Below are 121,896 nucleotides of genomic sequence, written 5' to 3' on the forward strand. Positions count from 1 at the left end.
AATCAATCAGATTCCAAACTCTCCACCATGGCCAAGACCAAAGAGCTCTCCAAGGATGTCAGGGACAAGATTGTAAACCTACACAAGGCTGGAATGGGCTACAAGACCATCACCAAGCAGCTTGGTGACAACATTTGGTGCGATTATTCGCAAATGGAAGAAACACAAAAGAACTGTCAATATCCCTCGGCATGGGGCTCCATGCAAGATCTCACCTCGTGGGGTTGCAATGATCATGAGAACGGTGAGGAATCAGCCCAGAACTACACGGGAGGATCTTGTCAATGATCTCAAGGCAGCTGGGACCATAGTCACCAAGAAAACAATTGGTAACACACTACGCCGTGAAGGACTGAAATCCTGCAGCGCCCGCAAGGTCCCCCTGCTCAAGAATACATATACATGCCCGTCTGAAGTTTGCCAATGAACATCTGAATGATTCAGAGGACAACTGGTGAAAGTGTTGTGGTCAGATGAGACCAAAATTGAGCTCTTTGGCATCAACTCAACTCGCCGTGTTTGGAGGAGGAGGAATGCTGCCTATGACCCCAAGAACACCATCTCCACCGTCAAACATGGAGGTGGAAACATTATGCTTTGGGGGTGTTTTTCTGCTAAGGGGACAGGACAACTTCACCGCATCAAAGAGACGATGGACGGGGCCATGTACCGTCAAATCTTGGGCGAGAACATCCTTCCCTCAGCCAGGGCATTGAAAATGGGTCATGGATGGGTATTCCAGCATGACAATGACCAAAACACACGGCCAAGGCAACAAAGGAGTGGCTCAAGAAGAAGCACATTAAGGTCCTGGAGTGGCCTAGCCAGTCTCCAGACCGTAATCCTATAGAAAATCCGTGGAGGGAGCTGAAGGTTCGAGTTGCCAAACGTCAGCCTCGAAACCTTAATGACTTGGAGAAGATCTGCAAAGAGGAGTGGGACAAAATCCCTCCTGAGATGTGTGCAAACCTGATGGCCAACTACAAGAAACGTCTGACCTCTGTGATTGCCATCAAGGGTTTTGCCACCAAGTACTAAGTCATGTTTTGCAGAGGGGTCAAATACTTATTTCCCTCATTAAAATGCAAATCATTTTATAACATTTTTAACATGAGTTTTTCTGGATTTTTTTTTGTTTTTATTCTGTCTCTCACTGTTCAAATAAACCTACCATTGAAATTATAGACTGTGTGTGTGTGTGTAGGGGTTAGCCTGTGTGTGAGGGTATATGTGGAAGTGTGTGTGTGTTTCAGTGTGTCTGAATGTTTGTTTGTGTGGGTTATTGTTTGAATCAGTGTTTCTCTTTTTGACAAAGCACACACTGATTTCCTATTCTGTGTGGAACCTCAGGAAGCAGTTGCTGGTGGATGTGGAACAGAGGTGGACCTCACATATCCGGCTTTTGGTGTACCTGTGCACCCTGGTACCTTGCATCTCCACTTCTTTTCAGCCATAATTATCCAGTGGGCTGTGGCATCCAGGCACATATCAGGGACTGGAATTGAGGCAGCGGGTCCTTTTCTCCTTTTCTCCTCATACTCACCAGAAATTGTGGAACTGGGGCGATCCTTCTTGCGCTCCAGACTCTTTCCACTTTTGCATAGGCCTTCAGCGATGTATGACTTGAAGGTAAACAACTTAATTTGTTCCTTCTTTCTCATGCCAGTGCCTTCACAATCTCTTCAGTAGAGCAGCCAGGTGGTCACAATGATCATGTCCAGGAAGTGGAACACCAGCCGGTGTTACCACTTCTTTGATCTGATTTTGTTCCGGTACAGTGCAATCAGTGAGTCAAGCAGATCCACCTGACCCATATTCTTGTTGTATTCTTTCACCTCAGCAGGGCAGGGGACTTTGGTGATCATCTTTCGTTTGCAATCCCACCTGTCAACCTCAATGACTGGGTGGGCTCCAGTGTAATCACTCAGAAGGGTCACTGAGCGGTTATCGTACCACTTCACAATGTGCAAGGTGGTTTCGCCAACCATGGCCATCTTCTGTTCGAAAGATCCACGTCCTGCTCTCTTCAGCTCAGCATCGCACATCAAGTTGACGCCTGGTAGTCTGTTGCCAAGAACAGTACCAGTGCAGTGAATTCCCTGCTGAGACAGTGTGAGCACAAGAGGGACACTCGTAAACCAGTTGTCGAAGAAGAGCTTGTAGTTCTCTTGCTTGGGTATAGGCTGGGCCAGACGGAGGACAACGTTGCCACTTGCAAATGGACAACGACCCCAAGCATACTTCCAAAGTTGTGTCAAAATGGCTTAAGGACAACAAAGTCAAGGTATTGGAGTGGCCATCACAAAACCTTGACATCAATCCCATAGAAAATTTGTGGGCAGAACTGAAAAAGCATGTGCGAGCAAGGAGGCCTACAAACCTGACTCAGTTATTTATTTTACCTTTATTTAACTAGGCAAGTCAATTAAGAACAAATTCTTATTTTCAATGGCGGCCTAGGAACAGTGGGTTAACTGCCTTGTTCAGGGGCAGAACGACAGATTTTTACCTTGTTAGCTCAGGGATTCAATCTTGCAACCTTTCGGTTATAAGTCCAACACTCTAACCACTATGCTACCTGCTGCCCCAGCTCTGTTACACCAGCTCTGTCAGGAGGAATGGGCCAAGATTCACTCAACTTATTGTGGGAAGCTTGTGGAAGGCTATCCAAAACGTTTGACCCAAGTTAAACAATTTAAAGGCAATGCTACCAAATACTAATTGAGTGTATGTAAACTTCTGACCCACTGGGAATGTGATGAAAGAAATAAAAGCTGAAGTAAATCATTTTCTCTACTATTATTCTGACATTTCACATTCTAACTGACCTATGACAGGGAATTTTTACTAGGATTAAATGTCAGGAATTGTGAAAAACTGAGTTTAAATGTATTTGGCCAAGGTGTATGTAAACTTCCGTCTTCAACAGCATCTCTCTCTCAGGTGAAGCAGCATCTCAGAGTAACTTCCTGCTCCCACCTGTGTGTTGTAGTTATGTAATAAAATGTTCCGTATTAGAGGAAAGGCATTGCCTGTATATTCACTGAATCTCTGTGTGTGTGTGTGTTTGCATGCTTGTGTGTGTTAAGTTTTGTTATTCGGTGTATATCCTGCCGTTCTACCCTCTAACCCACAGGTGAACCTCGACCCCCTCAACCCCTCTGGAAAGGTGTACCGGACGATTAACATGAATCACTACGCAGCTCAGAGTATGCTGGATGTGACTCTACTGATGGCTAACTCATCTCAGCTAAAGACTGTTCTACATGTGGGGCTACAGCACTGATTCCACATACCTCTTATAGCACTGCTGTCCATGTCTATTAGACTACAGGTTGTCGTTGGACTACTGCTGGTCTTTATAGGTTTGTCATACACTCTCTGTCAATTATTCACACATACTAACAGAAACACGCACACACAAACTAATGGCCAACTGTAAACATGAAGGTCATCATCCCTCTTCAAAGGGGGTGACACTCTAGACCCAAACTGCTAGAGACCTATATCTACTCTACCCTGTCTCTCTAAGGTGTTCGAAAGCCAAGTTAAACAGATTACCGACCATTTCAAATCCCACCATACCTTCTCCGCTATGCAATCTGGTTTCAGAGCTGGTCATGGGTGCACCTCAGCCACGCTCAAGGTCCTAAACGACATCATAACCGCCATCGATAAGAGACAATACTGTGCAGCCGTATTCATCGACCTGGCCAAGGCTTTCGACTCTGTCAATCACCACATTCTTATTGGCAGACTCGACAGCCTTGGTTTCTCAAATGATTGCCTTGCCTGGTTTACCAACTACTTCTCTGATAGAGTTCAGTGTGTCAAATCGGAGGGCCTGTTGTCCGGACCTCTGGCAGTCTCTATGGGTGTGCCACAGGGTTCAATTCTCGGGCCGACTCTCTTCTCTGTATACATCAATGATGTTGCTCTTGCTGCTGGTGATTCTCTGATCCACCTTTACGCAAACGACACCATTCTGTATACTTCTGGCCCTTCTTTGGACACTGTGTTAACAACCCTCCGGACGAGTTTCAATGCCATACAACTCTCCTTCCGTGGCCTCCAACTGCTCTTAAATACAAGTAAAACTAAATGCATGCTCTTCAACCAATCGCTGCCTGCACCTGCCAGCCCATCCAGCATCACTACTCTGGACGGTTCTGACTTGGAATACGTGGACAACTACAAATACCTAGGTGTCTGGCTAAACTGTAAACTCTCCTTCCAGACTCACATCAAACATCTCCAATCCAAAGTTAAATCTAGAATTGGCTTCCTATTTCGCAGCAAAGCATCCTTCACTCATGCTGCCAAACATACCGTCGTAAAACTGACCATCCTACCGATCCTCGATTTCGGCGATGTCATTTACAAAATAGCCTCCAATACCCTACTCAATAAATTGGAAGCAGTCTATCACAGTGCCATCCGTTTTGTCACCAAAGCCCCATATACTACCCACCACTGCGACCTGTACGCTCTCGTTGGCTGGCCCTCGCTTCATACTCATCGCCAAACCCACTGGCTCCAGGTCATCTACAAGACCCTGCTAGGTAAAGTCCCCCCTTATCTCAGCTCGCTGGTCACCATAGCAGCACCCACCCATAGCACGCGCTCAAGCACGTATATCTTACTGGTCACCCCCAAAGCCAATTTCTCCTTTGGCCGCCTCTCCTTCCAGTTCTCTACTGCCAATGACTGGAACGAACTACAAAAATCTCTGAAACTGGAAACACTTATCTCCCTCTCTAGCTTTAAGCACCATCTGTCAGAGCAGCTCACAGATTACTGCACCTGTACATAGCCCATCTATAATTAGCCCAAACAACTACCTCTTCTCCTACTGTATTTATTTATTTATTTTGCTCCTTCGCACCCCAGTATTTGTACTTTGCACATTCATCCATTGCAAATCTACCATTCCAGTGTTTTACTTGCTATATTGTATTAACTTCGCCACCATGTTTATTTATTTATTTTGCTCCTTTGCACCCCAGTATTTCTACTTTGCACATTCATCCACTGCAAATCTACCATTCCAGTGTTTTACTTGCTATATTGTATTTACTTCACCACCATGTTTATTTATTTTGCTCCTTTGCACCCCAGTATTTCTACTTTGCACATTCATCCACTGCAGATCTACCATTCCAGTGTTTTACTTGCTATATTGTATTTACTTCGCCACCATGGCCTATTTATTGCCTTTACCTCCCTTATCTCACCTCATTTGCTCACATTGTATATAGACTTATTTTTCTACTGTATTATTGACTATGTTTGTTTTACTCCATGTGTAACTCTGTGCTGTTGTATGTATCGAACTGCTTTGCTCTATCTTGGCCAGGTCGCAGTTCTAAATGAGAACTTGTTCTCAACTTGCCTACCTGGTTAAATAAAGGTGAAATATATATATATATTTTTTTTAAATGGCGTCAAGCACTCCTCCATCATCTTTTCATTTTTTCTGTGTCTCACGAATATTCTTGTTTGTGATCCAAACACCTCAAACTTAGATTCGTCTGTCCATAACACTTTTTTCCAATCTTCCTCTTTCCAGTGTCTGTGTTCTTTTGCCCATCTTAATCGTTTCTTTTTATTGGCCAGTCTGAGAGATGTCTTTTTCTTTGCAACTCTGCCTAGAAGGCCAGCATCCCGGAGTCGCATCTTCGCTGTTGACATTGAGACTGGTGTTTTGCGGGTACTATTTAATGAAGCTGCCAGTTGAGGACTTGTGAGGCATCTGTTTCTCAAACTAGACACTCTAATGTCCCCTTGCTCAGTTGTGCACCGGGGCCTCCCACTCCTCTTTCTATTCTGGTTAGAGCAAGTTTGTGCTGTAATGTGGAGGGAGTAGTACACAGCATTGTACGAGATCTCCAGTTTCTTGGCAATTTCTCGCATGGAATAGCCTTCATTTCTCAGAACAAGAATAGACTGACGAGTTTCAGAAGAAAGTTCTTTGTTTCTGGCCATTTTGAGCCTGTAATCGAAACCATAAATACTGATGCTCCAGATACTCAACTAGTCTAAAGAAGGACAGTTTTATTGCTTCTTTAATCAGCAACAACAGTTTTCAGCTGTGCTAACATAATTGCAAAAGGGTTTTCTAATGATCAATTAGCCTTTTAAAATCATAAACTTGGATTATGTAACACAGCATGCTATTGGAACACGAGTGATGGTTGCTGATAATGGGCCTCTGTACGCCTCTGTAATCATCCGTTTCCAGCAACAACAGTCATTTACAACATTAACAATGTCTACGCTGTATTTCTGATCAATGATGTTCTTTTAATGGACAAAAAAATTGCTTTTCTATAAAAAACAAGGACATTTCTAAGTGACCCCGCACTTTTGAACAGTAGTGTGCATTTCACTGTATCTTGCTGCTGCTAACTAGGCAGTGAGGCAGCCTATTTCTGAGTGAGTTAGAGAGTGCAGCACCTATATCTTCTGCACAGATTCTGTCAGACCTGGGACCTGACAGTAAATCTCAGCAAGACAAAATAATGGTGTTCCAAAGAAGGTCAATTTGCCAGGACCACGAATACAAATTCCATCTAGACACCGTTGCCTTAGAGCACACAACAAACTATACATACCTCAGCCTAAACATCAGTGCCACAGGTAACTTCCACAAAGCTGTGAACGATCTGAGAGACAAGGCAAGAAGGTCCTTCTATGCCATCAAAAATAACATAAAATTCAAAATACCAATTAGGATCTTGCTAAAATTACTTGAATCAGTTATATAACCCATTACCCTTTATGGTTGTGAGGTCTGGGTCCGCACACCAACCAAGAATTCACAAAATGTGACAAACACCAAATTGAGACCTTGCATGCAGAATTCTGCAAATATATCCTCTGTGTACAACGTAAAACACTAAATAATGCATGCAGAGCAGAATTAGGCCGATACCCACTAATTATCAAAATCCAGAAAAGAGACGTGAAACTCTACAACCACCTAAAAGGAAGCGATACCCAAACCTTCCATAACAAAGCCATCACCTACAGAGAAATGAACCTGGAGAGGAGCCCGCTAAGCAAGCTGGTCCTGGGGCTCTGTTCCCAAACACAAACAGACCCCACAGAGCCCCAGGACAGTACATTAACCTCAATGTATTACATTTATTTGTATAGAGTATAAGAGGACTAACTGTTACGTAGTTTTAAAGTAGAAAAATTGTCAAACTGCATAAAACTTTGATGCTTAGTAATAATGTTCTTCTCCTTTCTCACATTGGATACTGTATGGATTCTCACTGTTTTTTCTCAGACACTGAAAATCAAAATAATTCACAACTAGCTCACATTCATAAGAGGGTACTGGTGCAGCATGTCATCATTTGACTTTTGTTTTTAGTCCAGATCTTATCTCAGCCTATAGCTCATATCTCAAAGTAACATCAAAGTAACCTATCGAAGCCTGACACCCCAGCAAAGCCTGCAGTAAGTGCATATGCCCCATGAAAACAGTCAATTAACCTGACCCCAACTTCTAGACTACAGTGTGAAACTGAACAGTGATGTTCTTCATCTTCTTCTTATAGTCTTCATCAAACTGTTCACTCTGGGCCACAGTGAAATGGTTCTTCCAGTCACCAACCTTTCCTGTAGTGAGGGAGAGTGGGAGAATGAGAGAAACAAGTGTGAGCAAAGAAAAAGTGATGGACATAGAGAGAAGAGGAGAAAAAGACTGACAGAGAGCGAGAGGAAATAGTGTACCTTTTCGCATGAAGAGAGAGATCTTGAAGTCCATGGCTAGGCTGGTGGAGTAGTTGACAAAGCTGTTCTTCTTCATGTTTTCAAACTGCACTCTTCCTCTCACTCTCTCCTTCTCCTCCACTGAAGAAGACAAATCCAGGAACGAGCACAGCCTGTCCAGCGCCCGCTCTGTGTCCTGAAGAAGCACACACACACACACTGGATACTGTACTCTAACTCTAAGAGCATCTTTATGGCACAGGAGGTGGTTATTTGATTCACCTCAACCATGGCCTCATAGAACAGATAGAGGAGTTTAGAGTGAGTCTGTTTTTTCTCCCACCAGCCAGTCACATGGTTGGACCAGGGACCAAACACCACTGAGGAAAACAGCCATGTGGAAATGACAGGATCAGGCAGTAATGTCATATATTTATATTATTTCTTTCTTATTTTACCTTTATTTCACTAGGCAAGTCAGTTAAGAACAAATTCTTATTTACAATGAAGGCCTACCAAAAGGCAAAAAACCTCCTGCGGAGACGGGGACTGGGATTAAAAAAATTTAAAACAATAAACTACAAATATAGGACAAAACACATCACGACAAGAGAGACAACACTACATAAAGAGAGACCTAAGACAACAACATAGCAAGGCAGCAACACATGACAACACAGCATGGTAGCAACACAACATGACAACAGTATGGTAGCAAAACAACATGGTAGCAGCACAAAACATGGTACAAACATTATTGGGCACCGACAACAGCACAAAGGGCAAGAAGGCAGAGACAACAATACATCACGCAAAGCAGCCACAACTATCAGTAAAGACAGTCCATGATTGAGTCTTTCAATGAAGAGATTAAGATAAAACTGTCCAGTTTGAATGTTTGTTGCAGCTCGTTCCATTTGCTAGCTGTAGCGAACTGAAAAGACGAGCGTCCCAGGGATATGTGTGCTTTGGGGACCTTTAACAGAATGTGACTGGCAGAACAGGTGTTGTATGTGGAGGATAAGGGCTGCAGTAGATATCTCAGATAGGGGGGGAAGGAGGCCTAAGAGGGTTTAATAAATAAGCATCAACCAGTGGGTCTTGCGACGGGTATACAGAGATGACCAGTTTACAGAGGAGTATAGAGTGCAGTGATGTGTCCTATAAGGAGCATTGGTGGCAAATCTGATGGCCGAATGGTAAAGAACATCAAATCAAAGTTTATTTGTCACGTGCGCTGAATACAACAGGTGTAGACCTTACAGTGAAATGCTTACTTACAGTCTCTAACCAATAGTGCAAAAAAGGTATTAGGTGAACAATAGGAAGGTAAAGAAATAAAACAACAGTAAAAAGACAGGCTATATACAGTAGTGAGGCTATAACAGTAGCGAGGCTACATACAGACACCGGTTAGTCAGGCTGATTGAGGTAGTATGTACATGAAGATATGGTTAAAGTGACTATGCATATATGATGAACAGAGTAGCAGTAGCGTAAAAGAGGGTTTGGCGGGAGGTGGGTGGAACACAATGCAGATAACCCGGTTAGCCAATGTGCGGGAGCACTGGTTGGTCGGCCAAATTGAGGTAGTATGTACATTAATGTATAGTTAAAGTGACATATGCATATACGATAAACAGAGAGTAGCAGCAGCGTAAAAAGAGGTGTTGGGGGGGCACACAATGCAAATAGTCCGGGTAGCCATTTGATTACCAGTTCAGGAGTCTTATGGCTTGGGGGTAAAAACTCTTGAGAAGCCTTTTTGTCCTAGACTTGGCACTCCGGTACCTCTTGCCATGCAGTAGTAGAGAGAACAGTCAATGACTGGGGTGGCTGGGGTCTTTGACAATTTTTAGGGCCTTCCTCTGACACCGCCTGGTGTAGAGGTCCTGGATGGCAGGCAGCTTAGCCCCAGTGATGTACTCTCTAATCTCTCTCTCTCTAATCTCTCTCTCTCTCTAATCTCTCTCTCTCTAATCTCTCTCTAATCTCTCTCTAACCTCTCTCTCTAACCTCTCTCTCTCTCTAACCTCTCTCTCTCTAACCTCTCTCTCTCTAACCTATCTCTCTCTCTCTAACCTATCTCTCTCTCTAACCTCTCTCTCTCTAACCTCTCTCTCTAACCTCTCTCTCTCTCTAACGTCTCTCTCTCTCTAACCTCTCTCTCTCTAACCTCTCTCTCTCTAACCTCTCTCTCTCTAACCTCTCTCCCTCTAACCTCTCTCCCTCTAACCTCTCTCTCTCTAACCCACCTCTCTCTAACCTCTCTCTCTCTAACTTCTCTCTCTCTCTCTAACCTCTCTCTCTCTCTCTCTCTAATCTCTCTCTCTCTCTCTAATCTCTCTCTCTCTCTCTCTAATCTCCCTCTCTCTCTAACCTCTCTCTCTCTCTCTCTCTCTCTGATCTCTCTCTCTCTCTAATCTCTCTCGCTCTTATCTCTCTCTCTTATGTCTCTCTCTCTCTCTAATCTCTCTCTCTCTCTAATCTCTCTCTCTCTAATCTCTCTTTCTCTCTCTCTCTCTAATCTCTCTCTCTAATCTCTGTCTCTCTAATCTCTCTCTCTCTAATCTCTCTCTCTCTCTCTAATCTCTCTCTCTCTAATCTCTCTCTCTCTCTAACCTCTCTCTCTAACCTCTCTCTCTCTAACCTCTCTCTCTAACCTCTCTCTTTTCTCTCTCTCTCTAACCTCTCTCTCTCTAACCTCTCTCTCTCTCTAACCTCTCTCTCTCTAACTTCTCTCTCTCTCTCTAACCTCTCTCTCTCTCTCTAACCTCTCTCTCTCTCTCACCTCTCTCTCTCTCTAACCTCTCTCTCTCTCTAATCTCTCTCTCTCTAACCTCTCTCTCTCTTCTCTTTCTCTCTCTAACCTCTCTCTCTCTCTCTCTTCTCTCTCTCTAACCTCTCTCTCTTCTCTCTCTCTCTAATCTCTCTCTCTCTCTCTCTTCTCTCTCTCTCTCTAACCCCTCTCTCTCTCTCTTCTCTCTCTGCATGCTGGGAGTGGTTGGTGCATGCTGGGAATTGTTTGAGCAAGGGAGTGCGTGTGTTGTGTAGAGTTAGATATTCAGAACTTTCTTTAGGTTTTCTCTTTCTTGGTGGCATTCTTTGTTTTCTTCTGTGCATGATTAAGGTTATTATTTTTATTTGTTTGTTGTGGTAGAATTAAGTATTTTGTTTTCGTATCGAAATTACCCTGTTTTTGGCGGGGATGGCAGCCCGAATGGGGATGCCGTCCCTGTCACTTCGGCACGGCTTTAGGTGTGTTACTGAAGCTACTGTCACGGTGGAGGAGTTTCTGGTCGCCGTAGGAGAGAAGGTAGGATATGAGAATGTTGCTTATGCGTCACGGATGAATAAAGCGGTGGTGGTTTTTCTTAAAGAAGAGTGTCTTGTTAATCGTATGGTTGAGCAAGGCGTACTTCTTAAAGGAATGTTTATTCAAGTTACGCCGCTTTTTTCTCCGTCAACAAGGGTAACGATTTCAAATGTACCGCCGTTTATTCCAAATGAGCTATTGGAGCGTGAGTTATTGCGCTTTGGGAAGTTTGCAAGTTCCATTAAGGTTGTCCCGTTGGGTTGCAAACACCCGGCGTTGAAACAGGTTATGTCTTTTCGGCGACAGGTGTTTATGTTTTTGGACTCACCGGAGCAGACTTTGGAGTTAGCGTTTAAAGTCAAGTATGACAATAGATTGTATATGGCTTATGCTAGTACGGGTAGTCAACGGTGTATTGAGTGTGGGGATGTTGGTCATAAGCGACATGCTTGCCCGAAAAGGGAGAAGGCAGAGGGAGGGGCGCAGGTGGTCCTCGTAACGCCTGGGCCCACTGATGTAGGGAGAGGTGGGCCGACAGCGGTAGAGCAGCCACAAGCACCTGCTGCTGAGGAACAAGTTATCCATGTTGAGGACACGGAGTTGCAACTTGTGTTAGAGGGAAATGTTATGCAGCAGAAACATTTTGTTGTAGAAAGCAAGGATAGATCTGAAGAGCCAGTTCCTCAGACTGGTGATGAGGTGCCCAGTACGAGTGCTGGGGTACAGGAGGGGGTTCATATGGAGCTAGTCTCCCAGGTAGTGGAGGAGATGCCCACTATGAGTAACGGGGTACAGGAGGGGATTCATGTGGAGCTAGACTCCCAGGTAGTGGAGGAGATGCCCACTACTAGTAATAGGGTACAGGTGGGGCTAGTCTCCCAGGTAGTGGAGGAGATGCCCACTACTAGTAATAGGGTTCAGGTGGGGCTAGTCTCTCAGGTAGTGGAGGAGATGCCCACTACGACTAATAGGGTTCAGGTGGGGCTAGTCTCCCAGGTAGTGGAGGAGATGCCCACTACTAGTAATAGGGTTCAGGTGGGGCTAGTCTCCCAGGTAGTGGAGGAGATGCCCACTATTAGTAATGGGGTTCAGGTAGAGCTAGTCTCCCAGGTAGTGGAGGAGATGCCCACTACTAGTAATAGGGTTCAGGTAGAGCTAGTCTCCCAGGTAGTAGAGGAGATGCCCACTACTAGTAATAGGGTTCAGGTGGGGCTAGTCTCCCAGGTAGTGGAGGAGATGCCTGGTACGAGTGATGGGCTGCAAGTGGGGAGTGATGAAAGGGATGTGTTAGAAGTGAGTCAGGGGTCTGTGGCCTCAGTTGAGGAGGAGCAGGATATGGATATCTCTATTGGTATGATAGCAGCTGGTGACGACTCAATTTATGATCTAGAGGAGGTAAATAGGTTTTTGGATCAGACTTTTGGGAAATCTGTCAAATTGGCAGAATATTTTGATGTTGATAAGTTTGTGAGGTCAGCTGTGATGTTACAGAAGACGGTGGGGTTAGACCAGTTAAGTGAGAAGAAGCGGTTTCGCTTGAGGAAATGTGTTACTGCTGTTACAGCAGCAAAAGGTGGTGGGAAACGTGGTCAGGGTAAGAGAAAATTTAAACAATGATGTTGATCATGCTTCATAGGGTGTCTTCTTTTTTCTCTTTGGTTTCTCTGTGGTTTCTTCTGCTTTTCCTTTCTCTTTTCTATATGGAGGTACTAAGGGTAGGTTCTCTCAATATTAATGGTGGAAGGGACAGGAATAAGAGGGCTTGGGTATTAGAAGTAATAAAACAGAAAAGGCTTAATGTAGTTTTTCTACAGGAGACACATAGTGATGAGGAAAATAAGGTTGACTGGGGTATGTGGTGGGAGGGGCAGCATATACTCAGTCATGGTACTAATTTCAGTGCTGGGGTGGCAATCTTGTTTTCTTCAGGCTTAGGGGTGACTGTGGTATCTACAACAGAGATTGTCAAGGGACGGGTTTTATTGGTCAAGGCGGAGGTTATGGGGTTTTTGTTAGTTTTTTTGAATGTTTATGCTCCTAATGAGGGTACAGGGTATTGCTGTATTTGACAAAATAAAGGAAACTTTAAGACAGTGTGACCAAGAGGGTTGTATGGTTTTAGGGGGGGACTGGAACTGTACAGTGGATTTTACTGTTGATCGCACCGCTGAAGAACCTCACCTGCGGTCAGCCACTTGCCTGTCTGGTCTACTAACTGAGTTTGAGCTTTCTGATGTGTGGAGAGTCAGGAATGCAAAAGTTAGGCAGTACACATGGCTAAAAATCAATGAAGGTCGTGTCAGTGCAGCAAGGTTAGACAGGTTTTATATATCTGATCACTACTGTAGTAGGGTTGGAAGATGTGACATTACTCCTGTGGGTTTCTCTGATCACCATTTTGTTACTGTTGATATTCATTTGTCCTGTCCACGAAGGTCATCACCTTACTGGTATTTTAATGTTAAATTGTTACATGATGTCATGTTTTGTGAAAGGTTTTTGTTGTTTTGGGAAAAATGGAGGGTTACAAAAGGAAATTTTGAGTCCTTGAGACAATGGTGGGAGGTTGCGAAGGCCCAAATACGATTATTTTGTCAACAGTATACTGCTCTGTCTCGAATTGAAGTCAAAGAGACTATCAAGGCCCTTGAACAGGACATCAAATTTATTGAATTGAAGCTGCTCACTCAGAATGACCCTGGATTAGTCATGAATTTACAGGACAAGAGACATGAACTGAGATTGTTTCTGCATGAAAGAGTGAAGGGTGCCTTGATTAGGTCTCGTTTCGCTTCCCTCAAGGATATGGATGCTCCTAGCGCTTTCTTTTTTAACCTAGGACAGTCGACACTGCAACGTAAACAGATGGTCTGCCTTCGTCTCCCTGATGGGAAGGTGACCACGGATGACAGTGAAATGCGTCAACATGCAGTGGATTTCTACTCTGCCCTCTATAAGGCGGAGGATTGTGACTCTCTGTGTACTGAACAGTTGCTACACGGTCTTCCTCAATTGGGACCTGAGCAGAGAGTCGCAGTGGACTCTGACATTACACTGCAAGAGCTGTCCACAGCAGTTATGCAGCTCTCAACAGGCCGAGCCCCTGGCATTGATGGTTTACCATCTGAGTTTTATAAGCACTTTTGGGGGTCTATTGGGGAGGATCTTTATGAAGTGGTGTGTGCATCTTTTAATGAGGGTTCTCTTCCTGTATCCTGTCAACGTGCGGTGCTTTCATTATTGCCAAAAAAGGGGGATTTGGCTCTCATAAAAAATTGGAGACCTGTTGCGTTGCTGTGCGCAGAATATAAAATTGTTTCTAAATGTCTCTCAAACAGGTTGAAAGAGTATTTGGGATTGTTGGTCCACAAGGACCAGTCTTACTGTGTACCTGATCGCTCTATTGTTGACAATTTGTTTCTGATAAGAGATGTTTTAGACATTTGTAAACTGTCTGATGTAAATGTGGGTTTACTTTCGTTGGATCAGGAGAAGGCTTTTGACCGTGTGGACCACCAGTACTTGTTTAAAACAATGAAAGCCTTTGGGTTTGGGGATGTTTTTTTGTCGTGGATGAATTTACTGTATGCTGGGGCCTCGTGTATGGTGAAGGTGGGGGGTGGTTTGAGCTGCCCAATCCCTGTCCAAAGGGGCATCAGGCAGGGATGCCCAATTTCAGGGCAGTTATACAGTCTGGCGATTGAACCAATGCTTTGTTTTTTAAGAGCGAGGCTTACTGGTTTCTCTGTGCCAGGAGTAATGAAGGGTCCCACGATAGCACTGTCTGCGTATGCGGATGACGTGACAGTTTTTATTACAGGGGCTGAGGATGTTAAAGTTCTCTCAAATGCTCTAAAGGTGTATGAGGGGGCCTCCTCAGCTAGAGTCAATTGGGGAAAGAGTGAAGCGCTGTGGGCAGGTCAGCTTCAGATAGGGTCTGCTCCACGGTTACCAGGGGGGCTTCAGTGGGGCAGAGATGGGATGAAGACTTTGGGGGTTTTTCTAGGCTCTGATGTCTTTCAGAAAAAGAACTGGGAGGGTGTAGTGGAGAAAGTGTGTACCAGACTGTCAAGATGGAAATGGGTGCTGCCCCAGCTGTCTTATAGGGGAAGGGTACTGGTAGCTAATAATCTTGCTGCCTCTACCCTGTGGCACAGACTAATGATTTTACAGCCACCAAAGGGTCTGATTCAAGAGCTTCAGAGGACCCTTGTCAATTTCTTCTGGTCTGGACAACACTGGATTAAAGCTGCAGCCCTGTACCTGCCACTACACGAGGGTGGGCAAGGTTTGGTGGATATTTCCTCTAGGATCATGGCTTTCCGGCTTCATGCAGCCCAGAGGCTGTTGTACAGAGATGGTTCTAGCTGGGTCGACACAGCCTATATATTGATGAGGAGAGTTGGCTGTTTGGGCTTAGATAAGCACCTTTTCCTCTTAAAACTGGAGGGGGTGATTTGCCTGGCCTGACTCCATTTTATGAGTCTGTTATGCAGGCTTGGAGAGTTTTTGTGAAGTCTCGTAAGGCCAGCACGCCACCAGGGATGTGGCTTTTTGAAGAGCCTCTTTTTCACAACACTGCCATCCAGTCCCGTGTTCTGGGTTCAGCTAGCCTACGTTCATGCCTGTTAGGCGTGGGGTGTACTAAACTGGGTCATCTGATGCAGAACAGGAATAGATCGTTGGAGGAGCTGGGAGAAAGAGCGGGGATCAGATCATCTCGCCTACTGAGGAAGGTCGTCGCTGAAGTCTGTGACTCCCTGCCAGTGCTTCATCTGCAGTATGTGACTGACATTTCCAATTGTGATCGGTGGAAGGAGGGTCTGGATTATGTGTTCCCTGCACTGATTGTTAGTGCTGCAGCGGGGGCATTCATGGAGGACGTGGGGATGCTGCTTTCCTTCGATACCCCGGAGCTGGGGGAGTTCAAGGAGGTGGGAAAGAAGGCCATGTACAGAGTATGTGTAAAGGTGTCCCATGCATCTTCCCTGGAAGGGGTCAAATCGACGAGGTGGGCGGATGTGCTTGGTCCAGGTGCCTCTCCAAAAGGCTGTTGGCGATCACTGTACAAACTGCCTATTGATAAGAGGACAGCTGACCTCCAATGGAGGATAATACATGGAGCTATAGCCACTAACATGCATCTGGTACACCTGGACCCTACTGTTGGGGAGGGGTGTCCATTTTGTGCTGAGTCTGAAACTCTGGCACATCTGTTTTTACAGTGTCCCAGGTTGGTCGGGATGATTGACCTGATCACAAATTGGTTCTCAACGTTGGGAGAGGTTTTTTCTTCTCAACTGTATATATTTGGGCCAAAGTACAGGTTCAGTCGAAAGGGTGTAGTTGTGCTGCTTAATTTTGTGTTAGGGGCAGCAAAATTAGCGATATGGAAGACCCGAAAGAACAGTATTCAGGGACAGGGGTCTGTTGATGTGGTGGGAATGCTGGAGGGAATGTTGGCAGCGAGACTGAGGGTTGAGTTTGCATATTATAAACTGGTCAACAATATTGATCTGTTTATGAGTATATGGGGTATTCAGAGGCTGTTGTGTATAGTTACTGTGGAGGAGGAATTGGAGTTGTGTTTTTAATTGATGTGTAACTGTGTTTTTTTTGTATGAGTATTTATTGTATGGTGGGCTCCCAGACCCAATAAAGATTATTTAAAACTCAAACTCTCTTCTCTCTCTCTCTAACCTCTCTCTCTCTTCTCTCTCTCTCTAACCTCTCACTCTAATCTCTCTCTCTCTAACCTCTCTCTCTCTCTAACCTCTCTCTCTCTCTAACCTCTCTCTCTCTAACCTCTCTCATCTCTCTCTCTCTCTAACCTCTCTCTCTAACCTCTCTCTCTCTAACCTCTCTCTCTCTAACCTCTCTCTCTAATCTCTCTCTCTCTCTCTCTAACCTTTCTCTCTCTCTAACCTCTCTCTCGCTAACCTCTCTCTCTCTAACCTCTCTCTCTCTTCTCTCTCTCTCTCTTCTCTCTCTCTAACCTCTCTCTCTCTCTTCTCTCTCTCTAACCTCTCTCTCTCTCTTCTCTCTCTCTCTCTAACCTCTCTCTCTCTCTCTTCTCTCTCTCTCTCTAACCTCTCTCTCTCTAAACTCTCTCTCTCTAACCTCTCTCTCTCTCTCTAACCTCTCTCTCTCTCTCTAACCTCTCTCTCTCTCTAACCTTTCTCTCTCTCTCTAACCTCTCTCTCTCTCTAACCTCTCTCTCTCTCTCTAACCTCTCTCTCTCTCTAACCTCTCTCTCGCTCTCTCTAACCTCTCGCGCTCTCTCTAACCTCTCTCTAACCTCTCTCTCTCTAACCTCTCTCTCTCTCTCTCTCTAACCTCTCTCTCTCTCTAACCTCTCTCTCTCTAACCTCTCTCTCTAACCTCTCTCTCTAACCTCTCTCTCTCTCTCTAACCTCTCTCTCTCTAATCTCTCTCTCTCTTACCTCTCTCTCTCTAAACTCTCTCTCTCTAACCTCTCTCTCTCTCTCTAATCTCTCTCTCTCTCTAACCTCTCTCTCTCTCTAATCTCTCTCTCTCTAACCTCTCTCTCTCTAACCTCTCTCTCTCTCTAATCTCTCTCTCTCTAACCTCTCTCTCTAATCTCTCTCTCTCTCTCTCTAACCTTTCTCTCTCTCTAACCTCTCTCTCGCTAACCTCTCTCTCTCTAACCTCTCTCTCTCTTCTCTCTCTCTCTCTTCTCTCTCTCTAACCTCTCTCTCTCTCTTCTCTCTCTCTAACCTCTCTCTCTCTCTTCTCTCTCTCTCTCTAACCTCTCTCTCTCTCTCTTCTCTCTCTCTCTCTAACCTCTCTCTCTCTAAACTCTCTCTCTCTAACCTCTCTCTCTCTAACCTCTCTCTCTCTCTCTAACCTCTCTCTCTCTCTAACCTTTCTCTCTCTCTCTAACCTCTCTCTCTCTCTAACCTCTCTCTCTCTCTCTAACCTCTCTCTCTCTCTAACCTCTCTCTCGCTCTCTCTAACCTCTCGCGCTCTCTCTAACCTCTCTCTAACCTCTCTCTCTCTCTAACCTCTCTCTCTCTAACCTCTCTCTCTAACCTCTCTCTCTAACCTCTCTCTCTCTCTCTAACCTCTCTCTCTCTAATCTCTCTCTCTCTTACCTCTCTCTCTCTAAACTCTCTCTCTCTAACCTCTCTCTCTCTCTCTAATCTCTCTCTCTCTCTAACCTCTCTCTCTCTCTAATCTCTCTCTCTCTAACCTCTCTCTCTCTAACCTCTCTCTTTAACCTCTCTCTCTCTAACCTCTCTCTCTCTAACCTCTCTCTCTAACCTCTCTCTAACCTCTCTCTCTCTCTCTAACCTCTCTCTCTCTCTAACCTCTCTCTCTCTCTAACCTCTCTCTAACCTCTCTCTAACCTCTCTCTAACCTCTCTCTAATCTCTCTCTCTCTCTAACCTCTCCCTCTCTAACCTCTCTCTCTCTAACCTCTCTCTCTCTAACCTCTCTCTCTCTAACCTCTCTCTCTATCTTCTCTCTCTCTAACCTCTCTCTCTAACATCTCTCTCTCTAACATCTCTCTCTCTAATCTCTCTCTCTCTAACCTCTCTCTCTCTAACCTCTCTCTCTCTAACCTCTCTCTCTCTCTCTCTAACCTCTCTCTCTCTCTAACCTCTCTCTCTCTCTAACCTCTCTCTCTCTCTAACCTCTCTCTCTCTCTCTCTCTATCCTCTCTCTCTCTCTCTCTAACCCCTCTCTCTCTCTCTCTAACCTCTCTCTCTCACCTCCTAACCTCTCTCTAACCTCTCTCTCTCTAACCTCTCTCTCTAAAACCTCTCTCTCTAACCTCTCTCTCTCTAACCTCTCTCTCTCTCTAACCTCTCTCTCTCTCTAACCTCTTTCTCTCTCTAACCTCTCTCTCTCTCTCTCACCTCTCTCTCTCTCTCTCTAACCTCTCTCTCTCTCTAACCTCTCTCTCTCTCTCTCTAAACTCTCTCTCTCTCTAAACTCTCTCTCTCTAACCTCTCTCTCTCTCTCTAACCTCTCTCTCTAACCTCTCTCTCTCACCTCTCTCTCTCTCACCTCTCTCTCTAACCTCTCCCTCTCTAACCTCTCCCTCTCTATCTAACCTCTCTCTCTCTCTCTAACCTCTCTCTCTCTAACCTCTCTCTCTCTAACCTCTCTCTCTAACCTCTCTCTCTCTCTAACCTCTCTCTCTCTCTAACCTCTCTCTCTCTAACCTCTCTCTCTCTAACCTCTCTCTCTCTAACCTCTCTCTCTCTCTAAACTCTCTCTCTAACCTCTCTCTCTAACCTCTCTCTCTAACCTCTCTCTCTCTCTCTCGTTGTTCCTTTGTAGGTTTACTTAGTTTCCACTCAGTCATGTTCACACACAGATTCATGCACCTTACATTATGACATTTCCACACCTCATTCCTTTTTCGTTGTTTTCATTTTTGCCACAGGCTATGAGCCGGCCTGTGACAGTTTATACTCTACACCAAACAATTAAACAACTTTATTTTTACTGTTTATCAACTGCAGCTTATGTCATGCGTTGTGCATCCATGGACGGCTGGAAGACGGTGGAGTCTGGTAAACTAAAGAAGGCCTTCATTAACAAGTGCTGCCACCGTGCTGAAAAATCCAAATGTTAAAAGAAGATAGGCAAGTTGGGGGATTGGGCTCTTAATTGAAGTATTGTCTTATTGTAGTTAATTTGAGTAAGGACTACATTTGGTTAGTGTATTTTTATTTTTATTTGTCATGATCTTAGAATTATAAGATTCAATCTGGGTTCTGAGTGATTCTGAGATATTGAGCAGAGTTTTCACATCTCAGCAAAACTGTTATTTAGTATATTAAACTTTTATTGCTCAACAAGGTCATCACTCTGAAGGTACTAAGATTACCAAGTATCTACATTCTAGGACATTTAGATATGCAGGTGATTTAAAAAAAATCTTAGCTTCACATATATTTAAAGAACAGATTTCAGATCAACATTGTCAATCCCCCCCCCCAAGAAAAATGCCAGATAGAACCTTAGAATTATACATTTTAAATTGGTTATGCTAAACTTGGTTATAAAAAAGGATACCTTAAGTCCATTAAGCCCCTTGCACACTGCCCAAAACAACCCCAACAAATGCCAACAAACTCAAACATAAAACGGTGTTTGTTCAGTGTTCAGCACCACAGTTGAAACGGCTCTAGTTAAGCTAATAACTTTATTTAAGCAGCTGATACTGGTCAGTGTTACATTGTATTTCTTAGACAAGAGTGAGATCCTGGGGAGATTATATTGAGATCTTATACTTCTCAGATGGTGCTTAAATGTTTTATTTTTATTTTATTTATTACAAAAAAACACAAGGGGTAACGTTAAAGTATTGGAACATGAAGGACAAACAATACAGCATCAAGACACTATCAAACATGTATCAGTCTTTCTGCAACAGAGCCATTCTTATGTGTGAGGGTGCATGTGCATGGTAGTGATATAAAATGTCATAGTTTCCTTTTTCATGATCACAATCTTGTAAAACCCGAACCCTCCAAGATCCCCCCCACAGTTCCCCAATAGCTGTCCCTCAACCATTTGAGACCCCTCCCACAGTCCCCCCCCCCCCGAAATAAAAAAGACATTTAAAAAAATGAATTCCATTCCCCACCCCCAAGAACCCCCCCAATGCACCAACAACTATGAGAATGAACTAAAGAGAAAAAAGGAAAAGACAGAAGAAACAACAATCGAAAAAAATTTAACTAAATAATACATTTAAAACCAAGGACATCAAGGACAACTGAAATAATAACAGCAATGCCAACTGTATATGTTTGTGCATGTCTGGCACTATTACATGTATGTGTGTTCTTGTATGTGTTTATTTGAACGAGAGTGTGTGTATATATGCATGTGTACAAACACCTGCACGGCATCAGCCTCAGGCAAACCGGCATTAGTTGTAAAAACACTGCCACTTAGTGTCATTCAAATGTACTTTTATTATGTTTTATTTAGACTTTTTTCCCTTTATCTTTTGACCATCATTCTGTCTCACACAGCAACTCCACTCCCACTTGTCTCCAATTCCACATACCAACCCTCAGCTTCCCTCAGCCCATCCCATCTATCTCTGCTGGCCACCCACTTCATGTTTCTACGCAGCACATATCTTTCAACTATGCTATGATGTTTAACATACAATTTCAATCTATCGAATAGAATCTACAGATTGCGTGTTGAAGATAAATACTTTCACTAAGAATATTAGTAATTGACTGACCTGGTCTTTCCAGATTTCCTAACAGTACTATTTCTAGGGTAAATTTTAGATCAATGCTATGCATTTTCAGCCATCCCTGAACCTGAGACCAGAAACAGGCTACCTGAGGGCAAAACCAAAATAAATGGTCTATTGATTTTGTATCCTCACAACAAAATCTGTAGAGCTTTGATGATTTTATGCCCCAACTATTCAACATTTCGTTGGTGGCAAGAATTCTATATTATAATTTTAGCTGACAAGCACAAAGTCTTGAATCTTGCGTTGTTTTATATATCAACTCATACACCCTGTACCATGGAATCGGTACATCATAAATCTCTTACCAACTATTTTGCAATCTGTATGGCACAGTTGTCAACATCCTGGTCCTCAAATGAAACTGGTATACTTTCCTATTTATGCTATTTTTATTCATCTGCCAGTTTTGATCCTTTATATTGGGCAGACAGACCAGGTCCCTACCTCCTCCCGCTGCCATCCTCCTGCTCTATTTTTGGGGCAATGCTGTAATCAATTGGTTGTACTCTTGGATTGAGCAGACCTTCCCGTACAATTGTGATAACTCCATGAAGGACATAACTCTACCTTTACAATATCATTTAAGAACAAAATACCCTTTTCAAACATCTTTCCCATAAATACAGGTATTTTATCAACCAGCACATTTGAGTTCAGCCACAATATTTGCTGTAATATTTGTTCTATCTTTTCAGGGGGGTGAAATTGAAATTGTAGCCAGCTCTGCAATGCTTGTTTGAAAAAGACAGATATTTTGAAAAAAAGTTATTAAAAAAGTAGCCGTTATTTACTATTTTACACCTGGGGTTGCTATACATTTCTTTTTTTTAACCATTTTATAAGAGAATTACTGAATTTGAAAAAATCCAGGCATTTATAAATAAAATCTACTCTTACTTTATCAAATGCCTTTTCAAAATCCACTATAAATACAATTTCTGGCTTGTTTCATGATGTTCTATTATTTCTAGTAGTTGTCGTATATTGTCTCCAATGTATCGTCCATGTAAAAAAAACCTGTCTGATCAGGATGAACAATACCTGGTTAATCCCTTTTAATTCTGAGTGCTATGTATTTTTGCATCACAACATTGAAGTGTAAGGGGCCTCCAGTTTTTTAGATAGACTGGGTCTTTATATTTGCCATCTGGGTCTTGTTTTGATAATAGAGAAATCAGACCTACCTGCTGAGTACCTGACAGACTACCATTTCTATAGGAGTAGTTAAAACAATCTAACAAAGGAGCTTTTAGTATATAAAAAAATACTTGATATACCTCTACCGGTATGCCATCAAGCCCTGGGGTTTTTCCAGACTGAAAGGATTTAATAGCCTCAAAAAGTTATTCCTCTGTAATTAGGCCTTCGCGCTGATCTTTCTGTACATTTGTTAATTTTCCATATTATTTGAAAATAATTCCTTACCGTAATCTTCATTCAGTGGGAGAGGATGGGACAGAAAAAGAGAACAACTGCCTAAAATAATTAGCTTCCTCTTTTTAAAATATCATTCGGAGAATCATAGATGACTCCGTCTTCAGTAACGAGTTTCTGCAAATTCTTTTTGTCAGCGTTTCTGTATTGGAGATTCAGGAAGAATTTTGTGCATTTTTCTCCATATTCCATCCAGTTTGCTTTATTTTTGTAATAGATCGTTCTTGAATAAGTTCCTCCAGTTCTTTTTGTTTTTCCTCTAACTTATTTTGTATCTCTGTAGTATCGTTTTTATTGCTATCTACCTGTACTATTAGTTCATGGATTTCCCTTGTTAGTCTTTTCTTTAGCCAGAAACTGCTTTTTTATTATTGATGAATATTGAATTGAATGACCCTGAAGGTACAGTTAAAGGTATCCCAAACAATAAGGGGATTTGCTGAACCTATTGTCACGTCCTGACCAGTAGAGGGTGTAGTTGGGTCAGGACGTGGCAGAAGGGAGTGAGTGTTTTATTGTTTCATTTAATTTTGGCCGTGTGACTTCCAATCAAGCACAGCTGTAGAGGGTTGTGGTTGATTGGGAGTCACACATAAGTTGCCTACGTTTCCGTTGTGTGGTGTGGGTAATTGTGCTTGTCACTGTTGTTGCACCTGACAGGACTGTGTTGGCTGTCAGTTTTGTTGTTTTGTGAATTGCATAGTGTTCGTAACATTAAAAATGACGAACCCTAACTCCGCCGCATTTTGGTCCACTTCTTCCGTAGACAGCCGTTACACCTATATTATACTGGAAAAATTCAGTTAAATTCTTTCGTCTTAGTTAAAAAATAAGTTGTCCTCCAGTAAACTTTGATTAAATTTCCAATATTCCCATCCACGTGGAAAATATAAGTTATGTGAATGCCAATTAGATGATGATCCGATCGCGTTCTGTAGTGCTTAAATGTTAATCTCAAACAAAGATAATTTGTCTCAAATAAGTATCAAAATTGCTTGAAAGGATCGATAAGGAGAAATCTCTAAGCAGTCAATGAGCACAGCTATTCATAAATGAGAGACCTTGGTTTTCTTATTTTTCTCTGATATTTGTTGTATTATGGTCCATTCTCTTTCTCATTGTTGCTCCCGGGGGGGGGGGGGTCTTAGAAGAAATACTTCGGACTCAAATGATTCCAAGTAATACTAGTTTGAGAAACGCCGTTATTTTTCTTGAGATTGAGAAAAGTTCACTATAAGCGACTGGTTTTCCCTCTGGGTTCTTAGCAAACAAATGCACTGCCTCTGATTGGGTTTTGTTTACATTCATTGACGTTTATGACATTTCCATTTTCACCCATTACACATCAATATGATCCAACAGCGCAGTGCCAACGCAGTATAATCTATTAGCTAGCTAGTTTCTTACTTGCTATCTTTTCTAAAATGCAAACAATGCCTTGTAACATTACGCTGTTTATAGTGCGCTCCAAACTTTCTGCCAGTATGTCCTTCAGGGATATCATTGCCACCTCCGAAAGGTCTCGCTCTTCACAGAGCATGGTGAAGAGCCTGTGATTAACGATACAAGGTAGTTGTCCTGGTCCACCACTGACACCCAGGTCATGTAGGGCTGCTCCTTTGCAACAGTTCAACTCTGTGACCATTGGCATTGCAGTGCAGTTGCCACAAGTGACCACTTGCAATTGTTTAGCCTGTGGTGTAATCTGTTTACATTACAACTACATTCTCTTGCTCAGAAGTTATTGAATGTGCTACTAGGTGACCACGATGAACATGTTTAAGGCAAATGCCAGGGGATGAACAGGGACAGCCTCGATGGGTCCACCTTCCATTTCTTAATTTACCGCTGGGACACAGTCTCACGCTACAATTCCGATGATGTCAGTCGTATACGTCATGCCAACATGGCAGCGACCAAGTCAAATATTTTGCTTTTCTGGCATTTTTTTGTTTCCATTCACTATATATTATTAAATACATATGCGAAAATTATATCATGCCTTGTTTTAGCATTTCAGTTCATCTTTTTAAGGGTTCATAGGCATTTTTAACAGATGGAATTATGACTTCTCCATGACTTTTAACCAAATTTCCATGACCAATTATTGGTGGCGTCTCTATGTAGCCTACATGAAAAAGTCAGCATGAATCTGGTATTGACACCAGAAGGCTACTGGTCTCTGATCTCATGTAGGCCTACTATCTCCTGGCATTGTTTTTACACTGCTGCTACACACAGCCTATTATCTATGCATAGTCACTTTACCCATACCTAATTATCACTTTACCCATAACCCCCCCCCACATTGACTCGGTACCGGTACTCCCTGTATATAGTCTTGATATTGTTCTTTTATTGTGTTGCTTTTTATTATTTTTTACTTTAGTTTACTTAGTAAATATTTACTAACTCTTTCTTGAAATGTGTTGTTGGTTAAGGGCTTGTAAGTAAGCATTTCACAGTAAGGTCTATCTATACCTGTTGTATTAGGCACATGTGACATACTATTTTATTTTATTTGATCAAGGCAAGGATTTGCTGACGCAAATCTATACTGAACAAAAATATAAAAGCAACATGCAAAAATGTCTAAGATTTTATTGAGTTAAAGTTCATAGAAGGAAATCAATCGAAATAAATTAGGCCCTAATCGATGGATTTCACATGACTGGGAATACAGATGTGCATCTGTTGGTCACAGATACCTTTAAAAAGGTAGGGGTGTGGATCAGAAAACCTTTCAGTATCTGGTGTGAACACCATTTGCCTCATGCAGCGCAACACATCTCCTTCACATAGAGTTGATCAGGCTGTTGATTGTGGCCTGTGGAATGTTGTCCCACTCCTCTTCAATGGCTGTGCGAAGTTACTAGATATTGGCGGGAATTGGAACACTCTGTAGTATACGTCGATCCAGAGCATCCCAAACGTGCTCAATGGGTGACATGTCTGGTGAGTATGCAGGCCATCGAAGAACTGGGACATTTTCAACTTCCAGGAATTGTGTACGGATCCTTGCAACATGGGATTGTACATTATCATGCTGAAACATGAGGTGGTGGCGGCAGATGAATGGCACGACACTGGGCCTCAGGATCTCGTCACGGTATCGCTGTGCATTCAAATTGCCATCGATAAAATGCAATTGTGTTTGTTGTCCATAGCTTATGCTTATGCTTACCCATACCTTAACCCCACCACCACCGTTGGCACTCTGTTCACAATGTTGAAATCAGCAAACCGCTCATCCACATGACGCCATACACGTGGTCTGCGGGTGTGAGGCCGGTTGGGCAAACTGCCAAATTTCGTTGGAGGCGGCTTATGGTAGACAAAATAACATTCAATTCTCTGGCAACAGCTCTGGTGGACATTCATGCAGTCACCATGCCAATTGCACGCTCCCTCAACTTGAGAGACCTGTGGCATTGCGTTGTGTGACAAAACTGCACATTTTAGTGGCATTTTATTGTCCCCAACACGAGGTGCACCTGTATAATGATCATGCTGTTTAATCAGCTTCTTGATATGCCACACCTGTAAGGTGGATAGATTATCTTGGCAAATGAGAAATGCTCACTAACAGTGATGTAAACAAATTTGTGCACATTTGAGAAATAAGCATTTTGTGCGTATTGAACATCAGCTCATGAAACATGGGACCAATACTTTACATATTTATATTTTTGTTCAGTGTAGGATTTCCCAGCATTTTTGCAGGAGGTAGTCATTTCTATGCGATATGGCCACAGGCACGTGAAGAAGTACCATAATGACACACACAGTGCGACCAAAACAAAAATCAACACGCATGCAATAGCCATTTCTCACTCGATACAAAACATGGACTGAATATCTTGGTATCTCTGTTTTCTGTAGATCTACCTGCAACTGGACTCTGATATTTATAAGAACCTAGTCTTGGCGATACTTTCCTCATTCTCGATTCGGGAAAAGGGTTAACACACTGTAGCTACTTGCGCCGATGATCTCCCTCATGCGCGACTAGCAAGCTAGGGCTAAAACTTGTGAAAAATAAGTGAAATAGGTAGCTAGTTATCTGGTAGCTAGTTAGACTTTTCATATTATCATGCAAAAACCTAGTCACGTTAATTTGTATTGACGTTCGTTTGAACTTAGTCTACCTGTTGTCTGCTGTTTTTGTCTTTTCGTTTTGTGGGTTGAAATTTGGGACAAAATATCCACAGGAAAGTATTACTAAACCGACTTCAAAACGCAGGTCTCTGTGTGGCGATCTTGATTTGTTTGCTCATCACCTAAAGCGCGCACACACACAAGACAGAAGTGCATGCATACTAACCAAAACCATCCGAGCCCCCCCAGAAATGTGGTTGTTTGTTCAGAGGCTGACTCAGACCTGGCTCCGAAGCAGAATGCACGATACGACCTCCTGCTCCCAGAGGATGCTGGGTAACAAATCGCTCTTCCCCCCCAGTTGTCTGTGTAACTGACTCTCTCTCTGGTCTTAGGTTCCTGGAGGGAGACGAGGATGAGGAGACATGCACCATCTCACAGGATGAGATCGCTGATGCTGTGGGCATTACCTCCGGGGAAAATTTGATAGTCTTTCGGGACAATGTGTCATTTAAGTTGCCACAAGCAGAAGACTTTAAATTATCTGGGTTCTCTGTCTGTCTTTTTTTATAACAATGTGTCTGTCTCGAACTCGCTCTCACTCCACAGTACTTTAACCTGATCCTGTCTCAGTTTGGGCCCTACCAACTGAATTACAACAAGACTGGACGGTCAGTTTCACCTTCTGTTGTTTGAGTGTTCTGTGCAAGTGGGCCAGATATTATTTCTGCTTTATTGTTAGACCTGCATTTACTGGATAAATTAACTGTGAGTGTGTGTTTTGGTCTTGAGAAGATGTGTGTTTCCTGCTGCTTAGTGGAAGTAGAGGTCATGTGACCTGCCTGGACTGGCAGTCCAAACAGCTGATGTGTGAGATGAATGTGATGAAGACAGTGATCCAAAACACACCTCCATGCTGTAAGGGCTATTTGACTAAGAAGGAGAGTGATGGAGTGCTGCATCAGATGACCTTGCCTCCACAATTACCCGACCTCAACCCAATTGAGATGGTTTGGGATAAGTTGGACCACAGAGTGAATGAAAAGCAGCCAACAAGTGCTCAGCATTTGTGTGAACTCCATCAAGATTGTTGGAAAAGCATTACTCATGAAGCTGGTTGAGAGTGCCAAGAGTGTTCAAAGCTGTCATCAAGGCAAAGGGGCTACTTGTAATGTCCAAACGTTGACTGGTACTGTGTGTGTATATATAATTCAGCAAAAAAGAAACGTCCTCTCACTGTCAACTGTGTTTATTTTCAGCAAACTTAACATGTGTAAATATTTGTATGAACTTATAACAAGATTCAACAACTGAGACATAGACTGAACAAGTTCCACAGACATGACTAACAGAAAGGGGGGGTCAAAATAAAAAATAACAGTCAGTATCTGGTGTGGCCACCAGCTGCATTAAGTACTGCAGTGCATCTCCTCATGGACTGCACCAGATTTGCCAGTTCTTGCTGTGAGATGTTACCCCACTCTTCCACCAAGGCACCTGCAAGTTTCCGGACATCCAATAGGTCCCAGACGTGCTCTATGGGATTGAGATCCGGGCTCTTCGCTGGCCATGGCAGAACACTGACATTCCTGTCTTGCAGGAAATCACGCACAGAACGAGCAGTATGGCTGGTGGCATTGTCATGCTGGAGGGTCATGTCAGGATGAGCCTGCAGGAAGGGTACCACATGAGGGAGGAGGATGTCTTACCTGTAATGCATAGCATTGAGATTGCCTGCAATGACAACAAGCTCAGTCCGATGATGCTGTGACACACCGCCCCAGACCATGACGGACCCTCCACCTCCAAATCGATCCCGCTCCAGAGTACAGGCCTCGGTGTAACGCTCATTCCTTTGATGATAAACGCGAATCCGACCATCACCCCTGGTGAGACAAAACCGTGACTCGTCAGTGAAGAGCACTTTTTGCCTGTCTGGTCCAGCGCCGGTGGGTTTGTGCCCATAGGCACGATGTTGCCGGTGATGTCTGGTGAGGACCTGCCTTACTACAACAGGGCTACAAGCCCTCAGTCCAGCCTCTCTGTCTATTGCGGACAGTCTGAAAACTGATGGAGGGATTGTGCGTTCCTGGTGTAACTCAGGCAGTTGTTGTTGCCATCCTGTACCTGTCCCTCAGGTGTGATGTTCGGATGTACCGATCCTGTGCAGGCATTGTTACACGTGGTCTGCCACTGCGAGGACGATCAGCTGTCCGTCCTGTCTCCCTGTAGCGCTGTCTTAGGTGTCTCACAGTACAGACATTGCAACTTATTGCTGTGGCCACATCTGTAGTCCTCATGCCTCCTTGCAGCATGCCTAAGGCACGTTCACGCAGATGAGCAGGGACCCCGGGCATCTTTCTTTTGGTGTTTTTCAGAGTCAGTAGAAAGGCCTCTTGTGTCCTAAGTTTTCATAACTGACCTTAATTGCCTACTGTCTGTAAGCTGTTAGTGTCTTAATGACCGTTCCACAGGTGCATGTTCATTAATTGTTTATGGTTCATTGAATAAGCATGGGAAACAGTGTTTAAACCCTTTACAATGAAGATCTGTGAAGTTATATTGATTTTTACAATTTATATTTGAAAAACAGGGTCCTGAAAAACTGACGTTTCTTTTTTTGCTGTGTATGTGTGTACATTTTTACCACCCCCATTGATTTAGTCACCCTAATTCTGGCCATCCTATAAGGGTAAAAACTCCAAGCTTTTGAATGCATTATGATGGCGATATGAGATTTGGACCATTGGTTTCCTTAAAGGAATATCTACACAAATAACATTGACCCATTGGTCAAAAGATGCGTTTTTGATTGAAAACCCTACACACTCATTTACATGCACATTTGAGACATTATTTCCTCTCCTCCCATTGAATCATCCTAATCTGTACTTCTCTCTGTGTCCTTTAGGTGGCTCCACTGTGAAGCCATGTTAACAGTGGCTCAGAAGAAGTGGCTCTATATCAATGACAACAAGGGCATTGAGCTCAACGATGGTTTCCGCATGCAGTTTCTCCCCTACCACTTCCTGCTGGCCACAGCGGTGTTAACTTATACTAGCGTTGTAATGTGTGTTTGTCATATGTCAGGGGAATATATTGTGTAATGTGCTTGTTGAGAATATGAATCTGACTGAAGACATAGCTAAGCTCTGGGGGCTAACACAAATCTTCAGGTCTCAAGCAAGGTTACTCACACAACATGCGAGCGTAGTCAGGTGAACCACCAAGACTCACCTGTGAACTCCTCCTGTCCCTCTACCCCTCCTCTAGAGTGCGACAGGTTTCCTGCAGTACCTGGACGTGTCGGTAGATAAGGAGGCGGCGGCCATCTGCACCAAGGCTGGATGTGATGGCCCATAACCCACACAATGCTATCATCCACCTGGGCCACTCCAACGGCACTGTTACCCTCTGGACGCCCAACCAGAGAGAGCCGCTCGTCAAGATGCTCTGCCACCAGGGAGGCGTGTGCTCGGTCACCATCGACAAGACTGGCACGTGAGTCCCAATGAAAAACATAATATAGTTCTGGTTTTGTTAGGAGTGGTTTTGGTCTCAGCCATTGCAAGGTGATTATAATGTTATGTAATGTAGCTGTTGTATTCGAATATGAAATCCACACATTTGAGTCATTTTATTTTTGTCTTTGCTGGTGTACTTCCGTAAATGTCCAGCAGAGGGTTCTCCTGTAACAATCTCCTGTCTATGCAGGTACATGGTGACCTCGGGCATGGAGAAGAGGCTGAAGGTATATGACATCAGATCCTACCGGCCCCTGCTGTCCTACTTCTTGCCTGCTGGAGCTTCCTGTCTGTCTCTAAGTCAGAGGGGCCTGCTGTCCACCGCCATGGGAGACATAGTCCAGGTCATACACTGTAGTTAGACATACTGCTTAAAACGTTTGTCTGCCATGCCTTTTGTATTTCCCTGTGATCCTCAATATAAACTCAGCAATGTTTCCTGCCACTGCTATTCCATAGTTCCATTCCACCAAGCCATGGTATAGCCTCAAACTATGTTAATCTTATGGCCCACTGAATCTAGAACCAAGCATACTAATTGGAATTGACAGAACTGGAACCTAAATACTCATTAAGAGTGAGAGAATGGATTGCTCTCGGGCAGCAACATGGCACCCAGCAATGTTGTCCAAACTCTCTGTACTGTTTTTTAAAAACATTTTTTTACTCAGTATCTGTTAATGACTGAGTCTGTGTCTCTGAAACCACTGTGCTCAAGTTTTGTCTGCTTATCTGTGTGTGTTCTGTAGGTATACAGAGATGTGTGGGGCACCCCAGTGACCGAGCCCTACATGGCCCACAGGGCAAAGAGCTCAGTGTGGGTGGTAGACTTCTCCCTTTGAAGACGTGCACGTTGTAGGGCATGGAGAGGGCTTCACCAGCATGGTCGTACCAGGTCCGAATGAATTTCTGATTCAAATTGTCCTTTGTGCCATGTCCAATTTGAATTCCAATTCATAGGGAATTGAATTCAATTCTGCGACTGTTCACCCTAACCCTGGTGTACAGTCGCTAACTACATGCTCTCTCTCCTTCCCTCCTCCAAGTGCTGGCGAGCCCAACTTTGATGGTCTGGAGGCCAACCTGTACCCCAGCGCCAAGCAGAGGCAGGAGTGGGAGGTCAAAGCCCTGCTGGAGAAGATCCAGCCAGAGTTGATAGGCCTGAGGACAGGGTCCAAGCATTGGTCAGTACCACCAAGGGATGGGAGCAATTTATCAGAGAGATTTTGCATAAATCATGCATTGATGTGGTGAGACTGATTTCAGGGCTTCAACCTGCTGGCCAAGGAGAAGTTCATGCCAAGTTTTAAAGACCAAAGGTCAGAGTTCAAGTTGAAAAGCGCAAGAAGCAAGTGGCACACGAGGACCAGAGGGTGAGTTCTATTACTACTCATACACAATACAATTACATGAAATGTCTTCATTATTTCATAATTTAGTAACACGTATCTCTCTTGGTCTTCTTTATGATCCCTAACCTCTGTTGGCAGCTTTCCACCCCCTCCGGAAGTGATCAGGCAAACAGTGGAAGTCAGATAAAGAGAGAAAAAAGAAGAGGCGGCAGCAGCTGGTCAGAAGTCTGCTCTGGACAGATTCAGGAAGTAGGACAGTGGCACCAGTGGATGTGTCAACTCCCATTGGTCCTCTGTGGGAATGAATTTTGACCTTTCAGATACACATTCTTGGACATGTTCCTCCGAAGCCCAGACAGCAGGCTCCAACAGCCACTGCAGACACACAGAACATACAGTGCATTCAGGAAAGTATTCAGACCCCTTGACTTTTTCCACATTTTGTTATGTTACAGCCTTATTCTAAAATTGCTGAGAAAAACGATTTAATCAATCTACACACATTACCCCATAATGATAAAGCAAAAACAGGTTTTAAAATTGTTTGCAAATGTATAAATAAACTAAAAAACGGAAATATCACATTTACTTTACTCAGTACTTTGTTGAAGCACCTTTGGCAGCGATTACAGCCTCAAGTCTTCTTGGGTATTACGCTACAAGCTTGGCACAACTGTATTTGGGGAGTTTCTCCCATTCTCCTCTGCAGATCTTCTCAAGTTCTGTCAAGTTTGATGGGGAACATCGCTGCACAGCTATTTTCAGGTCTTTCCAGAGATGTTTGATCGGGTTCAGCTCTGGCTGGGCCACTCCAGGACATGGAGACTAGTCCCGAAGCCACTCCTGCGTTGTCTTGGCTGTGTGCTTAGGGTGGTTGTCCTGTTTGAAGGTGAACCTTCACCCCAGTTTGAGGTCTTGAGCGCTATGGAGAAAGTTTTCATCAAGGATCCCTCTGTACTTTGCTCCGTTCATCTTTCCCTTGATGCTGACAAGTCTCCCAGTCCCAACGCCTGAAAAACATCCCCACAGCATGCTTCACCGTAGGGATGGTGCCAGGCTTCCTCCCGATGTGACGCTTGGCATTCAGGCCAAAGATTTCAATCTTGGTTTCATCAGACCAGAGAATCTTGTTTCTCATGGCCTGAGAGTCCTTTAGGTGCCTTTTGGCCAACTCGAAGCGGGCTGTCGTGCTTTTTACTGAGAAGTGGCTTTCGTCTGGCGCTCTAACATAAAGGCCTGATTGGTGGACTGCTGCAGATATGGTTGTCCTTCTGGAAGGTTCTCCCATCTCCACAGAGGAACTCTAGAGCTCTGTCAGCGTGACCATCGGGTTCCTGGTCACCTCCCTGACCAAGGCCCTTCTCCCCACTGATTGCTCAGTTTGGCCGGGGAGCCAGCTCTAGGAAGAGTCTTGGTGGTTTCAAACGTCTTGCATTTAAGAATGATGGAGGCCACTGTGTTCTTGGGGACCTTCAATGCTGCAGAAATGTTTTGGTACCTTTCCCCAGATCTGTGCCTCGACACAATCCTGTCTCGGAGCTCTACGGACAATTCCTTCGACCTCATGGCTTGGTTTTTGCTCTGACATGCACTGTCAACTGTGGGACCATATATAGACAGGTGTGTTCCTTTCAAAATCATGTCCAATCAATTGAATTTACCACAGGTGTACTCCAAGTTATAGAAACATTCCATGATCAATGGAAACAGGATGCACCTGAGCTCAATTTCGAGTCTCATAGGGTCTGAATACTTATGTAAATAAGCTGTTTTCCATATTTAATAAATTTCTAAACATTTCTAAACCTGTTTCGCTTCGTCATTATGGGGTATTGTATGTAGATTGAGGACAATTTCTTATTTAATCCATTTTACAATAAGGCTAACGTAACAATGTGTAAAAAGTCAAGGGGTCAGAATACTTTCTGAATGCACTGTACATACCAAAGTCTATGAGATGACTTGGAAGTGCATCCTAATCAGTGCCCCGAGCTCATGCTGTGTGACATTTACAAGCTGTCAGTGTATTTATGTCTATCCTACTCAGTTGGACATGCTGTCACTGAAATGAAGTATTTTGACCTTCATTTTCTGTTGGGACTTATGAGCATTTTCAACAAAGGTGAATACTGTTTGTTTCTTGTCAAATGTTTTAGTAAAAAGTCATGTCATTTTTGACAAAAACATTGTCACAAAACAAGTATTTGTGGCGTACTGCTTGGACTTTTTCCATCAGTGGCAAATGAGTCTATATTCTACCATCTAAAATAGTATTTCAATAGCTTCAATTATTGTTATGCTACAGACAAGTCAAAAGTAGGATGAAATGTTCTATCCCTGTTGCGCTCATTCGGTTTGCATCAAAGCAAAACCAACCAGCACCAGTTTTATCAAGCCAACTTGACAGCATCTGTGCTAGTTCTCTGACAACTACCGTCACCACACAATCACCCCATACATAAACACACACTACTGCCAGCATGTCATATCCATCCATTCGTGCATACTAGCATATCTTTACCAATCATTTAGAAACCACTTGACCAAATGCAAGACTTATTAATATTTCATATTTTGATGCTTCCACAGCCATTGAGAACAAATTATACACTACATGACCAAAAGTATGTGGACACCTGCTTTTCAAACATCCCATTCCAAAATCATGGGCATAAATATGGAGTTGGTCCCCCCCTTTTCTGCCATAACAGCCTCCACTCTTCTGGGAAGGCTTTCCAAATACCCAATGATGACAAAGCAAAAACAGGTTTTTGCAAATGTATTAAAAATAAAAAACTTACCTTATTTTCAGCAGCAGCAAATTTGATTTGTTTTTTTAAATTTGCCCCCTAAAATACATCTAACCCTGTTTTTGCTTTTTCATTATGGGGTATTGTGTGTAAATTGATGAGGGGAAACTTGAATACATTTTAGAATAAGGTTGTAACAAAATGAAGGGATCTGAATACTTTCCGAATGCACTCCCCCTGAAGGCCAGGGACTCATTTGATAATCAAAGCAACTACAACATATTTACTGCCTTCCTGCTCTTCTGTATGTGAGGGTAACGCCACCAATGTATTGTGCTTCTACAATCCTTCTAACACCTCTGAATTATACAATTGCTAAATAATTATGTATGAAATATCTATCAAGAATTCACAATTTCTAAATGTATAAGCCTTGAAATGGGAAAGGGGAGATACCTAGTCAGTTGTTCAACTGAATGCATTCAACTGAAATATGTCTTCCGCATTTAACCCAACCCCTCTGAATCAGAGAGGTGCGGAAGGCTACCTTAATTGACATCCACATCTTCAGCGCCTGGGGAACAAAAGACTTTGGAAACTGGCCCAACACGCCTACCCGCAAGGCTACTTGCTGGCCCTCACTGCCATTGTTTTGGACAATACATGTTATTCTATTTAGTTATGTGGACGTCAAGGAAGTGGAAATTGTTGATTCATTTCGCAGTAGACCATTCTATGGGTGTGCAATAACCAGAAAATCGAGTTTGGTTTATCTCATGCAAGAGTGTTTTTATCAATGCTCATTGACATTGGCTGATTAATTGCATGCAGGTCTGGTTTCAAGACTTTGCATGTTATAACCTGCTTTCCACATGACTACTTATAATCAACAACCACTGGGCACACACTGGTTGAATAAATGTTCTTTCTATATCATTTCAATGAAATAACGTTGAACCAAAGTGGCATAGACGTTGAACCCAGGGGGGTAGTGTTTGTCACGAATGAGTGAAAATTACTAGAACTGGTTAAGCATAGAATGGGTAAAATAGCTTTGTGTCGACAGACATTCAGGATATGATTCACCTGTCCCCTGGTTGCTAGGCAACCGCGAGGGAAGGTTCAGGTAAAAAAAAAAAATGCCTCGCTTTGCCTTCCTGTCGTCATCATCTATATTAAGGAAGAACCCGGATCCACCCTTTGTTCATACAATGTCTGTTCAATGTTCCAGTTCGCTTCTGACCACATTAGTTATTGTAAACAATAATACATTGGTTATTCTATTTATCCTTCACACAGTAGCAAAGAGATGAGTGTTGTCAAATTATGTCCCCACGTCTGAAAATTCCAAGATGTTCTTTTGTCAACAACATTTTGTAAACTGCATTTGACTGTATTGGATCTCAACTGATTGCAGAAAAGCCCTCTGCAGCAGTGGACTGAATCCCTCTCTGGGTCAGACAAATCATTACTCCCAGCATAGAGAAATTCATAAATGTCCACTATTCACACTCTACTTGCTAAACATCACAGTTACATACTTTAATGGAACGGGGATAAAAATAAATGGAAGCATTTCGCTGCCGAAAGTCAATTGAAAAGGCAAATGGACAAAAATGATAAATCTATCATGTTTGTAATTCCTTTTCCTAAATGGGTATGCATTTGTGACAAACTTCTAATTGAAGTTCAAAGTAATATATAGCATTATCATTTTCATGATTGAGCCTGCCAAATAGTAAAGTTTGAAATAGCAAAGTTTGTTTAATATGTGACCATCAGGCTCGATTTGGTCTTATGTAGCTAAATGTGTTTTTACATTGGATAAAAGTAGAGGCTCAGAGCTAGAAAATGGTATATCATACATTACAGTTGAGGAACATTGGGAAAGTAAATCTGCTTTGAATGTTGACAAACTTGTAAACCCACTTTTGGCCTGTGAATGTTTTGGTACACCTACTGGAGAGCTCTTCTTTGTCTACACTAGAGGTCGACCGATAATGATTTTTCAACGTCGATACCGATTATTGGAGGACCAAAAAAGCCGCTACCGATTAATCGGCCAATTTTATTTATTTGTAATAATGACAATTACAACAATACTGAATGAACACTTATTTTAACTTAATATAATACATCAATAAAATCAATTTAGCCTCAAATAAATAATGAAACATGTTCAATTTGGTTTAAATAATGCAAAACAAAGTGTTGGAGAAGAAAGTAAAAGTGCAATATGTGCCATGTAAGAAAGCTAACGTTTAAGTGCCTTACTCAGAACATGGGAACATATGAAAGCGGGTGGTTTCTTTTAACACGAGTCTTCAATATTCCCAGGTAAGAAGTTTTAGGTTGTAGTGATTATAGGAATAATAGGACTATTTCTCTATACGATTTGTATTTCATATACCTTTGACTATTGGATGTTCTTATAGGCACTTTAGTATTGCCAGTGTAACAGTATAGCTTCCGTCCCTCTCCTCGCTCCTACCTGGGCTCGAACCAGGAACCACATCGACAACAGCCACCCTCGAAGCAGCGTTACCCATGTAGAGGAAGGGGAACAACTACTCCAAGTCTCAGAGCGAGTGACGTTTGAAACGCTATTAGCGCACACCCCGCTAACTAGCTAGCCATTTCACATCGGTTACACCAGCCTAATCTTGGGAGTTGACAGGCTTGAAGGGGTGGGTATAATTTGCGGAACGTTCCAACAGGAATCTGTTCCAAAAAACGTAAAGTAAAAGGTTGCCAACTAACAACTCATACAAAGTAGCAACGCATACAAACCTAGCTAACTAGCTGCCGAATAGGCATCAACTCACCACATAGCTTATTCTTAATGTTTGTCCATAGGCAACCAGAGTGAGGACAGACATTTTTCGGAATAAACGTGATGAGTGAAAAACGCAATGAAATAGACCACTCTCTACCTGGTATCTTATTCTGCCGCTATACAACTTTGTATGCCTTGTTTTTTGGCAACCTTGTTATTTACGAAGTTTTTGGAATAGATTCCTGTTGGAACGTTCCACAAATTACACCCACCCGGCTTGAAGTCATAAACAGCGCAATGCTTGAAGCACAGCGAAGGGCTGCTGGCAAAACGCACGAAAGTGCTGTTTGAATGAATGCTTACGAGCATGCTGGTGCCTACCACCGCTCAGTCAGACTGCTCTATCAAATCATAGACTTAATTATAATATACTGCTCAAAAAAATAAAGGGAACGCTTAAACAACACAATGTAACTCCAAGTCAATCACACTTCTGTGAAATCAAACTGTCCACTTAGGAAGCAACACTGACTGACAATACATTTCACATGCTGTTGTGCAAATGGAATAGACAACAGGTGGAAATTATAGGCAATCAGCAAGACACCCCCAATAAAGGAGTGGTTCTGCAGGTGGGGACCACAGACCACTTCTCAGTTCCTATGCTTCCTGGCTGATGTTTTGGTCACTTTTGAATGCTGGCGGTGCTTTCACTCTAGTGGTAGCATGAGGCGGAGTCTACAACCCACACAAGTGGCTCAGGTAGTGCAGCTCATTCAGGATGGCACATCAATGCGAGCTGTGGCAAGAAGGTTTGCTGTGTCTGTCAGCGTAGTGTCCAGAGCATGGAGGCGCTACCAGGAGACAGGCCAGTACATCAGGAGACGTGGAGGAGGCCGTAGGAGGGCAACAACCCAGCAGCAGGACCGCTACCTCCGCCTTTGTGCAAGGAGGGGCACTGCCAGAGCCCTGCAAAATGACCTCCAGCAGGCCACAAATGTGCATGTGTCTGCTCAAATGGTCAGAAACAGACTCCATGAGGGTGGTATGAGGGCCCGACGTCCACAGGTGGGGGTTGTGCTTACAGCCCAACACCGTGCAGGACGTTTGGCATTTGCTAGAGAACACCAAGATTGGCAAATTCGCCACTGGCGCCCTGTGCTCTTCACAGATGAAAGCAGGTTCACACTGAGCACATGACAGACGTGACAGAGTCTGGAGACGCCGTGGAGAACGTTCTGCTGCCTGCAACATCCTCCAGCATGACCGGTTTGGCGGTGGGTCAGTCATGGTGTGGGGTGGAATTTCTTTGGGGGGCCGCACAGCCCTCCATGTGCTCGCCAGAGGTAGCCTGACTGCCATTAGGTACCGAGATGAGATCCTCAGACCCCTTGTGAGACCATATGCTGGTGCGGTTGGCCCTGGGTTCCTCCTAATGCAAGACAATGCTAGACCTTATGTGGCTGGAGTGTGTCAGCAGTTCCTGCAAGAGGAAGGCATTGATGCTATGGACTGGCCCGCCCGTTCCCCAGACCTGAATCCAATTGAGCACATCTGGGACATCATGTCTCGCTCCATCCACCAACACCACGTTGCACCACAGACTGTCCAGGAGTTGGCAGATGCTTTAGTCCAGGTCTGGGAGGACATCCCTCAGGAGGACATCCGCCACCTCATCAGGAGCATGCCCAGGCATTGTAGGGAGGTCATACAGGCACGTGGAGGCCACACACACTACTGAGCCTCATTTTGACTTTAAGGACATTACATCAAAGTTGGATCAGCCTGTAGTGTGGTTTTCCACTTTAATTTTGAGTGTGACTCCAAATTCAGACCTCCATGGGTTGATAAATTGGATTTCCATTGATTATTTTTGTGTGATTTTGTTGTCAGCACATTCAACTATGTAAACAAAAAAGTATTTAATAAGATTATTTCATTCATTCAGATCTAGGATGTGTTATTTTAGTGTTCCCTTTATTTTTTTTTGAGCAGTGTATAATAAACACTCAAATACGAGCCTTAGGTCATTAATATGGTCGAATCCGGAAACTATCATCTCGAAAACAAGTTTTCTTTCAGAGAAATACGGAACCGTTCCGTATTTTATCTAACGGGTGGCATTCCTAAGTCTAAATGTTCCTGTTACATTGCACAACCTTTAATGTTATGTCATAATTACGTAAAATTCTGGCAAATTAGTTCGCAATGAGCCAGGCGGCCCAAACTGTTGCATATACCCTGACTCTGCATGCAATGAACGCTAGAGATGTGACACAATTTCATGTTAGCAGACAATATTAACTAAATATGCAGGTTTAAAAATATATACTTGTGTATTGATTTTAAAGAAAAGCATTGATGTTTATGGTTAGGTACATTGGTGCAACGACAGTGCTTTTTTTGCAAATGCGCTTGTTAAATCAACACCCGTTTGTCAAAGTAGGCTGTGATTCAATGAGAAATTAACAGGCACCGCATCAATTATATGCAACGCAGGACACGTTAGATAACTACACATGGTTGATGATATTACTAGTTTAACTAGTGATTATGTTAAGATTTATAGTTTTTTATAAGATAAGTTTAATGCTAGCTAGCAACTTACCTTGGATTCTTGCTGCCCTCATGTAACAGGTAGTCAGCCTGCCATGCAGGCTCCTCGTGGAGTGCAATGTAAGGCAGGTGGTTAGAGCGTTGGACTAGTAACCGAAGGTTGCAAAAACGAATCCCCCCTGAACAAGGCAGTTAACCCCCGTTCCTAGGCCGTCATTGAAAATAAGAATGTGTTCTTAATCTGACTTGCCTAGTTAAATAAAGGTGTAAAAAAAAAATCATATATATTTTTTTTTTTGGACAAATCGGTGGCCAAAAAAAACGATTACCGATTGTTATGAAAACTTGAAATCGGCCCTAATTATTCGGCCATTCCGATTAATCGGTCGACCTCTAGTCTACACCCATTTAACATAGTTCACACCCTCTTAAGCCTTAGCCCCACCCATCTCTTTAAGGATTCACATGTGAGACACGTGCTGAACCAGTAGTTCCCAACCTTTTTTGGTTACTGTACCAACAGTATTTTGCTCTGCCTGGAGTACCCCCGAATTACCCCCTCTTGCATTTTACCAGTAAGCCTATGGTTTCATGAGTCTTCTCAAGTACCCCCTGTGGATAGGTAATGTACCCCCAGGGTCCTAGTACCCCTGGTAGTGAACCACTGTGCTAAACGGTGAGTACGGTAGTGTACTAAACAACCAAAGAGTTCAAGACTAAAGGCTGGTTTATACTACATCTATCGACATGTCTGTATACAGTTGTCGTAGTGGCATCATGAACATTCTATTATCGTCTGACATCAAAGTTGTCGTTGTCGTTATGAAAAGTATTAACACAAAAACGACAGGCTGCATGACATCAGCAGCCTGGGGGTCCAAAATGTCATAACTAGTGTATTTTAACACAAATAAACCCATCTGTTTAAAAATGAATGTAGTATGTCACTCTAGCAAACCAGGCAACTAAAAGCAACTTTCTAAATGAAGTTTTGGTTCGTTTGTAGCTTGTTAGCTAGCTAGCTACCATTAAGTTACCTGGCTAGACAGTTCAAATAATGACTATATCATATAGCTGACCGTCTTAACTTTAGCTAATTTGTTATCATTATTACAGGAAAATAAATTCACAACTAGATCATTATTTACAAGATAATGGTGAGCTAATTACAGAAAATAGCTTACAGTTGCGAGTGTGACAAAATAAAAGCAGGGCATTCTACCGGAGGATTTTAGAACTTGGACGCTGACTTGTTGGCCTAACATTATATCCAAATTTGACTTTGGTGCAGTTGATGTTCTTCACATTAGCGTCTCTGGTAACACACACTATTTAAAATAAAACCTAAGTTTATTTCTCACATGCACAGGATACAGAAGGTGTAAACGGTACAGTAAAATGGTTACTTGCCCAGTGGAGTATTTTGTTTAAACATGTAGCTAGATAGCTAGCTAAACAATTAACTATAATCGCAACTCATAACATTACTACCCTGCATAAATCTACAGGTTGTTAAAGCTAACCAACTAGTTGGGCTCAATGTTAGCTAGCATGGAATGCAAATCGCAATGAAATACGTATATTACTACACAGATCATACACATAACGTTAGCTAGCAAGCCAGTCAGTCAGCTACATTAGCTAGTTAGCTAACAGTACGCTTTAACTTGCAATGAAAATGACTTTCTGACTAAATTAGAAACGTATAATACCTGAAAATGTAGCTAGCTAGACTCTCTTACCCGTATACATGGATGAACGCTTCTCCCTCTCTGTCACGGATGCCATGGTTTCCCTTAGTTTGAAGATGTAATGTGCCCTCTTTTTGACTCCCTCCTCATTTGCAATCAAACGCTTGAATTTTCTCCATCTCCTTAGCTATCACACTCTGCTTCCACCAGGCATTACACTGACTTCAAAACAACTTTCAAAACCATTTCAAATGCCTTAAACACTTTTTTAGTCATTTCAAAAATGTCGCTTCAGAAAAGGATTACCTACACATACTAAGCAGCTCATGTTATAGACAGAAGCGTGCTACATGGCAGACCAATCCTAACTCATCTCTTGGCATGTGCAGCACATCCATTATCTCAGCCAATAATGGCTAGCGGGAAGGTTCCGGCCTTTTTCCATGGCTCAACTAGGCTCGTAATGTAATCGTTTTATTCGTATTTACAGATGGCATACACATTAATGGTTAAGGCACAAGAAAGTTCGCATGTTCCAGTAGGAATTTCTGGGCAAAAATGTATTTTTATGAAAAAAATTAATTTGTATTGAAATGCCTCTCCTGTGAAGTAGTGAAGTAGTTTCCTGAAACGAGTCACATATTTAAATTCCATGGTACTATCCAGTACAACACTGACATATTTAAAAACGGCATATAAATGCTTAAATGACAAACTATTTCTCATGTTTTTGCTTGTTGTGACTGCATTTTATTTTTGTCACAATTCATGCTTTCTCAGTTACAATTAACAATTATTTTCCAAACTCTGTGGTTTAAGACTGTCAAAATTCAAATGATCATTAAAATTCGATAAATCAATTGCAATCCTTAATTTTGTTATATAGTTTCCCCATTGCTCCTTTGCCTTTTCAATGTGTTAGACCTGTCAATCAAACACGGTTGGCGGTGTTTTGGTAATGTGAGGCGGAAGAGGTTGCCTGGGCATGCTAGCATACCAAATATTATGGCTACCGTATACTGACAAGATACATGTCTTTCCACCCTAACAATGGGAGTCGTTGTTCACAAAGCGACACGGCGGGCTGTCTAGCTCCCGCCTATCCTTTCTTTGGATTGGTGGATACAGCTCATTATTGTAATCCTTTTTTGAATATCCGATGAGGGATGTTGACAACCGCCCGCAACCGCCTGTATTCAGTGGAGAGAGAGGCTATGGTACTAGCCTCATGCCATGAATATGCATAGCCATCTAGAGACAACTCCGATTTAACGTGTTTTTTCTCAAAGTTGCCGGGATGTCATGTGTCCTACTTATAACAGACTCGTACCAACTTAATCATTACGAAACTTCTATTCGATCAAATAAACCTCATGTAGTAAATCAATTTTTTTGTTAACCGAATTCAACACCCTCTCATTGACTTCCATACAAAAACTCCTTGCTTGTTGGGCGAAACAATGAAAAAATGCCACATGCTGGAGGGAGTATGGAAAAGCATTGTCAATTGTCAATTGAGAATTAATGTAATTTGTCAGAATTCATGCTATCACAACAAGCAAATGAAATGGCAAACGTGAGAAATGATTTGTCATTTAAGCATTTACATTCGATTTTTAAATGTTTCTTTGTTGTACTGGATGAAATATCAAACACTGCTAAATTAATATAGGTGAAACACTGACATTAGGATATCCTGAATGTTATGCGTTTCCTGGTCAGTAATATTTTCATATCTACAGTATATGTCTGTGTAGTGTGTGTTTTAACAGTCTTAAAAATATATTCACACTAATTCCCTTCAACTGATTCATATAGCTTCAGCTTTTACAAAATGCTAGCGTAATAATCATCAACATAAAATACATTAAAGTATTCATAAAAGTCTATCAAAATAAAAGTACATTTTCACACTGCACAGTGATTCCTTATCGTAGCTAAAGAAATAGAGTGCTTGCCGCTTGTGCTATTCACAGTATTGGCAGAGGCACAGCCCCCCATAACACAATAGTATTTTCTATCCACAATGGCAATAACTCTCTCACAGACCCTGCTCCACCCCCAGAAAGGTCCCCAGCATGGCCCGGACTTTACAGACCCCCAGGGAGGCACGCATACCCAACCAGGAGCAGGGGGGAGGGGAGTGGACGTCAGCCCAGAACCGGAGCATCTCGCTGGGGGAGATGTGATGGATGGACACCATGGCCTGGTAGCAGCAGCGTGTGTAGGGCACCACAGGCCCACCAGAGAACAGTGGGCAGTGGGAGGGCAGCACTCCAGCCTCACGGGCACACAGACCCACAAACATGTCCTCGGGGGGCAGAGGAGTGGACGGATGCGAGGCAGCGGCCGTCAGGGAGATCTTGAGCAAGGCGGAGCGGGAGAGGATGTAGGCAGTGCCGCTGCAGTAGTCGGGGAAGACAGAGGCAGGGTACGCCCCTCTAGGGAGGTAGTGCTTACTGCCTGGGTTTCGGTCTGGAGCCACGTGGTGGTGGAGCCGGCCCAGGTACAGGTCCCCGTGCTCGTAGGTGCTGTTCAGGTAGTGCAGCAGGGCCCCAGGGTTGAACAGGACGTCATCGTCCACCTTGGCCAGGAAGTGGGCCTGGGGGCAGAAGCGTCGGGCCCAGCTCAGCATCGATAGGGTCTTCAGGGTCAGGTTGGAGTAGGACTCCCAGAAGCGCCCTTGGATCAGGTCCCCTCTTTCCCAGGACTCATCTATCAGCAGCTTGGCTAGCCCGGGGTCAGAGGCCACCCCGAGCATGAACAAGGTCATGACCTTATGACCCCTGACCTCCACCTCCCCACCCCACGTGTCCCGGATGGCCTGGCGGGCCCTCTGATTGGCTGGGGCGGAAGTCACCATGGTGATGAGGTAGGGCTTGGCATGCTGGCAGACATGAGGGCTGGGCATAAGGAGGTACTCCTCGGGTCTGGTTGGGAGGACACTCTGAGGGGGTATGATCCCCCCCTGTGCCTCTACCATTGTGTTCATATTCATGTATGTGGCCCATGACTCAATGGAGTCAATGAAGAGTAGAGCTAGCAGGGCAGCACTGACTATCAGCACACAGAGAGCAGGCACCACCCCGAACCGGCCCCCACGCTTCCCAAAGCGGGGCTTAAACACCCACAGCCCCTGCCCCACCATGACCTCCCTCCAACCTCCACACTGCAGCTCAAAAACTCACCCCTTCTCTCTGTCTCTTTATCCTCTGGTCTTCTCTCAGTCCAGCTTTATAACTCTGAATGTTTTGCTTTCCTCATGTTTTACTTCCTCGTTGTCTCTTGCATCTCTTCCTCGAACAACAGTTGATCTGCTAGCGGATAACTATCCAGGTTGTTGGTGGGTGTTGTGTGATGCTTTCACTCTGCAGACCAGTAAAACTGCGCGTTAAAGAGGCAAATAAAATTGGGGTTAACAGACAGACATTTACCTGGAGCTGTCAATGGCCTCAACACTCTACATGCATCAAAATGATGTCGCTATTCTCAGCGCAAATGAAAACGAAAGAGAGTAAGTCTTTCCACCTAGAGGTCCTTGGCAAAGCTCCTGAATGAGTGTTATCACACAGACTGATCCTATAAAAGATAAAAGATGTGTAGCAGTTGATTGGCTGCTATATAAATAACCTGATGATAAATATCACACTAACACATACAGTACCAGTCAAAGGTTTGGACACTCATTCAAGGGTTTTTCTTTATTTTTACTATTTTCTACATTGTAGGATAATAGTGAAGACATCAAAACTATGAAATAACACATATGGAATCATGTAATAACCAACATTTTATTAAACAAATCAAAATATATTTTAGATGTGAGATTCTTCAAAGTAGCCACACTTTGCCTTGATGACAGCTTTGCACACTCTTGGCATTCTCTCAACCAGCTTCATGAGGTAGTCACCTCGAATGCATTTCAATGAACAGGTATACCTAGATAAAAGTTGATTTGTCAAATTTCTTTCTGCATTTGAGCCAATCAGTTGGGTTGTGACAAGGTAGGGGTAGTATAGCTAAAATACTGATTCACGCAGTCTCCTCTGAACAGTTGATGTTGAGATGTGTCTGTTACTTGAACTCTGTGAAGCATTTATTTGAGCTGCAATTTCTGAGGCTGGTAACTCTAATGAACTTATCCTCTGCAGCAGAGGTAACTCTGGGTCTTCATGAGATCCAGTTTCATCATAGTGCTGGATGGTTTTTGCAACTGCACTTGAAGAACGTTCAAAGTTCTTGACATTTTCCGTATTGACTGACCTTCGTGTCTCAAAGTAATGATGGACTGTCATTTCTCTTTGCTTATTTGAGCTGTTCTTGCAATAATATGGACTTGGTCTTTTACCAAATAGGGCTTTCTTCTGTATACACCCTACCTTTCCACAACACGACTGATTGGCTCAAATGCATTAAGATGCATTAAAAATTCCACAAATGAACATTTAACAAGACACACCTGTTAATTGAAATGCATTCCAGGTGACTACCTCATGAAGTTGGTTGAGAGAATGCCAAGAGTGTGCAAACTTGTCATCAAGGCAAAGAGTGGCTATTTGAAGAATCCCAAATATATTTGGATTTGTTTAACACTTTTTCGGTTACTACATGATTCCATATGTGTTATTTCATAGTTTTGATGTCTTCAGTGGTGTAATGTACTTAAGATGTACTTTAAAGTATTTTTACTTAAGCACTTTTTTGGGGTATCTGTACTTTACTATTTATATTTTTGCCAACTTTTACTTTACTACATTCCTAAAGAAAATTATGTACTTTTTACTTCATACATTTACTTACTCCCTGACACCCAAAAGTACATGTTACATTTTGATGGGAAAATTGTCCAATACACACTTATCAATCTGGTGGACTTACTAAACACAAATGCTTTGTTTGTAAATTATGTCTGAGTGTTGGAGTGTGCCCCCTGGCTATCCAACAACAAAAAAAGAAACAAAATTGTGCCATCTGGTTTGCTTAATATAAGGAATTTGAAATGGTTTATACTTTTACTTTTGTATACTTAAGTACATTTGAGCAATTCCATTTACTTTTGATACTTAAGTATATTTAAAACCAAATATTTTTAGACTTTTACTCAAGTAGTATTTTACTGGGTGACTTTCACTTGAGTCATTTTCTACTAAGGTATCTTTACTTTTAGTCAAGTATGACAATTGAGTACTTTTTCCACCATTGATATATATACACATACACGTATAGGCTACACACCAACTACACCAGCCGAGATATCGTTAAAAACTCCTCCCTTCCACTTACAGGGAAGACAGTAACACCTACAGAACTTCCCCTCTGTAGAAAATGTTTAACAGCACAGCATTCCTGGGATTGGCTTGACTAGGCTACTGGGTACAGTTGTGCAGTGCGCGTTTTGGCACTATGAACGTTATGCTCTCGACATTGACGTGCTACATTTATCTGACTGTTTCAAATTTGATGTATTAGTGCCTTACGGGCAATTCAGATTGTTGTTTGAGGACCTCTTTAGCAAGGAATGTGTTTGTTTTTTATGATTGTGGTTTTTGTTTTTCTTTGTGTATTTCCTGTACTTATGTTGCTTGCTCTTGTATTTGTTTGTGATTGAAAATCGGATACTTTTGCTCTGTATTTCTGATCTTTATGTAATATGATATCTCTTTGAGCTTTTTGAATTGTTGTTTGTTGTAATACAGGCAACAGTTGCAAAATAGACCATGCTGCCAATTTAGATTCTCTGCTTAAATAAAGTTTAAAAAAATGTATTAAGTAAGTGTGATTCAAGACACCCAAATCCTGATCTTATATGACAAAGAAACCTATTGCATAGCACGTGTCAAACTCATTCCACAGAAGGCCAAGTCTCTGCTGGTTCTCTCCTCCCTTGTCCTTGATTAATGAATTAATGTCACTGATAAGTAAGGAATTCCCCTTAACTGTTTGTCTAGGTCTTAACTGAAAGGGGAAAAAACGAAATCCAGCAGACAGTAGGCCCATGGAATGAGTTTGACACCCCTGCTGTTTAGCCTAACAATCAAATGCTGTTTTCACGGCTGATATCATCTGAGCACGCTAATAAATAAAAACGCAATAACATCAAACCTTGAATCCAATGAAGACGACAGTGTCAACACATTCTGTCCATGGTTCCGTTTTGGTCCGCAATATTGTACGGCTTCAAATTCATTCCCGCTGAGCAGAAACAATTCGCCGCATCCGGATGCAGGCTGTACCATGCACTTAATAACAAACTTCCTCGGTGGTCACTTCATGCAAATGCATTTACTCCAGATAGACTGCATGTGTGTCGCGTTTTATTAATGTAGGACTATTTGTAAGCTTCAATTGAGAAGATATTAGAAGAACATACATGTATAATGTAGGATATTCTTGCGTTTGGCATTTCTTCTGTTCTTGATATTTGTATGACATCTTGTGGACATATCTGGAAATGTAGCCTAACTTGTCAAGCATCTTTGTGGGGCACTGTTTTAACTGATAATGCGTTACTATGCTACTTGTATGAATGACAATAGCATACTCCACTGCTTTATGGTGACAATCAATAGCTCAACATATAACTTGAGACTGATGTTTGATTATAATAGCCCTACTACTTTTTAGTACTCATTTATTTTTTGTATTTTTTAACCTTTATTTAACTAATCAGTGCTAAAGGTGTGCATGTGACATAATCTTTTACAAGAAGAGATTGTCTGCATCTCAAATGACACACTATAGGCCTAGTAGTGGCTCACTATATAGAGAATGCGGACTTGAATGGGGTCATTTAAGATTTTATCTCCATTGATGGGATTGATAAAGTTACAAAATTCAAGCCCAGGCACTGTGTGATTGAGAGAGTGACAGTGATATTCGAAACCCTGTAGGTGCACCCATCTCCATGTGTACATATTTAGAAAACACAAGAAAAACAAAGTGTCACGATTTGGACAGACATTTTTATTTCAACAACAATTAGCTATGAAGCCTGGGGAAGCAATGTAATGCCATCTGAAATATACACAGAACAAAAAAATAAACACAACATGCAACCATTCCAAAGATTTAGCTGAGTTAAAGTTCATATAAGGAAATTAATTAGGCCCTCATTTATGGATTTCACATTATTAGGCAAGGATGCCGCAATGAGTGGGCCTATGCCCACTGGGGAGCCAGGCCCAGCCAATCAGAATGAGTTTTTCCCCATAATAGGGCTTTATTACAGACAGAAGTAGTCCTCAATGTTGGATGTGGCTTATGGTAGAGAAATTAACATTAAATTATCTGGCAACAGCTCTGGTGGACAATCCTACAGTCACCCTTCTAATTGGATGCTCCCTCAAAACTTGACACATCTGTGGCATTGTGTTGTGACAAAATTGCACATTTTAGAGGGGCCTTTAGCCTAGTGGTTAGAGTGTTGGGCCAGTAACCAAAAGGTTGCTAGATCAAATCCCCAAGCTGACAAGGTAAAAAGCTGTCATTCTGCCCCTGAACAAGCCAGTTAACCTGACTGTTCCTAGGCCATCATTGTAAATAAGAATTTGTTATTTACTGACTTGTCTAGTTAAAGGTAAAACAAAATATATACACTGCTCAAAAAAATAAAGGGAACACTTAAACAACACATCCTAGATCTGAATGAAAGAAATAATCTTATTAAATACTTTTTTCTTTACATAGTTGAATGTGCTGACAACAAAATCACACAAAAATAATCAATGGAAATCCAATTTATCAACCCATGGAGGTCTGGATTTGGAGTCACACTCAAAATTAAAGTGGAAAACCACACTACAGGCTGATCCAACTTTGATGTAATGTCCTTAAAACAAGTCAAAATGAGGCTCAGTAGTGTGTGTGGCCTCCACGTGCCTGTATGACCTCCCTACAACGCCTGGGCATGCTCCCGATGAGGTGACAGATGGTCTCCTGAGGGATCTCCTCCCAGACCTGGACTAAAGCATCCGCCAACTCCTGGACAGTCTGTGGTGCAACGTGGCGTTGGTGGATGAAGCGAGACATGATGTCCCAGATGTGCTCAATTGGATTCAGGTCTGGGGAACGGGCGGGCCAGTCCATAGCATCAATGCCTTCCTCTTGCAGGAACTGCTGACACACTCCAGCCACATGAGGTCTAGCATTGTCTTGCATTAGGAGGAACCCAAGGCCAACCGCACCAGCATATGCTCTCACAAGGGGTCTGAGGATCTCATCTCGGTACCTAATGGCAGTCAGGCTACCTATGGCGAGCACATGGAGGGCTGTGCGGCCCCCCCAAAGAAATGCCACCCCACACCATGACTGACCCACCGCCAAACCGGTCATGCTGGAGGATGTTGCAGGCAGCAGAACGTTCTCCACGGCGTCTCCAGACTCTGTCACGTCTGTCACGTGCTCAGTGTGAACCTGCTTTCATCTGTGAAGAGCACAGGGCGCCAGTGGCGAATTTGCCAATCTTGGTGTTCTCTGGCAAATGCCAAACGTCCTGCACGGTGTTGGGCTGTAAGCACAACCCCCACCTGTGGACGTCGGGCCCTCATACCACCCTCATGGAGTCTGTTTCAGACCGTTTGAGCAGACACATGCACATTTGTGGCCTGCTGGAGGTCATTTTGCAGGGCTCTGGCAGTGCTTCTCCTGCTCCTCCTTGCACAAAGGCGGAGGTAGCGGTCCTGCTGCTGGGTTGTTGCCCTCCTACGGCCTCCTCCACGTCTCCTGATGTACTGGCCTGTCTCCTGGTAGCGCCTCCATGCTCTGGACACTACGCTGACAGACACAGAAAACCTTCTTGCCACAGCTCGCATTGATGTGCCATACTGGATGAGCTGCACTACCTGAGCCACTTGTGTGGGTTGTAGACTCCGTCTCACCGCCAGCATTCAAAAGTGACCAAAACATCAGCCAGGAAGCATAGGAACTGAGAAGTGGTCTGTGGTCCCCACCTGCAGAACCACTCCTTTATTGGGGGTGTCTTGCTGATTGCCTATAATTTCCACCTGTTGTCTATTCCATTTGCATAACAGCATGTGAAATTTATTGTCAATCAGTGTTGCTTTCTAAGTGGACAGTTTGATTTCACAGAAGTGTGATTGACTTGGAGTTACATTGTGTTGTTTAAGTGTTCCCTTTATTTTTTTGAGCATTGTATAAAAAACTATCATCCTATATCGAATCTCCCAATCCTCAATTGTTTTTAGAAAAAGCTGTTTAATGGCTTCAGACTGAGGCTCTGCATCTGTCCTCGTGCTCCTAGACCTTAGTGCTGCTTTTGATACCATCGATCACCACATTCTTTTGGAAAGATTGGAAACCCAAATTGGTCTACACGGACAAGTTCTGGCCTGGTTTATCTGTCGGAAAGATAACAGTTTGTCTCTGTGGATGGTTTGTCCTCTGACAAATCAACTGTAAGTTTCGGTGTTCCACAAGGCTCCGTTTTAGGACCACTATTGTTTTCACTATATATTTTACCCCTTGGTGATGTCATTCAGAAACATAATGTTAACTTTCACTGCTATGCTATTTTCTCTCTCTCTCTCTCTCTCTCTCAGGACCTGAGCCCTAGGACCATGCCTCACGACTACCTGGCCTGATGACTCCTTGCTGTCCCCAGTCTACCTGGCCCTGCTGCTGCTCCAGTTTCAACTGTTCTGCCTGTGGCTATGGAACCCTGACCTGTTCACCGGATGTGCTACCTGTCCCAGACCTGCTGTTATCAACTCTTTAGCGACAGCAGGAGTGGTAGAGACAATAATTGGCTATGAAAAGCCAACTGACATTTACTCCTGAGGTGCTGACCTGTTGCACCCTCGACAACCACTGTGATGATTATTATTTGAACCTGCTGGTCATCTATGAACATTTGATAATCTTGGCCATGTTCTGCTATAGTCCCCACCCGGCACAGCCAGAAGAGGACTGGCCACCCCTCATAGCCTGGTTCCTCTCTAGGTTTCTTCCTAGGTTCTGGCCTTTCTAGGGAGTTTTTCCTAGCCACCGTGCTTCTACACCTGCATTGCTTGCTGTTTGGTGTTTTAGGCATGGTTTCTATATAGCACTTTGTGACATCAGCTGATGTAAGAAGGGCTTTATAAATACATTTGATTGATTGATTGATTGAAGACAATAGAAGACGGAATATCCAAGTCTCACAGAAGACGGCAGACATGCTAGCTAGCCACAACGAGAACCAGAGCAGCATGAATACACAAGAAGCCGTGAACTCAAGCAAGAGAAAGAACAAAACTGACCAGGATGAAATCCTTGCAACCTTTTTACCTCAGACCCCAATTAAAAATCCACTGGTGAAAAAAGTAAAAGAGGTCATTTCCATGTCTGAACTTTTCTCTGCAATCCAGTCCCTGTCTATTAAACAAGACGCCACGCTCTCCAAAGTGTCCATCATAGAGCAGGCTACCGAAGAAACATCAAAGAAGATCGATAATTTGTCAGAAACTGTCAGTCAGCTACACAAAATTATGAGCGAGAACAAGGAAAAGATAACATTCCTAGAGAATGAGTTGAAGAAACTGCAATCCCAAAATAATGAGCTGTGTGAGAATGTAGCTGAACTTCAAAGATACTCTCGCAGGTGGAATCTGAAAATCCAAGGTGTAAAAGAGGTAGAGGGAGAGGATATCCTGGGAAAGGTGGCTCTGTGCATCAAAGACAAGCTAAGAGACGTGATCGACGTGGTACATCGACTTGGGAAACAAAGATCTTCTGGACCCCCTCTCAATATCATTTTGCGCTTAACTATTACAGGGACAGGGACATCATCGGGAAAAAAGCCAAGGGGATCAAGTTTCTGGACGAGAAGAAGCTCCGCGTCAAAGAAGCTCTGATACCGCAGGATCAGACTGCCGGGGAGAAACTGTGCTCATACAGAAGGCACGACAAGAGGGAAAGAAGGCTGGGTTTAAGGGTCCACACGCATTTATCGAAGGAAGAATAATTACTGGGTAACTCTGTTGACATTAACCAAACTGGAACTGTGAGTACTGCCAAGAGTACAGTTAGTGTACTGCCACGAGTAAATGTACCATTTGAACTACAACTGATGAACACTTGCCAACTAAAAAAAAGGAAGTAAATAGATTTGTTGTACTGTTAACCACCGCTACCTCAGCTGAGTGTAGTTTTTCGTCGGAGTAATCCTCTCAAGGTTCACTGTTTGTTTTATTGATCACAATACTACTTGTGTTATGTAATTTGTGTTCTTTCTCTTTTTAATGCAGGAGTTCGTTTTCAACTCACTCAATATCATTAGTCTGAATGCTAGGGGTTTGAGAGAGCCTTATTTTTATATTGTAAATGCAGTAACGCAGAAGTGATTTGAAATTTTGGAAATCACAATGGGGAGACATAGCCTGGATCAAACCATTCTGCTGGTGTTTTGACACTTATTCACAAGTTTAAAGGTGACATTCTAAAATCCACATCTTCACAAGATGGGAGATGGGTCATAGTAACTGTTAAACTTGACAATGCTATTTTCATCATTTGTAATGTATATGGACATAACTCACATGCTCCAAATAAGACCATTTTTACCCAATTTACCAGGAAAGTACAGGATTTAAGCAACAAATAGCCAGAGGCTTTTCTAATTATTTCAGGGGATTTTAATGAAACACCTGATGCATCTGTTGATCATTTCCTCCTAGAACGAGTCAAAGCCTTCAAAATAGCAATATCATCACTACATTATGCAAGGATTTCTGTGTTGAGGATGCCTGGTATTATTTCAATCCGGATGCAAAGGGTTATACCTGGACCAACAAAACTATGTCATGTAAATCTAGAATAGATATATTCCTAATTTCCCCTTTTTGTTACAATTTGTTATAGACGTAGATCATCAGTTGGCTCCCTTTTCTGATTATCACTTGATTTTCCTGAATTTACAAGCTACTAAAAAAAAGATTTTTTTCAGAGTGATTACAATTGCACTAGAATTGTATGTTTTTTTTATTACTTGATATTTTTTGTATGTTTTAGTATTTTCTTGTTAGTACCTGCATTCTGTTTTGTATGATGTAACAATGTAAATTGTTGATCTGTATTTTGAATAAAAAATAAATAAAAAATACTTTGTGTGTTTTAGGTGTCAAGTTTATGGGCATGTTGCAGCACTATGTGGAAGGGAGAGTCCTAGATTTGAGAAGTGTGCAGGAGGGCATGAGATGAAGGAATGTGTAGTTTCTGTGGAGGAAGTTGTGTGTGTTAGTTGTGGGGATGCCCGGTGAGAGAAAGACAGGTTGAGGTTGCTAGGGTCAGAGTAGTAGAGAAAGTATCATATGTTGAAGCAGTGAAGAGAGTGGTAGAGGACGATGGGTACGGGTTGAGGGATCCTGAGGCTTCCTGTGAATAGGCAGAGACCAATAGAGTGACAGGAAGAATATGTGCTTCTGTAAAGTAGGTTTCTTGGCATTCATAACCATGGTTGTCAATTGTACTGCAGAAATGGATCGAAAGTTACAGAAAGTAAAAGGTTGTGGTGGCAGCGGCAGAGAAATACTTGAGTGCGAGGTTTTACTGCAGAACAGTTGCAGTGGGTGTTGAATGGTAGTGTTCTGTCCTCCCAGACCATTTGTCTGGAGTAGGATTAGATAGGGTAAATCGTGGAATGGGGTGGTGGTATTATTTTTTAATAAAAAAAAACATATATATATTTGAGAGGGCTATTAGTTGGCAGAGTAATTTTTCCTTTTCCCCACTTTTATAGTACCGTATCACAAATAATTCAATGTGGGTAGGCTATGAATGGCCTCACATTCCAGTACAGTAGGTGGCAGTGTATGCACCTTAAATTGGATACGATCGCTCCAACATATTCCCAAAGAAGAAGAAGAATGGGCGGCATGGTGCATTCTGGGTGATTCTTGGACTATGTGTGTTTGAGTTTTAAACCTAACGAAGCCGACTGTAGACGAAAGTGTGCGAGTAAAGTCAGAGGAGGTGCATCTGCGACAGCCGAAAGTCGGAGACTGTATTGTTTATCCAACAGCAAGGCTCAGATCAACATAGCGACTATTGTTGGTACCTGTTTCATTTACATATTTGGTCACGTTCGTGTGGCGAAAACAAAATAACCCTAATGATTGATTGACAAATAGTGCCTTCTACAATGCAGTTGATGGCTGCATGGTGCAGTTGGTGAGAAACAACTGCAACAACTTGAAGGCGACCTCATTAAAAACTGCATGACCTTCGATCACATGATTTTTGCAGTCGACATGTCGCAAGTCAGACAATATTAATACCCATAATGCAACACACTTTGAAAGGTAGGGACCAATGTTGGTCAATGTCTTGACAAAAGTGATCGGCTCGAACACGCCCTAGGAGAGCACTCCTGTTGTGACTATGAGTACAGCTATGACCGGAAGTTACTTTTTGTAGAAGGTTAGGAGAGCATTTTAGCTAACCCCTAAACCTTTTCCTACCCTTAACCTAATTCTCCTAAGCTGCTGCGTAAGATATCATAAAAGCCAATTCATGCTTGATCAAAAACTGTGGTCTGAGGCTCCGTATGGAGGGTGTGACGCAATTGTGGAACCTCTGGAGGCATGCAGAGGCCAAATTGAGCTCCCTACCGCATCGCTGTGCATCTCCCAAATTTTGTAACAGTGCGGAGGGCTCTGTATAGCTCTTCATTGACATGATTGGGTGACAGTAGGTGGGGATGGGAGGGGCCTGTATAAACACAAACACACTTCCTACACAACAGCTCTGCTCAACAGCTCTGCGCTGCTCCGCGAATCGCAAGAAATAGGAATGCCCTGACTTCTACAGAGGCCGTATCGCCGTAAATGCTGGTCGGCCAGTGCAGACGTCGGATTGACCATGTAGCAACCTTTAACCTGCTACGAAGAAGTTACGTCCGATCGTAGCTGTATACCACCTAGTTAAAACCCAGCCCTTCAAGGAGTGAATGTGAGTCAATTGGGCACTAGCTCAAAAACCCAACAATAGCATGAATTTCGTGAACAAGAAGTACAACATTACAAATATTTTCTGAGATGTGAGATAATTAACTTGTTCTTTGTAATATTGTATAACTTTGGAATAGTGACATTATGCAGCTTTCAAACAACTTGGAACAATAGGAAAATATGCAGCTTTTAAACAACTGGAAACCCATGAAATCTCTGACATCCGACTTCATGGTGTTCAAGACAACTGGGAACTCCGGGAAAAAAACAAGCTCTGACTGGGATTTTTTTTTTGGAATAGTCCTCCAACTCGGAATTCCAACCCGGAAACTCTGGCATATTTCTAGAGCTCTGACTTTCTGACCTGAAGATCACTGACACCATTATACTTTTTCAGAGTTCCCTGTTGTCTTGAAAGCACCAATAGGCAGGTTTCTTGATTCATACCCTGGGCGCGTTCGTGCAGATCACTTTTGTCAAGTCAGTGACCATCGTTGGTCACTGGCTTTCAAAGTGTGTTGCATTATGGGGACAAAAAAGATGGATTTGCGCAAGAGCGAAAGAGGCGAAACGAAAGGTTTTACTCTAACTATTCCCTTGGTCGTTGTTGTAAATGAGAATTTGTTCTCAGTCAATTTACCTGGTAAAATAAGAATAAAAAATTGTGAATTTGGTCACCACTTTTTATTGCTTATTTGATTGAATAGAAGCTTGGTAATGGTTAGGTTGTTACGAATGCACTGTCATAAGTGGATGCACGTGGCATTTCGGTGTTGTGCCTGTTGTCATAGAGATAGAGGACTCATTATGGATACAACCCATTTTAACATGGACATAATTTTAAAGTAGTCAACTGGTTGGGATTCCTATGAGTTGGATACGGTCAGAGCAATCAGTAGATGAAGAATATGAAAATGTACTACTTTAAAATGGAGATAGCCTCAGTGGCACTGCCCATGCTGTCACAGATCTATAATGTCACAGATACAAAGATGAGTCTATCTATTTCCATGGCCTGTTGTTCACATGCGTATCTGCCCTCTCGTTGGCTGGAATGGTCCCTCCTGATCTTGCCTCCTCCCGCCTGCTTTTCATCTTTGAGGACATGTATTTCCATTGTCAGAGCTTGAATATCTTGTCAATATAATAGACAATCTTTGCTTGCGCCTACATGTTGACTACATGAACTTTACATAAATCATGTGATCAAAGGTCATGACGTTTTGATTGCAGTCAGAGAGAAAGAGAGGCCCAATTTGGGGTAAAATCTGTCTCCCTCCAGCAGTTGATGTTTTTTCATTGTTTCTCCCACCAAGCAAGGAGTTTTTGTATAGAGGTCAATGACAGAGTGTTGAATTTGGTCATCAGAAAAGTTGATTGCTACATGAGGGTTATTTGATCGAATAGAAGTTTCGCAATGCTTAAGTTATAAGTAGGACACGTGACATCCCGGCAACTTTGAGAAAAAAACACTTTATATCGGAGTTGTCTCGATGGAGCGGGTTGAGAGTTTCAAGTTCCTTGGTGTCCACATCACCAACAAACTATCATGTTCCAAACACACCAAGAAAGTTGTAAAGAGGGCACTACAACGCCTTTTCCCCTTCAGGAGACTGAAAAGATTTATCATGGGTCCCCAGATCCTCAAAAAGTTATACAGCTGCACCATCGAGAGCATCCTGACCGGTTGCATCACCGCCTGGTATGGCAACTGCTCGGCATCCAACCATAAGGCGTTACAGAGGGTATCCAGGACCTATATACTAGGCGGTGTCAGATAAAGTCCCCAAAAATTGTCAAAGACTCCAGTCACCCAAATCATAGACTGTTCTCTCTGCTACCGCACAGCAAGCAGTACCTAAGCGCCAAGTCTATGTGCAAAAGGCTCCTTAACAGCTTCTACCCCCAAGCCATAAGACTGCTGAACAATTAATCAAATGGCCACCCGGACTATTTGCATTGACACTAAATATTTTCTTAACTCTATTTTCTTAAAACTGCTTTGTTGGTTAAGGGCTTGTAAGTAAGCATTTCATGGTGAGGTCTACACCTGTTGTATTCGGCACATGTGACAAATACAATTTGATTGATTGATTGATACATATTCATGGTATGAGGCTAGTAGTATAGCCTCTCACTCCATTGAATACAGGCAGTTAAAGTCAACAACCCTCATTGAATATTCAAAATAGATTACAATAATGAGATGTATCCACCAATCCAAAGAAAGGATAGGTGGAAGCTCGACAGCCCGCCATGCCGCTTTGTGGACAACAACTCCCATTGTTAGGGCGGAGACGTAGCTTGTCAGTATATCCATAATCTTTGCTGCAGTCGACTGTACGTTTCTGCAGTTGCTCTTTACCGACTTCATCCTGTAGCCATTGACTGCATTGTGGGAGGCTCTACTGTCAACAAATCATTATAGAGTGTTTTTGTTTGATCTACATGAAGGTGACTAAAGATGTGACTGAAACAGGAACCAACTTTGCCGGCATTCATTAATACAGTGGATGAAAGTGATATTTGAGAATCTCTGGGTCCATACTTGCGAACATAAGCAACCATTTAAAGATTAACAGGTTTTTCGGCACAAAATGCGTATCGGCCAATTAAAATAGTTTATTTACTTTTTCTCAGTTTACTAAAGTAAAGAAAGTAACAATAACGATGCTATATACAGGGTCAATGTGCGGGGGTACAGGTTAGTCGAGGTAGTTGAGGTAATTTGTACTGTACATGTAGGTATGGGTAAAGTTACTATGCATAGATAATAAACAGCGAGTAGCAGCAGTGTATCACATGCAAGCAAAATCAACAATTTTATTTGGTTGATAAGCTTTTTGTGCTGGAGAACCTGTTTAAATTTAAATGGTTGCTTATGTTCGCAAGTATGGATCCTTACTAACTAATTTATTTTACAATGTACACATATGTGTGTGTGATATGGGGATTAGAGGCATGTTTATTTCGGCATTATAAACAAACTTTTAGGCTATAAACAATGACAGCCCTGCAATTTTGATCTGCGCAAAGATTATGGATATAATGACAAGATACATGTCTCTTCGCCCTAGCAATGGGAGTCATTGTCCACAAAGCGGCAAGGCTCCTGCCTATCCTTTCTTTGGATTGGTGGCTACATCTCATTATTGTAATCTTTTTTGAATATTCAATGAGGGTTGTTGATGTCAACCACCTGTATTCTATGGAGAGAGTGCTATGGTACTAGCCTCATGCCATGAATATGCATAGCCATCTTGAGACAACTCCGATACTCCAACTTTCTTTCTCAAAGTTCCCGGGATGTCATGTGTCGTATTACTTATAGCAGTACACTCGTAACCACTTAAGCCTTACAAAACTTCTATTAGATCAAATAAACCTCACTTAGCAAATAAGCCATACATTTTTTTATACCAAATTCGACAAATAGAGGGAAACAGAGTTTCCGCAGAGTTGTGCTCTTTTCCTCTCTGTCTGAGCCTTGCTGTTGAAAAACCATATTAGTGTCGGACTTTCGGCTGTCACAGATGCACCTCCCCCGACTTCACTCCTCAATCTTGATTCTCAAGATCTTGCACACTAATGAGATGATATTGAGCCCACACTACTACACTGTCTGAGCCAAGGACTACATGCTTTCTGGTAAGTTTTGATTACAATACTGGGTGGAGTGAATATATTTTATGTGGCATACATGATTTTTCGTTAACTAGTAAATAGTAGCCTATAACAAAGTGTGTTTAAATAATTTCTAACTTGTTAACAATTTCTGCTAGTTTGTTTTTGCTACCATGTGGGTTTTAGCTTCCTTGAGCCTGAGGACTGTTAATTCACCTGTTTCTATACGTTTCATTTTAAAACATTTTCTTACAAAGGAGTTGTTTAATCTAACTGCTTAACTATTTATCTGTACATGGATTTGTATTTGTTTTTTTACAATGTTCTTTCTAATCTTTACAGGAAAATGCCACGGGCACTACCTGATGTGTGGAGACATTTCACTGCAACTAATGTAGAAGGAAAGCTGTGTACATTTGCAAATACTGTGCCAAATCATATGTGAAGACTGCAACAAAGATGCAGAATCATCTGGCCAAGTGCATAAAGTTCCCTCAGCGCTCACAACAAGCAACCTCTGACAAAAGTCCCTCTACTTCTATTTGAGGGGAAAATGATGAATCAGACACCTTATCGATAGCAACAGCTCATGGTCCTCCTGGAATCAGAAGTTTTTTTGGACTCAATGGAGGAACGTAGTCAGAGAAATGCTGATTAATGTCTTGCTCCAGCTGTGTATGCAACTGGTTCACCTCTGATGCTCACAGGCAATGTGTATTGGAAGACATTTCTGAATGTTCTTCACCCAGCATACACCCCTCCAACCAGACATGCTTTATCTACTCATTTGCTGGATGCAGAGTTCAACAGCATTCAAGTGAAGGTCAAGTAAATCATAGAGAAAGCAGACTGTTTTGCAATCATCTCTGATGGGTGGTCAATTGTTCGTGGGCAAGGAATAATTAACTACATCCTCTCCACCCCTCAACCAGTATGCTACAAGCACACAGACACAATGGACAACAGACACACCGGTCTTTACATTGCAGATGAGCTGAAGGCATTCACCAATGACCTTGGACCATTGAATGTATTTGCACTGGTGACAGACAATGCTGCAAACATGAAGACTGCTTGGTCAAAAGTGGAGGAGTCCTACCCTCACATCACACCCATTGGCTGTGCTGCTCATGCATTGAATCTGCTCAAGGACATCATGGCACTGAAAACAATGGATACACTCTACAAGAGAGCCAAGGAAATGGTTCGGTATGTGAAGGGTCATCAAGTTAAAGCAGCAATCTACCTCACCAAGCAAAGTGAGAAGAATAAGAGCACCACATTGAAGCTGCCCAGCAACACCCGTTGGGGTGGTGTTGTCATGTTTGACAGTCTCCTGGAGGGGAAGGAGTCTCTCCAAGTAATGGCCATATCACAGTCTGCCGATATGGACAGCCCCATCAAGAGGATCCTCCTGGATGATGTATTTTTGGAGAGAGTGGTAAGTAGGGATGAAATGGTTACCGGTTTCACAATAAACCACGGTAAAATTCCCAACGGTTAGTATTACCGTTTCAAATTTGAATTATCATTAAAACCGTGTTTGATTACCACGGTTTGAAAAACTCATGGTAAGTACTGTCCAGCATCAACCAAAGTTAGCAACAGTCTGACGCAGGCGCAGCATGCAACGTGGGTTTTGTTTTGTGTGAAAACATGGCGGAAGACAGTGACAGCACTCTGGAGATTTTTCAGCCTTCTAAGAGGACCAAATCTGAAGTGTGGTCATATTTTGGGTTTTACAAGAGTGCTGAGGGAAACTTAATCGAAGATGGTCACCCAGTCTGCAGAACATGCAAAAATAAAATCGCTGTGAAAGGGGGCAACACTTCAAATCTCTTGAGTCATCTTCATGACCACTACTTTATAGCGAATGCAAGGTAAGTTCACTTTTAGCTCAATGCATGATGTGGGGACTTCGGAATGGGGGAAAATGTCATGGTTTGTCTGTCTAACTTGCTAATAGCTTGTCAATAATGTAAACTGAAGCTGTCAGTGTTACCTACTCTTGTAAAAACACAACACGTTGTTCTGCTGCTGTATGCGTCATGTGTCTGCAGACTCTATTCGCCCATTGCACACTATAACACCTTATGTAGTTTAGTCACCCAACCAACATATTTTGTTTATTTAGAATCCGGCAGTCATCGACTTGGTTGTGAAAGTGTTCCAACAGGAGAAACACTATAGCCTCCTTTACAAGACTCCTGTATTTATGTCATTTGTTGGGCTCATTGCAATTACTATCATTGTCTTCTTAATACTCATTTGTATTTATGTAAATTGTGCATGGGGTCATTGCATATACTCAAATGCAATACAGAAGATTGTGTTTTAATAATAATTGTTATTATAATGTAACAACACCAATATTAATAATATATTTGCTATTCCCTGGTTTACAGAGTGGGCGAGCAGCAGGCTAACCCAATGATGCTACTGGTCCTTCCTCATCTACAGTTGTGACAGACACTCCAGCAAGCATTTAAAAAGGCAGGCTGCTTATGCACCCACATCAAAAAATGCTCAAGACCTCACTGCAGCCCTTTCATATTACATTGCAAAGGACATGATGCCATTTCAAATTGTTGAGTGGCCTGGCTTTCTGAGGCTGATGGAGGTTGCCGTGCCTCACTACAAAGTGCCTTCACAAACTTTATTTTCCAAGACTGAAATCTCAAATCTGTACCAGGTTAAAGCTGATGTTGGAAAAAGTTTGGCTCAAGGCACATGGTTTGCTGCAACTAGACCTCTGGACCAGCGGGGGTGGTCAACCCTACATCAGCTTCACTATCCATTACCTCACCCCAGACTGGCAACTGGAATCAAACTGCCTGGAAACACAGTTCTTCCCAGAAGATCACTCGGCTCACAACATCAAGAGTTTTTTGAGAATATGCTGGAAGAGTGGGGTATCAACAAGAAAGAGAGAAAAGCAAGCTGCCCTCAACATGCCACAAAAGGCTCTGATCCATGATGTGGAGACCCGATGGGGATCTACACACAAAGCACCAGCAGCACCTCCACCACCAACACCCCCACAGCGGCATCGGAGGGGAAAGGCCTGGCTGGGTTGCTGAGAAAGATTACCTCAACAAGGCAGCAGAGGTGAAGAGGGTCAGATTCTGACCACCCCAGAAGACAGAGGGAAAGAAGAGATCAAGGACTACATGTCTCTGCCACCCATTCCAGCAGAAGAGGATCCACTGGTGTGGTGGAGGGACCCCACCCATTCCAGCAGGAGAGGATCCACTGGTGTGGTGGAGGGGCCATACATCAGAGTTACTTCACCTTGTCAGGGTTGCCAGGAAGCTTTTGTGCATCCCAGCAACCAGCGTGCCATCAGAGAGAGTGCCAGCGGGCACATTGTCTCCCATTGCAGATCACTACTTAAACCGGACAAAGTAAATATGCTGACATTTTTACATTTCAATCTCAAGTGAACAAAGATGCATACATACAGGATGTTAGGCCAGCAGCACCTTATTTCTTTATGAAGGAGAGAACGGACATACAATCAGTGCTGTTCATTTTGATTTGTTAACATATTTTGTGATATTTTAATGTCAACACCTGCACATTGGATTTGTTTCCATATGGTTGTATTGTTGTTACATCCACATTGCTTTACTTGTGTTGCTTTTATATGCACATTTAATTTGCTTATTTAAGGTTTTGTTCATTAAAACCTGCACTAGGGAAACTTTTACCTCTCATGGCCACATGGTGCCATCTTTAATGTTATAACATTAATGTTTATGCACAAAGTACATAGTGCTGCTCATTTTATTGTTTGTTGGTTTTCAATATAAAACTTGGTGAAATGATTTCAGTATCTGTATCAATACTTTTTGAACATTTCCAGCACATTTTAACAATACCACGATAATACTGATAAGTGATACTTTCGGTCACTATAATCGTGATATGAAATGTTTAATCTCTAGTGGTAAGCAGCCTGAAACTCCTGAAACCTATAGCAGTAGCCATTGCACGGATTGAGGGAGACAATGCCATCCTGTCTGATGTTCACTCTGCTTGCAGATGTAAGAGAAGAAATCCCTACTGCCCTGCCCACTTCACTGTTGCTCCAAGCAGAGTAAACTGCAGTTCTGAAATACATCAAAAAAGCGTGAGGACTTCTGCCTGAAGCCCACACGCCGCAGCGTACATGTTGGACCCCAAGTATGCTGGCAAGAGCATCCTGTCTGGATTGGAGATGCTTAATGTGAGTCTGGAAGGAGAGTTTACAGTCTAGCCAGACACCTAGGTATTTATAGTTGTCCACATATTCTAAGTCAGAACCGTCCAGAGTAGTGATGCTAAGCGGGCGGGTGGGTGCGGGCAGCGATCGATTGCATTTCGTTTTACTAGCATTTAAGAGCAGTTGGAGGCCACGGAAGGAGTGTTGTATGGCGTTGAAGCTCATTTTGAGGTTAGTTAACACAGTATCCAAAGAAGGGCCAGATGTATACAGAATGGTGTCGTCTGCATAGAGGTGGATCAAAGAATCACCCGCAGCAAGAGCGACATCATTGACATATACAGAGAAAAGATTTGGCCCGAGATTTGAACCCTGTGGCACCCCCATAGAGACTGCCAGAGGTCCGGACAACAGGCCCTTCGATTTGACACACTGAACTCTATCAGAGTAGTTAGTGAACCAGGCGAGGCAGTCATTAGAGAAACCAAGGCTGTTGAGTCTGCAGATAAGAATACGGTTATTGACAGAGTCGAAAGCCTTGCCTAGGTCGATGAAGACGGCTGCACAGTGCTGTCGTTTATCGATGGCGGTTATGATATCGTTTAGGACCTTGAGCGTGGCTGAGGTGCACCCGTGACCAGCTCGGAAACCAGATTGCATAGCGGAGAAGGTACGGTGGGATTCGAAATGGTCGGTGATGTGTTTGTTCACTTGGCTTTCGAAGACTTTAGAAAGGCAGGGCAGAATGGATATAGGTCTGTAAGTTTGGGTCTAGAGTGTCTCCCCCTTTAACTTTTTAAGGTATAGGGGGCAGTATTTTCATTTTCGGATGAAAAGCGTGCCGAGTAAACTGCCTAATACTCGGGCCCATCAAATATTTGCATACTATTAGTATATTTGGATAGAAAACACTCTGAAGTTTCTAAAACTGTTTGAATTATGTATATTTTGTCACATCCACCAGATAGGTGCAGTGAAATGTGTTGTTTTACATCGTCAGCCATAGTAGTACTGCGCCCCTGGAGCAAATTAGGGTTAAGTGCCTTACGCTTGGGCACATACGTTGTGTGCCTCAGATGAACAAACAATCCGTGAGAGCCACACAAGTCGGTTTACCAGCCTAATACTTTACTGTGGCTATTTTGTCTCAAATTTTGGTGCAAGGACAAACTCATTAGACGCTTGGCAGAGTAAGTTCCAATAAAGTTTATTCAACATTCTGACTTGTAGGGACTGTTCAGCATGCTGGAATCTATGTTCGGGATGAGTGTGGAGGCTTGTCCAGTCCACACTCGGATTCGTAGAGGCTTGTACTCATTGTACCCTAACCCCAGATACCCATTTGCATTACAGCCCACTGCTTGATTTGGTTCTATAACAGAAATAGATGGTGTTGGCCACAATGGGTTGCAGCAGTCTGTTTGGCATGATAACAACAAAGGACTTGGCTAGCCTAAATTAGAAACAGACCAGTGCTCAGGCTAGATGCCAGTGAATGAGTCTGTCTGTAGACTAATAAGGTCTGTTAGGTTAGATCAGTGGTCACCAACCGGTCTATCGCGATCGACTTGATCTCCAAGGCATTTCTAGTCAATCGCCAAACATTTCTGTAAAAAACCCAACGACCAAGCCTTCAACCACAAGACCACTACATTCCTGGGTTATCTTTGGTCTCTTTGTTGCCTCTCTGATTAATGCCCTCCTTGCTTGGTCGTGTGTTCTTATTTTTTTATTTGATGGTGGTAGGTGCAGCCAATTCAGCTGCCCTGTGCGCCGGGTAGGCAAACTGTTGCCATTTCATGTGTCTGAAGGTACAAACTGCCTTTCCAGTGGGCCTGGAGAGGAAATCAAGTGCACTATGCTACCGCTGGCCAGTGTCAGGGTTGAACTGACTATTTGTTTGCATAACTTATATAATATACTGGGGAAGCTATGCTACAATAATAAGTATATGAACGGCGGGTAAATCAACTGGTGAAGACAAGAAGAACTACAACTGGTAACAGGAAGTGCGTCACGACGCTGGGATCAGCCTGCACGCCGACAACAGGAGGAGCAAGTTTAAACCACGCTCCTCCCTCTGACAGGCCAGCATTGAGCGGGAACCATCTCTGTCAGAGTATAAAAGAGAGAACAATAGAATGTGACGCCCTCTTCTTCTGTTTTGCCCTGCGAGGTGTTACAGAGAGACCGTATACGAACGACATATTTACCATACACGTGTTTAATTAATGCAAAGTACAACTAAATCAGAGGATACTATGTGCTGACTATTTTGTTCTGATACCAGAAACGAACTGTCGCAACTTTAACACCAGTCAGATTGCTCAGATGACCGAGCCTGCAGTAACGTAGCAGGCATAAAAGAAAGCTACGACAAAATTGATACTGTGAGATTTCAAAACGTTTAAAACCATGACTAGAGAGACTGTCAACGAATACAGCAAAGAGCTGCTGTTTGAGTGAGTTCATGTTTAACCTCTTACATCTAGACGTTCCGCTAGCGGAACACCGGCTCCAATAGCCAATGATGGGCGTGGCGCGAATTACAAATTCCTCAAAAATACAAAAACGTCCATTTTTCAAACATATGACTATTTTACACCATTTTAAAGACAAGACTCTCCTTTATTTAACCACACTGTCCGATTTCAAAAAGGCTTTACAACGAAAGCAAAACATTAGATTATGTCAGCAGAGTACCCAGCCAGAAATAATCAGACACCCATTTTTCAAGCAAGCATATAATGTCACATAAATCCAAACCACAGCTAAATGCAGCACTAACCTTTGATGATCTTCATCAGATGACCCCTAGGACATTATGTTATACAATACATGCATGTTTTGTTCAATCAAGTTCATATTTATATCAAAAACTAGCTTTTTACATTAGCATGTGACGTTCAGAACTAGCATACCCCCCGCAAACTTCCGGTGAATTTACTAAATTACTCACGATAAACGTTCACAAAAAACATAATTATTTTAAGAATTATAGATACAGAACTCCTCTATGCACTCGCTATGTCCGATTTTAAAATAGCTTTTCGGTGAAAGCACATTTTGCAATATTCTCAGTAGATAGCCCGGCATCACAGGGCTAGCTATTTAGACACCCAGCAAGTTTAGCACTCACCAAAGTCTGATTTAATATAAGAAAAATGTTATTACCTTTGCTGTTCTTCGTCAGAATCACTCCCAGGACTTCTACTTCAATAACAAATGTTGGTTTGGTCCCAAATAATCCATTGTTATATCCAAATAGCGGCGTTTTGTTTGTGCGTTCAAGACACTATCCGAATGGTAAAGAAGGGTGACGAGCACGACGCATTTCGTGACAAAAGATTTCTAAATATTCCATTACCGTACTTCGAAGCATGCCAACCGCTGTTTAAAATCAATTTTTATGCCATTTTTCTCGTAAAAAAGCGATAATATTCCGACCGGGAATCTGCGTTTAGGTAAAAATAAAAGAAAATAAAGCATGGGGTCGACTCGTGCACGCGCCTAAGCCCATTGTCCTCTGATCGGCCACTTACCAAAGGCGATAATGTGTTTCAGCCAGAGGCTGCCTCGATATCATTCATCTTTTTCCCGGGTTCTGAGAGCCTATGGGAGCCGTAGGAAGTGTCACGTTACAGCAAAGATCCTCAGTCTTCAATAAAAAAGAGCCAAGATGAACAAGAACTTGTCAGACAGGTCACTTCCTGCCATATGAGTTCTGTTATACTCAGACACCATTCAAACAGTTTTAGAAACTTTAGGGTGTTTTCTATCCAAAGCCAATAATTATATGCATATTCTAGTTTCTGGGCAGGAGTAATAATCAGATTAAATCGGGTACGTTTTTTATCCGGCCGTGAAAATACTGCCCCCTAGCCATAACAGGTTAAAGGTAAGTGAATATTTCTAATGTTATTTATGCATTTAGATGACCCCAAAATGGCGGCTATCTGTATTGCCTAGTGTATTTTTCTGAGCGCAGTACTCAGATTATTGCAAAGTGTGCTTTCCCAGTAAAGTTATTTTGAAATCTGTCAATGCGGTTGCATTCAGGAGATGTTAATCTATAATTCTTTGAATAACAGTTTAATATTTTATCAACGTTTATGAGTATATTCACCGGCAGTTTTGGGGGAGATACATTTTCTGAATGTCACGCGCCGATGTAAAATGCTGTTTTTGGATATAAATATGAACTCGATAGAACAAAAAATGCATGTATTGTCTAACATAATGTCCTAGAAGTGTCATCTGATGAAGATTGTCAAAGGTTAGTGCATCATTTTAGCTGGTTTTCTGCTTTTGGTGACGCCTGTCCTTGCATTGAAAATGGCTGTGTATAATTTTTTGTCTATGTACTCTCCTAACATAATCTAACTTTATGCTTTCGCTGTAAAGCCTCTTTGAAATCGGACAATGTGGTTGGATTAAGGAGATGTTTATCTTTCAAATGGTGTAAAATAGTTGATTGTTTGAGAAATTGAAATTATTAGATTTTTGCTGTTTTGAATTTCGCGCCATGTATCTTGTCAAGCAATCCCATTACCGGGATAAGAACGGGAAGGGGTGGCCCCAACAGGTTAAGTTCTTACTCAGCACTGTCAGCAATAACCCCATATAATGCACGCTCTTCTCATTTCCACTCTGCGCCACAAGCAGTGCCGCAGTAACGAGTACAAAGGAGTATAGGCTTGTGTTATTATTAGCGGCTTGGGTCTTTTTTAATATCATGGAATATTTCACTTTCTCTGTTCATAGGATTAACAACATGAATTTGTGCATGAGGCAGAAATAATGCGGTGCGACTTGAGTTTCGCCATCAGCTGGAAGACGGTGTCCCTTTTTGGCAAGTGTCAGTGGAGGAAAGAGAGAGCTGAGGTAATGTTGAGATGGACCCTCAGTCTGCTGCTCTCACCCGCTGCTGAGACTGACCATCAGTTGCAGACACCATCAGCCCAGTAAAATAAAAAGCTAATTATTTCAAATGTATGCTCACTCGGCTGTGTCTCAAGTAATACAACAATGGATCTATTACCGGTGTGATCATATAGCCTACCTCAAATTTTGAAATAAAAATTTTAAAAATGTCCCAAACAACAATGCATTGGCAGGTAAATTCAAGCAAAGCCAGTATGCGGTGATAATGTATTGGGCCTATAGCTTATTGCACAAACCTCATTGCTAAAGTACTGTTTAATTGGTTAATGTTGCATAGGCTTACCTTTTAAGTCATGTTAATACAAAATTAGAGCGGTAGATCTCGGCATGCATTTTGACTCCAAAAAGGTTGGTGACCACTGGGTTAGATGCTACGCTCTTGTCTAAAGCTTCCCAGTCGAAACAGTTAGCGCATATATTATGAAATGTTGACGTTTTTTCCCCTCGGCTGTTGGCCCGCACATTTTTTTTTCTTGAGTCAAATCGAAGTGCAGTAGCCGAAGTCAACACTCCCTTCATCTGTGATTGGTCAACAGTAGGTGTGAAAACATGAAGTGTTTGCCATTCAAGGAGAGACTTAGCTTTCATGCTATTTTATTTATTTTTTTCACCTGAGAAATACTGCACCAAACTTCTTAGACGTATAATTGTGTGACTAAGACCCTCGGCAAAAAAAAATCTACTTTGAACTTCTTTAAATTGAGTATTCTGAGGAAGTGTTACGGCTGTGTTTTTTCTACGGTTGCTCAAGAGGGACAAACATGTTTTTCAAGTGAAGGTCTTTAGGGAGTATGCGAGCACAGGCGTTCAGTTCGGCTATCCGAGTTCTAGGAGCAAACCTATGTGTACAGTATGTATGATTTAGTTCTTATTGGTTAATTTGTCTTCCCCTTGTCGTTATTTTTCCTGTCCCTCCCTTCACAGCGAGGTCCTGCAGGCGGAGGCTCTAGCCAGGATGGAGGCTGCTAACCCAGCCAACTTTGGGCCTGAGAAGTACTGTCTGAAAGAGTATTTGAGGTGGAGGTCCCCTGCCCCACCCAAGGAGATGACAGGGAAATACCGCACCCAGATGCCAGACAGGATTTAGTTTCATTGTCAGCTGTTGTAAACAATGATAATTTGGATGTCGGTGAACTAGAATCTACTCCTTAGATTCGTGAAGTTGAAAGTATATAATCTTTGCAACACACTATCACATCTAGTGTCGATGACATGGGTGAATGAAAAGGCCACTTCCTATTGTTCACATAGGTCATGTCTTTAATTAGTGTTGCGTGACGGAACCTTCTACGATAACAAAAGGCAACATTATCAAAAAGCTACTTGACAAGTCATTCACATTTTTCACAAATACATTATTCATGTCTGAAAATGTTTGGTTTAGATGCAACACAGCTGAGAGTTAGTGGTGCATGATCGATTACAGCGAACACAATACTGCTTTAGTTCATCAAAATGACAAGTACTATTGTATACTCTGCAAGGCAATCGAACCAGTACTTGGATACATCAAAGTACTTATTCAACAGGTGACACAGGAGTTTGCCAACAGTATAAATGATAATACTTGGTAGCGTGGAATAGGTTTAGTGTTAATCTATTCTCATAGGTAAATTGTCTAAAGAGATTAATCAAGATTGTCTTTTATCCTATCTTACATCCTAAAGTTGCCACAACCTTATGGATACAGAGCAGGCTGATGCTGTGACAGATATAGGTGCCAAGCAGAGCACTCTGGGTAAATTAACCTATTATTCTGTGCCTCAGACCTAAACATCTCCACTGCAACATTGGTGTTCTGAGTTAATTGTAAGTGATGCCAAGAAAGACTTGGCTGAATCAGTTGCATAAATACACTAAATACAGACTGAAGTTACAAGACTAGACAGCTATTGAATAAGGATGACAAAGGCCAATATTCTGAACCAGGCTTGGCATAAGAGAAAGTAAATACGTTTCTTTTTTACCCTGTAAAGAGCTTTAGATTTGTTCAGAGCAGGACAGATTCTGACCCTCATAGTGCACTAAGAGAGAACAGTAGGAGAACTAGGACACATTAGAGAAACGGCATGAGACAGGGCGGAGAGAGACTAGGACAGTATCAGCTTTGAAAGCCTACTGAAGTGCCTCCTAGTGACGTGACACACTGAAAGCTAATGTATCTCTCCTGCGCTTCAACAGACACTCAGACAAAACCAGCTTACAGAAACTGAAGGAGGCAAAGTAGGATTTCAAAAACAGTTTGTTGGTTTCGCTCATGTTTTGTTCAACATTTTCTTTCTAGTGGTCACGACCTCCAGGGAGGACAGAAGACCGAGATAAAAGATTATGTGCGAACGGCAATGAGTTTCCACTCCCCTACAAACATGTATGTGAAGATCTGACAGACAAATGTAGCGGTTACGGGTTAGACATGCTTAGTATTTAGGGCTGCATTTGTGTGCAAACAACACATTTTCATGACACTCACAGCTGTCATTTTAAACTATTCAGAGTGAACCAAGGTTGGGCCGATCTGATTAAATCCAATTTAAGGACAAAAATGTAATTGTCTGGAATTATCTAGTCATTAACGTGCACATCAATTATATCGGCTATCGCAGTATTTGGAGTAGCATATCGTAGGTCTCATATCGCCCAACCCTAGAGAGAATGTTTTCGTTCAAGAAGACCATTACATTTCCAAAACCATGTGATCATGAATGCAACCCTGATTCTACATAAGATATCTATTGCGTAGCAGGACTACAGATCGATGTCTGGCCTCAAATAACCTCCCTTATGACCCCTTGAATATCCTCTCCAGTAGCCAACAACGGACAACTGTCTGTAAGTGATGATACTCTGCCCTTGTGCTTCTTCTTACCATACAAATATAATAAAAACCAACCTGGGCTCCTAAAAGACACCTTTATACAGTGTGAGTGTTATTAGTAAGTACGAGAGTGAGAAAATCAAAACACAACCTAAATGCATCTTGTGGTCGGCATCCTTCTAGTTGGCTTGGCTGCCAAAACCTGAGAAAGCCTTAAGTCTGGAGATGCTTCCTCTCCTTGTCTCCTCGACCTGCACTTACTTGGTAGGGCGATCAGGATCAGCAAAGAAATAATGCTATCATTATGTGCAGTTTATTCACATCAGTGCAGATGAAGGAAAGGAGAATAGACTGAGATACACCCTCTCGACCCTGGCTCTGGAGGGCTACTCACCAAGGGTGGCGCTGGGTGATTCCGTCACCTAACACAACCTAGTATCAACGAAATCATTGGTCATTTAAAGGGAACTAATGTAGTCTCAGGAGTAGCCTTCTAGCCCTGGGTGGGCAGCCCTGTTGTAAGCGTCAGGTGATGGTATGGGGGTATAAGAGAAAGAGACAGGGAGGAGGTGTCTCTGTCAGTGTGTCTTGCTCTTCTGTTCCTGCAGCGTGCGCTGCAGCTCTCTCAGGTTCTCCGACAGCAGCTCCACCTCGTCTAGCCTCCCGTTGAGCTTGGCATCAAATATGTACGCCCGTATATTATCAATCTGCTGCAGCAGCAACTCCTCCTCAATCACGTCAACATCCGGCATCGCCTCCTCATCCTCCCCCTCGAAGGGATTGGTCGAGGCTCCCGGCAGGTTACACCCAGAAGCCTCTTTAAAAGGGTTACCTTGATTGTTTTCCTCCTTTACTTCGAAAGGGTTGCCAGTGGCGCCCTCGGCCTGCCCCTGCTCTTCCTCCCCACCCTTTTCCTGCTCAAACGGGTTGTACTCCTTCTTCCCATTAGCCACCTCCTTGTGCTCCTTCTGGATCTCCTCGAAGAACGGATTGGAAGGATCCTCCACAGGGGTGGAGTCTTCCTCCTCAAAGGGGTTGAGGGAGGAGCTGTTCTGTTCCTCGCCACCAGGAGGTGTCACATCTCCCCCCAGCCTCCTCAGCCGAGGGGGTGACTCCTCATCTTGGTCGGTCAGGGCAGGGAAGGCCCTCATGGACAGGGGGCTGCTCTCTGCTTTAGGGGTCAACTCTTCCTCCCCCTCTTCCTCCCTATGGAGGCTCCCTATATCGGTTAGGTTCAGTGAGCCCTGCCAGGTGTATGTGGCCTGGGATCCTGGGGCTTGGCTCTGGGCCCTGTGCTCCCTCTCCCCCCTCTCTCTGTCCTGCAGGCGTTGCAGCTCGTCCTGCTGTAGACTCTCCTCCTGCGCCAGCCTCTGGGACAGAGCGATGGCCAAGCTGGTCTGCTGCTGGTCGTACTCATCCTGGGAAACACATAGTTCAACAAATAACACCCTATTCCTACACAGAGCCCTACTGGATGTGGTGCATTGTAATCACAGTAAATACAACAATGAATGCCTTGATCAATACTAGTTGTTGTGGTACATGTCTAATTTAATGTAGGTTTCCTCACCTGCAGCTGCCTGAGGTTCTCCTCCAGCATGGCCACTTCGTCATGCCTCTGGGCGGCCTTGGCCTGCCGCAGGAATGACTGGATGTTGTCTATCTGCTGCAGCAGGGGGTCCTCCAGCTCCCCGCACGTGTGGAGGGTATCGGAAGACGGCAGCCATCCCCCAGCTTTGGTCATGCGGGGGGCCTGGGGAGCCTCCCCATTGGTGCTGGCAGCTGGGCGGTTCTTCTCAGAGTCCTGCCTCCTTTTCTGGGCCTCCTGGGCAACCTGGCAGGAAAATAGGAAGGTAAGCTTTTAGAGACAGCCTCATTATAAAACACTACTTGTGCTGCTTTTTGCTTGTCTGGTATCATAGACATATTAGATCCTTTTTGGAATATCATTGTTGGGTCATTAGTTTAAACAATAAGCAGCCTACTCACCAGTCTCTCCTGCGTGAGCCTCTTCTCTTGCTCCTGCTTCCTCTTCTCCTTTATGTCCTCATACTTGTCCTTAGTGGGTAGAGACATCAGACCCAGTAACTTCTCCTGCAGGAGGGAGGGAGAGAGAAGTATAGACAGTATAGAGATGGGGGGGGTTGCTTGAATATAGTATGTAACATTACTGGTGGCAGTCTCAGTTATCAATGACATGTTTAGTATGCTATTCAGCTCATCCACAGCTGCTCTGTGTGTACAGTAGTGTACTCTCTGTGTCTCACCTGGACAAACAGTGTGGCTGTGTATCTGACCATCCTCTGCAGCTGGAGAGTCTTTTGATGGGGTTGTGGCTCCTCCTTCATTCCCAATGTTAAGATCTTCTTACTGACATGAATATATAGAGAATGTTATAATATGGTTGTTTAGCAGACTTTTATCCAAAGTGACTTGAAGTTAGTTAACACATATTCTGTAAACGGTATGTACCTCAGTGCATCGATCAGTTCGTAGTATTTCTGGACTTCCATTCTCAGTCCACCAGCCGTGTCCAGGTTATAGGTAGTCTCACCAGCACTGTGAAATTTGAAGTTTGACAATGAGGATAAAACAACAGAACCAGAGCCACATATAGCTCTGGTCAAATGGTGTACGCTATATAGGGAATGAGGTGTCATTTAAGACACAGGCTATATCTTACTTGAGAGACTCAGCCATTCTGATATACTCTGGAGCCCTCTCGTCCACCTTGTCCATGCACAGTCTCAGCCTCTGGGAGGAAGACAGGAAGATGGATGGTGAATGACAGGAAGTACACTACATGGTGAACGAGAGGAAGCATACAGAGCTCTGTGTTACCTCGTAGAGCTTGACCATGTCAGGCACGTGGTCTTTCTCCTCCAGTTTCTGCTGTCTCTTCATCAGGGTGTCCATGCAGTGGAGGCAGCAGCGGATCCTCTCGTCATCCTTCTCTTCCAACATTGAGGTGACGCTGCTCAGGCTGCTGATGCTGCCCCTCCTGGAGCCCATCCCACTGACATTGCCCCCGCCCCCTGTTGGAGGGGACTGGGACTGGCTGCTCGTAACACTACGGGCCTCCCGAGTCCCACTGGTCAGCTTGTCTGGAGAGAAGAGAACAAACAGGGTGAGGATTCACTGAGCAACACTTAGATATGTAGTAATATGCAAAACTGCAGTATGTATGTAAACACATGGACACGTTATTTATGTCCATAATGTGGTGTGTTTGTGTGTGTAATTCTACTCACAAGCCAAAGGCAGGGGCACAAACTCCATGCACTTCCTACACATGATCGAGCCACAGAGGCGGCAGTGGTGTCGCCTGTTCCGAAGGTTGAACTTGTTCCCGCAGTCGGGACAGAACGGAACATCAGAGTCGCTCACCCACGCCACAACAGACTTCTCAATCGCTAGAGAGGAAGAGAAGAGGCTTTTCTGGATTCACACAATGAAAATGACATTCAAATCCACACTGGGAGGAGGTGTACTCAATAAGAAGAAATGTGGGTCTGGTATAATGTGATGGTGAATACCAAAACACACTGCAATATGATCTCCACTTAACTCACCTCTAATTTTGCCTGCATCTATGTTCATCCTGTCAAAAGATGTCAGCTGAAACAGAACACAGGATACATGGTGAGTCATGTTCTGACAGTAAGGGTGGTGTAACTGCTACTGTATGTGTCAAAACCACATTGACAAACAACTTGTGATTGCCTGCTGTAGTTTATGCGAGTCCTCACTTTCTCCAGCCTGATAATGAGCTTGTTGACCTCGATGACATAGTGGTCAATCCGGGCAGCTCTGTGCTTCTTAAAAAAGTCCATATGATTTCTTGTGGCTCCTATGGAGTATAGGAGGGACACCATCAGACTGGATGGAAGGGTGTTACATTACAATGTAACACCATATTTTCAATTCAGTTGAGATGACTCACTAGCATTCAATGACCAGACCAATACATCTCTTATGTAGTGTAGATTTAGTCACTTTATACAATGCACTCTAAATAATGCCACTTTAATAATATTTACATGTCTTACATTCCTCATCACATGTATATACTGTATTTTATACCATCTATTGCACCTTGCCTATGCCGCTCGGCCATCGCTCATCCATATACTTACATGTTCATATTCTCATTCATCCCTTTAGATATGTGTGTATTAGGTAGTAGTTGGGGAATTGTTAGAGTACTTGTTAGATATTACTGCACTGTCGGAACTAGAAGCACAAGCATTTCACTACACTCGCACTAACATTTGCTAACCATGTATGTGAGAAATAAAATTTGATTTGGGAAGCCCTCTACCACACCACCCCTTTCCTCTACTCCCAGTAACCCCCCTGCATACTTCTCCCAGTCTCACCCAACTCCTGAGGCTCCCACATGTAAGGGTCCACTCCACCGTAGTAGAAGGACTCATAACTACCCGTCTCTGGCTTGTCTTCACCATCCCTCTTCAGCAGCTTGTCTTTGGCTTTCTTAGCCTTCTGGACCAGACCTGCAGCCAACAGGAGAGAGTAGTGTTTACTTCTAGCAAGGATGCCTTCTAAAAGTATTACCAGAGACCCTTTTGATTTAGAATTTCCTTTGCTCCTCCATGATGTGCATATTTAGTCTGGTAGAGCACAAAATGGACTCACTCTTGAGTTGTCCCCTGACATGTCGATCGTCCCCAGAGTGCTCCTCCTCATAGTGTTCCTGGAGCTGGTAGAACGACTGCAGGTCCTTCAGGCACAGCGGGCACAGGAAGCCCTCCTTCACCTCCCCTGTGCCCTCGAAGGGGGGTGGGTAGCTGGAGGCCATTTTGGTGGGGGTGGGTGCAGGATGGTAACAGAGACACCCAGGGTGTGTGTCTGTCTCATGCCACGCCCAACTGGGTGTGACGCCCACCCCTCATCCGCTCTATTATGGCAGGAGAAAGCCTGAGAGGCAGAAACTGATAGTTTGAAGCAGTAGAGGGGTTAAGGGTACTGACAATAACATACAGGTAAGAAGTTCAGACCTGTTTATGGAAGTCATGGTTTAGTGGCTTACAGAATGACGAACTCTAAAAACTTCCAGCATGAAAGACTTGTCAGATGACATGAAAGTCACTGATTAACGTTACCTACTGAACGCTAACTGCTCACGTAAATCCTATGCATGGCGTTACTTAAAGGAACCGCGTTTGAAAGAATAAACAGACTAGCTAACTAACTTACAATAGTTAACAACGGCTGCAGTCGGCTGTGTTTACAACTCCATAAACCAGTGATGGCTGTACTGGATAACGTTAGCTAGTGTATCTTTACGGTAGTCATCTGTCTCATCTTGTATCTGATTGAGGGACATATTGGCAGTAGGTAGGGAGATCATTTGATTAGAACCAGCCTGTTATAGATAGCTAACTAGTTAGAACTATTCACACTAGCTAGCAATTAGCTGGCTAAAGTTAGCAAAAGGCTAACTAACAGTTAGCTACTGTAGATAATGACGTTTCGCCAGTACAGTGAGTATACCATTTGCAATTACAAAAACTATCCAAAGACGCTTGTGTACTTACATATCACAATGTAAACCTGTTAACGGTGTAGTTTATGAATTAAATGTTTACAGCTCGCTGCAACACTCTCCGCGGTTGAAAGGTTAGCCGCCCCAGCCTAGTCATGTGACTAGCATACAGCCAAGACCGGAGGAAAGAATGGACAAAATTCACGTGGATGTGAAAGTCATAGGTGCTATCTGTCCTTTTTTACAACAGGAAAATATGCATTTATCCGAGGAAACAAGTGTTATTGGACACACTGAACATTACAGTGGTGATGTCCACCCCTCTCTTTATACCTCAGTGGTCCTCCCTAGAGAAGGGTTGCGGTTCAAACTCATAAAAGACACACCCTCGTCCACTTACCCTCCCATTATGGGGGGAGTCCCCGTCGCCATCTTGGCGGGCGGTCCAAATGATTAGCCAAGCAAGGGAAGTTTGCAACGTAAAGACCCAGTTTTTAGTCGAGTTTGCGAGAGTACAATTATGTTCACACGCGGGCCTGAAACTCCCCATAATTCAATTCGCGGCGATTGTCCATCCGTTAAGAAAAGTCCGCGAAAACTAACATAAATGTAACATAAAAATGTAAGTAAAAACGAATGCAAATAAATTAGAAATTGTGCTACTAATGCAAATGACGGCACAAACACGTCTCGTTAAAAGTAAATATATTTATGTTTGGTTATCTTTTGGAAATGAATGTAAGTAGACACAATTGCAAATGATTAAATCCTTATAATGGAAATAAAATAAACTATTTAGTTACGAATTTAACTTTAATTAAATGAGTTGACTCTTCACATGGGATGATTTCACTGAAAAACAAAAGAAAGGGAATATTGAATGATCCCCAATGATCCATCACATCTCCCAAAAATGTTTTCAACATACATCTGTTAAATGATAGTCTAGAAACTAAAGCTTTGGTTGTCTTCCTCTCAGGCTTCCATGTCTTCTCCCTGGACCTCTTCAATGTCCACCTAATCTTCACTGTCACTTCCAACCTTTGTTGAGGATGGCTCATTGTCAGGCTCAAATTTGCCCGGATGGCCACCAATTTTTCAACCCTTGTATTGGTCAGCCTGTTGCGTGCTTTGGTGTATGTGTGTTCCCAAACAAGGACCAGTTGCGCTCTGAGGCAGCTGATGTTGGTGGGATTTGGAGGATAATGGAGGCTACAGGGGAAAGAGCCTCAGATCCACAAAGTCCCTTCCACCAGATGGCTGATGAGATATGTTGGCACAACTGCCATATTGCATCTCCATCCCAAAGCCCTTGCTTGGAAGTGCACTTTGCCAGACTGCCAAGAACTTTGCCCTCATCCATCGAGTTGTTTGTATACTACTTTTTGATATCTGCTATACTTTTTACATTCACTTTTTTGTAATATTTTTTTCACTCCATCCATTAACATTGGATTTGTCAAGATTCTAAGGCTCTCAATTGTGACATCATCACTTCCAACTGTCATTTTCGAACTGAAATTAAAGGCTTACTTCTCTGCTACTCAAATTTGATGTTCTGACAAAGAATTATATTCTGATAAATATTTACAGCAGTTTAAGTAACCGCATCAACAGCATTTTCTGTAACATTTTTGCAAACAACATCTGTTTTGACCACTACCGCAACCACTGTTACAAAAAAGTTAGAGCTTATGGCATATTCGTCTACTTCTATGCTATTCATAGCTGTTCGCGGAATCAAAATATTCAATATGGAACTTACGGTACAGCTGTTTTTGTAACTGCATTACCACGTGTTTCGCAAGCAGCTGCCGTTTTGACCACTAACACTATTACATACCACAACTTTACAACTTCTGACAGCAACCACACAACTGCTTACCATATCTAGTGACAACAACCAAACAATTACATTGAACAACCACACTGATCACACATTTAACTACTAACCATATCCAGACAAACTACTGACCACAACTATTGAACCACATAACTACTGACCTCAACCGCACATCTAGTGACAACAACCACACAATTACATACCACAACCACGCAACTTTTGACCACACAACTTCTGATCACACATTTAACTACTGACCATATCCACACAACTACCGAACCACATAACTACTGACCACAACTTCTGACCTCAACTGCACAACTTCTGACCACATCTACTGACGACAACCACACAATTACGTACCACAACCTCACAAATCAAATTTTATTGGTCACGTACCCATTGTTAGCAGATGTTAATGCGAGTGTAGCGAAATGCTTGTGCTTCTAGTTCCGACTGCGCAGAAATATCTAACAAGTAATCTAGAAATTCCCAAACAACTACCTAATACACACAAGTCTAAAGGGGTGAATGAGAATATGTACATATACATACAGTCAGAAGTTTACATACACATTAGCCAAATACATTTAAACTAAATTTCACAATTCCTGACATTTAATCCTAGTAAAAATTCCCTGTCTTAGGTCAGTTAGGATCACCACTTTATTTTAAGAATGTGAAATGTCAGAATAATAGAGAAATATTTATTTCATTTGTTTTTTTTCATCACATTCCCAGTGGGTCAGAAGTTTACATACACTGAATTAGTATTTGGTAGTACTGCCTTCAAATTGTTTACCGGTAACTTGGGTCAAACGTTTTGGGTAGCCATCCACAAGCTTCCCACAATAAGTTGGGTGAATTTTGGCCCGTTCCCCCTGACAGAGCTGGTGTAACTGAGTCAGGCTTGTAGGCCTCCTTGCTCGCACACGCTTTTTCAGTTCTGCCCAAAGATTATCTATAGGATTGAGGTCAGGGCTTTGTGATGGCCACTCCAATACCTTGACTTTGTTGTCCTTAAGCCATTTAGCCACAACTTTGGAAGTATGCTTGGGGTCATTGTCCATTTGGAAGACTCATTTGCGACCAAGCTTTAACTTCTTGACTGATGTCTTGAGATGTTGCTTCAATATATCCACGTAATTTTCCTGCCTCATGATGCCATCTATTTTGAAGTGCACCAGTCCCTCCTGCAGCAAAGCACCCCCACAACATGATGCTGCCACCCCCCTTTTCCTCCAAACATAACAATGGTCATTATGGCCAAACAGTTCTATTTTTGTTTCATCAGACCAGAGGACATTTCTCCAAAAAGTACGATCTTTGTCCCCAGGTGCAGTTGCAAACCGTAGTATGGCTTTTTTTTATGGCGGTTTTGGAGCAGTGGCTTCTTCCTTGCTGAGTGGCCTTTCAGGTTATGTCGATGTAGGACTCATTTTACCGTGCATATAGATACTTTTGTACCGGTTTCCTCCAGCATCTTCACAAGGTCCTTTGTTGTTGTTCTGTTATTGATTTGCAGTTTTCACACCAAAGTACGTTCATCTCTAGGAGACAGAACATCTCCTTCCTGAGCGGTAGAGCTGCATGGTCCCATGGTGTTTATACTTGCGTACTATTGTTTGTACAGATGAACGCGGTACCTTCAGGCGTTTGGAAATTGCTCCCAAGGATGAACCAGACTTTTTTTCTGATGTCTTGGCTGATTTCTTTTGATTTTCCCATGATGTCAAGCAAAGAGGCACTGAGTTTGAAGGTTGGCCTTGAAATCCAGCCACAGGTACACCTCCAATTGACTCTATTGATGTCAATTAGCCTATCAGAAGCTTCTAAAGCCATGACATCATTTTCTGGAATTTTCCAAGCTGTTTAAAGGCACAGTCAATTTAATGTATGTTAATGTCTGACTCACTGGAATTGTGATTAAGTGAAATAATCTGTCTGTAAACAATTATTGGAAAAATTACTTGTGTCATGCACTAAGTAGATATCCTAACCGACTTGACAAAACTATAGTTTAACAAGAAATTTGTGGAGGGGTTGAAAAATAAGTTTTAATGACTCCAATCTAAGTGTATGTAAACACTCCGTGTCGACAATAAAGGGTCCAGGCCAATTGGCAAAGGATATATTGTAGCCCTAGAATTAGCTGGTATATGGGCCTAGCTTGAGGCTAGCTCAAGGCTAGCTGGTGCTTGCTTTCGGACGAGGCGTTAGCTAACAGTAGCCGCTCGTGTGCAGCTAGCTAGAGTAATGATCCAGAGTGGCAGGAATCCGGTGATATGGTAGAGAGAAGCAGTCCGATATGGTCTGGGTTGATATCGCGCTGTGTAGACTGGCAGGTGATTGTCCCAGCTAAGGCTGACTGATGCCTGGGGGGAAAAAAGGCGAGGAACGCTAGCCATGGCTAACAAAGACTAGTAGCTAGTTAGCTGGCAAGCTCCTGATGGAATTTCCAGTTATAAGGAATAAAAATAGCAGATCCGTACCACATTGGGTGAGGCGGGTTGCAGGAAAGTATATTTAGTTCGTAGATAAAGAGAGAGATGAAGATGTATACGAAAAAGACCGGCTATTTACATGGGATAAGACACAGGATGAGACAAATCCAGACGTGATGTGTAATGAGCGATAGAAAACCGATAGCGCAAATGTCACCGTCCCTGGGCGGCTGCCCATGTTGCCCATGTTGCCTAGACCTCAATTTGCCACTGATGTATTGGATTGGGAGATGAAGAGCTACATGTTGCAAACTCGTCCCCTGTATGAGAGTCATACAAGCACCCACTTTTCTTAAATACAAAGATACTGAAAAACCGTGATATATACTGAACCTTGGGCCCACTGTACCGTTGCATCCCTACTACTGACTGAGAGCCAATAGTGAGCAATAGCCTAGTTTTCCGATGTTTTTGTAGTACTGGGTAGCAGGTATTATAGAGGAGGATGTGGTGGCTAATTTCTTAGCATCACCCTTTTCAAGACTAACTTCTAACAATGAGAATGTGTTCTCAGTCAACTTACCTGGTAAAATAAGGGGAGGCAAAAACCAGCAGTGCCAGGTTTGATGTAACGAAGAAAGAGCTTTGAAAGGCATTTTTAAGCTAACAATTATGAGCGCTATCTGTGGATGACTGGGTGTGAGCAAACCAAGAAAATGTACTGTTGGGATTGTCCTCTTCAGCACCGACAAGAAGTCAACCTGGGATAGTACTGGTTTCACAGAGACCTAGACAATTTTACAAAGTCAGCTCTGCGCCACCAAGATTCAACTTCACACCTGACCTGTGAGCTACGGTGAGTTCAAAAACATTTGGAGCCACAATAGTAGACCTTCAGCTTAACGAGCAGCAGCGCAGATGGATTCTTTTTCACAACAATAAAAAACTGCATTCTCAAATCTCGAGGAACGTAATGGGCCCAACATTGATCTGCCGCGGCTCAAAATGTAACTCCATGTTTGACTTCGAGCGTAGGAGCCCAGCCGACCACCTCCACTTTCTATGGCAGAAGAGGCTGAATGAGAGTATGTATCAACTGCATCTGCTTTCCTGTCCAACCTGGTCTCATAGACTAGACATAAAATGGTAAAAGTAAATTCAGGACACTGAAATTAGAATGATACAGTATATTTGGTATGGTTACACACTGTAAGAGAGTTGATTACTTTAAGGAAAAACTAAAGTAGAGTGGTTCGTAAGGGTGGGTGTATATTGTGAACATCTAGCAAGCGAAAGGTTGCGAGTTCGAATCTCATCACGGACAATTTTAGCAACTTTTCAACTGCTTACTGCTTTTTAGCTACTTTGCACTACTTAGCATGTAAGCTAACCCTTCCACTATCCTAACTTAAACACTTTTAGCTAACCCTAACCTTAACTCTTTTAGCTATCCCTTCCCCTAACCTTAACCCTTTAATCTAACTCCTAAACTTAACCCTAACCCCTAGCCTAGTTAACGTTAGCCAGTTAGCTACTGTTAGCCACCTAGCGACCTAGCTATATTTCGTAACATATCATATGTTTTGCAAATTCGTACCAGATAATATGAATTGTAATTCGTAATATACGAAATGGGTAATATGAAACTAACATACACTAAATGGCCAAAAGTTTGTTGACACCCCTTCAAATTAGTGGATTCGGCTATTTTAGCCCCACCCGTTACTGCCAGGTGTATAAAATCGAGCACACAGCAATACAATCTCCATAGGCAAACATTGGCAGTAGAATGGCCTGTACTGATGAGCTCCGTGACATTTAACGTGGCACCGTTAAATGTAAATAGCTCAGTTCGTAGAGCATGGTGTTTGCGACACCAGGGTTGTGGGTTCGATTCCCACGGGGGGCCAGCACAGAAAAAAAAAATGTATGAAATGTATGCATTCACTGTAAGTCGCTCTGGATAAGAGCGTCTGCTAAATGACTAAAAATGTAAAAATGATGCCACCTTTCCAACAAGTCAGTTCGTCAAATTTCTGCCCAGCTAGAGCTGCCCCCAGTCAACTGTAAGTACTGTTATTGTGAAGTGGAAATGTCTAGGAGCAACAATGGCTCATCCTTGAAGTGGTAGGCCACCGTGCACAAAGCATGGTCCATACAGAAATGGTTTGTCGAGATTGGTGTGGAAGAACTTGACTGCCCTGCACAGAGCCCTGACCTCAATCCCATCGAACACCTTTGGGATGAATTGGAACGTCGACTGCAAGCCAGGTCTAATCGCTCAACATCAGTGCCCGGCCTCACTAATGATCTTGTAGCTGAATGGAAGCAAGTCTCCACATCAATGTTCCAACATCTAATGGAAAGCCTTCCCAGAAGAGTGGAGGCTGTTATAGCAGCAAAGGGAGACCAACTCCATATTAATGTCCATGATTTTGGAATGAGATGTTCAGGTGTCCACATACTTTTGGTCATGTAGTGTATCATACTAAAGAAAGTATCTTGGATGGACGTACAGAATAATACGAAATGCTCTGAGACCAGGTTGACCTGTCTGGTCTTCACCATTCCCTCTGTTGAAATGACATCCACCACCCTGAACTGTCAGCCATTGCTTTGATCTCAATCAAGAAAGTACCTCTCGCCTATATAAAATCAAAGGACAAACTATATGACCCTGCAAATGCCCGCTATTAATATCTTTGATATAATGCGTGTGAAACATTGTTGCATTTTAACTTTAGACTACCAGTTATTGTGTGCTGAACATGATAAAATGTGTTTGCAATGTGAAGTAATAGCTAGCTTGTTCATTTTGTGTTTGCTAAATGGTTGTCTTTTTTATTGGGGTCTACTGGCTTATTATTTTCAAGTGAATGGGCTGCTTATTCTTTAACATTATTTTATGCTGTGTGTAACTGCTGTTTCATGGTCCACTTAGGAGCCTACAAGATGTCACAGTAAAACATTTTTAACCATAACATTTTTAACATTTTTTTTGGTATACAATCTACATTAAATCTAAATGGACCAAAAAGAGACAAGAAAAAACTGTCAATGGCAATGTGAGAAAATTATGGTAACTCGTCTGGCCCTAATTCAGGTAATTTTTTTATTTTTTTTAATGTAAGCCAGGGCGGGATCAGTCAGCGGCGGCATCCCATATGCGTAATTCATTTGCAGTCTGGACGCGGAGGGGTGAACATCTCCTGCTCTGACTGCAGCTGGGAGGGACTGCTACGCGAGGACGGGCCGCCTGTAAGTGCTTTGGGATGGGGTTGGGGCCCATGGCAGCACCCACCCTGTCTCCAAAAGTCTCCAGTAACACCAGAAAAAGTTGTTAGATTTGTCGCTAGTCGCTTTTTTGAAAATGTGTCGCTACAGGAGTCTGAATAGTCGCTAAATATAGGGACAAAGTCGCTAAGTTGGCAACACTGGATGGCCTACACGTAGAGAGACATAGGGGCGCTGTTTCGCTTGCTAGGATGCTTTCTGCTGTGAGATACATTCAGCCTCTTGCTAATTTAAGGAAAATTGTGAAACACAGAGTGACGAAAGTATTTTAATTGTAATTATTTTTGGTAAATGTTTTGGGGAAGCCTGGCTTCCCTTAGTGTCCATGAATACACACCACTGTGTGGGCTATGGCCTTTTTAAGCCTTATATCACAGTGGTGTATGAATGCATTTCTAACATGTTATAGAGTAGCCTAAACAACGCAATTGTCACAACATAAGTTGTAATATGTTAGAAGATCCTGAATAGGATCTTAAAGAGCCAAATAAAAACTAATGTACAACACGAGAAGTAAAAGACACGAGAATGTACACTATAGGCTATACAAGGAGAATGTACGCTATAGGCTATACAAGGAGAATGTACGCTATAGGCTATACAAGGAGAATGTAGCAATATACAGTGCAACATCCAGGTTGTTATATTTTGTGTATATTGTTCAGTAATCGGCTAATTATTATCTCCAAGCAAATAAAAAAGAAAGAAAAAGAAAAGTCAGATCTGCTTCCTCACTGTTAAAAAAACTTCACAAGGACTAAACCTCACATCCTAAACACCCTATTGTTTTGGTTCTGGAGAAAATAACCTACATTTCAAATTTTTACAGATGGGGCTGCCAACTTAAACCAAAAGTCTTTGACTTCCATAGAGTCTCCATGACCAACTACTTCACTGACAACTGGGACAGAAGAATAACTTCCAGGCCAGGCTGGATTACATTCTCTATGTCTGATGTTGATGTTTCATTAAAGACAGTGTTTGGGTTCGTGAATGACTGTGTATCCATCCTCTCTCTTTATCCTTCTTAGGAACCACGTTGGTCTCCTACATTCTAGACCTGCTGTACTTTGGTCAGACAGTCCCTGAGCTTCTGACATCCAAGTTCCTTTACTGAAGATGCACATTCCACTTTTCCCTTCAGGTTAGAATAGAGAATTGGAAAACTTCAACAATTACCATTTTGTAATTTCACTGTAAAAAAAAATGGTACGTAAAAACATGTTTAATATCAAGAGGGATTGTTGGTGACATTGTTTATGACCATCAAACAGCTACTGTATTACTCTACTGTTTGTCCTGGACAAGTTAACCACCTCTCCTCACCTCATCAAGTCTCACCTCCCAGTCCAGTTGCTGCCCAAGTCCATCTGGGAGCAGAACTCCAGGGTACCGTCTGCGTACCTTTATGCTTGTCCTCTATGTTTCTCTGTTATATACCTCTCTCTCTCTCACTCACTCACTCGCTCACTCATGTGGCCCATAATGCCAAGGACATAAGAACAACTTCCTATAGAGATTCATGGATGGAAAGATTAAGTGAACAAGATAATAAACGAGTAAATGAATGAGCTGTATAATAATATAGGACTGCCTTCATTATCTAAAGCAATGTACAGGTCTTAAAAATGTCACAGCATGTAATACAAGTGTAATAACACATACTGTAAGTATTGGCAGCAAAGACACACTGTCTAACTAATAACACATTATTTCAGATGTTTTTTTTTTTTATATTTCTCATATTTATTTGAAACCAGATAAGATGCCGCAACACAATATAATACAACTTTATATAGAAACAGTCAATTAGCAAATGACTGAAATTAATATGTTGGAAAATCTCTACTACTATACTTCTGCACTGTGACAACTGTTCACAGAGGACTGATTGGTTTACTGTACTATGGCACAAACAACACAAACATCCCCACAACTGCCAATCACTGCTGAAGGTCTTTCTAACCCAACCCCATAATGCAATGAAGGAGAAGGCAGAAGTTGTCACAGATCACGGATAGAGGGTCAGATATTCTTCATCCATCCAAATGGTTAAGGTTAGAATTGGAGGTAGGGTAATCTGATCCTAAACGTGTAGTTATAAGGACGATTTCTACAGTACCTCAAGCTGAAAGTGAATGGAGAAACAGCAAAGTATACTGAAATCAGATGGGGTCATTGGAATGTAGACAATAATACCACCCCATTGTACTGTACTGTAAATATTAAACAAGTCAATAATTTCACGTCACAGGGAGAGACTGCAATGACCCTGAAAGAGGCAGAAAACAGCTGATCCTGTCGCACAGGGACCCAGGTCGTGTTCAGTATGACACATTTGGAAGGATTTTGAATCTGAAAAAAAGAAAAATAGAGTTTCTTATCGGATGTGATCAGGTAGTACCTCCCCATTTTACTCAGTTTCAGAACATCTTCTCCCATTTTGTGCCTATTTTGCTCAACCCAGGTCTCAAGAGGAGATATGGGACTGAGGATTGACTCCTGGGCTTTGTTCAGTATCACTCAACAGTTTTCAAATGGACACAGCTCCAAATTAGAGAGTGCCATTGCCACTGCCATTTAACCCCTAAAAATTAAATGCTAATGTCTACTGCAATCCCAGGTACTGTTCGTTGTGAAACTTCTTTCAACACTTCTATCCTGAATGGAGCCCTGCATATCAGAAATTAGGGCTGGACAGTCACTGTTCCCAATATTCCTCCATAAGCCATGACCAGTCATCACTCTCTTAGCAGATAACTCTGTTCAAAGCTTCAAAGACCTCAGTAAGACCACTTTAGATTGTCTTCACAGTAAATACCTTTTGATCATTTTTGAAGTGCACATCCAAAAATAACATACATACTTTCTTATGTAACATAATATACTTGAATGATATTTTCCTCTTGAGTAGTAAAAATACTTCTGTCTAGAGTGCTCATGTTTAGGCTTATAGACGTCTGTAGCGTACTACAGTACAGAAGTGTTGTGGTTCATAGTACAGTAGGCAAGTATTATGAAATAGAAGCTATATGGAGCAAGGAGCATAGCTAAAAATACAAACAGTTCACGGTGTGCACTGATATGCTGCAACTGATAAAATATTGCGGGTATGTTTATACTGATGTCAGTTATATTGAGTGTTACAAAATGCAGTCATAGGCTTTGATGGTCCGTGATGACAGAATGAACCACACACAATCAGCAGGAACTATTTTAGCTACAGCTCTGGGCATCAGCCACAGTTTCACAGGATAATGCACTTTCTTTCTGCGTGTCAGTTGTTTTTCCTAATAAACATCACATTTGCATACAAGGCAAACTTTTGAAACACCGATTACCAGCAATCCTATGCATGTGGACTGCTACGCTACCTTCCTGCTAGAGGAAATATGGAAAAAGACCACTGTTGTCAGTCAGGTAATGTGTTATTAATGTATTTTTAAGCATAACTTGAAATCAACCACCAACTTGATCAATGTGTATGGCACAACTCTTAAAAACACATGAACGTATGCATCAAGTTGAAATATCAAGGACAGCGAATTAATACTATCAAAGCGAACAAAGTTAATAAATTCATATAAAGGCATTTTTACAAGGGCTTTCAGATAGGTAGGAGCCACAACGTTCATAATTAACATGGCTGCAACAGATTCACAGAGGGAATAGTAGGGATGACCAATAAATATTTTAAGGAATCCCTGGGTCGTCACCAATATGAATCCTGTGTCAATCCATTCCTCTGTTCGCTCCGGACCACCTTAAATAATAGTGCTACAAAGAGTGAATATACAGTATGTGCTGATGTATGTGTTGCTTGAAATGCAGCGAGTTAATCAAATGTACACAGGTGTGTATCTGTAGGCGTGTGTTTGTTCTGTTGTTCACACGTGCTCTATGCCCAAGAATCTGAGTCAGGTTAGCCACACCTGTGCCATAAACACATTTGAACCACTCACATTTAGAGCAAACACTGGATGATGTCCCATATAGGACATCTGTTGAACTCAGGGGATATGAAAGCTTTTATGTATTTTCCCTCATCTTCTCAAAATAGGTCCTCTGTCCATGATTCACGTAACATTCCTCATGTAGTTGAGTCAATGTTTATGATTAAGTCTATCTAGTCAACTAGACTTTAAGTTATTACTTAAGTAAGTGTAAGGTCTTATGTAAGTTTGTTTTTTGATGGTTTTGCTTGGGGCTTGGTTATTGGTCCTGATGTCCTGAGTTATGGGTTCACAGGTAAATAATCTCACTGCTGATGCTGGCTAAGTCATCCTGCCTGCTGACCACAAGGTAACTCTTCCCTCCCGCTCCCTCCCTCTCTGCCCTCCCCCTCTGTGTCTCAGTGTCTGGGGTGAGGAACAGATTTGTGTCGACTCCCCCCTCATCCCCAAGATGCCCCTGGGAGGTTCTGGAGGGGTGCAGGGAGATAGGACAGGAAACTGAGGAGGTGACACTGGTTCCCCCGACCCAGCAGTGCCCCTGGTGAGAGGGCGTGGGGGGAGTAGTGACCTGCCTGTTTGGAACACTGCTGAGCACACTGCCACCCAGTGGCACGGAGGAATCTGTGCCATCTAAGTGATCTTCACTGCTGTCAGAGAACTGGGGGTCGTTGTTCCTGCGGAGCCAGGGGCCCCCCTGACTGACAGCTGAGCCCGGGAAAGGAGTGGGTGAGAGGGCGCACAGGGGCTGAAACAGGCTGCCCCCATGGAGGAGGTGCTTTTGGTGCAGGGCCTCATCGATGCTGCGGCTCAGGTCGATGGGGGAGGGGGGTCGCAGGTCAAACTCATACAGAGACACCCCTGACTCCTGCTCCAGACTGCCGCTAAGCAAGTGCAGTGGGGGGTGGTCTAACGCCTGCAACAGAGATCCTGTGGACCTGTCCGACACCCTATTTTCTGCAGACCTGCCCCTCTGGTTGCGTCCACGGTTGCTGTCCTTGACACCGCGCAGGTGTGACGGTGGAGCCTCACGATTCTGGTTTCTGATCAGACTCTTGCTGATGTCAGCCCCTGAGCGCTCCTGCCCTGCCCAGTTATTAGGCAGTTCCCCCGCCATGCCCCCTCCTACTCCGTTACTCTCTGACTTCCCACAGGGCTTCCCTGTTAGGCTCTGAACTATCTTGGCCCAGCAGGTGTGTTTATGAGTCGACCCAGATGACTGTCCAGGTGAGGGGAGATCTCCTCCCCCCCTGCTCTCCCCTGCTCCCTCCTCTCCTCTCCCTTGGGCCCTCCGGGGCCTCCAGAACACCCAGGAGCCCAAGAGAATGAGAGAAAAGGCCCAGGCCAACTCCAACAGCCTGGCCCAGAAGTGCACCAGCCACCAGTCCCAGCAGAAGCGCCTCCAGTCCCCCAACATCCCGTAGAGCCACATGGTGGCGTGGACATGGAGCCCACAGCACAATGCCCCTAGGAGGGCAGACAACACCAGCACACGACCCACCACCGACCCTGCCCTCCTACCCCCCGGCCAGGATTTAACTGCCCTCCCCTCCTCTGGGACAGGTGGCTGGGCGGGCGGGTGTCGGAGGCGGGGGAAGACGTAGCACAGGAAGCCCAGACAGAGTGCCAGGCCCCAGCAGAGAGACAGAGACTGCAGGGTGACAGGCACGGCTGGGGACAGGGCTGGAGAGAGCAGGTCAGCAGCCAGCAGCAGGGTGCACTGTAATACAGCCAACACAGCCACCAGAGGAGGGCGCTCCAGAGCAGATGGCAGCAGACTCACACCTGCCCCCTTCATGGCGAGCAGCACCAGTGCAGCCTGAGCCCACACCAGTAACGGCAGAGGGAGGTTATAAAGAGCAGTCAATGTAGGCCGTGGAAGAATCTTCCTTGTTCCGTATGGGTCAATCAGGAACATAGCTGCCCTGGCTGCGCCCACCAGGAGGAGGAGGGTGTTGGCCAGGACCAGCGCACCACGGTGAGGGCAGTGCATGCTGGGAGACAGGACCAGACCCAGGGTCGCTCCAGCCAGGAAGAGCAGGAAGAGGACAGCCGAGCCGAAGACGTGGAGCCCCCAGGTGAAGGCCAGCGTCCTTCTCAGGTCATCCCACACGAGAGAGGTGCCGTTGGGGGAAGGGAAGGAGCTGAGAGTGGAGGAGGGAGAGGAGGATGGGTGGAGGCGAGGGCGGCCCACAGGGATAGAGTGGTTCCTCTGAACTGGGCGGGTGTCATTTTTGGGGATGTACCGCCCTCTGACAATTTGTAGAGTAGGGGTGATGCGCAGAGGGGTCATCCCTGGAGGCAGAGAGAGAAATTGTTAATTCATCATATTGAACTGTCCCAAAATATGATTGTTATGATTGACAATAATACTCAAAAACACTTTCTTTAACAGAGCAGAACCCAGCTAAAACAAGTGAACAAATACAGTGGACCATTTACCCCACTAGAGGGGGCTAATTTCCTATGAGAAGAGTGTATTGAAAGCACAGCAGGTTCTCCTCCACAAGGCAACAAATAACCCACAGGGAGTTGAATATCTTGACCTTCTTTTCTCCTACCAGGCCAAAGGACACTCAACACTCAATATTTAAACTTTGTCAACAGTGTTTTCCAATGAGGGCAAAAATCACAAAGGGTAATTGTGAAACAGTTCACCTCTTTCAACCCCAAACAGCCCTCACACACAATCCAAATAGTAAATAGTCTCTCTCTCTCTCTCTCTCTCTCTCTTATCATCACCCCCTCTCCACCTCTTCCTCTCCCTGATAGTGTGTGTGTGTGGCAGGTAGCTAGATAGTATGTGTTTGTTGACAGTCGTCAGTTCTTACGTAAGACACCTTCCTGCGAGTCCAGCATGGGGTCTACAGGCTTGACCTGGAAAAACTGTCTTCTCCTCTTTACCGTTAGAGACTGAAGCACAGATTAGATAGCACACACACACACACACATTAACACATCCCTACTATATGAAAGAATTGCGCACATCACACACTCGTATGTCAGACACATGCACACACTTTAACACATACTGTATGTACTTTAAGAAAGTAGTGTGCGCATCACACACACACTTGCACATCAGATGCACACACACTTAATTAATTAAAGGTATCTTGAGGTGAAGACATACACATACCACACAAACTCAGTGACATTAAGCTTTTGGGGCGACAGCGTAGCCTAGTGGTTAGAGCGTTGGACTAGTAACTGAAAGGTTGCAAGATCGAATCCCCGAGCTGACAAGGTACAAATCTGTTGTTCTGCCCCTGAACAAGGCAGTTAATCTACTGTTCCTAGGCCGTCATTGAAAATAAGAATTTGTTCTTAACTGACTTGCCTAGTTAAATAAAGGTTAAATAAAATGGACATTTTCAGAAATTACAATGAAAAAAATCCTGTGTAGCACCTTTAATATATCTTTGGGAATGGAGCATGAAGCACATGACACAAACTGAAACTATCAAAGACCTGCCACAATATCTATCACATATGCCTGTTCCCCCTCCCTTCACACACTCTCTTACTCTCTCTCTGACACACACACGTACATGTGCTCACACATACACAATATGATCTATCTGCACTTCAAGGCAAAACAAGCAAATCATTTCCCCAGAGAGCTCCACCTTATCCTGTTAAGCCCGGTAAAGCCAATAACACTCCAATCACAATTCCATTCATCACCTCCAACCACCAGAGCTTAAACACTAAGATAACACTGACAGGGTGGACTACCATAACACAACTTACAGTGCATTCGGAAAGTATTCAGACCCCTTGACTTTTTTCACATTTTGTTACATTACAGCCTTATTCTATTTTTTTTTTTTTTTTCCCTCATCAATCTACACACAATACTCCATAATCACAAAGCAAAAACAAAGTATTCAGACACTACTCAGTACTTTGTTGAAGCACCTTCGACAGCGATTACAGCCTGTCCGGGCTCTGGCTGGGCCACTCAAGGATATTCAGTGACTTGTCCCGAAGCCACTCTTGCGTTGTCTTGGCTGTGTGCTTAGGGTCGTTGTCCTGTTGGAAGGTGAACCTTTACCCCAGTCTGAAGTCCTGAGCGCTCTGGAGCAGGATTTCATCAAGTATTTCTCTGTACTTTGCTCAGTTCATCTTTCCCTCAATCCTGAATAGTCTCCCAGCCACAGTCACTGAAAAACATCCCCACAGCATGATTCTGCCACCAACATGGTTCACCGTAGGGATGGTGACAGGTTTCCTCCAGACATGACGCTTGGCATTCAGGCCAAAGAGTTCAATCTTGGTTTCATCAGACCAGAGAATTTTGTTTGCTGCAGAGATGGTTGTCCTTCTGGAAGGTTCTCCCATCACCACAGAGGAACTCTGGAGCTCTGTCAGAGTTACCATTGGGTTCTTGGTCACCTCATCAAGTTGTAGAAACATCTCAAGGATGATCAATGGAAACAGGATGCACCTGAGCTCAATTTCAAATCTCATAGCAAAGGGTCTGAATAGTTATGTAAATTAGGATATTTCTGTTTTGATTATTAATACATTTGCTAAAATTTCTAAAAACCTGTTTTTGCTTTGTAATTATGGGATATTGTGTGTAGTTTGATGTGGAAATATTTTTATTTAATACATTTTAGAATAAGGCTGTAACTTAACAAAATGTAGAAAAAGGTTTAAATACTTTCCAAATGCACTGTATGCTGTCCAAACGAGAAATGTATGGGGTTTGACTCAACTTTAATCTCAGACAATTTGTAACCGTACATTCTACCAGTCTCCCCCAGCCCTCCCTAAAGACACACACGCACACGTGCGCGCTCGCTAACTCACGCAAGAACGCACACACACACACACACTTGGAGCAGTAAAGAAATGGTGAACAGAATCATCTGAAGTAAATGTCTGACAGAGAGCACTCAGAGCTTTTTGAGTCCTAAAGGCCAGCTTATACATGGTCTAACAACATGTCTGTAGACAATTAGATTGCGACTGTCAGTTTCCATGTTGCACAGACATGAAAAAAGTTTAAAGGCTGATTTACAGTCCGTCTATCGATATGTCTGTAGGAAATTGTCCTAGCGAGATGACATCAGCAGTCCAGGTCTCCAAATAGCATACTTTCTCTATTTCAACATCAATAAACCCATCCGTTTAAAAATGAGTTCAGTAAATGTCAACCTAACAAGCCAGGCAACTAAAAGCTATTTCTAAACAATGCTTTTGTTCATTCTAGCTGGCTAGCCAGTTCAAATAATGACCAGAGTATAGCTGACAACGTCTTAACTTGAACTACTTTTTGTTTATTATTACAGGAAAGTAAACCCACAACAACATCATTATTTACAAGGTAATGGTGAGCTTACAGAAAACCCCTTACTGCCACAGTGTGAAGAAATAAAAAAGGAGGTCATTCTATCTGAGAATTTTAGAACCCCTGCATCATCTTGTTACAGGAGGATTTGGTCTGGTTGCTGTGGCAGTCTGGTAACCATGACAATATTGCGGACATTGCAACAATCGCAGAGACTTAAAAACTTTATTCATGTCTGTGCGACAAGAAAACTGACAGTCGCAGCGATGGTCTACAGACAGTCTCACTCGCTAATCTATCAAACACAATATTCAAGGCACCTACCTACATAGGGAAAAAGGAAAAAGCACAAACACACAAATGGTCACACACAACCTCTCACATTTGTGTAACTCCCTTCTCTTAACTACACTCTCCACTTTCTGAGCAGCAGGACTCAGACATGTCCCAGATGTGCTGCTCAAATTTCACAGTTGGAGGCACTCTCTAACACACACACAAACACGTTACAACACACTAACAAGACCAACACATGTGCCAACACACACAAAATACATATGAAAGCACATACTGTATAAGCCTCTCTCTGTTATCATTATTATGAGCCATTAGTTAACCAATCAACCTCAGTGTTCTGTAAAGAGGCATAGTCGTTCAGTTTCAGTACACTCCTGGGGACAACAGACCAAATGGAGGGTTGTTTAAATGTGGCTTGTTTAAACGTGGCTCAAATGTTGTCCTGATGGTATCTAAGAGACCCCACGTGTCATTATTTTCCTTTTCTGTCTGCTTTTCCTCTCCTCTACTTCTTCCCGTTCTCCATCACTCTCATCCATATCGTTTTCATTATTCACCCTGTATACTTTCTATACCCTTACCTCTCCTTCTGCCTTACTTTATCTTTCACTCACTACCTCCTTACTCTTCTATGTCCTCCCTATCCCCTTCCATTGTTCAAACACTCTTTAACGTCACTCTTTAATCCTTTATCTCTTTCTCGTTTTCTACTTTTCTCTACAATCTTAGAATTGGAAGGAACCCTTGGAGATCCTCAAGGAAGCATTGCTAGTCAATGGTTCATATTTGCACCTTCGGTTAGTCGAGGGTTTATTGGAGGAACCTTTAATGTTTCAATGTAGCATGGCTTTCTAAGGTGTGTGGCTTTGTGATAGATACTTTTTGGCCTACCGTTAGAGTAATTGTAATTCCTGTTCATCTCTTCAGTTGTATTGTCATATTAAGGTTGAACATTGACAGTTTTGTAGCTTCATTGAGGCTTACAGAGGTTTATGAGTTCCCCAAGTGCCTAGTCAAAACCCAAAGTTGGAATAGTTACTATATGTAGTCAGCAGTGTTAATATTATATTAAAATATGTAATATGCATTAACACTCAATTTTTTTAATTTTATTTGCAGTGTACAAACTTAACATGATGAACAGGAATGACATTTACTCTAATGGGTGGCCAAAAATAATTACCTGAAAGCCACGCCTCCAATAAGCCACACCTCCATTCTTCTGATATATTATTAAAAAGATTCCATCGGTGTAGCAACCCAAAAGGTGTTCCAGGTATATTTACTTTTTAGAGTGTGCTACATTGTTTCTATGCTCTTCTCTCTGCCCATCTTTCTCTCCTTCCTGCCTGAGTCTACCCTGCACACACCTACTTTCCATCCCTCTCTTGCCCACTCTGTCTCTGCCTCTTCCCTCCTTTGAGCCTCTTCTAGGAACTTCCAGTAAAAACTCCAGCTGCATAAATAATTCCACTCTAAATCACAGGAAAAGGAAACTTAGGCCCAGTCAAAGTGGCTTTTGTTTTCCACCCAGGGAACTACAACACCCAAAAGCCTACTTTCTCTACCTGTCTTGGCCGACTGTTTGGTGGTACTTGTTGTAGTTCTTCCTGGTTTAGTAGCCTTTGTCGGTTGATTGGTTGTGCTTGTTGAAGTATTTCTGGGTTCTGCTTTTGTTGTCGTCGTATTGGTTGTAGTTGTGGTGGTCGCTCCTTGTGCTGTGGTACTTGGCTGTTGATTGGTTGAGCTGGGAGTGGTTCCCTGAGGTGCCGCTGACTTTGGCTGTTGATTGGTTGAGCCAGGAGTGGTTGCTCTGGGAGATGGTGATGTCACAGTGGAGGTCTGTCCTACTATTGGCCCATCTGTGGCTGTAGTAGTGTTAGCTGTCATATCACCTGAAGAAAGACACAAGAGACATGAAGCAGCCCCTCTGCAGACAACTACATAAATGTCACTTAAATACTACTCAAAAGTTATAACAACATGATAAAGAACCACTCAGAGATTATAACATAGTACTCAAGCTCCAGTTATGGATGAAAGTCTACTACTCCTACTGTAGGTTTACATTTACATTTTAGTCATTTAGCAGACGCTCTTATCCAGAGCGACTTACAGTAGTGCATTTGTAAAAAAAAATTGTACTGTACTGGCCCCCCGTGGGAATCAAACCCACAACCCTGGCGTTGCACACACCATGCTCTACCAACTGACCCACAGGGAAGACTAGGTTAAAACATATTCCTCTGAAACTACAGTACCAGTCAAAAGATTGGACACACTCATTCAAGGATTTTTAATTTATTTGTACTATATTCTACATTGTAGAGTAATAGTGAAGACATCACAACTATGAAATAACACATATGGAATCATGTAGTAACCAAAAAAGTGTTAAACAAATCAAAATATATTTTATATTTGAGATTCTTCAAAGTAGCCACCCTTTGTGCAATTTCTTTCCTTCTTAACGCATTTGAGCCAATCAGTTGTGTTGTGACAAGGTAGGGGTGGTATACAGAAGATAGCCCTATTTGGTAAAAGACCAAAATATATTTTAGATTCTTCAAAGTAGCCACCCTTTGCCTTGATGACAGCTTTGAACACTCTTGGCATTCTCTCAATCAGCTTCATGATGAATGCTTTTCCAACAGTCTTGAAGAAGTACCCACATATGCTGAGTACTTGTTGGCTGCTTTTCCTTCACTCTGCGGTCCAACTCATCCCAAACCATCTCAATTGGGTTGAGGTCGGGTGATTGTGGAGGACAGGTCATCTGGTCATCTGATGAAACACTCCATCACTCTCCTTCTTGGTCAAATAACCCTTACACAGCCTGGAGGTGTGTTTTGGGTCAGTGTCTTGTTGGAAAAACAATGATAGTCCCACTAAGCGCAAACCAGATGGCATGGCATATCACTGCAGAATGCTGTGGTAGCCATGCAGGTTAAGTGTGCCTTGAATTCTAAATAAATCACTGACAGTGTCACCAGCAAAGCACCCCCACACCATCACACCTCCTCCATGCTTCATGGTGAAAACCACACATGCAGAGATCATCCATTCACCTACTCTACGTCTTACAAAGACACGGCGGTTGGAACCAAAAATCTTACATTTGGACTCATCAGACCAAACGGACAGATTTCCACCGGTCTAATGTCCATTGCTCGTGTTTCTTGGCCTAAGCAAGTCCCTTCTTCTTACTGGTGTCTTTAGTAGTGGTTTCTTTGCAGCAATTTGACCATTAAATTCATGCATGTCTCCTCTGAACAGTTGATGTTGAGATGTGTCTGTTACTTGAACTCTGTGAAGCATTTTTTTTGGCTGCAATCTGAGATGCAGTAAATTACAGATTTCTGAGGCTGGTAACTCTAATGAACTTATCCTCTGCAGCAGAGGTAACTCTGGGTTTTCCTTTCCTGTGGCGGTCCTCATGAGAGCCAGTTTCATCATAGTGCTTGATGGTTTTTGTGACTGCACTTGAAGAAACTTCAAAAGTCCTTGAAATTTTCCAGATTGACTAACCTTCATGTCTTAAAGTAATGATGGCCTGTTGTTTCTCTTTGCTTATTTGAGCTGTTCTTGCCATAATATGGACTTGATATTTTACCAAATAGGGCTATCTTCTGTATACCACAGCTATCTTGTCACAACACAACAGATTGGCTCAAATGCATTAACCTGTTAGGGCTAGGGGGCAGCATTTGCACGTCTGGATAAAAAAAATGTACCCGATTTAATCTGGTTACTAATCCTACCCAGTAACTAGAATATGCATATACTTATTATATATGGATAGAAAACACTCTAAAGTTTCTAAAACTGTTTGAATGGTGTCTGTGAGTATAACAGAACTCATTTGGCAGGCAAAACCCTGAGACATTTTCTGACAGGAAGTGGATACCTGATGTGTTGTATTACCTTTAAACCTATCCCATTGAAAAACACAGGGGCTGAGGAATATTTTGGCACTTCCTATTGCTTCCACTAGATGTCACCAGCCTTTACAAAGTGTTTTGAGTCTTCTGGAGGGAGATCTGACCGAACAAGAGCCATGGAACGATGATGTCCCATTAGACACCTGGCGCGCGAGTTCATGTTGGGTACCCTCGTTCCAATACGTTATAAAAGAGTATGCATTCGTCCACCTTGAATATTATTCATGTTCTGGTTAAAAAAGGCCCTAATGATTTATGCTATACAACGTTTGACATGTTTGAACGAACGGAAATATATTTTTTCCCCTCGTTCATGACGAGAAGTCCGGCTGGCTTAGATCATGTGCTAACAAGACGGAGATTTTTGGACATAAATGATGAGCTTTTTTGAACAAAACTACATTCGTTATGGACCTGTGATACCTGGAAGTGACATCTGATGAAGAGAATCAAAGGTAATGGATTATTTACATAGTATTTTCGATTTTAGATCTCCCCAACATGACGTCTAGTCTGTATCGCAACGCGTATTTTTCTGGGCGCAGTGCTCAGATTATTGCAAAGTGTGATTTCCCAGTAAGGTTATTTTTTAATCTGGCAAGTTGATTGCGTTCAAGAGATGTAAATCTATAATTCTTTAAATGACAATATAATATTTTACCAATGTTTTCTAATTTTAATTATTTAATTTGTGACGCTGACTTGACTGCCGGTTATTGGAGGGAAACGATTTCCTCAACATCAATGCCATAGTAAAACGCTTGTTTTTGGATATAAATATGAACTTGATAGAACTAAAAATGCATGCATTGTCTAACATAATGTCCTAGGAGTGTCATCTGATGGAGATTGTAAAAGGTTAGTGCATCATTTTAGCTGGTTTTATGGTTTTGGTGACCCTGTCTTTGAATTGACAAAACATTACACACAACTCTTGTAAATGTACTGTCCTAACATACTCTAAATTTATGCTTTCGCCGTAAAACCTTTTTGAAATCGTAAAACGTGGTTAGATTAAGGAGATGTTTATCTTTCAAAGGGTGTAAAATAGTTGTATGTTTGAAAAATTTGAATTTTGACATTTATTTGGATTCAAATTTGCCGCTCTTGAAATGCACCTGCTGTTGATGGAGTGCACCACGGGTGGCACGCTAGCGTCCCACCTAGCCCATAGAGGTTAAGAAGGAAAGAAATTCTACAAATTCACTTTTAACAAGGCACACCTGTTAATTGAAGTGCATTCCAGGTGACTACCTCATGAAGCTGGTTGAGAGAATGCCAAGAGTGTGCAAAGCTGTCATCAAGACAAAGGGTGGCTACTTTGAAGAATCTTAAATATAACACTTTTTTGGTTACTACATGATTCCATATGTGTTATTTCATAGTTTTGATGTCTTCACTGTTATTCTACAACGTAGAAAATAGTAAAAATACATTTTGACTGGTACTGTACATATAAGTTAATCTTTAGGTACTCACCTGTCACTACTCCTCCACGGACTGTTGACACCACAGTGACGACTGTCAATCTAATGTCAGGTGACTGTGGGGAGAGGATTGTTTTGGCTGTTGTCAGGGCAGATAGGCGGTGCTGGACAGTGAGGCTGACCGTCGGGGTCATCTGTGCTTCGGCCATCTTGGATGATGGCCCTCCGCTGAAAGCCGTCTGAGCCTGTGGCCGGAACTGTGCCATTCCATCTGACGTTGTCAAGGCAACCGGTGACTCTTTCTTCACAACAGCCATCACTGTAGGGACAAATTCACTTCCTGATCCAGTCATCTGCCAATCATCTACATCCTCTGGTACGATTGGTCCATCCGATACCCTGCCCCCTGATGTCACTGGCTCAGCACCTGAGGGTTTGGTGGGTGGGAGTGCGGTTGGTCCCTTTGCAGATGCAACCCCACTTGGTTCTGGGGTTACCATATTACCTGTCCTAGCCTCAACAGAAGTGGGCTGGCTTTGGGCAGACCCAATGTTGAGTTTCTGAGAGGGGGAATGGTATTGACTGAGGTCTATAGTTCTAGTCTGTGTTGTGGGAGTGCCCATTTCCCCCCCACCCTGTCCCAGGTCAGAGCCCCCTTCCCCCCTACCTCCTCCCTCTGTGGGCCAATCCTTGTTGATCACTCTGACAGACCCGTCGCTCCGACCTCTGGGCCGAGAGGAGGGCAGACTGGGTTTGAGAGATGGAGTGATGACGGGGTCTGGAAGAGAGGAGGAGGAGGAGCTGACGATCACCTGGCCAGAAGAGGGATGGAGAGAGGAGAGGAGGAGGAGGAGGGTGAGGATGGATGCAGTGGCCATGGTCTGGCTGTTGAGGGTAATGATTTATACAGTCCCTCTATTTGTCTTTCCGTCCATCTGTCACACCATCCTCATACTGGGCTCTGTAGACACAGACAGAACAGAGAATGATGGATGAGGTTAACTCAGTATAGGAGTGAATATTATAACATGCGCGCCACGGCCTTTGGATGCGGGAAATAAAATGTCACTTCCGCAGAGCACACATGATTACCTCTGCATATGCCTCAAGAGGGCACCAGGTAACCCCCCAAAAATTAACATACCTGACCCAGCTATTCTCCTGATTCTTCAATTACTCTCCTGAAGTTGCCAGTAATAGGCTACGAGGAGTCGGCAACCTTTCTCATGTTCAATTCTAATTTATATAGCCTTTTATACCGATCTGCGTGCCAGTTATGGTTTTCATATGCACATTTTCGTGAAACAGTTTCATTTAATTTATAATAATTTCTTCATATTTCAAAATCATTGTCATGTGGTCAATCGAAATTCTATCCAAATCTAAGTGAAAATGACACAAACCTAAAAAGTTACTTCTATTGCCATTGCCAACTATGTAAAAATAGCCTACATAAAGCCAACAAATAAAAATAGCAGCCTGCAGGTAGAAAATATCCTGATAAAAATAAATATCCTATAAATCACATTGGCTATACATGGCCTGTCTGCAACAAACTTGAAACATTGTATCAACTATTAAGTTGGGTCTGGCCTGAAGCTTGCACTAGTGAACTTGCTACATTGTAAAACAAAAATTCTGGGCTGTCAGAGTTTCCTGTACCAGTGAGCTCGGGACAGACACAGCTGTAGGCTATTTGCACAAGGGATAAGAAGCAGTGCTTGACTTGGGCAGGAGCTCGCCAGAGCTGAGTACCGACACCTCAAATTTTCTACTGCTTGAGCCCCTGTTCCTCTTATAGAATATTAGTTCAAAAGTATTGTGGAACTCCTGCACCTAAATATATACAGTACCAGCACCCAAAACGAGCACCGGGACCTATTTCAGTCCAAATCAAGCACTGATAAGGTAGGCCTATTATATGACATTTCCACTGGATCAGAGCATTACATTTTTCCCTTTCACGCTGAGTGGTTATCCAAAGGGAGAGAGCTGGAAAGATTTTTCAAATACATTGAGGAACTATTGTCATTCTCAATGGATGTAAAAACAGACTTAATTTGCTTGCTGTTTGAGGTGAAAAAAACATTACTTTGAGAAGATCCACAGGTCATTAGTGGTGGTGCATTAAGCCAATCAGAAATACCATCAGATTCCCCAAACTGGCACATTTATATGCCTACATTTGCGTGCAGGCCAGGTAGCCTATCGGCCTACTTCTATGCGTGCGTGACCTTACTCAACATTGTCTTTTGTTTAGAGCGCTCCTGTCAATGACTAAATTGACAAAACTTGTAAATGGAATAAATAACCAAAATGTGTTTCTCACAAGTGTGGCATAGGTTGTGCAGTCTGCAAACAATGTGTCCACTCAGACAATGAGAACGGGAAGTCTGAAATAATAATATTGAATACATTAAAATAAATTACTGTAACCAAAGTAACAAACATTGTGGATTAGAAAATATAGGAATTCACGGAAAATATCACATCTGGTGATATATGTAATGGGGAATTGATATACACTAATAATCAAATGCAAACAATTCACACAATGAAGTTATGAATCAATGAATGTGCACAAATTGGCGGGAGAAAGCGCATTCTGGAAAGAGAAGTGCAGTGTGCATCTGGGTGCACTGTCAATCTGACGTCTGCATTGGCCATGCAGCATTTACGGTGATATGGACTCAGCAGAAGTCAGGGTATTCATACTTCTTGCACTTTGCAGAGCAGTGCAGAGCTGTTGTCAAGGAAGTGAGTTTGTGTTTATACAGGATGTACCGCCCCCACCTACAATCAACCAATCATGTCAATGCGGAGCTACAGTATATGGAGCCCTTCACATTGTTACAAAATTTGTGAGGCGCATGCCAATGCGGTGCTTGACTGCCATTGTGCGGTCAGGACGTTCTGATCAACCCTACTCATCAGCCAGATTGTCCAGTGTGCGCTCTGAAGACTCTGAGAGCGAAACGCTCTGAATTTATGAACAGACAATCTGACAGCACAGTTGCAGGCACCAACGCTCTGGATAACATAACAGCCTAACCAGCTCTGCTAGGGCGAGAATGTTCAGTGAACTGTTCTCTCTGGAAGTAGCTAGCACATTAGCTTAGGTGCTTGACTCCTGTTGTTAGTACAGAACGCTCAGATCAACCCTTAAAGAGATGGGTTGGGCTAAAGCTTAAGTTGGTGTGAACGATGCTGAATGGGTGTAGACAAAGAAGGGATCTCCAGTAGTACTACCAAAACATTCAAAGGCCATTTTCCCAAAAGTGAGGCTCCCGAACAGCTTCTACCCCCAAGCCAAAAGACTGCTAAATAGCTAACAAAATGGCTACATGGACTATCTGCAATGACCCTTCTATTGAATTTTTGCACTGTCTCTATGCACATTCTACACACACATTTGCTCTCACAGACATAATACACACACACATTCATACTGACTCTACATACATGCACACACAGTCACATACAATCATCATACATACTGCTGCTACTCTGTTTATCATATATCCTGATGCGTAGTCACCTTACCCGTATACATATCTAACCCTATCACTCCAGTATCCCTGCACATTGTAAATATGGTATTGGCACTAACCCTGGAACTTTAGTCAGTTAAGAACAAATTCTTATTTACAATGACGGCCTACCAAAAGGCCTCCTGCGGGGATGGAGGATTAAAAATAAATAAAATATAAATATAGGACAAAACACACATCATGACAAGAGAGACAACACAACACGACATAAAGAGAGACCTAAGACAACATAGCAAGGCAGCAATACATGACAACACAGCATGGTAGCAACACAACATGACAACAACATGGTAGCAACACAACATGGTAGAAGCACAAAACATGGTACAAACTGTAACAGTTTTGACTTGAGGTTATTGTTTATAGGGGTGCCAGGTAGATTGTGCCTATCAGAGAAAATATTGGTTTCTCCTTTTGGTTTGGGAGGGAATGAGTCCCATCTGGTACGTCAAGTCTACACCAATACAAAGGACTTATGTAAAAGTCAGGATGGAAATACACTTTTCATAAACCCTTAAAACATTGGAAATAACTTCAAAACAACGGTATTCTTTTGCGTGGGTTCGATTACCAACATAAATGATTACACACACATATAACAATATAACACAATGAGTTCTGGTTCTTCCAGAAAAGTCCTGTACCTCGTGCCTAAAAGAGTCCAGCCCGGTAAAGGAGTTCAGGGAACTCAAGTGACCTTAGTCACGCAATGTTTGTCCGTTCATTCAAGTGTAGCGTAAACCCAGTATCAATCATACAATGAAAATAACAATTATTTTACCACACAACCATCAAGCGTATCAACTCTTAATAAGTCCTCAACTACATAAATCATCACGGTATACATCACACCAAAACAAATGAAAAAAAGGTTGTAGTCAATCTGCCTGTCACGACTTCCGCCGAAGTCGGCCCCTCTCCTTGTTCGGGCGGCGTTCGGCGGTCAACGTCACCGGCTTACTAGTCACCACCGATCTATGTTTCCCTGTTCGTTTTGTTTTGTCTTAATTATACACACCTGTTTTCAATTCCCTGATTATGTTCATTATTTAACCCTCTGGCTTCCCTTTCTGTTCTGTCCGTGATTGTTCATGTTCAGTGGTTGTTGGAGGTGTTTCTCCCAACCCTGTTGTTTTGCTGTGGGAGAATTTTTGATTGTGGTTTTTGAGTAAACACGTTGTTTGCACTCATCCCTGTGTCCTGCGCCTGACTCCGCTACTTCTCCAAACGAAAGCGTTACACCGCCAACAGATCTCCAGCGGAGAAAGGCCACGAACAACAACGGAGAGGTGTAGTCCACGGACGCAAAGAGTGGATCCGATCCTGGGTAAACTTGCTATTAGGCTACAAAGCACACTTTTAAAGGCAGCAAAACAAATGGAAGAGAGAAGCTTCGGAACTGAGGGTTGAACACATCCTCATTCATGTCTCCATCACAACCCCACCTTTGCGCAGCTGATGCTGGCTATTTAATTGGGAATTAAAGGGCAAGCGCCCTATTGGAAGGAGAAGCAATGAGACGGTTCAGAAAAATTCAGGGCCGTCACAAAACATTATTGGGCACAGACAACAGCACAAAGGGCATGAAGGTAGAGACAACAATACATCACACAAAGCAGCCACAACTGTCAGTAAGTGTCCATGATTGAGACTTTGAATGAAGCGATTGAGATCAAACTGTCCAGTTTGAGTGTTTGTTGCAGCTCGTTCCAGTCGCTAGCTGCAGCGAACTGAAAAGAGGAGCGACCCACGGATGTGACCCTGTGACCCAAGCTTACTTTCTCGTGTTCTTATTTCTATTTCTCGTGTGTTTTGTTCTAGTTGACTTTTTAATAAAATTGTTATAGTACTACTGCATTGCAAGCAATAAAGGCATTTCACTGACAATAAAAATGTGTGTGTGTACCTATATAGAGTGGTGTTTATAGCTGTTCTGCTGTGCTGACTCAGACGGCAGGTCACTGAATTCTCCCAGAGGTTTAAGCGGCACGACACCAGCACACACACAGAGGGGTGTGGTGTATAGTTACAGTGAGTCATTGACACACACAAGTGCGCACACAAACACACAATTAAATGTGTGCACACACACACACGCAATCACACACACACACAGACCGGACCTTAGCCTGCAATTAAAATTGCATAATGCAGAAAGCCTGCATAATGACCAGAGCAAAGGAGCAAAGTTGGTTTCACTCCTCCAATGCAGATGGGCACTACTGCATCTCTCTATTTGTATCTCTTTATGTCTTATTGGCTCCTTGTATCTCTCTTTCTCTCAGCCTCTGACACTATACCTCTCTTCTCTCTAGTGCAGTTGAAGTTGGAAGTTTACACCTTAGCCAAATACATTTAAACTAAGTTTTTCACAATTCCTGACATTTAATCCTAGTAAGAATTCCCTGTCATAGATCATTTAGGATCACCACTTTCTTTTAAGAATGTGAAATGTCAGAATAATAGTAGAGAGAATGATTTATTTCAGCTTTTATTTATTTCATCACATTCACAGTGGGTCAGAAGTTTACATACACTTAATTAGTACTTGATAGCATTGCCTTTAAATTGTTTAATAACTTGGGTCAAACGTTTCGGGTAACCTTCCACAAGCTTTGCACAATAAGTTGGGTGAATTTTTGTCCCATTCCTCCTGACAGAGCTGGTGTAACTGAGTCAGGTTTGTAGGCCTCCTTGCTCGCACACGCTTTTTCAGTTCTGCCCACAAATTTTCTATAGGGTTGAGGTCAGGGCTTTGAGATGGCCACTCCAATACCTTGACCTTGTTGTCCTTAAGCCATTTTGCCACAACTTTGGAAGTATGCTTGGGGTCATTGTCCATTTGGAAGACCCATTTGCGACCAAGCTTTAACTTCCTGACTGATGTCTTGACATTTTGCTTCAATATATCCACATACTTTTCCCTCCTCATGATGCCATCTATTTTGTGAAGTGCACCAGTCCCTCCTGCAGCAAAGCACCCCAACAACATGATGCTGCTGTGTTTCACGTTTGCCGTAATTCACAGTTGGGATGGTGTTCTTCGGCTTGCAAGCCTCACCCTTTTTCTTCCAAACATAACGATGGTCATTATGGCCAAACAGTTCTATTTTTGTTTCATCAGACCACAGGACATTTCTCCAAAAAGTACGATCTTTGTCCCCATGGGCAGTTGTAAATCGTAGTCTGGCTTTTTTATTTCGGTTTTGGAGCAGTGGCTTCTTCCTTGCTCAGCGGCCTTTCAGGTTATGTCGATATAGGACTTGTTTTACTGTGGATATAGATACTTTTGTACCTGTTTCTTCCAGCATCTTCACAAGGTCTTTTTCTGTTGTTCTGGGTGTCACGTCCTGACCAGCAGAGGGAGCAATTGTATTAGTTTTGGTCAGGACGTGGCAGGGATTTTTGTGTTACGTGTGAGTTGGTTGTTGGACTCCCAATTGAAGGCAGGTGTGTTGAGTTGCCTTTGATTGGGGGTCCTATATAGTAGTGTGTGTTTTTCCTTGTGGTTGTGGGTAATTGTTTCTGTTCAGTGTGTTATGCTGGCAGTACTGTTTAGCTGTCGGTTGTTTATTGTTTTGTAAGTGTATAGTGTTCCGTTTTGCATTAAAGATGACGAACACAAACTCCGCTGCATTTTGGTCCACTTCTCTCCATGACGACAGCCCTTGGGATTGATTTGCACTTTTTGCACCAAAGTACATTCATCTCTACTAGACAGAATGCGTCTCCTTCCTGAGCGGTATGACGGCTGCGTGGTCCCATGGTGTTTATACTTGCGTACTATTGTTTGTACAGATTTTCTTCTGAGGTCTTGGCTGATTTCTTTTGATTTTCCCATGATGTCAAGCAAAGAGGCACTGAGTTTGAAGGTAGGCCTTGAAATACTTCCACAGTTACACCTCCAATTGACTCAAATGATGTCAATTAGCCTATCAGAAGCTTCTAAAGCCATGGCATCATTTTCTGGAATTTTCCAAGCTGTTTAAAGGCACAGTCAACTTAGTGTATGTGCATTTCTGACCCACTGGAATTGTGATAGTGAATTATTGTCACGACTCCCGCCGAAGTCGGCCCCTCTCCTTGTTCGGGCGGCGTTCGGCGGTCAACGTCGCCGGCTTACAAGTTACCACCAATCGATGTTTCACTGTTCGTTTGGTTTTGTCTTTATTGTGTACACCTGTTTTTGATTTCCCTAATTATGTTCATTATTTAACCCTCTGCCTTTCCTGTTTGTCTTGTCCATGATTGTTTCCTGTTTGGTGGTTGTTGGTGGTTTTTTTTTTAAACCATGTTATTTTCTGTGAGAAGTTTATTGATACATTTGAGTAAACACGTTTCGGTTTACACTTATTCCTGTGTCCTGCGCCTGACTCCTCTACTTCTCAATAGAAACCATTACAATTATAAGTGAAATAATCTGTCTGTAAACAATTGTTGGAACAATTACTTGTGTCATGCACAAAGTAGATGTCCTAACCGACTTGCCAAAACTATAGTTTGTTAACAAGAAAATTGTGGAGTGGTTGAAAAACGAGTTTTAATGACTCCAACCTAAGTGTATGTAAACTTCCCACTTCAACTGTATATGTGGACTATCTTTTTCTATTTCTCCCAGCCTCTTTCTACACTTTCGCTCTTTACCTTGATTACTAATACTATCTGTTCAACTGAATCTCTACAGCTCTGAATCCATTGCAGTAACATTGGCTGAAGGTAATGCTGTATAAGACAGTGGCAAAGCTGCCCAGAGGCTCCTACAGTGCATGATTACACAATCATATCAGCACCACTACATGCTGCCATTCTGTCTAATCCAGTCTTAACCAGGGATGGTCTATTGAGTCAGAGGATGAGGTAGTGACGGAACGGGGTGAGTTGTTCTGGTTCCAAGCACCTCAGGGTGTGGAACACAGCACTAACACACCTGCTCAAACGAATGGATGGGTTGAATCAGGTGTGTTAGATCTGGGCAGAAACAAAAGCATGGACTGGAATAGCTCACCCCAGGTCTTATCAAACATACCACTTCCTTCACTGTGGCATCCTCTGACTCAAAATCCCCTCCTCTATCCACACTGCCTGAGTTTGTGACCCACAGAGGGGGGTGAAACTACCCCAAGGCACAGATCAGCTTACCCTCACTAAATCCTTACATTAACCATTAGGGAGGAAAACAAAAAACTGACTTAGGATCAGTATCTGGGGCAACCTCATCTTACTCCTTATGACTCATACATGCCTCTTGTATAACAAATACGCCTCATTCTCTAACTCACATGTAGAAGAACAAATATCTGTGTGCTAATCTTGACATGTGTGTTTTATGCTCATGAACAACACATGCATGAAGTGGTTATGGGAGTGACACATGTGAGTAAGTATGTTTAAGGATGCCGTGTGTGTGCAGGTGTGTGCACCATCATGGAAGAGAGTGAACATATGTGAGCCAGTGTTCATACATGTGTGGAATTGTAAATCTCAACGGAGATCTTGTCAATAATGGTCACATACTTCCATTTAGATGTTAAACATAGATAGGCATGCTTCCCATCCGAAACCGTTCAGAACAGTTGGTGCATATATTATGACAACATTTTGAGACATTTTTCTTTGTTTTGGTCTTCAGCAAGGTTTTTTTTCAGCTAGCTGTTCGTATACACAAACATTTTCTCGAGGCAAGTTGAAGTCGGTAGCCAAAGCCTACTCCCCTTCCTCAGTGATTGGTCAACAGTAGGGATTCTTCAATGAAGTGTTTTCATGCAACAACAACAAAAAATGACTTTAGAAATACTGCACCAAACATATCAGTTAGATGTAAAATTGCACCACTAAGATCTCCTCGGCAAAAACATTTATTGAGTAACATTAGATTAATTCTGACTATTTTGAGGAAGTGTATACTGGCTACAGTACTATTTGGTGTTTTTTCAAGTTTTTCAAGCGAAGGTCTTTTAAGGGAGTATGCGAGAACACCGGGTTCGGCTAGGTGCCAGCCAAACCGAAGCATGCTGACGCCTTTAGCGAGGTATAGTGAAAGAGAGAAACACAGAAAAAGAGAAACACACACAGAGAGAGAGAGGGTAATAAAGAGTTATCTCTATCTCCACCTCCTCAGAGTAGTATCGCTGTTTATTTTCCTTTGTTTATTTTCCTTCTCCCACTCAACCATCTGTTTTTCTCAGACTCCGGCCTTCTATTGGCCAATCCACCTACAAGGAATCACTGTTCCCTTGTTCAGGTGGTGTTATTTCAACATGGTTGTGTTTTACACACAAGGTGTGGGAGGAGAGATAGGGGCTGTGAAGATAGAGAGATAAGCAGAATAGAAGGATGTAAAACATAGATAAAGGGGTATGAGTTGAGATCACAGTGGAAAACAGAAGAACATGTTCGATGTGGAGGTTAGCGAGACGTGCCTTCAGAAAGTATTCACACCCCTTGACTTTATCCACAATTTGCTGTGTTACAAAAGGGATTCAAATGGATTTAATTGTCATTTTTTTGTCAACGATCTACACAAAATACTTTAATGTCAAAGTGGAAGAAAAATGCTACCATTTGTACAATAAAAAAATAAAAAACACTAATATATATCTTGATTAGATACACTACATGTAAGTATTCAACCCCCTGAGTCAATCCCTTGGCAGTGATTATAGCTGTGAGTCTTTCTGGGTAAGTCTTTAAGAGCTTTCCACACCTGGATTGTACAATAAATGCACATTATTATTTTTTTAATTCTTAAAGCTCTGTCTAGTTAGTTGTTGATCATTGCATGTCTTGCTATCACGATTCAGGTAAGACCCAGATGCAGTCAACATCTAATTAACAACAGTTATTTAATCCAACAGGGGCAGGCAAAAGACAGGTCAAGGGCAGGCAGGCATCAGTAATCCAGATAGGTGGGGCAAAGGTACAGGACAGCAGGCAGGCTCAGGGTAGGCAGAGGTCAGTAATCCAGATAGGTGGGGCAAAGGTACAGGATGGCAGGCAGGATCAGGGCAGGTCAAAGGTCAAAAACAGGATAACTAGAAAACTGGAACAATCAGAGACAGGAACAGAGGGGAAAACGCTGGTAGGCTAGACAAAACAAAATGAACTGGCAACAGACAAACATAGAACACAGGTATACATACACAGGGGATAATGAGGAAGATGGGCGACACCTAGAGGCTAGTGGAAACAATCACAAAGACAGGTGAAACAGATCAAGTTGTGACATCTTCCCATAGATTTTCAAGCCTATTTAAGGTAAAATTGTAACTAGGCCACTCAGGAACGGTGTCTTGGTGAGCAACTCCAGTGTATATTTGGCCTTGTGTTTTAGGTTACTGTCCTGCTGAAAGGTGAATTTGTCTCCCAGTGTCTGAAAGCAGACTGAACCAGGTTTTCCTCTAGGATTTTGCCTGTGTATAGCTCTGTGCATAACTCCTTAATCCTTGTCGGTGACAAGAATACCCATAGCATGATGCAGCCGCCAGGACATAAAGTTCATTATTTGCAGTTTTATTTTAGTGTCTTATTCAAAACAAGACATGTTTTTGAATATTTTTATTTTGTACAGGCTTCCTTCTTTTCACTCTGTTAATTAGGTTAGTATTTTGGAGTAACTACAATGTTGTTGATTCATCCTCAGTTTTATCCTATCACATCCATTAAATTCTGTAACTGTTTTAAGTCTCATGGTGAAATCCCTGAGCGGTTTCCGTCCTCTCCGGCAACTGAGTTAGGAAGGACGCCTGTATTTTTGTAGTGACTGGGTGTTACCATCCGAAGTGTAATTAATAATTGCACCATGCTCAAAGGGATATTCAATGTCTGTTTATTTTTTTTACCCAGCTACCAATAGGTGCCCTTCTTTGCGAACCATTGGAAAACCTCCCTGGTCTTTGTGGTTGAATCTGTGCTTAAAACGCTCAGCCGAGGGACCTTACAGATAATTGCATGTGTGAGGTACAGAGATGAGGTAGTTATTTAAAAATCGTGCTAAAAACTATTATTGCAGACATAGTGAGTCCATGCAACTTATGTGACTTGTTAAGCACATTTTTACTCCTGAACTTACTTAGGCTTGCTGTCACAACTTCCACCGAAGTCGGTCACAACTTCCACCGAAGTCGGGGCTGCGCCCCGTCTACCCTTTTGAGCGGAGCTTCTTTTAGTCTTTTTGACTGTTGTGCTCCCAGCCGTATATGGATTTTGCCTTTGGATTTATTAAATCAAGTTTGTTCCAACGGACCTCAGTCTCCTGCGCTTGACTCACCCTACAACAGTTCTACCCGATCATGACAGAATCCCACACCACGTTATGGAGTCAGCAGGGACAGAAACACCGTCAATGGAGGAACAAGTCTCCCAACATGCCAGCCTCCTCCACCGACTGGGCACGGCCATGGACCAGGTGCTGGCCCGTTTGGAGAGCTGGGAGCGAGTCGCTCCTTCACCCCCACCAGGAGCAAGTCATCACCCGGCGCCCCTACCGACCCAGTACAGGCGGAATCCGGATCATGGCTCCCAGGGAGTTCGATGGGACGGCCGCTGGGTGCAAGGGGTTTTTGCTCCAGTTGGACCTATACCTGGCGACCGTCCGGCCCTCTCCCTCCGATGAAGAGAGGGTGAGCGTCCTCGTCTCGTACCTCACGGGTAGAGCTCTGGAATGGGCCAACGCCGTCTGAGAGGGCCCAGACTCAGCTAAGGACACCTACCCAGAGTTCGCTCGCCGCTTCCGGGCGGAATTCGATCATCCCCCGGAGGGCAAGGCGGCGGGCGAGCGATTATTCCATCTGAGGCAGGAGACGAGGAGTGCTCAGGACTTTGCCCTGGAGTTCCGGACTCTAGCCGCCGGATCGGGGTGGAATGAGCGGGCCCTGATTGACCACTACAGGTGTAGTTTACGTGAGGACGTCCGCCGGGAGCTGGCTTGTCGGGACCATACCACCACCCTGGACCAGTTGATGGATTTGTCCATCAGGCTGGACAACCTGCTGGCTGCCCGGGGACGTTCCGATCGGGGCCTACTCATTCCACCTCCCATCCCTCCTGCTCCAACGCCCATGGAGCTAGGAGGGACTGCTGCTAGGAGGACCGGAGGGGGGGGCCTCTCCTGCACCCACTGTGGCCGTAGAGGACACACTGCGGACCGGTGCTGGAGAGGTTCTCCTGGGAATTCAGATGGCAGGCAGAGCACTACTTCGACCCCCCCAGGTGAGTCAGCACCAGACACACCCAGAGCGCCCTGTCGACCACATGTACGTCTTTTTTTCCTGAGTTTTCCCCTCACTCTCAGTATAAGGCACTAGTCGATTCAGGCGCAGCTGGGAGTTTTATGGACCGTGGGGTTGCTGTTAACCTGTTAGGGCTAGGGGGCAGTATTGACACGGCTGGATAAAAAAACATACCCGATTTAATCTGGTTACCACTCCTACCCAGTAACTAGAATATGCATATACTTATTACATATGGATAGAAAACACCCTAAATTTTCTAAAACTGTTTGAATGGTGTCTGTGAGTATAACAGAACTCATTTGGCAGGCAAAACCCTGAGACATTTTCTGACAGGAAGTGGATACCTGATGTGTTGTATTACCTTTAAACCTATCCCATTGAAAAACACAGGGGCTGAGGAATATTTTGGCACTTCCTATTGCTTCCACTAGATGTCACCAGCCTTTACAAAGTGTTTTGAGTCTTCTGGAGGGAGATCTGACCGAACAAGAGCCATGGAACGATGATGGCCCATTAGACACCTGGCGCGCGAGTTCATGTTGGGTACCCTCGTTCCAATACGTTATAAAAGAGTATGCATTCGTCCACCTTGAATATTATTCATGTTCTGGTTAAAAAAGGCCCTAATGATTTATGCTATACAACGTTTGACATGTTTGAACGAACGGAAATATATTTTTTCCCCTCGTTCATGACGAGAAGTCCGGCTGGCTTAGATCATGTGCTAACAAGACGGAGATTTTTGGACATAAATGATGAGCTTTTTTGAACAAAACTACATTCGTTATGGACCTGTGATACCTAGAAGTGACATCTGATGAAGAGAATCAAAGGTAATGGATTATTTACATAGTATTTTCGATTTTAGATCTCCCCAACATGACGTCTAGTCTGTATCGCAACGCGTATTTTTCTGGGCGCAGTGCTCAGAATATTGCAAAGTGTGATTTCCCAGTAAGGTTATTTTTAAATCTGGCAAGTTGATTGCGTTCAAGAGATGTAAATCTATAATTCTTTAAATGACAATATAATATTTTACCAATGTTTTCTAATTTTAATTATTTAATTTGTGACGCTGATTTGACTGCCGGTTATTGGAGGGAAACGATTTCCTCAACATCAATGGCATAGTAAAATGCTGTTTTTGGATATAAATATGAACTTGATAGAACTAAAAATGCATGCATTGTCTAACATAATGTCCTAGGAGTGTCATCTGATGGAGATTGTAAAAGGTTAGTGCATCATTTTAGCTGGTTTTATGGTTTTGGTGACCCTGTCTTTGAATTGACAAAACATTACACACAACTCTTGTAAATGTACTGTCCTAACATACTCTAAATTTATGCTTTCGCCGTAAAACCTTTTTGAAATCGTAAAACGTGGTTAGATTAAGGAGATGTTTATCTTTCAAAGGGTGTAAAATAGTTGTATGTTTGAAAAATTTGAATTTTGACATTTATTTGGATTCAAATTTGCCGCTCTTGAAATGCACCTGCTGTTGATGGAGTGCACCACGGGTGGCACGCTAGCGTCCCACCTAGCCCATAGAGGATAAGTTAGGGATTCCCCTGATTAAACTGGACCAACCAGTTTAATCACGCTTTAGATAGTCGACCACTAGGGTCTGGCCAAGTGAGGGAGGTAACAGTGCCACTGGTCATGGTGACGCAGGGGGGTCATGAGGAACGTATCAGCCTGTTCCTTATTGATTCCCCTGCATTTCCGGTGGTGCTGGGACTTCCCTGGCTAGCCTCTCACAATCCTCAGATTTCATGGGCGCAGAGGGCTCTTAAGGGGTGGTCGAGGGAGTGCTCAGGTAGGTGTATAGGAGTTTCCATCGGTGCAACCACGGTGGAGAGTCCAGACCAAGTCTCTACTGTACACATTCCCTCTGAATATGCCGATTTGGCTATCGCCTTCAGTAAAACGAAGGCGACTCAATTACCACCCCATCGACAGGGGGATTGTGTGATAAACCTCCAGGCTGGCGCGGCCCTTCCTAAAAGTCACGTGTATCCTCTGTCGCAGGAGGAGACAGTGGCTATGGAGACATACGTCACTGAGTCCTTGAGACAGGGATACATTCGGCCATCTAAATCACCCGTCTCCTCGAGTTTCTTTTTTGTGAAGAAGAAGGGAGGAGGCCTGCGCCCGTGCATTGACTATAGAGGTCTAAATTCTATCACAGTGGGGTTCAGTTACCCACTACCTCTCATTGCTACGGCCGTGGAGTCATTTCACGGGGCGCACTTCTTCACCAAACTAGATCTCAGGAGTGCGTATAACCTGGTGCGTATCCGAGATGGAGACGAGTGGAAAACCGCATTTAGTACCACATCTGGCCATTATGAGTACCTCGTCATGCGGTATGGGTTAAAAAATGCTCCCGCCGTCTTCCAATCCTTTGTGGACGAGGTTCTCAGAGACATGCTCGGACAGGGTGTGGTGGTGTACATCGATGACATCTTGATCTACTCCGCCACACGCGCCGCGCATGTAGCTCTGGTGCGTAAAGTGCTTGGGCGGCTGCTGGAGCATAACCTATACGTCAAGGCTGAGAAATGTGAGTTCTCCAAACAAGCCATCTCTTTTCTGGGATATCGCATTTCCACCACAGGGGTGGTGATGGAAGATGACCGCATTACGGCTGTGCGTAATTGGCCGACCCCTACCACGATGAAGGAGGTGCAGCGGTTCTTGGGGTTCGCCAATTATTACCGGAGGTTTATCCGGGGTTTTGGTCAGGTGGCAGCTCCCATTACCTCACTGATGAAGGGGGGTCCGGTGCGATTGCGGTGGTCGGCAGAGGCGGACAGAGCCTTCCGTCGTCTGAAGGTTCTGTTTACCGACGCTCCTTTGCTGGCGCATCCGGATCCCTCTTTGCCATTCATAGTGGAGGTGGACGCGTCCGAGACTGGGGTAGGAGTTGTTCTTTCGCAGCGTTCGGGCGTTCCTCCGAAGCTCCGACCCTGCGCATTCTTTTCTAAGAAGCTGAGCCCGGCGGAGCGCAACTATGATGTGGGGGACAGGGAGTTGTTAGCCCTGGTCAAGGCTTTGACAGTGTGGAGACATTGGCTTGAGGGGGCACGTCACCCTTTTCTCATCTGGACCGACCACCGTAACCGGGAGTACATCCGGGCAGCGAGGAGACTTAATCCTCGCCATGTTCTTTATGAGGTTTCAGTTTACCCTTTCGTACATTCCGGGTTCTCGGAACCGGAAGGCCGGCGCACTGTCGCGTCTCTACGACACCGAGGAGCGGACCATCGATCCCACTCCCATACTCCCTGCTTCCTGTCTGGTGGCACCGGTGGTATGGGAGGTGGATGCGGACATCGAGCAGGCGAGTCGGTCAGAACCCACTCCACCTCAATGTCCCGCGGGTCTGAAGTTCGTTCCGCTGGGTGTTCGCGATCGCTTGATCCGATGGGCCCACACTCTACCCTCCTCGGGTCACCCTGGGGTGGAACGGACAGTGCGAGGCCTGAAGGGGAAGTACTGGTGGCCCACCTTGGTTGAGAATGTAAGACACTATGTCTCTTCCTGTTCGGTGTGCGCCCAGTGCAAGGCTCCTAGGCACCTGCCTCGAGGGAAATTACAGCCCCTCCCCGTTCCACAGCGGCCTTGGTCTCACGTCTCGGTGGATTTCCTAACGGATCTCCCACCATCTCAGGGGAACATGACGATCCTGGTTGTTGTGGATCGGTTCTCAAAGTCCTGTCGTCTGCTTCCGTTGCCCAGTCTTCCTACGGCCCTACAGACCGCGGCGGCCCTATTCACCCACGTCTTCCGGCACTACGGGGTGCCCGAGGACATCGTATCTGATCGGGGTCCCCAGTTTACGTCCAGGGTATGGAGGTCGTTCATGGAGAGGCTGGGGGTCTCAGTCAGCCTGACCTCGGGTTTCCACCCCGAGAGTAATGGGCAGGTAGAGCGCATTAACCAGGATGTAGGCAGGTTTCTGCGGTCGTATTGCCAGGACCGGCCAGGGGAGTGGGCGCGGTTTGTGCCCTGGGCCGAGATGGCCCAGAACTCTCAGTGCCACTCCTCTACTAACCTGTCACCCTTCCAGGTCGTGTTGGGTTATCAGCCGGTCCTGGTGCCATGGCAACAGAGCCAGACAGAGGCTCCTGCGGTGGAGGAATGGGTCCAGCGCTCTAGGGAGACCTGGAATGCTGTCCAGGAGTGTATAAAGAGGGCTGGAGAATGACACAAGGAGAGCGCTGACCGCCACCGCAGTGAGGCCCCTGTGTTTAACCCAGGGGATAGAGTCTGGCTCTCGACCCGGAACCTGCCCCTCCGCCTGCCCTGCCGGAAGCTGGGTCCGCGATTTGTGGGGCCATTCAAAGTCCTGAGGAGAATAAACGAGGTGTGTTATAGGTTACAACTTCCTACATATTACCGTATTAACCCCTCGTTTCATGTGTCTTTCCTCAGGCTGGTGGTAGCTGGTCCGCTGCAGGACGCTGAGGTGTGGGAGGCCCCCCCGCCCCCCCTGGACATCGGAGGGGCCCCGGCGTATACAGTCCGGGCCATCTTGGACTCCCGGCGTCGGGTGGAGGGCCTGCAGTACCTCGTGGACTGGGAGAGGTACGGTCCGGAGGAGAGGTGCTGGGTCCCGGCGAGGGACATTCTGGATCCAGCCATGTTGCGGAATTTCCAGAGCCTCCGCCCGGATCGCCCGGCGCCTCGCCCCCCCGGGTCGTCCCCGAGGCCGGAGTCGGCGCGCTGCGGGACCCGCGCGTCAGGGGAGGGGTACTGTCACAACGTCCACAGAAGGTGGCGCCTCTCCTCGGTCGGGCGGTGCTCGGCGTTCGTCGTCGCCGGCCTACTAGCTGCCACCGATCTGTGTTTCAGTGTCTGTTAGTTATGTCTGTTTTTTGATTGCACCTGTTTCGTGTTTGTCATTAGTGGGGGGGTATTTAGTCTGTCTGTGTTTAGTTAGGATTCATGCGGGATTGTTCTTTGTTACGTGTGGTGTTATATTGTTTGGGTTACGACTTATTGTATAGGCAGTAGGGTTGCCGGGCTGCGCCCCGTCTACCCTTTTGAGCGGAGCTTCTTTTAGTCTTTTTGACTGTGCTCCCAGCCGTATATGGATTTTGCCTTTGGATTTATTAAATCAAGTTTGTTCCAACGGACCTCAGTCTCCTGCGCTTGACTCACCCTACAACAATTCTACCCGATCGTGACAGACGTCACCGGCCTTCTAGCCATCGCCGATCCACCTTTCATTTTCCATTGGTTTTGTCTTGTCTTCCCTCACACCTGGTTTCAATTCCATCAATTACATGTTGTGTATTTAACCCTCCGTTCCCCCCATGTCCTTGTCCGGAGTTGTTGATTGTAAGAGTTTGTGCACGTTATGTCTGGCGAGCGAAGGGTTTCGTCCTATTGTATTTATTTATTGTTTTTGTTCACGGTGATTTTTATTATTAAACTGCACCGTTGTAACACAGTCTTTGCTCTCCTGCGCCTGACTTCTCTGCCGCCAGTACGCACGCATTACACTTGCCATAACAAAAGTGTTGAATACTAACACATTTCAGCTTTTTTTTTAATTAATTTGTAAACATTTCTAAAAATATAATTCCACTTTGACATTATGGGGTATTGTGTGTAAATCTCAATTTAATCAATTTTAACAACACAACAAAATGCAACACAACAAAATGTGGGGAAAGTCAAGGGGTGTGAATACTTTCTGAAAGCACTGCTATCTCTTCTACAAATAGAGAAACAGGTGCAAACTCTTATTTCCAAAACCGAATGGGTTCCAAAAATCACAGGCAAAAATCAGGATCTCTAAGATGAATTCCTTAAGCTCAAACTAGATGTCTACATCTGAAAAACCAAGCCATGTACATCGTAGCAAGCCAAAATACCTCTCCAATTCTGAATGAAATCTCTGTTCCAGATTCAACTGAAATTACCACATATCATTGCCATTTTAGACGCACACATTGCCCAGATTGACATTCACACACACGCAAACTCTCTTTCTCTATATTTCTTGCACACGCATACAAATTTTTGTCAGATTCCAGAGAGTGAGGGTCTGAAATTTCCATACATTTTAGTGACTATTTTCAGGAACAGAGACTAGCCTATTTGTGAACAGAGGGATCTCTGAGTTTGCCCGAGAAAGCCCCAGTCTGAACGGTGACATACTGGCCTCCATATGCGTGTGTGTGTGTGTGTGTGTGTGTGTGTGTGTGTGTGTGTGTGTGTGTGTGTGTAGAATGGGAGTCTTCGAATGTGAAGGTGGCACAGGAAGACTGGAACCGGATAATGACAGAAATAATGTGACAGAGAGAGAGAAAGATTGAGTGGGAGAAAGAGAGAGAGGGAAACTGAGATGGGGAGAGAGAGAAAGAGAAAAGATAGGAATAATGATCAAGAGACTAATAATAGCAGACATGGACAGTGGGAGAGAAAGTGAGAATCAAGAGAGGAGGACGAGGGAGGCATAGAGGTAGACGACAGTTATAGACAGAGAGTGTAGTGAGAGAGTGATAGAGAGAGAGAGGGACAGAAATATAGTACTAGAGAGCTGTGTCATGAAGGGACACTGAGCGATTCCACAGTCCAACAGAACAGTTCAAGTATTACTGCATTTTATTATTATTATTATTATTATTATTATTATTATTATTATCATATATTATTATTATAATTATTTTATTATACATATATGGCCTGTTAGCGTGCCATGTAGGGGAGAGGTGAGAGGAATGTGTGGTAAAGTATGTGGTCAATTTGACCGCTAAGATTCCACCATCGTGCAGGAATGTAAGCAAACCACTTACTATCAGACCAGACCCTCCACACACACACACACACACACACACACACACACACACACACACACACACACACACACACACACACACACACACACACACACACACACACACACACGTGTTCCCAACAACTCTGATTACCTGTAGTGCTCTATCTCAATACCATGTTGAGAAAACATGTGGAGTAATAAATACATTAACCGTTTGAATGGTCCAATAATAAGCGATACATGCAGTATTTGTGCACCTACAGTATCATGACAGTTATCTCCATAATGTGAAGTATTTAAGGACCTGGTGAAAGGCACTCTATTACGGATATAGACACACCATCATGAACCAGCACTAAAGGTTGTTGACCCTCTGCCACTTTGCCTAGGGCTATAACCCTGTCCAATGTGACTTTGATCACACAGAAGAGTCAGTCACATGATGAAGCCTTAGAGAGGTGTTCATTGGTCCGCTAAGTTAGGCTTGCTATTGTTGCTCCAGAACCAATCATCTGAGTCCTGCTGTCCCGTTTTGATCTCTGGATGAGGAAGATATTCAGCTAGGTCTGAGGTGGACATCTTTCTCTGATGTTCTCCTCTTTCTGAGATGAGCCACAGTTCACTCGAACAGGGAGGTATTTTAACTGCAGATACACACTGATGCACACACGCACGCACGCACAGACACACGCACTTGCACACACACACACATGGGTCAAATGTGGGTCGTCTTGGCAACACTAATGAGTGAAGTATACAGAGGATCATACCCATGGAACCCCCAAACCTACACACTTATTCTGTCTGTTGTTCTAAGTGTTTTGTAACAGTTCTCAATGTTCTACCTGTATTCTGTCTATTGCTCTGTCAGTATAGGTTTTCGGGTTTGTTGTGAGTAATGTTCTCTGCCTGCTGTGTGTTTTGTCAGTCAGATATGTTAACTATTCTGTCCTGCTGATGGGTGTTCTGTTTGTGCTGCGCACTTTACTGGAGATGATTACTACATTATACCATTATTCTGCCAGCTTCACAACCCACTCTGGCCTAAAAGATGACAGAATGATGAACTCCTAATAGATTAAACATATAGAAGTTGGCTATGATATTCCATACCTTCAAGGTGTTCTTGAGTGTGTACAGTATGGTCTGCACGTGTCCGCAATTTGAAAGCCCTTCCAAAACACTTTTGTAAAATAAAAGAATCAAAGCAGGCAGTAAATCCTCTCGGGCAGAAGGCTATTTTGGAGGTTGATAGCTGTTATTCTAGTCGGTGGAACGCCGTGTTTTTGTTTCTCTTCGCAATACAAGTCGTCTGGCAGGGCTCTGCATTCAATCCAGTAGCACTCACAAGCAGCTTGCCTGCACGTTTATACGATCCAGAGGTGCATTGGCACGGTTTCTCCCCCCTTCCTTCTCTCCCTCTAACCTGTCCTCTGCTGGATTCAGCTGCTGCTGACGTCCTGACGAGAAACAGGTGGATCTGCCCCTACTAGGCTTCGGGCCTTGGTTGGGCAACCCTTGTAAACACAGCTAGATCACCCGTGATACAAGTAAGTATTTTATTTTTATTTAACCTTTATTTAACTAGGCAAGTCAGTTAAGAACCCTAACGAGGACGACGCTGGGCCAAATCTGCGCCGCCCTATGGGTCTCCCGATCACGGCTGTTTGTGATACAGCCCGGGATCGAACCAGGGTCTGTAGTGACACCACTAGCACTATGATGCATCCATGTCTGTGGACATTGGGAGATGAAGTGGAAATCGCCCACTAGGGGCAACAATGAGCATCTGCCTATGATTCAAAAGGTTGCAAGATTGAATACAGCTATTTGAAATTTTAGTCTTTAGCCTATCCCAAACCTTAACTCTTACCTTAACCATTCAGAGTTAATGTCTAAACCTAACCTTAAACACTTGTGTCATGTTTAAGAAGCATGGATGAATGTATAATTATGACATGAGACTGTGAGAGCTAGTTGCATAAACACACAACAGCCTGCCAGCTAGAGGACAGACCTCAGTTTCAAAGGAGCACGTGTAAACGACACACACACACACACACACACACACACACACACACACACAACTTGTGCACAACAACTTGTTGCTTGCTCTTTCAACGAACCATAGGCTATTTGTGCATTCCACATTTACAATCAAGATCTCAATCATATTCTCATTGTGTGTCCAACTCACCCCTTCTCTTTCTTATAGTAAATTGGGCATCTGGGTCTGTTAGTATTTAAACATGAGGACGTCGTGAGGAGAATAGTCTGGCGTAGTATCAGGTGACCTATCATCGCATCATTGGGAGGAGAGGATCGTCTTTCCTTGGCCGTTTTTTCCGAAAGGTTGGTCTAGGCTACAGAACCGACGATGCAGCCAAGTAGGCTATCGCAACTGGCAGAGAATGTCCGCAGCAGCCTGCCCCCACGGTGCCCGACAGCTCAGAGATACCCAACGATAGAAAAACGACCACAGCCACTCAAATATTTCGATTTCATTCATTCATATTGACAAAATGTGGCACACATAGCCCGAAATAATAAACTCATAATATAAAAGGCATATGAATATGGTATCTTTAAGCGCGCATGTATGGCTAAGTCACCAATTAATAATTCATAGCCTGTAGTAGGCCTATCGGATTTTCTTCTCTGGTCATACAGTTTTTTATGTATCTCAAACTCGCCTTTCATCATTCAAGATTTACCTGCGCTCCTGTGTCCTGTCCTCAGATATTACGTCCTCTGCGTCAGATTATGACTCTGGCATGCATGTCGCCACGGGTACGGATGCGTATCCACAGCCCTCTGTCTCACCCTTCCACCTCTGGTGAACAGCAAGCTATAGGCTAAAATACATAACAAGTCTTCTGTTGATTTTGACTTGGATTCCCAACGCCAGTTCTCTCTACGATAAATCAAACCAGCAGGAGCAAGCGCGCTAACTCACGCACCCATCAGATTGCTCCATCTCTCGCTGCCTCTCTCTTTCTCCCTCCCCCTCCGGTTTACATGCATATCAACATGATTGCCTCCAACCGCCCGGCGCAATTACTATTACACAATAGCACAGCTCAAGCACAGAGACCAGGGCCCACACCAATAAATGTGCCTACAATTACATTCCCAACCTTCCTTGTGAGAAAAACTGACCTCACATTTTCCACTCATATACATTTAATCTAGTCAGAGCTATGGTTTCACCTTTTAACTTTGTTTTCTTCTTCTCTGTCTCTCTCTTGACAGTAGTAATAATAAACTCATACAGGACTTTCTTTTGCTGTGGTTCAACCTTTTTTATGT

At 43.3% G+C, this 121,896-nt stretch overlaps 4 protein-coding genes and 2 long non-coding RNA genes across 9 annotated transcripts; 2 read left to right on the forward strand and 4 right to left on the reverse strand.

The window, feature by feature from the left end:
* Nucleotides 1-6,883: 6,883 nt before the first annotated feature.
* Nucleotides 6,884-8,295, reverse strand: LOC106571874 (cytosolic sulfotransferase 1-like). Its single transcript, XM_045696080.1, has 3 exons — nt 7,911-8,295; nt 7,744-7,863; nt 6,884-7,629 (listed from the first exon to the last, which is right to left on the reverse strand). Exons 1-3 carry the CDS (start codon nt 8,149-8,151, stop codon nt 7,517-7,519), a joined length of 474 nt encoding a protein of 157 aa, XP_045552036.1. The 5' UTR covers nt 8,152-8,295; the 3' UTR covers nt 6,884-7,516.
* A 33,642-nt stretch (nt 8,296-41,937) lies between these two features.
* On the reverse strand, nt 41,938-47,881 carry LOC106571873 (beta-1,3-galactosyltransferase 9-like). Of its 2 annotated transcripts, none has more exons than XM_014145392.2 (2): nt 47,582-47,881; nt 41,938-44,847 (listed from the first exon to the last, which is right to left on the reverse strand). In XM_014145392.2, the coding sequence occupies exon 2, from the start codon at nt 44,625-44,627 to the stop codon at nt 43,521-43,523; it is 1,107 nt and encodes a 368-aa protein (XP_014000867.2). In that variant the 5' UTR covers nt 44,628-44,847; nt 47,582-47,881; the 3' UTR covers nt 41,938-43,520. The 2 variants fall into 2 exon arrangements, with proteins under 2 accessions (XP_014000867.2, XP_014000865.2); XM_014145390.2 differs by having other exon boundaries at nt 41,938-44,863.
* Nucleotides 47,882-60,235: 12,354 nt separating this feature from the next.
* LOC106571872 (uncharacterized) lies at nt 60,236-62,873 on the forward strand. Its single transcript, XR_001321025.2, has 2 exons — nt 60,236-60,926; nt 61,452-62,873. It is a non-coding gene; the product is annotated as an uncharacterized lncRNA (long non-coding RNA).
* Nucleotides 62,874-69,431: 6,558 nt separating this feature from the next.
* Nucleotides 69,432-75,947, reverse strand: LOC106571870 (rabenosyn-5). The gene is made up of 12 exons (XM_014145388.2): nt 75,666-75,947; nt 75,389-75,523; nt 74,759-74,859; nt 74,582-74,627; nt 74,261-74,422; nt 73,851-74,113; nt 73,693-73,763; nt 73,482-73,568; nt 73,277-73,379; nt 72,999-73,103; nt 72,580-72,843; nt 69,432-72,427 (listed from the first exon to the last, which is right to left on the reverse strand). Exons 1-12 carry the CDS (start codon nt 75,826-75,828, stop codon nt 71,588-71,590), a joined length of 2,340 nt encoding a protein of 779 aa, XP_014000863.1. The 5' UTR covers nt 75,829-75,947; the 3' UTR covers nt 69,432-71,587.
* LOC106571871 (uncharacterized) lies at nt 75,945-85,090 on the forward strand. 2 transcript variants are annotated; one of them, XR_006759215.1, is made up of 3 exons: nt 75,945-76,513; nt 83,938-84,060; nt 84,926-85,090. It is a non-coding gene; the product is annotated as an uncharacterized lncRNA (long non-coding RNA). The 2 variants fall into 2 exon arrangements; XR_001321024.2 differs by lacking the exon at nt 75,945-76,513 and adding an exon at nt 81,612-81,887 and having other exon boundaries at nt 83,934-84,060.
* A 2,427-nt stretch (nt 85,091-87,517) lies between these two features.
* LOC106571869 (proline-rich transmembrane protein 3) lies at nt 87,518-121,587 on the reverse strand. 2 transcript variants are annotated; one of them, XM_014145382.2, is made up of 4 exons: nt 121,302-121,587; nt 99,063-99,971; nt 95,211-95,537; nt 87,518-90,341 (listed from the first exon to the last, which is right to left on the reverse strand). In XM_014145382.2, the coding sequence occupies exons 2-4, from the start codon at nt 99,886-99,888 to the stop codon at nt 88,339-88,341; spliced, it is 3,156 nt and encodes a 1,051-aa protein (XP_014000857.2). In that variant the 5' UTR covers nt 99,889-99,971; nt 121,302-121,587; the 3' UTR covers nt 87,518-88,338. The 2 variants fall into 2 exon arrangements, with proteins under 2 accessions (XP_014000857.2, XP_014000859.2); XM_014145384.2 differs by lacking the exon at nt 121,302-121,587 and adding an exon at nt 120,785-121,259.
* Between the last annotated feature and the right edge of the window lie 309 nt (nt 121,588-121,896).

Source organism: Salmo salar, chromosome ssa15, assembly GCF_905237065.1.
Source record: "Salmo salar chromosome ssa15, Ssal_v3.1, whole genome shotgun sequence".
NCBI lineage: Eukaryota > Metazoa > Chordata > Actinopteri > Salmoniformes > Salmonidae > Salmo > Salmo salar.

Coding starts and splice junctions, on each gene's coding strand:
- LOC106571874 (XM_045696080.1), bottom strand. CDS start 8,151: ATGACATTACTGCCTGATCCTGTCATTTCCACATGGCTGTTTTCCTCA. Junction 7,864..7,910: donor GTGCTTCTTCAGGACACAGA/GCGGGCGCTGGA, acceptor TGTCTTCTTCAG/TGGAGGAGAAGGAGAGAGTG. Junction 7,630..7,743: donor CTCTCTCTTCATGCGAAAAG/GTACACTATTTC, acceptor CCCTCACTACAG/GAAAGGTTGGTGACTGGAAG.
- LOC106571873 (XM_014145392.2), bottom strand. CDS start 44,627: ATGGTGGGGCAGGGGCTGTGGGTGTTTAAGCCCCGCTTTGGGAAGCGT.
- LOC106571870 (XM_014145388.2), bottom strand. CDS start 75,828: ATGGCCTCCAGCTACCCACCCCCCTTCGAGGGCACAGGGGAGGTGAAG. Junction 74,628..74,758: donor TCATTATCAGGCTGGAGAAA/GTGAGGACTCGC, acceptor GTTCTGTTTCAG/CTGACATCTTTTGACAGGAT. Junction 73,104..73,276: donor CAGCCACACTGTTTGTCCAG/GTGAGACACAGA, acceptor TCCCTCCTGCAG/GAGAAGTTACTGGGTCTGAT.
- LOC106571869 (XM_014145382.2), bottom strand. CDS start 99,888: ATGGCCACTGCATCCATCCTCACCCTCCTCCTCCTCCTCTCCTCTCTC. Junction 95,538..99,062: donor CCGTGGAGGAGTAGTGACAG/GTGAGTACCTAA, acceptor GTCTTTCTTCAG/GTGATATGACAGCTAACACT. Junction 90,342..95,210: donor CAAACAGTCGGCCAAGACAG/GTAGAGAAAGTA, acceptor CTCTGCCTCCAG/GGATGACCCCTCTGCGCATC.